The 142,831-nt window shown below is 34.7% G+C and overlaps 13 protein-coding genes, 2 long non-coding RNA genes, 1 other non-coding gene and 1 pseudogene across 39 annotated transcripts; 11 read left to right on the forward strand and 6 right to left on the reverse strand.

Annotated features, from left to right (window-relative positions):
- The first annotated feature begins 11,146 nt into the window (after positions 1-11,146).
- Positions 11,147-12,115, forward strand: LOC113742827 (glutathione S-transferase U9). The gene is made up of 2 exons (XM_027270822.2): positions 11,147-11,506; positions 11,581-12,115. The coding sequence occupies exons 1-2, from the start codon at positions 11,186-11,188 to the stop codon at positions 11,950-11,952; spliced, it is 693 nt and encodes a 230-aa protein (XP_027126623.1). The 5' UTR covers positions 11,147-11,185; the 3' UTR covers positions 11,953-12,115.
- Positions 12,116-17,987: 5,872 nt separating this feature from the next.
- LOC113741089 (glutathione S-transferase U10-like) lies at positions 17,988-18,763 on the forward strand (annotated as a pseudogene).
- A 2,751-nt stretch (positions 18,764-21,514) lies between these two features.
- On the forward strand, positions 21,515-22,595 carry LOC113741090 (glutathione S-transferase U9-like). The gene is made up of 2 exons (XM_027268574.2): positions 21,515-21,876; positions 21,953-22,595. The coding sequence occupies exons 1-2, from the start codon at positions 21,754-21,756 to the stop codon at positions 22,391-22,393; spliced, it is 564 nt and encodes a 187-aa protein (XP_027124375.2). The 5' UTR covers positions 21,515-21,753; the 3' UTR covers positions 22,394-22,595.
- A 10,202-nt stretch (positions 22,596-32,797) lies between these two features.
- LOC113741091 (glutathione S-transferase U10-like) lies at positions 32,798-33,597 on the forward strand. The gene is made up of 2 exons (XM_027268575.1): positions 32,798-33,115; positions 33,196-33,597. The coding sequence occupies exons 1-2, from the start codon at positions 32,798-32,800 to the stop codon at positions 33,595-33,597; spliced, it is 720 nt and encodes a 239-aa protein (XP_027124376.1).
- Positions 33,598-47,223: 13,626 nt separating this feature from the next.
- Positions 47,224-47,793, forward strand: LOC113741092 (glutathione S-transferase U10-like). The gene is made up of 2 exons (XM_027268576.1): positions 47,224-47,283; positions 47,440-47,793. Exons 1-2 carry the CDS (start codon positions 47,224-47,226, stop codon positions 47,791-47,793), a joined length of 414 nt encoding a protein of 137 aa, XP_027124377.1.
- Positions 47,794-56,025: 8,232 nt separating this feature from the next.
- Positions 56,026-56,973, reverse strand: LOC113741093 (uncharacterized). The gene has a single exon (XM_027268577.2). It carries the CDS (start codon positions 56,971-56,973, stop codon positions 56,026-56,028), a length of 948 nt encoding a protein of 315 aa, XP_027124378.2.
- A 5,479-nt stretch (positions 56,974-62,452) lies between these two features.
- Positions 62,453-65,479, forward strand: LOC113741242 (glutathione S-transferase U9-like). Its single transcript, XM_027268737.2, has 2 exons — positions 62,453-62,810; positions 64,970-65,479. The coding sequence occupies exons 1-2, from the start codon at positions 62,493-62,495 to the stop codon at positions 65,339-65,341; spliced, it is 690 nt and encodes a 229-aa protein (XP_027124538.1). The 5' UTR covers positions 62,453-62,492; the 3' UTR covers positions 65,342-65,479.
- Positions 65,480-66,790: 1,311 nt separating this feature from the next.
- On the forward strand, positions 66,791-67,885 carry LOC113742919 (glutathione S-transferase U10). The gene is made up of 2 exons (XM_027270942.2): positions 66,791-67,141; positions 67,315-67,885. Exons 1-2 carry the CDS (start codon positions 66,821-66,823, stop codon positions 67,681-67,683), a joined length of 690 nt encoding a protein of 229 aa, XP_027126743.1. The 5' UTR covers positions 66,791-66,820; the 3' UTR covers positions 67,684-67,885.
- A 2,085-nt stretch (positions 67,886-69,970) lies between these two features.
- On the reverse strand, positions 69,971-70,051 carry TRNAL-CAG (transfer RNA leucine (anticodon CAG)). The gene has a single exon. It is a non-coding gene; the product is annotated as a tRNA-Leu (tRNA).
- A 104-nt stretch (positions 70,052-70,155) lies between these two features.
- LOC113741182 (pentatricopeptide repeat-containing protein At1g74600, chloroplastic) lies at positions 70,156-79,973 on the forward strand. Of its 8 annotated transcripts, none has more exons than XM_027268666.2 (5): positions 70,156-72,883; positions 73,205-73,375; positions 77,565-77,745; positions 78,157-78,376; positions 78,667-78,980. In XM_027268666.2, the coding sequence occupies exon 1, from the start codon at positions 70,201-70,203 to the stop codon at positions 72,880-72,882; it is 2,682 nt and encodes an 893-aa protein (XP_027124467.1). In that variant the 5' UTR covers positions 70,156-70,200; the 3' UTR covers position 72,883; positions 73,205-73,375; positions 77,565-77,745; positions 78,157-78,376; positions 78,667-78,980. The 8 variants fall into 8 exon arrangements, with proteins under 8 accessions (XP_027124467.1, XP_027124468.1, XP_027124470.1 ...); XM_027268667.2 differs by lacking the exon at positions 78,667-78,980 and adding an exon at positions 76,887-76,998 and having other exon boundaries at positions 78,157-78,622; XM_027268669.2 differs by lacking the exons at positions 78,157-78,376; positions 78,667-78,980 and adding an exon at positions 79,217-79,973.
- Positions 79,974-80,322: 349 nt separating this feature from the next.
- Positions 80,323-81,011, reverse strand: LOC113741184 (uncharacterized). Its single transcript, XR_003460554.2, has 2 exons — positions 80,726-81,011; positions 80,323-80,596 (listed from the first exon to the last, which is right to left on the reverse strand). It is a non-coding gene; the product is annotated as an uncharacterized lncRNA (long non-coding RNA).
- A 2,625-nt stretch (positions 81,012-83,636) lies between these two features.
- LOC113742884 (uncharacterized) lies at positions 83,637-84,266 on the reverse strand. The gene is made up of 2 exons (XR_003460914.2): positions 84,078-84,266; positions 83,637-83,986 (listed from the first exon to the last, which is right to left on the reverse strand). It is a non-coding gene; the product is annotated as an uncharacterized lncRNA (long non-coding RNA).
- A 4,495-nt stretch (positions 84,267-88,761) lies between these two features.
- Positions 88,762-89,730, forward strand: LOC113741094 (uncharacterized). Its single transcript, XM_027268578.1, has one exon. It carries the CDS (start codon positions 88,762-88,764, stop codon positions 89,728-89,730), a length of 969 nt encoding a protein of 322 aa, XP_027124379.1.
- A 19,376-nt stretch (positions 89,731-109,106) lies between these two features.
- LOC113742165 (CRM-domain containing factor CFM3A, chloroplastic/mitochondrial-like) lies at positions 109,107-118,268 on the reverse strand. 9 transcript variants are annotated; one of them, XM_072047989.1, is made up of 6 exons: positions 118,057-118,268; positions 115,829-116,030; positions 115,107-115,414; positions 114,203-114,604; positions 111,598-111,777; positions 109,107-109,401 (listed from the first exon to the last, which is right to left on the reverse strand). In XM_072047989.1, the coding sequence occupies exons 2-6, from the start codon at positions 115,989-115,991 to the stop codon at positions 109,279-109,281; spliced, it is 1,176 nt and encodes a 391-aa protein (XP_071904090.1). In that variant the 5' UTR covers positions 115,992-116,030; positions 118,057-118,268; the 3' UTR covers positions 109,107-109,278. The 9 variants fall into 9 exon arrangements, with proteins under 9 accessions (XP_071904090.1, XP_071904087.1, XP_027125714.1 ...); XM_072047986.1 differs by lacking the exon at positions 109,107-109,401 and having other exon boundaries at positions 111,302-111,777; positions 115,829-115,943; positions 118,057-118,267; XM_027269913.2 differs by lacking the exon at positions 109,107-109,401 and having other exon boundaries at positions 111,302-111,777; positions 118,057-118,267.
- Positions 118,269-121,326: 3,058 nt separating this feature from the next.
- LOC113742162 (uncharacterized) lies at positions 121,327-127,369 on the reverse strand. 8 transcript variants are annotated; one of them, XM_027269905.2, is made up of 5 exons: positions 127,231-127,369; positions 124,404-127,131; positions 123,261-123,391; positions 122,262-122,431; positions 121,327-122,064 (listed from the first exon to the last, which is right to left on the reverse strand). In XM_027269905.2, exon 2 carries the CDS (start codon positions 126,995-126,997, stop codon positions 124,640-124,642), a length of 2,358 nt encoding a protein of 785 aa, XP_027125706.1. In that variant the 5' UTR covers positions 126,998-127,131; positions 127,231-127,369; the 3' UTR covers positions 121,327-122,064; positions 122,262-122,431; positions 123,261-123,391; positions 124,404-124,639. The 8 variants fall into 8 exon arrangements, with proteins under 8 accessions (XP_027125706.1, XP_027125707.1, XP_027125710.1 ...); XM_027269906.2 differs by having other exon boundaries at positions 124,404-124,472; positions 124,549-127,359; XM_027269909.2 differs by having other exon boundaries at positions 123,287-123,391; positions 124,549-127,359.
- Positions 127,370-128,498: 1,129 nt separating this feature from the next.
- On the forward strand, positions 128,499-131,555 carry LOC113742166 (uncharacterized). The gene is made up of 4 exons (XM_027269914.2): positions 128,499-128,870; positions 129,910-130,566; positions 130,649-130,747; positions 131,038-131,555. The coding sequence occupies exons 1-4, from the start codon at positions 128,721-128,723 to the stop codon at positions 131,302-131,304; spliced, it is 1,173 nt and encodes a 390-aa protein (XP_027125715.1). The 5' UTR covers positions 128,499-128,720; the 3' UTR covers positions 131,305-131,555.
- Positions 131,556-132,758: 1,203 nt separating this feature from the next.
- LOC113742163 (probable FBD-associated F-box protein At1g32375) lies at positions 132,759-137,696 on the forward strand. 2 transcript variants are annotated; one of them, XM_027269910.2, is made up of 5 exons: positions 132,759-132,888; positions 132,979-133,112; positions 134,146-135,069; positions 135,160-135,324; positions 137,129-137,696. In XM_027269910.2, exons 1-5 carry the CDS (start codon positions 132,861-132,863, stop codon positions 137,435-137,437), a joined length of 1,560 nt encoding a protein of 519 aa, XP_027125711.1. In that variant the 5' UTR covers positions 132,759-132,860; the 3' UTR covers positions 137,438-137,696. The 2 variants fall into 2 exon arrangements, with proteins under 2 accessions (XP_027125711.1, XP_027125713.1); XM_027269912.2 differs by lacking the exon at positions 132,759-132,888 and adding an exon at positions 133,944-134,012 and having other exon boundaries at positions 132,978-133,112.
- The last annotated feature ends 5,135 nt before the right edge of the window (positions 137,697-142,831 follow it).

The following is a 142,831-nucleotide window of genomic DNA, read 5'->3' on the forward strand; positions in this document are numbered from 1 at the left end:
AACCGTTTGTTGATATTTCAGACATTGGCACTGTGGAAGAGGTACACTTGATAGATCCTATCTATGCCTAATTGCTCACTGCGGAGTCGTCTAGCCAAAGACGTTAAAGAAAGGCGCTTCTTGGGAGGCAACCCAAGGCTTCTCTTTCGTTTTTCGTTGATTTTGGGTTGTTTTATTTTATTGCAAGTGTTCTTTTTGGTGTTGGGCAGGAGACTTGGATTTACAAGGCGTGCCCACGCCTTATAAGTGATGCTCTTGAACACCGTAGAAATGCTTGGGCAGAAGACTCTGCCTTGTAAGGCGTGGGCACGCCTTACAGCAACTCTGGTCCACTCTGGGGACACAGGCTTGGATTGAAGACTTCCGCTTCCATCTGAAGCAACGCTACACCACACTACCGTCGGAGGCTCCACGGTGCCAGTCCCTGACACCTCCTCTACCATGGTGTTTTGCTGCAGTTTTTATTCATTCAGGGAAGTTTTTTGCTCCCTTCACTTGACTTCAACTTTTCGTTCTTACATTGAGGACAATGTAGACTTTAGGTGTGGGGGGAGTAGTCTAGCTTTTCCTTCTTACTGCTTTTCCTTCTTCCTTAAAAAAAAAAAACAAAAAAAAAAAACAAAACCTTTACCTTACCTTTTGGGATTTTTATGGTTAGCCCTGATAAGCCATGGCTAGATTTTCAAATTTAACTATTGTTACGGTTTTAGATGATAATATGTTAAGTATGATATGGTAAAATTTTAGGATGACTCTCTGGTAAATATTTGAGATTTTGTGACTCTTGCAATTTCTTTTGGTTAACTTTTCTAGGCATTGTAAATATTTGTCTGACATTTTTGTGTGAACTGGTTCAATTATTAATCTTAGTTCTCCATGTTAAGGAAATGAAGCGGGCTTGCATAGTTTTAATTTTACTTGGGTGTTTATTTGTGAATAACATTCGGCTATACTCCGCTGGTTATCATTGACTAGCAACCGGGGGTCTTCACCTAAAGTGTCGATTTTCGCGTCAAAAAGCAGCGATAACTATGAGTATGTGGTCTTTAAGCGGTTTAAGTTGAGTAATCGGGCTCCTTCATTGAAGGGATGTCAGAGTTCGCGTCAAAAGACTTGAATGGCTCAAGACTAAGCACTTCCTTCAAAAAAAAAAAAAAAAGGGGAAAAAGAAACAGAAAAAAAAAATGAAAATGATGAAAAAAAAAAGTATACGAGCATGAAAGTATGCGAATAATTGTATTGCCTGCGGATCCATGAGTCTTTATGTTGAGATGTTGCTTAATGGTTGGACCAGTTATTAAAGAATGTTGGTTGGATATTTTCTATTCTTAGATTAGTTAGTCTGGATTTGAAAGAGTCATTGGTTTCAAAAGCTAGTTGGAGAGTTATCTCGTAAAATTTGTCATTAGTACTTGACAGTTATCTAAATTATACATTGGCAATAGTTGCTTTGATTAATAGCCATTGTTTTGAATTCAACTGCTGCAAAATGTTTGCTCGCTTGGTTGTGTATTTAAAGTTTGAAATGCTTGAGGACAAGCATTGTCTTGGTGTGGGGGAATTTGATAGGGATATAATTATGCATTTTATTTGTGGTTATTTGGTCTTAATTTTGGCAGTTTAGTATACAAGGTATTGGATTTCTGCTCATAATTAGTATTTGTGTTAATTACAGGCAATTAGTGTTGAAAGTGACGAAAGGGAGACAAAATCCAGAAGACTCTTGCCTCTAAGGCGTGGCCACGCCTTAGAAGGTGGACGAAACCGAAAGACGGACCATGGTCCACGTGAACCCGAAGCACTGGATTGGAACCTTGAAACAAAAGTTGTGGGCCTCCTAACCCTTTGAAGACTACTGGCGGCTACAAAAGGCGAAAAAGACCAAAAGAAAAGAGAATTCACGTTTTGTGATTTGGGAGATTAGCTCTAGTTTTCTTATTTTTGTTCCCTAGCCGTCAGACGTCGGGAGACCTTTTCGTTTTCGCACTTGGTCTTGGATTTTTCTTCTCTCGGCTTTTGCTTTATCATTGTGAGTGGCTTAGCGGCCGCATTGTTTTTCACTTCGTCTTGGGTTCAGCAAAAACTTCATGAAAACTATGAATTGCTTCGTCGTTATGTGGCAAGGCTGAATCTTTTATCTAGTTGAGGAATAAATCAAGGATTGGAGCACCATAACTGTGAGATCGTTTTAATTGTTTTATTTTTGATTTATATGTTCATGGGTATTTGATTATTCTCTATTTTTCCCTGAGTTATTACTGTTTAGATTTATTGGATAATTAGGCCTGTTATTCGATTGTCTAAATAATTGATAGCCAATTAGGATGTTGGCGCGTCGCCTTTAAGTATCTTGATTAGTGGCAAACGAGACAATTTTACCGCCTCGCAAGCGGTTTAATTTGGATCGTGGGGATAATTAATCTAGCCTAAATAAACCCGCATGTGTGTTTGTCATCTAGAATTGGGTCTTTCTAATTCCTAATGCTGTAGCTACATTAAATCCTGTGAGCATTCCTGGGGTTGTCTAATTACAAGAGGGTAGTTTATGAGCGTCTCTGGACTACCATAAAATTAAGGAAAGATTGGTGGTTGGGTGCGTCGCTTGACCACTATAACCAGTTTATTCGTGAGTATATGAATTGTCCCTTGTATCTGTGATCAGTTGTGTGCTTCGGTGCCAAGATTAATTCCTTGATTAGGTTGTTTTAATTAATTGTTATTTGTGTAGTTTGGTTCCTGCTATCTTAATCAACTTTAAATTTCAGTTTTTATTCCTTTTTAATTAGTTGGTACTACTGCTAAAAATCCCCCCCCATTTTCCTGTGTGATTTGCCTACCTGTTCCCTGAGGAGACGACCCTACTCACCACTATACTCATTCAGTTTTGGTAGTAGGTCTAATATAAATTTTATTTTTGGTGGTTTGACACCCACCATGTATGTTGAATAATATTTAAAAAGTTTTTTACAAATCATGCTAACCAAACAGAAGAAATATCTTATCTCTTTATTACTCCGTACTATATTTTAGGTATTTCCACCCTCCAACTTCTGAGTTGTAGATAATTTTTCGATTGTTTGACATCCCCAAGGATTAGTATTTCTACCTTCGCCTTCTGATTGTAAATACTTTCCATATTATTTAAATGACATTGGAGGGAGTGTTATATTGCTCCAACAATGTCACTTGACACTCTCAAACTTTAAAAATAATAATTAGACTTCAAAAATTTTTTTGTAACATTTGAAATCCATTTCAAAATATATGGATTTCAAAATATAGTATTAAAAACTCATTTTGGGAGAGAGAATTCAATTTTCTTCCAATATTGCCCTTTTCTTGTGATTTCTTAATTGTCATAACACATCAAATTTATCTTTTAATTTTTATAAATTGATCGATGTAGTTCTTTAATAAAAATTTAAAAGTTAATAAAAAGATCAAAAAACTCGTTAATAGTTAGTTTTTGTGTCATTGGTTCGGACAAAAAATGTTAAATTACGTAAAATTATGAATGATTTGTAATACTCTTAAAAATAACTTGCAATAATTTACAACCATGATAATACCTTTTTGCACTAGTTTAAAAAAATTATAAACAAATTTATATATAATTTTTAGTGTGTTGCATCTTTTTAGTTTTCAAGCCGTCAATTTGGAAAAAAAAATTGAAAACTCAAAAACATGTATATGATTTATAAAACTCCTTAAATTAACTCAAAACATTTTAAGCAAAGAAAATATTATCCTTGTAACTTACAGAATTTTCAAATAAACTTTCAAATATTAACTCTTGGTAATTAAAAAACATGCTATATTTTTTCCAATAAGAATAAACCTTCATATTTTTTGTTTGTATTTTTCAATACCTTCATTCTTTTTGTTTGTATTTTGCAATATTCTTACATTTTGGTAATAAAAAGTATGACAAGAAAAGGGTAATTTAAGAATGAGATTAAATTTATTATCCTAAAATGGATTTTTTCATATTATATTTTAAAATGGGCTGTAAATGACACAAAAAACTTAAAGTAAGGGAGGCAAGTCAGATTTTTCAAAATTGAAAGGTATAGAAATCTCAAGGGAGGTTTTGAAATTAGCCCAAAAAAATGATCAAGTTCAAATCAGATTTATATGCAAGGGACTACACAAAGATTCATATGCAAGGGTTGAAATTAAATAAGCGTACCATACAAAAAAAAAAAAAAAAGTAGCTATGTTGATTGTTCATACACCGTACTTAATAGATTTGAAGCAAAATTAACATTTCACACTTAAACAATCCATAATTTCGCAAATACATTTTCCAAGAGAATTCATGAAAACATTTGATATCTTGCATTAAACATGGGAACTAGCCTTAGGAATCATCAAACAAAATATATGAAGCATAATAGCAATTAAAAACGGGTGAGGATATTGGTCCTAACACTACAAGAAAAAACTGAATTAGTGGCACCAATTTAATGGCACTTTTTTTTTAAATGCCACGATTAAGAATTTTAATGACACCTTTTGGAAAAAATTTCACTTCCTTCACTTCATAAAAATGCTGCCTTAGTGGCACTTGTCATTAAATACAAATTTAGTCACACTTTACTGGCATTTCACCTAAAGTGTCATTGTATCACAAGTTTTATTGGCATTTTTTTGGAAAAAATAAAATAAAATAAATAAAAAATAAAATATAGTTGCCTAATTGATGAGGTTTCTTCCCCAATTTTCTCTTCTTTCTACTGATAAGTATTGGCGTAATTCTTCAAACATTAAAATTCAGTCTCTTTTTTTTCTGAATCTAGCATTCCCTTGGAATCTTTATCCACAACCCTATAACTCGGTCTTGCTATCATCTGCCATCACAAAGAATCATTAGAAGGTACTACTTTTCTCTGCGGACAAAATAATCATTATAGATTTTTGTTTGCCTTTCAATTCTATATTGTGTGACTACGTGTTGAATCTTAAGGTGGAAGATTATCATATTTTTGTTTGAATTGAGTGGTAAGCATACCTGGAAATTGGACGGGTTTTGGGCGGGTTGATGTTGGGTTTTCATTTAAATGGGTTACACCTAACCCGCCCAACTTTAGATTGAGTTAATTTTGGGTTGGGTCATATTGGGTTATCTCAAACCCATGACCCAATTTATTAAATAATAGATTTTGATACATAAACTCTCTCAAATATATTTTCACATACAAAAAAAAAATTCACACACATAAATACAGTTTCACATAGATAGATATATTTTCACACACTAAAACACTCACAGATACAAACACACACTCACTTTTTAAGTTCTTTTGAAATACATTATTTTTACACATACAAACACACTAAAATACACACTAATATACTTTTACAAATACACACACATACTAACTGTTTAAACTACTTGGACCCAATAACACTTTAAAGAAAGTTATAAACTGAAATTTTGACCCAAAAAGTAAACACAAAAGAATCATGCATGATAACACATCTAAGCCGTTGTAAATGGAGAAATTAGAAATAAACACAAAAGGAATCATGTTGCATCCTAAAAGATAACTTCCGAATTTGCATCTGAAATTTATTTTGGATATCTCACGAGTAGAATTTGGCATTTGATCCTCCGTTCAACATTTTTGTGTTATACTCCATATTACGCCATATATCCTTCACGATTAGTTAGCCATTCCTATGATCCTTATTATGGGTGTCACCTAATTCATAGTGTAACATGAAATATAATTCTAGTAAAAGTTTAACGAAGAATGCCAAGACTTAAATTATTCTTCTCTTATTCAAGAAAAACTTTAATCCGCTTGAGAGTCAAATTTGACGCTAACCAGAAATCTGGGTAGTAATATTTATAAAAAAAAAAGTGAAAACTAAAACCCAATGCAAGTTGGCTCTTAAAAGAAAAAATGTTTTTTTATTTACGAACTGGACAGAGTTAGGTAGAAGAACAAAGGCCGCCTAAACTCCTTCCGATAACATACCAAAACAGACTAATATTAATCAGCAGGACACTAGTATAAGAACAAATTAATTTGCACAAACTAGAGAAGACAATAGTATAAAAACAAGTTTTACATCTCTTTCAAATGAAAGTGGAAGTTGGGTAATGGGTACTCAACACAAATACCCAACCCGCCCAAAATATATCTGGGTTTTTATTACCCAACTCAAAATTGACCCAACTCCCAAATTATCCAATCCAACCTCTGAAATTAGTGGGTGGGTTGGGTGGGTTGTTGGGTTTTGGGTATAATTGCCAGGTCTAGTGGTAAGCAAAGAGAGATTATTCTAAGGTTAAAATCTTCTTTCTTCCCTAATCTTTGTATAATTGGTTATTGGTTATTGTTACAGTTTTAATAAGAAAACTTGTCCTATATTCCTATATGAGGTAGTACTTACCCAATTCTTACAGACAGCATTTTGTCAGAGTTAGGTGAACTAGCACATCGTCATACTTTCAACAATAATACTTGGCAGCGAAGTGTTGAAAGCTTATATTATAAATTTCTTTTTCATTTCAAGAAAAGTGATAAATTTTCAAGGGATAAATTTTCAAGGAACATAATTAATACTGGGCTAGACCAGCAACAGCATGTAACAATTAAGGAAAATTCTATGGTGATTTCAAATCCAATACTTGTCATTCAGTAATTGATAGAACATATTACGCAGCTAACTCTTACCTAAATGCTTGACAACCTGCTATAATAGGTTATGGTTATCATTTATATGAGAAATCTATATGGTATCATATAAGATATTAAATTAGAAAATAAACTACTAATTTGTTTGTTAAAATTTTATTATATTTTAAATATTTTTTTAACAACACAATAAAGGAAAGTACCATAAGGGAACCATACATTATTGTTTCATAAAAAAAAATGGTAGTACCAATTCCATTTTGCAAATGCCACATAAAAATTAAAAATGAAATAAGACTTAAGAAAAATCATATTATAAGCTATTGATTGTGGCCATAATAAATCAAAATTATAATCGAAAATCAACAGCTGTTATGTAAGACAAAAAATAGTAGTTGTATTAATGATCATGAAATAGTTGTAAAAGACAAATAAAAGTAGTATGAAAATAAAACATAGTATTGTCAAAATTAATAAAAGTTATTGTTCAATGGCTTGACTGATATTGCTATCAAATATGGGGAAAACCACATCTTATCTAAATAATCGTTGTAATTTTCTTCGCTGTTGGTTGTAATAATGATCATAAAATAGTTATAAAATACAAATATTTAAGTGATGTGTATGTGGCGGCATTCTCTTGCAAACTGTGGTGGCAGTTTAGGACGGACTCATCGCTTTGGCAAGTTTTCTACAGGCTAAATACTGCAGAGATCTTCACCCATGTCAGGTTGAGCTGAGTCGGCAGGCCTCGGGGACATGGCGGAGGATGTTCGGTGTTAGTCGGCAAGTGGAGTTGTCTATGGTCTAGCTGATCCAGGAGGGAACTTGTCATTTTTGGTATGATAATTGGTTGGGAACTGGCGCATTGTTTCTTAAAACCACAGTGCATCCAACATTCTCTTTCAAAAATTTTATTACAAATGGGAAGTGGGATGCAAGTTTGCTCTCCTGGGTCATTACTCTTGACCTTCTCCCTTCGGTTTTACATCATCCGGTTCCCCAGCATGGGCGGGCGGATGACATCGTTTGGAGCTTGTCTTCATCTGGCAAATTCTCTCTATTATCGGCGTTCGAGGAGATACGGCAAGGCCGAATCTCCTCATTTGTTCTATCTCACATCTGGCATTGTCGTATTCCGACGAAGGTGTCCTTCTTCATGCTGCGCTTGTTGATCGGATGACTGCCAATCCCAGACGTCTTTGGTAAGATTGGATTTCATATGCCTTCCAAATGTTTCTACTGTCATAATGGAGCAAATGAGACATTGGAGCATCTCTTCTCGGAGGGACAGATCGCGATAGTGGTATGGCCCTATTTTACTGGCTTAAGTGGGCTCCAGACTGTCGTGTCAACTTTGCGGGCTCGGGTAGTGGGTTGGTGGATAGTGGGTCCGAGAGCTGAGAAAACGCGCATACTCTTCAGGATTTTGCCTTGTTATATTTGTTGGCACATATGGAAGGCAAGGAACCAAGCAGTATTTGAGGAGACTCGGATGTGCGCGGTCACTATCCGACAAGCCATTATGTCAGACGTTGCGGCAGAACTGAAAATTCACTTTAATCATAGGCTTGGAAAGGTCACGTTTCCCCAGCTGTATAACTGGTCGGGTCAACAAGAGAGCGGCGTCAGCTATCAAATTGTACGGTGGCAGGCAAAGAAACAGGGAGATTTAATGCTGAATACGGACGGGTGTTCCAAAGACAACCCAGGTTGGAATGGTGGGGGAGGGATATTGTGGGATTCTTCGGGCAGCCCGGTATTCGCTTACTCGGCATTCTTTGGGAGAAGATCCAGATTGCACGCGGAAGCTCTGGCAATGCTAACGAGGCTGCAGCTATGTGTAGAGAAGGGTTTCATCCGTGTTGACATCCAATCGGATTCTCAGGTATTGGTGGGAATTGTACAACACCGCTTTCGATGCCCGTGGCAGATTCGTCGAGAAATAGAGCAGATCTGGCAAATGGTGGGAGATGTGACGCGGGTTTCTCATTGTTTCCGAGAGGCTAATCGTGTGGCGGACATTCTGGCTAACGAGGGTGTTTATCATCAACAACGTGCTTGTACTGTCTATGAGCATATCCATAGTTATCCAAAACTAGCTAGGGGGGAATCCCGCCTGGATAGGCTAGGCATGTCAGCTGTTAGGAGGACATCAAGGGAGGGAGATTGACCGCTGATATTCAAAGATCATCCTTCACATTGACTGGAAGAGCTGAAGTTGAAAAGGGAAGATTTAATCTTAATTTTAGATCTTAAATGCTTAAAATTTTCACTATGATGTAAATTTGTTGTTGAATTGTGGGTTGCTGGTAGGGAGTTTTGTCCCTTTTTATGGGGAAACTTTACCGAAATTTTTATTAAAAAAAATAATAAAAAAAGTAGAAAAACAACTAAAATTTTTAATATCTAAAAAATTAATAGGCAATAGTGTTAATACTATAAAATTTTGTAACATCTAAAAATTATTAGGCTATAATACTATGAAATACTAAAAAAGTATAAAAATCAAAACTAAAATTTGTTATCCAATTATTTGATTAATAACGTTTTTGAGAATAGGGTAAAAAGTACCAATTCTTTTTATCTCAAAAACTATTCTACCACCTAATGCACAATGTCAGATTTGAACTCCTGATCTTGTGCACTCCCTAGGACCAAAGCCCAGTGGTTTCTTAAATTTTATTCACCAAAGTAAAACATGAACCGATGCATCCTGCTCCAGCCAGTCAAACGCACTCCCACTTAAGGATATGAATTAGTATAGCTGCAAAAGGATAGTCTTTCGAGCAATCGTCTAGTTCAAGTAAACTTGTAGAACCAAAAGATGCTCGAATCCGAGTTCAAATAGCGTCCTGGAGCACAACGTTATATGTGGTCACACGTAGAAGTATGGGACCTCAAACTCAATCTTGGAAAATCAAAACTGAAGCATTCAAGTGGGATTGACTTAGTGAGAGAACCTCGACTGCACTCCTTGGTAGACATGGCCATGGTCCACAATCGCTAGTTGTGATTTTAAAATCCAGTTCTGGTTCTTCTAAAAGATGGAAATGGGACTGTTACGATTATTGAACCTCCAGTTCCGATTTTCTTTCAATTACGGTTCTAATTCTTTAATTCTTAAACACTTGTTATAAAATTGATTCTAAAAAAATATGACAATGAATGTTTTATTGTATTATCATGTGTAAGGAAAAAGAAAAATTGACACAAATTTTATGAAAAAAAAAATCTCATTGTTCATTAAATTAGATTGATCTTAGATTTAGATTAGTTATACAGTATAAACTTACTAATAGAATAGGTCAATGGGTTGTTGGGCTAGAATTGAAACTATTGGTATTAAGTCCCGAATATTGATATTGAACTCTAAACTAGTCAAATAAGTTTATGTGGTAAATATTTTTTTAGACGGTTTGAATGGATTTTAAACCACCGATTTTGGTTCCAATTTAAAATTTTGGTGAATCTAAACTTGAATATTTAGTCACAATTGTGACTTCAATTCCGATTCTCAAAATCCAGTTCCAATTCCAGTTCAATAAACCATCGAGGCGATATCGATCTGGTTTTGGTTCAAATTTGAACTGTGGCCGCTGTACTCCTTGGGGCATCAAGATGATTCCGAACCTCATATTGGCTAGGTTGAGCCAAGAATATAGTACAAAACTACGACTTGGTCTTTTTGCATCCAACCAAACAATTGAACGAACCCGTAGGGTATAGATTTGACTAGGTGCAGCAAGTCTTAAGTGTCTCGCTCTAATAAAATACCATCTGGATTGTATGATTGAAATAATGACCAAAAGACTAAGTTGCAATTCGTTGTTGCTAACTCCTTCCGATGTCATGTCACTAGGCTTTTACTAGTCAAGTGGAAAGAAGCCGAAGGACATGTCTTGTGCCGCGTGTGCGGCTTGATCAGACCGTAGCTTCACTAGAAAGTCAGAATGGGCAGTTTCAAGTGGTTCTTGTGTCTAAATTCTTTGCTCCAACCTATTACGTGAAGTCCCAAGAGGGAGGAAATGTTCAAACTCCCTCTTTTCTTGACTTATATGTTTTACTTCACCACTTTGACCTTTTAAGCAAAGGAGGAACCGTTGGGGCAGCTATTCCCCAGGTTTCTCTGTTGGCTGGCAAAGCAATGAAGAAATGCATTGTTAGCCAGCCCGTTTTGGGTGACAATAAAATAGTAATTATTAATGGGGAAAAAGTCAGTTCATAAGGATGAAATATTCCATATATTTTTGTACATTAACACTACATTTGTATATAATAATGCTGTAATCAACACAATGCCGGACGAACAGCACTTATTAAAAAAAGAAATAAGAAAAATTCTTACAAGCTCAAGGTTTGGAATGAAAATAGGACTTGCCATCTATTAAATGTTTTCATAATGCTTTTGACTAACAAATTTCTTTATTCTTGGGCATTAAAAAGTAAATTAAGAAACATTTCTCCACCACCTATTGAACCACTATATATATACATAGCATACCAAGATCCATGGCCAAAGCACTAGAGAAAGAAAGATGGGATCAGGGGAAAACAAAGTAGTTCTGCATGGAATGTGGGCAAGCCCTTATGTGAAGAGAGTAGAATTGGCTCTGAAAATCAAAGGCATACCCTTTGAGTACGTGGAAGAAAATTTGAGGAACAAAAGTCCACAGCTCCTCAAATACAATCCAGTGCACAAAAAGGTCCCCGTTCTTGTCCATAATGGAAAGCCAGTATGTGAATCACTCGTTATTCTTGAATATCTCGATGAAGTCTGGTCAACTGGACCTCAACTCCTGCCTAAGGAGCCATATCAAAGAGCCAATTTTCGTTTTTGGGCTGCATACATCCAACAGGTATGACTATATTTTGTTTCAACAAAATTTCCTCGTCTCGTTAAAATGTGCATAATTAACCTGTGTTAGTGCAGTTGCTAGAGAGCATATTCAAACTCTTCAACGCTGACAAGGAAGCACATGAGAAACCCCTTCAAGAAGTGCACGAGAAGTTGAGGAATTTGGAAGATGGTGTTAAGGAATTCTACTTTCCTGAAGGAAGTCCTAATCATATCTCAGCTGAAAACTTGGGGATCCTAGATGTTATGCTGGTTTCAGTCCTAGGTCCCTTCAGGGCAAAAGAAGAGGCCTTTAGTGTGAAGATTTTAGATCCTGAGAAGAATCCACTTATTTTCTCATGGATTCAAGCTCTTATTGAGCTACCTCTGGTCAAGGAAGTCGTCCCTCCACATGACAAGATGGTTGGGGTTCTTCAGTTTCTAAAACAAAGTGGCTTCAAATTCTAAGCTAAATTCCCATCCAAGTTTAGTATTTTATGTTTTCATTCACGGCTACAAGTCTAGTTTGTAGAAGTTCCTGCAGTGTGACTTCACTTTGTTGTTTATGTTAATTGAAGCCACTACCCACTACTTAATTGGCTTTATTCTAATAAATAAGGGATTAATCTTCTATCTATTAACATAATATATATTATCACCGTAGATATATGACAACTAATTCGAATTTGAATAAAATATTAATGATACTTCAATTATTATTAATATCAATACGTCTTCTTGACAATGTTCAAATAAGGCCCTTAAATAATTTCAAAAGAGAAAGTGCCAATTCTACATTTTCAATTTTCAATGTTCAACACGCATTTGCTGCCAGTGAACTCGAGTTTTAGAAAACGTCCTTCTGAGGTTCAGCAAATAATCAATGCTCAATAAACAATTCATCAAAGTCGACAAGCAATGGATTGAACTGTTGTCAACGCTTGACATACTAATTTCCAATATCAAATAAATAAGATGTTAGGTCTGGTCCCAAGAAATTGGCCAACGAGAATAATAGGATTTTTGAAAATTCAATAATGACAATAACAAAATAAATAAATCAAACAGAGAGAAACAAAATTTTATATGGTTCGGTCCAATTAATCTACGTCGCAGATTTACTATAACAAAAAAAGAGTACAAAATCTTAAAAAATAATTTCTAGGCCCAATAGGTACTTAAAACTAAAAACACAAAGAAGTCTAAATAGCACAAAATGCCTAATGACCCAAAGGCCCATAACTTGTTCTTTTGATTTAATGCCTAACAAAATTTCTCTTGAACTGGGGCGTAGGTTCCCTAAAATTCTTTTGGACTGGTGCACATGGAACTTGGATTGGTGCCCTTAGTACACTTAGGTTCTATTTGATAACTCAGTTCAGCATTTAAACTTAATGGGTTCAGATCTTAATATATTTAGACCGTTTGATAACAAAAAATTGAACATTTGAATTAATTAAGTGGTACTGAATTTTTCAACCAAAATTAAGGCTCTATTTGATAACCCAATTCAACATTTCAACTTAATGGATTCAGATCTTAACCAGTGTTTTGAAAATTGGACCGGATCAGTCGGTTTGATCGATTGAACCACGAACCGACCATGGTACCGGTCCGGTTCTATACTAAAGTTGACTTTGTAAGAAAACCGATCAAACCCATCGAAACCGGCGAACCGGGTCGAACCAGTGGTTTCCAGTTTTTCAACTTTCCCCTCAATATTTTTTAAAATTTTGCAAAATATAGATATTTTTTTAAAATTTTGCAAAATACAGCTACCAAGTATCAAACTCAAAACCTTTGTGATAGAAGACCAATGTAGTAACTATTGTACCATCACATCCTATTAGTCTTTTTTGATAACTCATTTATATAAAACAAACATCTTTCTTTCTTTTCTCCGTTTTCCCTACAAAATCTCTTCCTCTCAGGACTCTTTATTTCTAATCTTCAACTCTCTCTCTCTCTCATCTTTTTTTTTGTCACTCCCTTTTTAATCAAACCTCTTTAGTTTTAATTTATTGATGTTTCTTCCATCTTTTAATTTTGTTTTTATCCATTAAATTGAAAAAAATTAAAACAAGAATTATTTTTCTTTAACCCTAAAGACCAATTATTAAATGCCACAACCACTTACTTTTATCTCATTTTTTGTTTCTTATCAAGTTTGCATTTCTATTTTCAATTCTCCTGACTTCCTTCAAACTCCAAAACTTCTTTTTAAACTCACAATGTCTAAATTCCCATAGACGTGAATTTTGTATAATTTTAAAATATTATGGTATTTTTTGGTTGGATTTAAGATTATTTTTTGGTAGATATAATTGAGATTGAGATAAAATTTATTTGTTTCAACTTATAATTTAAAAAAATTATTTTTGAAAATCCAAGTTATTCGAAAATATTAAACTTTTCATCATATAAAGTTTTAAATCAATCCATTGCATGTCTTATTTTGCACATATATATACATATTTATATAAATTATTTTTTAAAAAATCATTGAACCAGGGTTGAACCGATCTGACCGGTTGAATCTTGATCCGAACACCTCACCGGTTCAATTAACGGTCCAAGTTTTAAAACATTGATCTTAATATATATAGACTGTTTGATAATAAAAAATTGAATATCTGAATTAAGTAACTAGCACTGAATTTTCTAGACAAAATTTGCTCCCAAAATTAAGTGATAACCTATTCACTTATTACTAAATATGTCAAATGTATTAGATTTAATACTTAACAATTCAATAATTTAATGGATTCAGACTTCAGATTGCAGACTTCAGTTTTATCAAACTCACCCTAAGTAATAAACTATTCACTTATCACTGAATGTGATATGCACTCAAATGTATTAAATTTAATACTTAACAATTCAATAATTTAATGGATTCAAATTTTAGATTTCAAATTTCAATTTTATCAAACGCACCCTTAAACTCACTTAAACCCACTATATTTATAACAATCATAATGAGAGATTTTTTTGTTAAACTCCCGATGTGAGATACAAAGACAAACTTAATACAAGACAGCAGGAAAGAGTGGAATTTAAGAATCTAGAAGAGAGAGGAGAAATTTGAATTCAAAATTTTCATATGGTCTCAATCTTTTGATACGGAGTATTTGACTTTATTACCATACACAAATAATATCAACGCTCAAAAGACGGAACCATTAGTCCTATTTAGCTGCCATTTTGTTTGCTTTTCTTTGTTGGCTAAATTTGCTAATGACTCCATTTATCTTGTATTTTGTAATTTGCAATGTGCAGAAATTGGAAAAAAAAAAGAAAAAAAAGGTCAAGATTGCTAGCACGACCGCAACTTGCCGCAACAAATTTCAATGGTGGTGGGGTCAAAAGATTGGCATGCAAAGACTTTTGTATAAGAAGCACACGAAACGAATATATGATTTAATAATTAAGTTCATTTGAAAGTTTATGTATGACTGGTTTATTTTATGTATGACTTTGAAAATGTTATGTCGCGTATAATACAATTTTCCCTCTATTGTACCTTTTCAAAAATCATAATTATACTACATAAAAAATTTCCAATAACATATCTTCCCCAGTTTCCTCTGCACGAGAAAAGCAGAAATATCTTCCCTAATAGCTGCTATGTTTTATTTAAAAAACAAGGGCATGCCGTTGAATAAATTCGTCACAGTTTGCCAGAAAATTAAAGTTAACTCAGGCTTTCAAATATATATTAAAGCAACCTTTGTGCCAAGATTAACTCTTGTAATTTCAAGTGTTAATATATATAAAATTGGTATCGTTTGTAAAAAAAAAAAAAAAAACCTTTGTGCCAAGATTGACTTACAATGTGCTTGTGGCATCTAAATCATTATTAAGCAAAGTTTTAGACCTTAGACTACTTTTTTCTTTTTCATGCCAAAGGTAGTTCATTTAGAACACTAGCATCTGGGAATCTTTAATAAATTATTTAGCTGTACAGGTTCATCTTATTATCTTCTGGTATTGGTACAGTCCCTTTGTTGAAGATGTTATTTTTCGTTTCCTCCTTGTGTAATCTGTACTTGCTGTTCTCTTTTAGTTTGCTAATAAAGCTCCTATTTTCCTGCATAATTAAAAAGTTATACAAGAAAGAGTGTATCTAAAAACATTTAGATAAGTAAGATAATGAAATTTTCCATTAATAAGAAATTAGAGCTAACAAACGAACAAATTTTTGTGGTGCTTACTTGCTTTTAAACTCTAAAAATTATGAAACATGCAATTACGATTCAGCACTGAGTGAGTTAGCTTTACTAAGCCCAAGAACCAGTAACTAGGAAACTACCTTTTATTTGCCTTTTCCCAGCGTCCTACACACGAATTTGAAGTCAACTCGTCTAAGAAAACTTCTTCTTTGAGTTCAGTAAATAAATACCTCACATAATTTTCCATTGACTGTCCATGCAATCAGGATGCCGTTACTGGGCTAGGGACCTTTTTTTTTTTTTTTTTTTAACGTTAAGATAATTTCATTCAGTGTAATGGAACTTACATGTGCGAGCAAAGGCTTGATAAACTGTACATTTAGTGTTCAATGACACTGAGGAAAATTTCATTCCTCATCCAAAAGAATGCCTAAGGTATAGGAACTAAGTTGTTTACTACTTTCCATACTATCTTCACTATTCGAACAAAAAGAGCACATGCGAAACACCTTCTTCATGTTAGAAATGTGTTCAATCAAAGAAGCTATTCTGCTAACCGAGGATCTCTGTTGCGTTAATTGTCTCATTAGTTCCTTCTTCTGGAATTGGAGCTTAAGTTTACTCCACTGCTGTTCCAATGCTATGCACAAGACAAGTTTGATTGCCACCACATCATCTAAGACTTTGTTTCCCAAGCTTCTCTCTTTAAGCGCTTATTTGGAGATAGTCAATTCACCCCAAAATTTTGGAATATGCTTCTAGTTAACCACTTGTTGGATGGGTTGACTGGATTATTTCAGAAGATTTATTACGAGATGATTTAGGGTAGATGGCTCTTTGGTTTTATATTAACACTTATTTAATTAGGCTGTTGAATTTATCAACATTCTGTGGACGAAAGAAAAAAAAAAGAAAAGAAAAGCATTTCTTAGTCGGGAGTATATATTGCATCACATATGGAAGGAGAGTATTTTTAAGCGAATGCTACAAATAATTTAGTCTTAGTATGCCACATGGAGTAACTTTTCTAACATATTCTTTGGAAGAATTTGGTAAATTATTGTAGGGTGCACCACTGTACACCTTTCGGTGACCTCTGGCCTACTGCCACGCCTATATCTTATATTTCACTTGATAGCCAACTCGCCCCACAGAGAGTTAGTTGTAGCATGGTTCTTTTCAAAAAAAAAAAAAAATATATTGTAGCATGGTTTCTATTGATTTGGCTTTTAGCCTCTCCATTTGTCCCAACAAAAATTACGATTGTAATTAGCTTATATATATATTTCTACAAAGAAATCAAAATTATTGAATATAAAAGGAAAACAAAGAAGGGTTCATTGGGAATTGTACTACTCTAAACATAGAGAATTTGCACTTAAATTTGAGATGACCTCAAATCCTTTCATTTTTTTAAAATTTTTTAGTAAGGAAATAGTGAGATTTAAAAGGCGGAGAGGAGGAATGAATTTGAATCTAGAATCTTTAATTTCTGGAACCTAACTTTTGTTAAATGACATTAACATTGCTACAGTTAAAGTGCATGCTTCTACTGTTCAGGGAACAGAATATGACTATCAGAAACTTTAAAGGAGCAAACTGTTATTAACCCTTGATTTTTCAAGAAAAGAATCTAAGAGCAAAATGACTGTGAGAGCGAGTCTTCTCTCCGGTGTTTGTGTTTCTCCGTGCAATTTCCACCGACCCATGTGAGTTTCAAGATTTTTTAAGTCAAACTGAATTAAGTTAATAATCAAACTTTGGAAAGTGATCAGATAGCACTTACTGATGAAACCCACACGTCTTTTATATGCTACTAAAATACTTCATATCCACTTAATCTCTTAATAATGGACAAGGACTCAATTCAATTGTTTTTTGTGCGGTTCCGTCCAATTACTGCACATTTTTAAAATTTTTAGTGCACAAATACATTATAATTTTGCACTGAATATATGCTAAATATTTTATTTAGAATGTAATAATGTAAGTAATTATACACCAAATGTCAAATATTTTATTTAGAATGTAATAATGTAAGTAATCATACATCAAATAATATAAAAATCTTAATAACCGCACGAACCAAACCAGACCCCAACTGCAGTGGCTCCTCTCCCCGTAATAATATGTAGTACCAACAGCTATATTCAATTCATTCTTGGGCATCGAAAAAGCAGAGAGACCTCTTTTTCTCATTTTCTCTTCTTTTACGAGCGAGACAGGGTACGTAGGAAACTTGCTAGGGAAACTGTTAAAACCTTATATGATACTAGTACCTATAGACATCATCAAGATCCAAGGCTGAAGAATTTGGTTAGAGAAAGAAAGATGGGAGAGGAAAGCAAAGTAGTTCTGCACGGAATGTGGTCTAGCCCATTTGTGAAGAGAGTGGAATTGGCTATGAAAATCAAAGGCATACCCTTTGAGTACGTTGAAGAAGAATTGAGCAACAAGAGTCCATTGATCCTCAAATACAATCCAGTGCACAAAAACGGTCCCTATTCTTGTCCATAATGGAAAACCAGTATGTGACTCACTCGTTATTCTTGAATACATTGATGAAACCTGGCCAAGTGGACCTCAACTCCTGCCTAAGGATCCATATCAAAGAGCCAAAGTTCGTTTTTGGGCTGCTTACATCCAACAGGTATTTATCTTTCATTCCAATAAATTTTCTTCTCGTCTGATAGATATGTGCACAATTAACTCTTATCAGTGCAGCTACTAACGAGTATGGCCAGACTCTTCAATGATGGCAAGGAAGCACAGGGGAAAGCCCTTGAAGAAGTGCATGAGAAGCTAAGAAATTTAGAAGATGGTGTGAAGGAATTCTACTTTCCTGAGGGAAGCATTAGCCCTGATCATGTACTTGCTGAAAAGTTGGGGATCCTAGATATTATGATGTCTGCAACCCTAGGTCCCTTCAAGGCACATGAAGAGGCTTTTAATGCGAAGATTTTAGATCCTGAGAAGAATCCACTCATATTCTCATGGGTTCAAGCTCTAATTCAGCTGCCTGTGGTGAAGCAAACTGCCCCCCCCCCCCTCATGACAAGTATGTTGGGCTTCTTCAGTTTCTAAAACAAAGTGGCTTCAAATTCTAAGCTATATATTCTGGTCCTAAATTTAATGCTTTGTGTCGCAGCCAGTGGCTGTTAACGTAGTTTCTAAGAAATTTCTGCAATGTGAGTTCACTTTGTCATGGATGTTCATTGGTGTAACTGCCCTTATTTTGCTTGTTTTCAATTATATGAAGCCAATAAATATCTCAAAAGAGAAAGTTAAGTTGAGACTTGCAATTCAATATTCTACACGGGATAGGGGCCATAAATTTGCCCATACTCACATGGCGTGAAAAAATACAAGTCATATTTTTGAAATGTAAGATTAATTAGGAAAAGTGAATAAATACAAAAAATTGTGGGTAAGATTAAAGAGGGAAAGTATATAAATGCAAGTAAGGATAATAACTGCTAATATATGTATATATATGGTAAGTTAAGTCAATTGTAGGTATATTAACTAGTACCCATTTGGCTCCCATTAGGGAAACCCTTTTTTATTTATTATTCTTTGAGGTCAAAGATTTTAACTTTAACAATATGATTGTATCCAATTTGAAATCCAGTAAGATGTTGGGAAAAGGAAATTGATAATAGGAATGGTAGCTCCATCTGGAAAGCAAAATTTACAAAATAAAGTTAGGAAATTTATTCAAAGTGTTGTGATACTTCATGAGTTTCCCTTTTTTTGAGCACAAAGGTGTGGGATTTGCTAGATAATATTCTAGAGTAAACTATATTTGGTTTTGAATTATTATATATCGTATGGGGATAACTACACCAGAGTCCCAAGTTCTTTGGATATAGTAATTGTTTATTACCCTAAATATAGAAAATATATATACTTCGTTCCCAGACCCCATTTTTTGTGACTATTTTGATTACAAAAAAGAAAGAATTGACCTCATTCTCTTCATTTTTTTAGCAGTATCGGTATTATTGACAGGGATAAAATGTATATTTCGATCTAAGAGCTAAATAAAATGTCAGTCTCTAGTTCTGAGTTTTCGCCATTCATTTTCTCACCTACATACCCTTAATACCAATGTCTAAAATTAAATCCCTTGCAATTATGGTAATTACTTGGAACTTTTTCCAATTCCAATATCTTCCTTTTATTCAGTAAATACCTGAATAAAATGGAGTACGTATTGGTCCTTAAATTACAATGAAGCAATACACATGATGAATAGGAAATATTTTGATTCTAAGGGAAAGATTGCAAACATATTATTAAGCACTATGTATTATTTCCATAATTCATTTGTGTACAAAAAGAGGTAAAATCCATCATGGATGTGCGATTAATAATAATAAATTCAAGGCTATTAAGCTCAAAGGAAATGGTATGACGATTTGCTCAAAGCTTGGCGTGAGAAAAGTGAGATTAAAAAAAATTGATAATCAATGAAATTAACTTTTTTCTTCAAAACGTTAGATGATTTTATTAATCAACTGTAACTTTATAGTATTTGGACAAAGGTTCAAATTTTCTATACAAAATGTGCAACCTGGCATTCAGAGCAGGGAAGAATCCTCTCCTCATCACAAACTATGCTTAAAGCACTTAGATTAAGCCTTATACATAAATCCATATTACTGGCATTATCTAAACAAAAATAGCACATATGATGGTGATTTCTCAATGATCATTGCCGCAGTCTATCATGAAAAGGGAAACGACTTAAAGGTGAAAAAAGGCCTACGGAAGGTGAACGCTGGGAGAAGGGGGAAATTTGCAGCATATTTTTACCCTAGGTAAAGTGTGGATTTGGAGTTATCAGTGTAAAGATTTTTTTTTTTTTTTTACATTAATAGGATGGATGCATTAAATATTATTTTTATTTTGATAAATAAGTTGAACTTCCATCTCAAAATCTATTGGCAATGAGTGGAATGGCCAAAACAACTTTTATATATGACTGAAAATACTTGGAATATCAGTACGGGATATTCTACTAACACTCCCTCGCAAATGTGATTTGACAAATGGGTTTGAGCCAATAGAGAAAGATCCAAGTTATAGGTGAAAGTATAAAAGGGGTGACAAACAAACCATGATCTAACTTTGGTACCATGATAAAGAAGTTGAACTTCCATTTTAAAATCAATTGGCAATAAAATGGAGTGGCCCAATAGCTTTAATTTTATTTTTTTATTTTTTTTGTCAAACGACAACATTTACTTTACTCCTACTTCTACTTCTATTCTAGCCTATTCTAAGGGGAGGAGAGGCCCAACTGGACCAGTTGGGGAAATCGATGGGGATTGAACCACCATCGGATTATACAGATATATTACGCATCTATATGGATTTTGAAAAAATCACATATAGTGTCACGATGATATGGGATATTCTACTAACATATTTAAATTTCAAATTCTATATGTACACATTATGGCATATATCCATTCCAACTAGTAACTAGTGTAAAAAAATCTTTGCACTGACAGTGCATAAGAATAGAATCTATGTTTTATCGAGTCTTAAAGTGTGAATTTAAATCAAAAGAGTGCGGACTTAGACTCTTCTACATACATACATAGATACGGTGCTTCTATACTTTTGCTAACTTCAATTATACCAAGGAATGTATGTACTAAAACAACACGTGTAAACAAATGCGATAATAACATTAAAGTAATACAGATTCCATGTCCTATTGATCTTTCATTAGTGTCCTTACCAAAGCTTAAAATAGATGCTTCCGTTTTTGTCATTTTCTTTGCTTTTGTGTATTAATAGAGTCGACCATCAATCATGCGGCGAATGTATCAAGCCACTAGACTGCACCTAACACTGCAAGATCCAAGGCCAAAGCATCAGTCAAAGAAAGATGGGAGAGGAAAGCAAAGTAGTTGTACATGGTACCTGGGCAAGCGCTTTCACAAAGAGAGTGGAATTGGCTCTGAAAATCTAAGGCATACCTTTCGAGTATGTCGAAGAAAATCTGAGGAACAAGAGTCCTTTGCTCCTCAAATACAATCCAGTTCACAAAAAGGTCCCTGTCCTTGTTCATAATGGAAAGCCAATGTGTGAATCAGTCATTATTCTTGAGTACATTGATGAAACCTGGCCTAGTGGAACTAAACTTCTGCCTGAGGAGCCATATCAAAGAGCCAAAGTTCGTTTTTGGGCTGCTTACATCGAACAGGTATTCATGTTTCATTTCAAGAAAATTCCCTCTCGTCTTATAAATAGATGTGCTTCATTAACTCGTCGTGTTGCAGCTGCTAGAGAGCGTGGCTAAACTCTTCAATGCTGAAAAGGCAGCACAGGGGAAAGCCCTTGAAGAAGTGCATGAGAAGCTGAGAATTTTGGAAGATGGAGTGAAGGAATTCTACTTTGTAGAGAAAAGTCCTGATCATGTCCATGCTGAAAAATTGGGGATGCTAGATATTATGATGGTTGGACATCTAGTTGCCTTCAAGGCACAGGAAGAGGTTCTTGGTGTGAAGATTATAGATCCTGAGAAGAATCCATTCATTGCCTCGTGGATTCAAGATCTAATTCAACTGCCTATGGTAAAGGAAACACTCCCGCCTCATGACAATATGGTTGGTCTGCTTCAATTTGTTAAGCGAACTGGCATCAAACTCATGGACAAAAGTCGCGGCCACGATCGTGGTCTTGAAGGCAAACTTCAATCTTCTACACAAGGCACAATGTAGCTGTTGAAGTCGCACATCGACTGATGAAAAGAACAGGAAAAAGGGAGAATTTGAGAGCCAATCAAGAATATAGTGATTTTATGGTTAATGTCATTACTGATTGAGACGGAAGTTTGGGAGATGAACTTTATTTAAAAGTACAAACAGAACCAATTAATGTAAGTCGGATCAAGACCATGCCAAATCGTCCTATATAGCTTGATCACATCATCACTAAAATCTTGCATTTACTACTAACACTCTTCTTCCTTTTGTCATCTGCCACTATTCATTTGCTAAACCACTATTCTTCTTCCTTGTTCTCATTCAAGCGCTTCCTATGGATAATTCGTCTCACTCTACAAGATATATAGCACCCAAAAGGGTTCCACAATATTCCGTAATTACTATTGGTGTCCATGATATGAACTTAATTTTTAAAATAATTTTCCAGGTCCAAATTTCTAGTACATAATCTAAACAATTAGAGAAATTTGAGAGGATTTCAAACTCTTCGTTAAATCCTTCAATTCAAATGCAGCGTTAAAAAAAAAATTTAAAGAACTGCAAGTAGTTGAAACAGAAACCATATACAAGTGCTTCACCATGATGACACTAGTATTTAATTGTCTTCGGCAAAGAACAAAATAAGAAACAAGGAGTTGCCTTCCGCTTTTGCAAAAACTAAGCAAATCTATGACTTATAAAAATTCTTCGTTTCAGTGGAAAAGGATTTACAAACTCCCATTTCAAAAACTTTTTCCTGTGAATATTCATCCAGCATCCTCTTTGAAGTATCATATAAAGCAGAAGGTCAAAAAATACAAGCCAATATAGTTATCTTATGTAGAATTTCATCAAATGTTTGTGGAAGAATTCCACCACATTTTAACATTGCTTTGTTTTCTGATATGCATGTTTTACAAATACAATGCAATAGTTCCATTTTTCAAAAAAAAAATTAATAAATATACCAACCAAGCAGATGAATTTTATAAAAAATAATCCAAAGGTCACAGGAAATAAAATTCTTAGACCAGTTTTGGCCAGGTTTAACAATTGAGGAAAGATGTTCAATGTTCAAAAAGCCCAAGTTTTGCCAAAATTCTCCCCAGCCAATTGCAATTGTAGTAGTTACAAGAGATTGTTATTGAGTGTATGCATCATCGGATCAATTGGAAAGTCATTTCCTGAAAATTATTTATTTGAACCAAAAAAGATAGTACGAGTAAAAAAATGGGAATGTGAGACATGATTCTTGTATTATGTCTCTGTTCAATTATTTAATTTCAAGTCGATCAATTATTGATCACTATAAAATTTGGAATCCAGTTCAATAAAGCTGTAAATGGTCTCAACTAAGTCAGACAGGATAATCGAAGTTCGTTTCTGCAATTAAATATGTTGATACAATATGGAAATTTCATCATCTTCGTATGTAGTTAAATGTTTACTAGTGTGTATGGCCGGCTGCTGTATCCAATAATGACTCTTTGGGCATTAAAGTAACCGATGAATCGTGTTTCTGTCGTCTATTTATTGCCAAGAAAATCTGTTGGGTGACCTCATCAAAGGTATGTGATCGGCCCAGACAATGGCAACACAGCTGGCCCGCTTCCCAAAATATTCTAAAAACTTGATTGGAATTCTAGTATTTAACGACGTTGATCACCCTGCTTTCGTACCTCCAAAATGTATAAATTCTCCCCAAAATGGCTTTTGGATTTTGCACCCAACATTATTATTATTATTAATTATTTTAATAGTTCATTGCTTTTCCTTTATAAAAGTATTTTACAATCAACTGAATGCTTATTTTCCTCAAATTCTTATACAATTAGTATAACTCTTAGATAGCAATAAAAGAAATATCAATTTCCCTCACAAATCAACAATTAGGGTGCAATTTATAAAATTCAAATTTGAAAACTGAAATATGAAGTTTGAAGTTTGAGATTTTAATTCGCTAAGTTACTGAATTATTAAGTACTAAATTTGATATTGAATTGTCTTCCCTTTCTCTATCAACCGAAGTTTCTCTACCTTCTCTCTACCAATAGTTTCTTCTTCATATGAGGAAGATCTTGGTTTCAAACCAAAGTCTCCCTCCTATTTTTTATTTATGTTCAATAAAATCTCTCTTAAGGTATTTTAATGAGAGTTTTCTCTGTAGTAGTATGTATTAGTACGAGTTTTTCCCTGTCCTAAGGTTTTTCTAATTAAAGTTTTCTTCTCTCTTAGGATATCCTGGTAAGAGTTTTTATTTAGTTTCTTTTTGTTTCTTTATTAGATCTAAGAGTTTTTCCAGATTTGTGTCATTTAATCCCAAGTATCATTTTTGGTTATTTACTAAAATGCCCGTTTGGAGGAGAGGGTTGGATTATTAGTGTGAACGATCTAGAAGATCTAATCAGTGGACATGTATGGTTAGATTTGACTTGTATAATTGATGAAATTTGGCATATCTTAACTAAGCCCTTCGTTAGCATATCTTAACTAAACCCTTCTTTGGCGCGCACTTGTATGGTCCAGAGAAACTTACTTATCTTATAGTTTAGGGGTCTCATCTGTCTTTGATTTCGTTGCTTGTTGTTTTGCCAGGTACAATAATACTACCTATTCTAGCGAGTTTTACGGACCTACTGAGGCAGAAGCTTCTCGAGCTCAAACATTTACTTTTGTAGTTAGAGACTAATGTCTTGGGATTTTCAGTGTATATCTTATTAATGGTGTGTTTGATAAAATTGAAATCTAAAATCTAAAATTTGAAGTCTGAATCCATTAAATTATTGAATTGCTAAGTCCTAAATTTGATATATTTAAGTGTATATCTCATTAAGTGATAAGTGAAAAGCTCATCAGTTATTTTTGGGAGCAAATTTTGCATAAAAAATTTAGTGCCATTTAATTAATTCAGATGTTCAATTTTTAGTTATCAAATCCATTTGAACATGTTATGAACTGAATCCATTATGTTTAAGTGTTGAATTGAGTTATCAAACAAGGTTTAAGTGATAAGTGAATAGTTTATCACTTATTTTTTAAAGTTTCGCTTAGCAAATTTAATGCTACTTAATTAATTTAGATGTTCTATTTTTTATTATAAAACACATCTAAACATGTTAAGAACTAAATTCATTAAGTTAAAGTGTTGAATTAGATTATCAAGCATAGTTTAGTTTCCTTGTATTAGTTATAATTAGTCAATAGTGTAACTTTAAAATATCATCAACTAAGGAAATTCTATACCATACAAGTAGAGTATCTAGTTAAATGATTATGTTTAAGGAAAGCCCTTTTAGTTATCAAATCCATCTAATCCATCTGAACATGGTATGAACTGAATCCATTATGTTTAAGTGTTGAATTGAGTTATCAAACAAGGTTTAAGTGATAAGTGAATAGTTTATCACTTATTTTTTAAAGTTTCGCTTAGCAAATTTAATGCTACTTAATTAATTTAGATGTTCCATTTTTTATTATAAAACACATCTAAACATGTTAAGAACTAAATTCATTAAGTTAAAGTGTTGAATTAGATTATCAAGCATAGTTTAGTTTCCTTGTATTAGTTATAATTAGTCAATAGTGTAACTTTAAAATATCATCAACTAAGGAAATTCTATACCATACAAGTAGAGTATCTAGTTAAATGATTATGTTTAAGGAAAGCCCTTTTAGTTATCAAATCCATCTAATCCATCTGAACATGGTATGAACTGAATCCATTATGTTTAAGTGTTGAATTGAGTTATCAAACAAGGTTTAAGTGATAAGTGAATAGTTTATCACTTATTTTTTAAAGTTTCGCTTAGCAAATTTAATGCTACTTAATTAATTTAGATGTTCCATTTTTTATTATAAAACACATCTAAACATGTTGAGAACTAAATTCATTAAGTTAAAGTGTTGAATTAGATTATCAAACATAGTTTAGTTTCCTTGTATTAGTTATAATTAGCCAATAGTGTAACTTTAAAATATCATCAACTAAGGAAATTCTATACCATACAAGTAGAGTATCTAGTTAAATGATTATGTTTAAGGAAAGCCCTTTTTTAGCACATTTAAATTACACCTAACTTGTCATGTAAATATATATAACCGTAATTATTACACCCCTATATTTAGACACTTTAGTAAATTAATTATATTTTTCTAAAAAAGCTAACATTTGTGACTTCTCTCATTACGAGTTCTAATTGGACACCTGTTAGTCAAATCTTTAGTTAAAATCCAATCCCACAACAAGTAACTTTTGTCTATCTGATCAAACACCAATTTTCCTAGCTATGTTAAACCTATATCAAGTACCAATTTTTCTTTAATTCCATTGAACCTGTTTTTGCTCCCCAGGGCTAAAATTTTGGGTGCATCCCTAGGCCCATAAATTTATTATAGTTCTTTTATTTTAATTTTTTCAGAAGGAAAGGGTCGTGATTTAGGAAGTAGGGACCTCTAGTTCATGGGTTCTCAGCCTTAACCACTAGAATTTATTGTAGTATTTTGCTATATTATGAACATTTATTAGTATGTTGATCAGATTTTTATTAATAATTTATATTTTGTTCTGGTGATTTCTTCTCATTTTGGTAATCTATTTCTGGTATGGTTTATAATGATCTATTGTTGCATCAATCATAAAAATGTTATTGAAGGAGTAGTACGATGTTAAAGAAATTATTACAACATAATAATGGAAAATGTTCTAATTTTGTCCTCCAAACTTATTATATTAATGGTTGAATAACTATGAAAGAACCAGAAATTATTATGGGTATTGGTAAGAAGAATAGGGGAGGCAATGTTGCTCTCAAATTGGATATGACCAAAGCTTATGATAGGGTTTCTTGGATTTTTTTGATCAATGTGTTACGTGCTTTTGGGTTTGGCGAAAGATGTATTGATATGGTTTGGCGTCTTATTTCTAATCCATGGTTTTCTGTTTTGATTAATGGAGTGCCATGTGGTTTTTTCCCATCTTTTTGGGGGCATCGTCAAGGGGATCCTTTGTCTCCTTCTTTGTTTATTGTAGGTGCAGAGGTGCTTTCCCGGCTTTTGAATCAACTTCTGTTGCATCCATGCTTTAATGGTTTTAAGGTTCCTCGAGGGTGTCCTCTAGTTAGTCACCTGGGGTATGCAGATGATATTCTTATTTTTTCTAGTGCCTCAGCAGTATTCCTGAAGTTGTTAATGGAAACGCTGAAAAAGTATGAACATGTTTCGGGCCAGAGAATAAATGCCTCAAAGAATTGTTTCATGGTTCACCCGCAACTATCCCGGACAAGGAAGGTATTAATTCAGAGCATAACGGGATTTTTTCCCAAGGAATTGCCTTCTAACTATCTTGGTTGTCCTCTAATGGTGGGGAGACGTAAAAAGGCTTATTTCCAAAATTTGATCACGATGGTGGCTGCTATGATTGCTTCTTGGAAAAATCATTTGTTGTCACTAGGAGGTAAGGTTGTACTTATTAAACATGTACTGTCCTCGCTTCCATTGCATTTGCTAGCTACTGTGTCACCTCCAAAATCTGTATTTGCTACTTGCGAGCATTTGTTTGCAAATTTCTTTTGGGATTCAGATGAGGGTGGTTTAAAATACCATTGGATTCGTTGGAAGGATCTTTGTGCTCCAAAAGAGGAGGGTGGGCTTGGTTTTAGATCACTGGATGATGTTTTTAATGCTTTTTCTATTAAGCTATGGTGGTGGTTTCGACAAAATGCGTCTCTTTGAGCTAATTTTATGATGGCCAAATATTGTTCAAATGCGCACCCAGGTATGGTTGTTCATTCGGAAGGGGCCTCTCATACGTGGCGTAGGATGTTACATGTTTGGAACATTGCTGAACAACATATAACTTTCATTATCCACTCTGGGGACTCTAATTTCTGGTTTGATAATTGGTTAGGTTCTGGGCCTTTGGCTATGCGGTTAGGGAGTGTTTCGGATCACAAGGTGTCTGATTTTTTAGTTGATGGCAGGTGGAATTTTCAGTTGCTGGGTTTGTGGGTACCTCCATTTATTATCAACAACATCCGAATGTTCTCTCTCCCTCAAATTGAGAATGGTGTGGAAGATTTAATGATATGGGCTCCTTCTCAATCTGGAGTTTTCACGCTGAGCTCAGCTTTTAACCTGGTGCAATCACATAAGCAAAGGTCATTTATGTTCTCAAAAGTCTGGCACCTACGAATTCCTTCCAAAGTGTCTGTTTTTCTTCTTCGCTTGTTGCGAAATCGATTACCCATGGACTCCACGTTATGCAAACTTGGTATTTCGGGCCCATCAAAGTGTTTCTGTTGTGTCCAGGCTAATGGTGAGACTTTGGACCATGTCTTTTGTAGTGGACAAGTAGCAGTTTCAGTTTGGAATTTCTTTGGCTCTGCTTCAGGTGTGCTTAATTCAGGTGGCTCGGTTCGGGCTTATATTGCAGGTTGGTGGTATAGCGCACCAAGAAATGGTTTCATTTCATTTGTTCATTTTATTATACCTTCTCTGATTTGTTGGAATATTTGGAAGTCCAGAAACTCGGCACGTTTTGAAGGGAAACTTCTTTCTCACGTCACTATCTCTGAGTTTGTTTTTGACAATGTGAAGGACCTCTTTAGGTTGCAATTCCCTGGGTACCCATTCACTTCCTCAACATGGATGGAATTTTATTCTTTGCTCTCTTATATTCATAAGAAAGTCTCATTTATGATTGTAAGGTGGTGTCGGCCACTCTTGGGTGTAATTAAACTTAATACTGATGGCTGTTCAAGGGGTAACCCAGGGAGGGCAGGTGGTGGTGGGGTTTTGCATGATGATGGAGGAAATTTCCTGCTCGCTTTCTCCTCTTTTTTTGGGAATGTAACCAGCATTCAAGCTGAGGCGCTCGCTCTTCTCTTTGGGGTTAAGTTGTGTCTCTCTCGTGGTTATGTTAACTTGCACATTGAAATGGATTCGTTGGTTCTTGTTCACATCCTAAAATAGGGATCTAGCTGTCCATGGAGTATTTATACAGAGGTTAAATACCTTCTAAAGTTGTCGTCTAATTTTGTTGAAATTTCTCATTGCTTTCGGGAAAGTAATCAAGTTGCTGATTCTTTAGCAAACATGGGACGTGATCAAGGTTTCAATACAACATATCATCAGCTTGTGGACCTCCCTATGAAAGCTCGGGGGGCATTTCGCTTAGATAGAATAGGCCTGCCTTCAATTAGGAAATGTGTTCAGCATGGATGAAAAGCCTAGTTCGAAATTCTGCAGTTGAGCCTTATTTGGTTGGCCGTCACATTCTGTTTTAACCATGCAGTTGTTATTAAATTGTCTTCAAACTGTCGTAACGTTTCGCTTAGATAGAATAGGCTTGCCTTCAATTAGGAAATGTGTTCAGCGTGGATGAAAAGCCTAGTTCGAAATTCTGCAGTTGAGCCTTATTTGGTTGACCGTCACATTCTGTTTTAACCATGCAGTTGTTATTAAATTGTCTTCAAACTGTCGTAAAAAAAAAAAAACTATCAATTATTCTTTTAAAAAAAAAAACTATGAAAGAACCAATCTACACATAAAATTAGGAAGATTTCTTCATCAGTCCAGCAGAGACTTTTCTACTTTAACCATTTCAATGAAAGGTGCCTTTTTTTGGCTAAGTTAAATTTTTGCGTATTTTATTTTCTTTATTTTCCCTTGATGAAAGCTCTAAATCATTCTACATCCAAATCACAGGTAACTTGCAAAAGATCACACTTTACAATTCAAAAACATAGGGGTGCAAACGTTTCTTAGTCTTGTAGAACAACAAAACAACTGTGTAATTTTTTGTAGTTTAATTTAATTTTGTTTATAATCAATAAATTGATGGTGCCTTTTCCAAATTAGTTTTGGAGAACCAATTTGGAACAACTTTCTTGGTTTGAAGGACCAAGTTGAGGCTTTTTGAATTTAGGGGCCAAATTTAAAATTTTTTATGAAGACCAAGATGGAAATTTTTCAGTTTGAGGGATCAAATTGAGATATTTTGCTTCTATGAAGGGCCAAATTCGGACTTTTCAGTTTAAGGGATCAAATTGAGATTTTGATTCACTTTGGAGGACCAAAATTAAATTAAACTTAATAACAAATTGTATAACTTTGTTTCCACTTATATACAATGAAGAGTACGCATACATATACATATATATATATATATATATATATATATATATATATGAGATGAAAAGTACACGTACACTAATCAACTTGAAAAACACGATATGTATAAACTATAGATACAAATATAGGAACTCTTAAAATTAGGATGTGAACCATCTTTTATTTTATATTTATCGAAGTAGTTGTATATTGTTTAGAGTACGATTTCCCTATAATGAAATAGTTTCTTTCACCATAACTTTTTGGCAGGTAGGGATAGGAATAGGACTTAAGAGGCAAAGAAGTAAAAAGAGGGACTTGAAGTTAAGGTTTCTAATTCATTAGGATCTCAAATTTATTCAATAGATCAAGACCTCATCGGCAATCGGAAATAGGTTTTTAAAGCACACAAAGTCACATGGATCAATCATTTTAAATAATTAAGGGTAAATGCTTGAAAAATTGGAAATAAAAAAAGCACGACTTCTTGATATCAGTCGTTGGCCTTCGTATACAAGAAAAGTATGTGAATTTTTCTGATGTCCGAGGCATTTTCCTTTTGGCCAGCCATCTGAAATATTTTAAAGTTTAAGATGTCTCGAGATAAATTATTGCAAAAAAGAACTTGTATGGGCGTGAAATAGCTCAAAACAATGGGTTTGTACGGTTGTACTCCGTGAATATGTTTAGCTTTTTTCTTGAGGGCAAAACACATTTTTGCTTTCAAGAAAAGAGATATCATTGCAGTACGTTAAGCAAAAAAGATAGTTAGGGTGATATAATAGGCCAAGCACGCAACAACTGAAAGCTCCGCATCAAGCTGGGAAATTGGAAGCCTACATTGCACTAGAAATGCTCTAAAGGGAATATAATTTGTTTTAAGGAATGTAATTGGAATTAGTAAATATTGGGCATATTTTTTTGAGAACTAATTTATTTTGATTTAAAACTTTCCATTAATCCCCAACGATAGCAAAGACATTTAATAATGCTTTAGTCTGTTCACTCTTGATCTTTGATTCGTGTGTTTTACCAACTGTTGATCACTTAACGTATTTTAAGCTGATTCTTGGGCATTACAACTGCCTCTTCTTATTAGTCATTTCTTCTCTTCCTTTTTCTGAGACAGAGTGGAGAATCATACTGGAAAGAGACTAAAGGGATAATTTTAGAAATCTCCTTTGAGATTTGTAATAATATTACTTGGTACCTTCAAACTTTGAAAAATATCACCTACTCCCTTATTTTCAATATTTTGTAAATTTATCACTCCATTTCAAAAAAATATGCTTTAAAAACTTATTTTGGGCGAGACGAGACATTTCCATTTCAAAATTACTCTTTTCTTACGGACCTTTAGTTTTCATAACAAATCAAGTTAATTCCTTAAGAATTACAACGTATTAACAAAATTGAAAGACCTTTTGCAGTGTTTGACGTCATCGATCTGGACAAGAAATGCAAAATTAAAAAAAAATTAAAAGTTCTAAATAATTTAGATAACTTATAAAAGTCACCCAAAATTTGTTGCAATTCAAAAAATAACTTTTGTACACCTCGAAAATGCCTCAAATAAGTTTCTAATTATTTTTAAAATATTTTTATCATTTTTTGTTTTCAAGCCCTCAATTTGATAAAAAGCTAAATAGCCAAAAAATTATAAATAATTTATAAAATCCTTAAATTCATCCAAAAATATTTGCAATAAAAATAACATTTTTGTCTCTAAAAGCACCTCAAATGGCTTTGTAAACATAATTTTAGATATTTTGTTTTTTTTCTGATCTTCAAGTCATCGATCTATACAGCAAAATTAAAATTTTCCAATAATTTTTAAAATTTATAAAACTACTCAAATTAACAAAAATACCTTACAATAAAAGAAATAATTTTTGTTGACTTGAAACACCTTAAATATGCTTTTAAAAATTAATATTTTGTACCTTAAAAATACTTACTGGTATATTCTATCCTATCAGAATTACGTCTTCACACTATATGTCTTTATTTTCAAGCTTTTAATAATATACTCTGAATTTTGGGAAAAAAAAGTAGGACAATGCAAGGGCAATTTGGTATGAAACATCTTCTCTCTCCGAAATAAGTTTCTCAATAATACATTTTGAATTGGGTTGATAAAGATACAAAAAGTGGAGAAAAGGCAAGTAGGTGTTATTTTTTAAAATTTAGGGGTACCAATTGACATAGTTACAAACCTCAGGGAAGGTTTCTTCAATTATCCCTAGATTAAGCCACAATATAGTAACTAGAAACATTAAGATCCAAGGCCAAAGCATTAGATAAAGAAAGATGGGTGAGGAAAGCAAAGTAGTTTTACACGGAATGTGGTCAAGCGCTTATGTGAAAAGAGTAGAATTGGCTTTGAAAATCAAAGGCATACCCTTTGACTATGTTGAAGAAGATTTGAGGAACAAGAGCCCTTTGCTACTGAAATACAATCCAGTTCACAAGAAGGTCCCTATCCTTGTCCATAATGGAAAGCCAGTATGTGAATCACTAGTTATTCTTGAATACATTGATGAAACCTGGCCAAATGAACCTCAATTCCTGCCTAAGGAGTCATATCTAAGAGCCAAAGTTCGTTTTTGGGCTGCTTACATCCAACAGGTGTTGATTCATCGTTCCATTTCAATATATTTTCCTCTTGCTCATAGAAATATGTGGATCATATACGTCTATAAGTGCAGGTGCAAGACAGCATAGCCCAACTTTTCAATGCTAACAAGGAAGAAGTGGGGAAAGCCCTTGCAGAAGTGCACGAGAAACTCAGAACTTTGGAAGATGGTGTGAAGGATTTCTACTTTCCAGAGGGAATTCCAGATCATATCCAATCTGAAAAGTTGGGGATGCTAGATGCTATGATGGTTGCACTCCTTGGTGCCTTCAAGGCACAAGATGATATTTCTGGTGTGAAGATTATAGATCCTGCGAAGAATCCACTCGTATTCTCATGGGTGCAAGCTCTATATCGACTCCCTGCGGTGAAGGAAACAATTCCTCCTCATGACAAGTTGGTTGGTTTTCTTCAGTTTTTAAAACAAATTGGCTTCAAAGTTCCAACTTCTAATCCAGTTCATAGTTTGAATTAAGGAAGTTCCTGCAATTTGCGTGATTAAAAATTTGCATTAATTTTGCTTTGTATGTTGATTAAGGGATTGCCTTTAATATGCTTATTGGTTCAAAGAAATAAAGCTTATAATTTATCACAAAAGAAAAAAAAGAAGTCAAGAATAACATTTTCATATTTTTGTTTACATCGTTGAACAATAATATTCAAGTCAAAATTGTAATTGGCTTTGGTGTATTTGTCCATTCTGAAATAGAAATTGCCTTAAAAAATTGGCGAGATTTTCTTGTGAAGATGAGCTAAATGAATATACTTAGCAATTATTAATTATCCAACTTTTTAGTGATCAACTATCATATTAGTGAGCATATCAATCATTACATAAATTAAGTTTACTTGCAATATAGCCGCAAGTCCTTTTTAAAGATTCAACCCAAAACAGGCACTAAATATGTTTTTGTTGGAGGAGAGGCTTTTTTTGAGGCAAAGGATAATTTTGAACTTGGCTTGTAACCGAATTTCGAATTTTAATTTTTTTTTATAAGCGGAAGGTGTTGAATGCAGAACCTATTATATTTATAATTCCTCCCATTTTATCACTCAATCTAACCCTCTCAAATTTTAAAATTTTCGGTAGACTGATAGTTGTTATATATTTAATCACTATTCATGATGTTGGTGCAAATTCCTTTTTAATGTAAATGTTTTCCCTGCTTGTGTAATCTATACTTGTTATTCTTCTTTAATATGTCAATAATTTTTTTTCCCTGTACAAGTAGAAAGTTATACTGGGAGGATAACACTACAAATTTGAATAAACAAGGCACTTAAAATTGTCCACTAACACGAAATTTTTAGTTTTTGTGATATTTTCTTATTTATAAACTCTCAAAAGTATGTGATGATGAAACTGCCACAGAGTTAGCAATTGGGCTGGGCTTTGTCTGGATAGATGGCTTGAGTAACCTAGCCCCATCTTTCACTTGATCTCATTTTCCAGGCCCAATTACTACTATCTTTATTTGCATATTTCCTTTCATTTGAAAGATTTATTATGTCCCTCATACCAAATTTAGCAAGTAGGCAGGCATCATGAAATTTCCGGTTCGGCTTTCAAACTCTCACTTTTTTTCTTTATAAAATTTGAAGTCTTTTTTTTTTTCTTGATCAAGCAAGGAAAGAGTGAGATTTAAAAAATAAAGACAAAAAAGAGGAGAATTGAACATAAGACCTGTAGTTTTTAGAGTCTCAACACGAACCCATAGATTGCTTGATATTTCCTCTGAAAGAAAGAAAAAAAATGTAAATTACAATAACATTCCTTGAGGTTGTGTCATATTATCACCAAATGAACCCATGATTTGACCAAATAATGGTAAACTCTTTTGAATGTACAAACAATTCTTAAACACCCCCTTTGACTAGACTACTTTTTTATCTAACAATTGAAAAGAAAATTGATATAGGAGGAAGTTGTAAAAAGTACGGTTTGGCTCTTGAAGGGTAATCAAGTCATTTCATAATACATTGGCTTTAAACCTTCCAATTCCAACTCATTATTCATTGTAGCGTCTTCAACATTTGAACAAAATTATTAGACTAAATTAACAATTGTTAGTTCCACGGTTATCTATTATTTGGCCAAACCACAAGGTTGGTTTGGTAATTGCATAGGAACCCCCAGAGGATATAAATGTAATTAACTTAAAATGGAAAGTGTTTAATTTGTATGTGCCATCTAACCGTTCTAGACACATTTGCAGTCAACTAGTCTAGACACATAGGAACCTCAAAGGAGATAAATTAGCTTGTTTACATAAATAGTTCATAAATGGTAACAAAAAAAAAAACACTTTCTTCCCCAAATTAGCCTTGCATGACTCATATAACAAATTCAACTCAGAAAACGAACTTAAAATTGCATGGCAGCCCAATTCTTCGTGTATTGGCAGCCCATATAACTTAGGGAACAAAAAAAAGATATCAGCTGCCTATTTGGTTAAAGTTTTCATTTGGGATAATTTTAGAAAACTATTTTAAATTTTAGTGCTTTTCTTTAATGTGTGGGTTGGTATTAAATTAATTAAATAATACAATAGATTAGAGTTAAGGATGGAATCATATTATCTTCTCTCTTATAATATCACTTTTTAATTATCGATTGGGCTTAAATGTTACAACATAATTAATCTCAAGGGAGATTCGTGTAATTTTTAAAACCTGAAAAGAGACCAGTAAGATAGTCAGAAACCTTAGAAGAGATTTTTGAAATTATCCCTTTTCATTTTTATCCTAAGTTTCGGAGTTAAGCAATTTTTTATTGATTTACATTGATTTGGGCCAATCATTGATTAAAGTCAATGGACAATTGTCAGAAAAATTATCTTCCTGTCAGAATGTATTTTATTGAAACACCAAGGTTATCCTCAATCAATCAACTTTATATATGTTCATTGATTTTATTAGGATCTATTTTGCATTAATTACTCCTCTTTTCTCTCTATAATTAAGTATTTTCTGTTATGGTCTCTCACTCTTCTTCATATTATTCTTATTTCTCTCTTTCTCACTCACACACTAATAGATCTATTATTTTATCATTAAACAATGTAATTTTGGTCTTAATCTTTCTTGTATCTTTTTTATTTCTATGTGCTCTTGCTTTTTTTTTTTTCAATTTTAAAACTTTTATTGATTCATTTTTTTTTTGCAAATAGAACTTCATTTAACTCCAACAAATTGCAGCTTAAAATAATTATTATTATGATATCATTGTAACTCAATACTTTAGCATAACATTTTTTGACATGCAACATACATTTTTTTTGCTTACACTATAGAAAAATTTAATAAAAATACATTTTTCTTTGAATTCTGCTTGTTTATCATGCTTCCAAGCAACTAATACTCTTAAAACTTTACCATTTTTTTTCTCTTTTATACTTTTCATGTAAATCTTGACTTTTATCTTTTATCAAGTATTCATATTCTCTAATAATTAGATGAAAGTAAGTTTAAATGACATTACATTATATATCCCATGAATACTGAAGGGAAAATAAGGCTATTTTTTGGGATTATTTTCATGTTAAACTATTGTTTATTTTGACTTAAATTACATTGTGTTTGAAAAAGAACCTTTCGAGTAAAATTTTAAAAATAAAAAATATAAGACCATGTAGAATTAGTGTACGAGAAATAATTAAAGCCAAGAATAATTTAGTAAATCATGAAAATAATTGATGAAATAATGTGCGTGATAGAGAGAGACAGAGATGAATGTTAGTGAGTAGAAAAAAATTTTATTTGGAGAGAAAAGAAGAGGAGTAATTAGTGCTTAATGGATCTAAAAAATATCTAGAAGAATATATGGAATTAACTGATTGAGGGTAATTTTGACATTTTAAAAACTTTTGTTCTAACAGGAACATTATTGCTCTGAAAATATTGCCACCCAAGGACTATACATCTATTCAACTAAATTTGTTTTTTCTTAGCTTTATGGATAGTCCTTTCTTATTTACCTTAATTTATTATGGGTTGGGTCGACTTGATGTCAATGATTGGGCTATCTATTGCTTAATAGGTCCATTTGGTTAGCATGATTTACAAAAATAAATAAATAATTATTCAACTAATATCATAAGCACAATTTTAACAAATTTTTTTAATCTCACATTTATTACATCATAAAAAAGATTACATTATTATTTTAAATGATATTTTTCAAATAATCTCCTATCCAAATGCATCCATTTTTTTGTTCTTTTGAGCAACAAGACGTCCATTTGTTTATGGTTGATTTGTAACGATTTGAGCAACAAACACGTCATGTGGAAAATTTGAACTGTCAAAGTCAAGAAAGGGCCATGATGAAAAAGTACTAATCCTAGAATCAAGTCTAGCAAAGCGTTCAACGGGCTTAGATGATTAGATTAAAGGATCATTTTAGAAATCTCCTCTCGGGTACCTGACAATTGCACTTACTCCATCTAAAGTTTGTGATATTACATTTACCCCCCATTTCAAGTTTCAAAATGACAAAATCAGTCGATAAACATAAAAACTTCATGTAAAATGCTAAAAAGTATTTTCATTCCAAAGTTGTTTTCATGATATAACAATTCTAACTTGTGTATTTTCTTAGAAGTACATTAAAATTTTCAATTCCTTTACTTTTTTGATCATTTTCAGCACATTATCATTGATTTGTAAGATCCTCCATTTCATTAATTTTGCTAATGTTGTTATTAATTGGACTTAAATGAGATAAATTTGAGATTTTAGTGTGTACAGTGTTTTAAATTGAGAGTTTAAGATGTATCACGCCTCAATGATAGAGTTCTATCATACCTCAACTACTCCTAAGAAAACTTTCAGGGATAACAACCACAGATACCAGCTAAAAGTACAAAGGCAGATAGAGATAGACTACAGAGAATAACTAAAGGTACAGAGAAACATGTATACACAAGATAATCTTCAATACCCCCCTCAAGTTGGTGCGTGGAGATCTCGAACGCCCAACTTGCGAAGAAGATACTCGTGCTGTTGTCTCCCAAGCGATTTGGTAAAGATATCGGCTAGCTGCTCTGAACTACGCACATAATTAGTGTTAACATTTCCACTTTGAACTTCAGCATGCACAAAATGGCAATCCACCTCGATATGTTTTGTCCGTTCATAAAACACCGGATTAGCTGCTATATGCATTGCTGCTTGATTGTCACAGTAAAGTTGCATAGGTCCAGAATGTACCACCCCAAGGGAAGCTAGCAGACCCTTCAACTAGTGCAGCTCACAGATACTCTGCTTCAGCAGATGATTTTGCCACTGTATGTTGCTTCTTGGTTTTCCAAGAGAAAGGAGAGTTGCCCAATAAAATAAAGTATCCAATGAGGGATCGGCGTGTCAAAGGACAACTAGCCCAGTCTGAATCACAATATGCCTGCAATTGCAAATTGCAGTCTGATCGAAGGAATATGCCTTGGCCAGGACTGCCTTTCAAATAGCGAATCATCCGCAAGGCTGCTTCCCAATGTTCCTCTTTGGGTTGCTGCATAAACTGAGCGAGCACATGGACACCATAAGACAACTCAGGTCGCGTTAATGTCAAATAAATTAACCGGCCCACTAACCGCCTATACTTCTCTGGCTCTATCAAAGGCATGCTTTCTGCCATTGCCAACCGATGATGTTGTTCCATCGGAATTCCTGTTGGCCGAGCACCCAATAACCCAGCATCAGTAATAATATCCAGCGCATACTTCCGTTGACAGAGAAAAATTCCAGCCTTATTTCTAGCAACTTCTATTCCTAAGAAGTATTTTAACACGCCTAAGTCTTTCATATGGAAGCACTGGCACAAATAGTCCTTGAATTGCTGAATTGCAGCCCTGTTATTGCCCCCAATCACAAGGTTATCAACATACATAAGCACACCAATTTGTATGTTATTCTGACTCAGAGTAAATAGCGAATAATTGGAATGAGATTGAGAGAAACCATACTGTCGCAAGGCAGTTGTGAGTTTAGCAAACCAACAACAGGGAGTTTGTCGCAACCCATAAAGACATTTTTGTAACCTACACACCTTTCCAGATTGTGGAGTTGTAAAACCCAGAGGCATCTTCATATACACTTCCTCTGCCAAGTCACCATGCAAAAACGCATTGTGGACATCCATCTGGTGAAGTTCCCATTCCTTTGCTGCCGCCACAGACAAGAAAGTGCGAACAGTCACCATTTTTGCAACAGGAGAGAATGTTTCATGGTAGTCAATTCCCTCAACTTGATTATTGCCAAGAATCACCAGACGTGCCTTATACCGCTCGACAGTGCCATCTAAGTTGTACTTAATTTTGTATACCCATTTGCTGCCTATGGCTTTCTTCCCTCAACTGGACGTGTCCCTAGAACATCATTGATTGTATTAGTTGCACTTGCATCCGCATACGGAAACTCATCTTCTGAAAACACCACATCTCGTGATACAAAATAGTCACCATTTTCAAGATCATACAGCCGCCATCCCTTCTTACCAAAGGGATATCCCACAAATAAACAACGCCGACTCCTATTAGCAAATTTATCTCTCTCACGATTCACATCTCTAGCGTAGCACAAACATCCAAATACACGAATATGTTTGTAATTGGGTGGCTGTCCAAACAAACATTCATACGGCGTCTTATTCCCTAAAAGTTTGGATGGAGTCCGATTAATCAAATATCCGACAGTCAGCACACATTCTCCCCAAAATTCAATAGGGAGATTTGCTTGAAAATGCAATGCTCTAGCCACATTCAAAATATGGCGATGTTTTCTTTCAACGGGCCCATTTTGCTGGGGTGTTCCAACGCATGATGTGTGATGTATCATTCCATTCTCAGCAAAATAACTATCTAAGCAAGTGAATTCCACGCCATTGTCACTTCTAACAATTTTCACCTCCCTGTTAAATTGTCTTTTGACCATTGCAAAGAAATTACGGAGTACACATTCTACTTCGGATTTAACAACTAACATATGTATCCATACAGCTCCTGAAAAATCATCCATAATAGTTAAAAAATATGAGGCACCACAAGAAGCAGTAGTTCGATAAGGTCCCCATATATCACAATGTATCATCTCAAAAATTGCATTTGCTTTATTATCACTAGGAAAAAATACTTCTCTAGTCTGCTTGGCTCTTAAACAAATTTCTCAAGGTTTTCTCTTATCATACGTATTACTGCTAGAACTCACATCAGGAAGTAATCCTACTACTTTTGTAGATGGGTGTCCCATTCGTCTGTGCCATAGCCCGTTGATATCCCGACATGTTGTATTGCATGCCCTAATTTCTCCCATGGTCTTGAGTAGGGGTGGAGCTCGACTCGAGCTCGAGCTCGATCTCGAGCTGCTCGATAGAGCTATCGAGTCGAGTTCGAGCCCATAAATTTGATACTCGAAAGCTCGACGAGCTCTATCGAATATCGCATAAAAAATTAAAAAAAAAATTATATATAAAATTACTAATATGAGTAAATAAATTCTGAGGAATAATTATGGGTGAAGTGATAATTATACTAAAAAGAATAGTCAACAAGTTCCCACTTCCCGCCCAAACTTCCCATCAAGCCTTTCTAGCCTTTCTAGCCTTTTAGCCTTTCTAACCTTTTAGCCAGTTCCCACTTCCCATTTCCCATTTCCCATCGAGCCTTTCTTCCTCTTTTCAACTCCCAAGTCGTGTCTCTGTTGCTAGCTCGTTGAAGCTTTCCAGAGCAGCTATTGATTTGCTTATCCATCGCCGGTAGCTTTTGAATCCGCCTGTAAGTTCAGAATCTCCTTATCTCCTTTTTGAATTTATGTATTAAGCATGCGGGTAAGAATTTGGTTGTATTATGTATTAAGCGTTTGAGCATACTGGTAAGGAAAACGTGAGGAAAAATTGTATTTTAAGCTTGTTGCTGAAATTGTTGATTACTGTATTTAGATTTGGTCACCACAACCCGTGCATCTGATATGAAAGCCTCCTTGTCTTCTCCGACCTTTTATTTTTTCTTCTCCTTCTCTTGAATCTCTGCCACCCACTGGCTGTTTAGTGAAGAGTCTTCAAAGAGAGAATTTTGGGTTAAAGATTGATTTGTTATTTCTGTCTTTCTGTGCAATTTCTCATAAATTGGATACGAGCAAGTTTTTTTTTTTTTTTTTTGCTAGAGGAATCACTTGTTTTCTCTTGAGCCTGTTGGCAAAGGTCTGAATGCTGCCAAGGCACGTCAACAGCATGATACCCAGCAAAAGCTAAGAAACAACCATATTGATTAATGAGCATTGCTGATTTCATATTGTTCATGTTTCTAAGAATGGAACTCCTAAAGTTTTTCTTCAGTACGTGTCATCTGACCTCCATGTTAGCATATCTAGAACAATATTTGAACTTTCTATAATTGGTTTAGTTGGTCCTAGCTAACAAAAGTATAAAGTTAGGGATGAAGCAACACAAGTATAAGGGCAGGTATGTATGGATTTGCCAAGTATGATAAAAAGCAGGGATGAAGCAACACAAGTATGAAATTTCTTTTCCCTTTAGCGTAAGTCAAAAGATATTTGAGACAGTTGAAAGTTGTTTTTATTTTAAGCCTTTGAAAAAAATGTAGGAAGAGTATATCATAGCATTTGATTACTGTGATTAATATAGATTTATACATTTGTTGATGATCAAAGTGTGATTAATGAAATGTGGCAGGTTTAATCTTTTCATTATTGAAAAGAATTATCAGCAAAACCTCAAAAAATGTATTCTTTATTTAATTCATATGCCTAAAACTTCTCTAAATAATTATCAGAGCAAGGTTTTTTTTTTAAATAGTTTTGTTTACACCCTAAAAGTCTCTGAAATTCATGGTGAAAGCCTCCGTTAATGGATATGTGTTTCTTTAGCTTGAAAATTTCCTTGCCCTAATTTGAAAATTTGTTGTCTTTCTTTAGCTTGGAGCCTTGGACTGCATGTGTTTATGGACTGATGTCAACCCAAGACAAGGGCAGTCAACCCGAGATTTCTTGTATCCCACTGGTTTTCAATGCTGATTCATGTACTCCATTGATATTGGACAACCCAATATATGTCTCCAATGAGTCAACGATGAATCTAGGAAACGTGATGACTAATCTAATTACACAAAGTACTCCTTTGGGTAATATACAAGAAGGACAAGAAGCTGTGGTTGCTGACGATAGCAATGAAGAAGGAGAAAAAGATAAATTAGATGAAGATGATGAATTCCATATTCCAAAATGGAATAAAACTTCTGAAGCTTGGGAGGACTTCAACGAATTTGAAGAAAATGGCAATTACTATGCCATTTGCCATTACTGCAATAAAAAGCTATCGAGGGGTAAATCAAAGCAAACAACTAGCTTGTGGCGGCACCGAAACTCATGTCCATCTAGAAAAACAAGTTTAAGACAAGCTGCACAACAAATGAAACTAAACTTTCAGCCGGCTGATGATGCATTTCCTACTATACCACCTTTGCATACCGGGAAATTTGACATGGAGAAAATGAGAGAAGCCGCTGCACATTTGATTGTGATGCACGAACATCCCTTCACCATTCTTGAAGAAGAAGGTTTGAATATTTTCCTAAAGCGTGGCATGCCCGAGTGGCAAAAGATCACTAGAGGAGTAGCAAAAAATGATTGTGTGGCAGTCTATGAACTTGAGAAAAAGAAGCTGAAGAAAAAGTTGAGAAATGTGAAAAAGGTGAGCCTCACAACCGATCTTTGGAAATCCAAAAATCAAAAGATCGAATATATGGTTATTACTGGCCATTGGATTGACTCGGATTGGAAGCTACAAAAGAGAGTGCTCAACTTTGTTCACATACCACCTCCTAGACGAGGGGTTGAGATTGCTGCTTCACTCTTCAAGTATGTGAAGGATTGGGGTATTGAGCAAAAAATACACACAATTTCAGTTGACAATGCTTCGGCCAATGATGTGGCTATTAGAGTTTGCGGGATGATTTTAGTAGATCGAAGAAACTACTAGGTGGCGGCAAGTTGTTTTATGTTCGATGCTGTGCGCATATCTTGAACCTTATTGTTCAAGTCGGCCTTTCTGAGATTGCGGACATTGTAAACAAAATTAGGGACAGCGTCGATTTTGTCAATCGCTCGGAGACCAGATTATTGTTGTTCGCTGAGATTGCACAACAACTTCAAATACCCGGGAAGAAATTGCTTTATGATTGTCGAACAAGATGGAATGCCACCTTCGAAATGCTAAGCTGTGCTATGAAGTTCAAAGATGTTTTTCCTCATTTTCAAGATAGAGATCCACTCTATGATTCCTGTCCAGCTTATGAGGATTGGGAAAATGCAGAAAAAGTGTGCTCTGTGTTAGAGAAATTTTGGGCAGCCACGCATGTGATATCCGGGAGTGAAAATCCTACGAGCAATTTATTCCTTCAAGAGGTTGTGAAAATTAAGAAAGTCTTAGATTCTCGAGCAAATGATGAAAATGACTTCATCCAAGCTATGATTAGAAAGATGAAGGCCAAGTTCGACAAATATTGGGGCGAATGCAATTTGTTAATGGCTATTGCTGCCATTTTAGATCCAAGGAAGAAAATGAGAGTTGTTGAGTTCGCCTTCCCTCAAATATTTCCATCTTTTAAGGCACAAGAACATATTTCCAGTGTGAAGAAAGCTTTATTTGAGCTTTATGATGAGTATGCATATTTGAATGCAACTGGAAATGAAAATGCAATCCACTCATGTGCTTCAGAAGGGCCACAAAAAAATGCAACATCTTCTTCTAGGTGGGTTGACTTTGATGAGTACTGTGACGAAATGGAGACTACTAAGCCACAGAAATCTGAATTGGTGGATTATTTAGAAAAGGCTCGCCTAAAGACTGGTTCCAACCCAAATGCCTATGATTGTTTGGAGTGGTGGAAAAGTAATAGGGTTGCGTATCCAATATTGTCCGAAATGGCGGCTGACATCTTGGCTATTCCTGTAACTACAGTGGCATCTGAGGCCACATTTAGTGCCGAAACTCGAGTTATTGATAGCTATCGTGCTTCCCTTCATCCAGATACGGTTCAAGTGTTGTTGTGTGTAAGGGACTGGTGTAGAAAGCTTCATGAGATCTCAAAGAAAGTGAAAGTAAGTTTTATTATTTTATCATTCAACTTTTGTGGCCAAGTTCAACAAGTTATGACTTCTTTTCTTTCTAAATTATTTGCCTTGGGTGGTTTTTATTGTAAATGCAGCAAGCTAAAATAGTCAAAGAAATTGAATTGCCTAAGACTTGAAGGTTTATTGCAAAGGGCTCATTTTGAATCAAGTTTGGCATTGTGGTTATCTAGAGTTCTTGATAATTTTGTACCTTAATTTGATTCATTTTTTGTCTTTGGTGATATTTGACAGGACTTATATTTTTTTGGTTGGCAATAGGTGTTAGAAACTTGGAATTTGGAATCTGAACTCTATGCAGTTAACATCTCAAATGACTTGTCTCAAATCTGTACAGCTATAGTGAATTTGGTGACTTTTTTACTCAAGCGAATGTTGACACTTGACAAGCTGTGGTTGCCAGTTGTGTTTTGACTTTTTTGACTCAAATCTGTACAACTTTGGTGAATCTGGAGATTTTTTTGACTGTTGACAAGCTGTGGCTGCCAAGTTGTGTTTTGACTTTGGACTCAAATCTGCATAGCTATAGTGAATCTGGTGATTTCTTTGACTCAAGTGAATGTTGTATAGCTACTACCAGGTTGTATTTTGATTTTTGACTAAAATCTGTACATGAGTTGCTGTATAGAATCTTGGCAATGAAACTTAATAGAATGTTGTATAGATAACTTGATCTCAAATCGTACAAAGTTCAGTGTATTGTGACTAAATGCTATTAATATTAAGTTCTCTATTTCTTTTGCTTACATGGCTATTTTGGCTATTGAGAAATTATCATTTTTTCTATCATATTAACTAGTTTAATACTGTTGCTTTTAGAGTGCTTGAATCATATGGTTGGCATTTGCGTTGAAATGAAGCAAAATGCATATTGAAGGATAGCACAGTTTTTTGCGCTCAATTTTTGCTGAATTCTAGTCTAGAAAACAAATGTTTTCGAGCTCATTTTACGAGCTTAGTTCGAGTACTCGAGCTTGAATCTTATACGAGTTCGAGCTCGAGTTATCTTTAATTACATCGAGTCGAGTTCGAGTCCGAAGTTTGAGGCTTGCTCGAGCTCGAGCTCGAGCTCGACTCCACCCCTAGTCTTGAGATAGTAAAGCCCTTCACGTCGTTCACCTGCTCCAATCACCATCCTCGAAGTGCGGTCCTGTATAATACATAACTCTTTAGTAAATAAAACATTGCAATTCAATTCATCAAGCAACTGTGACACTGAAACTAAATTGCAGTTCAAATTGGGGACATAAAGCACATTCTTCGACTTCAAATATTTCCCCAACCGAACTGACCCTTCTTTCAGTGCCGTTGTTTGGCTGCCATCAGGCAACCCTACTGCACACCCCGTCAAATCCTTTAATTCAGACATACATTCTAAATTTCCAGTCATGTGGTGAGACGTACCCGAGTCAATTATCCAGTTCAAATAATTCTTACTAGTTAGCTTTTCATTGGTACCAGGTTTGCAAGAATTCAGCAGACTCAGGAAAGCTGCCCACTGTTCACCGTTCAACAATCCTTGTGTTGTATGCTCTCTTTCTGCGGCTACCGTTGATGAGGAGGACTGACCAATCGTCTGAACGGAGTTAGCCCTAGGCACACCCCCACGTCCACGTCCTGAATTCTGGTTTCCGTATCCTCGTTCTGAGCCGCGTCCATTTCCTTTGGGCCGATCGCCCTACCATTCAGGGTATCTGATGAGCTGAAAACAATTTCCAGCATCATGTCCACTGCGATTGCAATATGAACACAGTACAGACTTGTCCTTTATTTCAGTCCCAAGCTTCCTACCTCCTATGCTAGTCTGAACAGCAAAACTCACGGGCTCTCCACGCCCCTCCTTCCCTCTAGACATGCTTCGGATGCGCTCCTCCTGGCATATCAACGAATATGCCTTACCCACACTGGGTAGAGGTTCTGTGCCAAGAATGTTGGAACGAACTGTTCCATATACCATGTCATCTAAACCCAACAAGAACTAATGAAGTTTTTCTTCCTCACGTTTCTTGTCAAGTTGGACTGAAAGATTGCATGTGCATCTTCCACATTGACATGTCGGAATTTGTTCATAGTTTGCAAGCTCCTCCCATAATTGCTTCAACTTCCCATAGTAGGTCACAATTGGAAGTGCCCTTTGTTTCCACTCTGCAATCTCTCCTTTGATCTGTTGTACCCGAGGCCCGTAAGCAATAAAGAACCTTTCTTGGATGTCTTCCCACAGGTCCTTTGCGATTTCCACATGAGCTATGGTGGATCGCAAGGCTGGCTCTATCGTGTTGAGTATCCACAAAACTACCATCGAATTGACAGTCCACCAATCCTCCAGGTCGGCAGAATCATCATCTGGTTGCTCCACTGTTCCATCGATAAATCCCACTTTCTTCTTGGCTCTTAATGCAGTGCGCAACGCTCTAGCCCATTCATCATAGTTGTTACCCTTCAACTGTACCTGGGTAATGATAGTCCCAGGATTGTCATTCAAACTCAAGATGTATGGTGAGACAAGTTTCTTCCCAAAATTCTTGTGTTTCCCGTCGTCATCCATGGCTCTGATACCATGTAAAAATCCTGGGACCCCCTGTCCCCTCTTGTGGCCGTGCCTTTCATATATACAAATAGCGAGGACCCAATTCTATCACGTACCAATCTGAAACTAGAATCCTATCACGCCTCAATAATTGAGTTCTATCATACCTCAACTACTCCTAAAAAAACTTTCAGGGATAACAACAACAGATACCAGCTAAAAGTACAAAGGCAGATAGAGATAGACTACAGAGAATAACTAAAGGTACAGAGAAACACGTATACACAAGATAATCTTCAATACCCTTATTCCAAGAGAGTTGAATTGGCTTTGAAAATCAAAGGCATACCCTTTGAGTATGTGGAAGAAAATTTGGCAAACAAGTCCTCAAATACAATCCAGTTCATAACAAGGTCCCAGTTCTTGTCCACAATGGAAAGCCAGTATGCGAATCACTCGCCATTCTTGAATATCTTGATGAAGTCTGGACAAGTACTGGACCTCAACTCTTGCCCAAGGAGCCATATCAAAGAGCCAAAGTTCATTTTTGGGTTGCTTACATCCAACAGGTATTCATTTTTTTCACTTCAATAAATGTTTTCCTATTGTCTCACAGAAACTGTGTATCATTAACTTGTATTCATGCAGATTTTACAGACCATTTCCAAACTCTACGAGCCCGAAAACGAAGGAAATGAGAAAATCGTTGAAGAAGTGCATGAGAAGATTAAAATTTTAGAAGATGGTGTGAAGGAATTCTACTTCCCAGAGGGATGTCCAGTCGATATCAGTGCTGAAAAGTTAGGGATCCTAGACATCATGGTTTTTGCAACGTTTGCTGGCTACAAGGCACAGGAACAGGTTCTTGGTGTGAAGGTTGTCGATGCTGAGAAGACTCCACTCATCTACTCATGGCTTCAAGCTCTGAATGAGGTGCCTGTGATCAAGGAATCTGCAGTTCCTCATGACCATCTGGTTGGTCTTTTTCAGTTCCTGACATAATCAGCTGGCGGCCACTGATTGCTTAACTAGTTTGAATTGAAAATTTCCTGCAGTTTGAGTGTTTTTGAGTTCATTTTGTTATGTATTTCTATTGAAGCCAATGCCTTTTGCGTGCCTGTTTCCAATCAATAAAGCCATCTTAGCGGAATCTTTGTATTTGAATCCCAAAGAGCACATATATATATATATAGTTCCAGTCATTTCATGACCAAGAAAACTTTCCAATTTCCATTTGTCTAAAACAATCGATCCTTGACAAACTAATTCTCGAATGTCAATGCTTAACAAAATGATCCTCATGTGGAAACAAACTATCAATGCCTTGTAAACAAATTCTCGAACTCAACAATCAAGAAATGGCCCATCAATTGCAGCATATATCTCTCATCCATGTTCCATACGTTGCAATTGTGTGCTAGTAATTGTTTTTTCATCACCTAATTAGAGTTAAGTAACTATAAAACACAGAGATGAGTATAGCTTTGTCTTAAGAAGATTAGTACTTATTTATTTATGATAGGGTTAATACTAATAGAAAAGAAAGCTATAATCCAATAGCAGAAGATTGACGGGTGGTGGATACACTTTTTTGGCAGCACAAAACATTTGACTTGTAATAGTTTTTTCCTTTATAAGAAATTGAATTCTGAACCTGTGTTTCTCTAGTAGAAATAGAATCAATTAGTGTATGTCACTATATCTCACTTTAAAACTAGAATCCTGTGTTCATCACTCATTATCCTTTTATCTTTGAAATTCACTACATAAAAACGAGGAAAATTCCTTAGTGTATCATGACTAACAAGAAAATTAGTCAAGAAAATTCTATAGCATCTCGTTGTAAATAATCATCACTAACAAGAATGCTGAACTTTACAAAATAGGGCCAATACACCAATTTGTGTTCCATTGCGGATAAAGGAAAATATTAGCTGCTGGTCAATATTAAGAAGACAACCAGTTTTGTGCTTCGATTGCGGAAAACAGAAAATAATAGCTACAGTCAATACTAAGGAGTGCTTCATTTTTTTTTTAAGGATAAACATGTAGAAAACGAAAGAGTGGATCCCGTTATACAATTTTCACATTATTATACACATCTCGATTTTTTTCTCCTCTCCTTCCAACACTCTCTATACCTTTAACTGTTAGATTCAAAATTTGAATTTTGAACTTGACAGTGGGAGAACTCTAAGAGCCCTTCCTAATTAGTACACATGTTGAAATGTGTATTCTTTATCATTAATATTATTTTTAGCTTTTGCACAAAACAACATCATATTTGTTTTTTATTCCTTTTTGCTTTATAATAAAATTACAAAAAATCTATGAAGGACCAGAGTATTGCAAATAAATTATGACTCTGCAAAATAATCCATCTTTACCCATTAAAGCACCCAATATAAGAACTCAAAAATTATTCTCCAAGTTTGCAATTAGCACCAATATAAAAGTTATGAAAATTTTATTTATTTTATCATGAGTTAGTAAACGAATTTAAATTAAGCCCGTTTTGCGTCATACATACCACCTTTCCTAATATTTCCACAACCAAACATCAGCTCCTTTCAAATTTGTCCACATATTAATTTCATTCATTCAAGATTTTTCCCATGAATGATTCGTCTAACTAGAAGAGTTTATATATATATATATATATATATATATATATATATATATATATATATATATATATTACCTGTTAATTTGTTATAGCACCCAAAATTTCCATAAAGTCTGTAACTTGTGTTGTTGTTCATGATTTAAATTTCTCGAGTTATTTTCTATTTTCATTCTTAATCCAATTATACAATGCTTAATTGCTAACATCACACAAAAAATTGTTTTAAACTCATCTAGTGCGAAAAAAATAGTCAAGACAGTCAGACAGGTAAACAAAAATCAATAACCACGTAATAAATAGTGTATAGCCCATGGGTAATAAACTAAGTTAGCTTGATTTTTTTGTATTCTTATTATTTTTGAAAGTTAAAGTCACCTTCACTTTTAGTCTAAGTCTTTGATTAATTTATTGGACAACAAAGCTGACGGTGGATATAAATGATGGAATATGATAAGCTAAAATAATGGTGGGTCAGATATCGGAATGGAAAGGTGCTTTTTTTTTGGGATAATTTCAGAAACCTCCCCTGAGGTTTCTGACAGTCTCACTCACCTCCCCTGAACTTTACAAAATATCAGATACCTCCCCTGAACTTATAGTTGGAGTAACAAGATTAGCCCATGTCAGAAAAATGAGCATTAAAAAAATATTTTGAGGAGTGAGATGATATTTGTGTTCCACATATGCCCTTTTTGCTTATCCACAACTTGAGCTAAAGCAAAAGCAAAAAAAAAAAGAAATAATAAGTTGAACCAGATAGAGACAAATGCAGATAGCTTCTTCAAACAATGTTACAATGCTATTTATATTTTTTTGTTTTAGCTATTAGACATTATTTAGCTAATATGATCATTCAATTAATTGAAACATACTTCTGGTGATATAAAAAAAATGTATAGTTTTATAATTTGAGTGATTAAAAGTATAAATTTTTATTAGTTAAATCATAAAAAAATATTATTTGAGTGATTAAAAGTATAAATTTTTACTAGTTAAGTCACAAAATTTTTTTCACTATTTGGTTAATTGAGTGAATGGCAATTGCAGTTAAATAAATAGTGTAACGATCAAATAACCAAATTCTCAATAGTTTAATAACTCTTTTTGTGATTTTCTCTATGGAAAATGAAATGAAGTAGCAAGATACTTCATTTCATTTAGTGCTAGATACTTTAGTTGGGATTTTAAAAAAAAAATTTAATTCACACTGTAGTTAGTCGAATTTATTCAACAAGCTTCGTTTGAATACCAGAGATTAGGTAGATCCAATTTTCAAAAAATTCAATAATCCAAATTGTGTCGCATCACTTTATGAGATGATGTAATATACAATTTACATCATTGAATTTTTGAAAACCAAATTTACCCAAATATAAGTAATGAGTTACACTAGATAATTGTCTTCCAAAAAAAAAACATGAAATACATTACTTTAGAGAAAGGTAACACTAATGCTAAACTCTTCATTGGTGATTGTACTACGAATAAAAAGTATAAAGTGGAATAGAAGGTCTATCATAAGTTATATCAAAAGTTATATCTCTATTACTCATTTAATTAATTCTGTCAAAATATATCATAAGTTATAAGGGTATATCTATCAATTTATCATCAATGATATCACAAATAGGGTCCAATAATCTGACAAGGGAGGTATATGATATTTTACAAAGTTCAGGAGAGGTGAGTGAGACTGTCAGAAACCTCAGGGGAGGTTTCTGAAATTATCCCTTTTTTTTTGTCAAAGAATGGAAAGGTTCTGATGACGTACATTTTGTACATTGTATCTTGTGCTCCAGTCCACTATATGGGAGTAAACAATTATTCAAAGAGTCCTTTTTCAAAAATGAAAAAAGGAAAAAAAATTTTAAAAGAGTCCTTAGCAGCAAAGCATATTTCGCAGATTCAAAGCATATATGAGGTGTACTCATGTACTAGATAATGAAATAATTTGTGGACATTCCAAGTTTCACATAAAAGAGATGTTTCTTTATACCAACATTTAAAGATATGGTATGGTACTGACCTGGAAAGCCCTCCCATTCATAATTATTAAATCCGGTCTTACAAGGAATCCGACAAATGAATCGGTCAATGGATTACTGGTTCAACTAGTAGTTCACTAGTTGAATCGATGGGTATTAAAATAATAATTTTAATATACATAAAATATTTGACATAGTGCTTTTTAAGACTAATTATTGTACTTAGAAAGATATATAAAATGAACAGATAAATCTTTATAGAAGATCTAATTTCATTTTATCGTACTTTGATACAAATAAATTATATAGTCAAAAATAAAATCAAATTATGTCCATTTGTTTTCAAGGATATAGCATTATTTAATTTTTTTAACTACTCAAATATTGTCATTTTGAAAGTTAAGAAGATTAATTGTATAATAAAAAGTAAACAAATTTTAAAAAATATTCACTTCAAATGAAAACTAAACAAGTAGTAAAGTTTTATGTACATTTAAATGAAGATCCACTATTCAAATTTTATCAAAAGCATATATGTACTTTGCTTTAAAAACAAAGATGTTGTAAAACTAATAAACTACTATAATATGAATAGAGATATTAGAGAAAGGAGTAGAGAAAAGGGAGAAAGATATCCTTATATTTCAACAAGATACAAAAGTCACCCAAAGGGTCTCAATGTACCTCTATATATAGGCACTACAAGATTAAAGGTACATAAATCCTATTAAATATCCATTACTACAATAATATGAAGAAACTTATAAAACGGTTTCTCCATTACATGAATAGATTTATGGATTGTAACTTCTATACATAATGTAGCCATAAAATCATGAATTAATCCCCTTGGAAATATAAAGGGACATCCACATTTTTGTTATTTCATAACACTCTCCCTTGGATGTCCATTACACAAAGAATATGCCTCGTTAAAACCTTACTAGGGAAAAATCCAGTGGGACCAAAAACCCTAGTGAAGGAAAAAGAGTACACTATTCTTGTGTAATAATTTTCTCCCCCTGATGCAAACGTTATTTGAGATCTTTTAATTGTCGCATTCCAATACTCTTCACCAATTTCTCAAATGTCGCAGTTGGTAATGCCTTGGTAAATAAATCGGCCAGATTATTATCTGATCGGATTTGTTGCACATCAATTTCACCATTCTTTTGCAAATCATGAGTAAAAAAGAATTTTGGTGAAATGTGTTTCGTCCTATCTCCTTTAATATATCCTCCTTTCAATTGAGCTATACAAGCTGCATTATATTCATATAATATAGTTGGAGGATTTTTTTCCCCGGAGGATAACCCACAATTCTTTCGGATATAGTGGGTCATTGATCTTAACCAAACACATTCTCGACTGGCTTCATGAATTGCTATTATTTCAGCATGATTCGATGAAGTGGCGGCTAGTGATTGCTTTGTAGATCGCCAAGAAATGGCTATGCCTCCATATGTAAATAAATAACCAGTCTGAGATCTTGCTTTATGCGGGTCGGATAAATACCCAGCATCAGCATAACCAACCAATTCAGGTTTGGATTTATTTGAATAAAATAAACCAAGATCTATTGTTCCTTGGAGATAGCGAAAAATATGTTTAATACCATTCCAATGTCGTCTTGTGGGCGAGGAACTAAATCTTGCTAATAAATTTACTGCAAATGATATATCAGGTCTTGTACAATTAGCAAGATACATTAGTGCACCAATTGCACTGAGATATGGTACTTCAGGACCAAGTATCTCTTCATTTTCTTCTCGTGGTCTAAAAGGATCCTTATTAGGATCTAAAGATCTGACAACCATTGGGGTACTCAATGTATGTGCTTTGTCCATATAAAATCGTTTTAATACCTTCCGGGTATAAGTAGTTTGGTGGACAAAAATTTCACCTTTCAAATACTCAATTTGTAAACCAAGGCAAAATTTTATTTTTCCAAAATCTTTGATCTCAAATTCTTTCTTCAAATATTCAACACTATTTTGAATCTCTTCAGGAGTTCCAATCAAATTTAGATCATCAATATATACAGCAATTATCACAAAATTTGATCCATTTTTCTTGATAAAAATACATGGACATATTGGATCATTGGTATAACCTTCTTTAGTCAGACATTCATTGAGGCGATTATACCACATACGTCCAGATTGTTTGAGCCCATACAGAGACCTTTGTAATTTAATAGAATAAATATTTTTAGAATTTGATTTGCATGCTTCAGGCATGTTGAATCCTTCGGGGATTCTCATATAAATATCATTTTCAAGATTCCCATATAAATATGCAGTAACGACGTCCATTAGACGCATATCTAATTTTTCATTTACTGCAAAACTCACAAAATATCTAAATGTGATAGCATCCACTACAGGTGAATACGTTTCATCATAATCAAATCCAGGCCTTTGTGAAAATTCTTGGGCTACAAGTCTAGCTTTATACCTCACAATTTCATTTTTCTCATTTCATTTTTCCACAAATACCCATTTATATCCCACTGGCTTTACACCTTCAGGTGTTTGGACTACAGGTCCAAAAACTTTTCTTTTAGCCAGTGAGTCCAATTCAGATTGGATCGCATCTTTCCATTTTGGCCAATCATTTCTACGTCGACATTCGTCAACCAATCTAGGTTCATGATCCTCGTCTTCTGCCATAATATCAAGTGCTACGTTATATGCAAAAATATTATCAATAATTATTTCTTTTCGGTTCCAACTTTTTCTTGAAGTGACAAAATTTATTGAATTTTCTATAATTTCATTCTCTTCAAGAATTGGCTCTTTAGGAGCGACCTCTTCTGGAGGTTGAATTTTGTTACTAATTGTTGATTCATCTACTCCTCTTTTCTTTCGAGAATTTTTATCTTTGGAATCAAGAGGTCTCCCACGCTTCAAGCGTGCTTTAGACTCATTAGCACTTGTAATTTGTCCTTCAGGGACATCAATTTTAATCGGAGCATTTTCAGCAGGAATATGTGATTTAGTAACTCTTCTGGAGTCGTTAAATGCATCCGGTAATTGATTTGCAATTCTTTGCAAATGTATAATCCTTTGAACTTCTAGTTCACATTCTTTAGTACGAGAATCAAGAAAATTCAATGATATTTTTCAAGTGATTTCCTTTTTCGGTTGATTTTTATCTCCCCCTAATGTCGGAAAATATGATTCATCAAAATGACAATCTGCAAATCTCGCAGTAAATAAATCACCTGTCAATGGTTCCATATACTTAATAATTGAAGGTGATTCATAACCGACATATATTCTCAATCTTCTTTGTGGGCCCAATTTACGACGTTGGGGCGGTGCAATTGGGACATACACCGCACAACCAAATATTCGTAAATGAGAAATATTTGGCTCATAACCAAAAGTTAATTGTAGGGGAGAATAAGTATGATAATTTGTCGGCCTAATTCTCACAAGTGTTGCTGCATGTAAAATAGCATGTCCCCAAGTAGATGAAGAAAGTTTAGACCTCAGCAACAATGGTCTAGCAATTAATTGTAGCCGTTTAATAAGTTATTCGCCTAGACCATTTGGTGTGTGAACATAAGCTACAGGATGTTCAACAGTTATTCCAATGGACATACAATAATCGTCAAAAGCATGTGACGAATATTCACCAGCATTATCTAGACGAATTTTCTTTATTGGATAATCTGGAAATTGTGCTCGCAATTTAATTATTTGAGCAAGCAATCTCGCAAATGCCAATTTGCGAGTAGATAATAAACATACATGTGACCATCTAGTTGATGCATCAATTAGCACCATAAAATATCGAAATGGTCCACATGGTAGATCTACAGGTCCACATATATCACCATGAATTCGTTCTAGAAATGCAGGGGATTCAGTCCCAACTTTAACTTGTGATGGTCTAATAATTAATTTCCCTTGAGAACAAGCAACACAAGAGAATTCATTGGCTTTTAATACCTTTTGATTTTTCAATGAGTGGCCATGTGAATTCTCAATTATTCGTCTCATCATTATAAATTCGGGATGTCCGAGACGATCATGCCAAACCATAAAATCATTGGGATGAGTAGACTTCTGGTCTACTAGGTGATGAATTTCAATTGCACTAATTTGTGCATAATATAAGCCAGAAGAAAAAGAAGGTAATTTTTCTATTTCGCATTTTTTCCCATAAATGATACTTGTGATTAATAAAAATTCACCATTTGTCTCAGTCATTGTCTCGATATGATATCCATTTTCGCGGATATCTTTAAAACTCAACAAGTTTTTTCGAGACTTGGGAGAGAATAGTGCATTATTTACAATAATTTTTGTCCCTTCAGGGAGAAATATAGTGGCTCTTCCGGAGCCTTCAATCAATTTTGCACTACCACTAATGGTATTAACGTTTGTCTCTCCCATTTTTAAACAAGAAAAATATTTTTTATTTTTCAATATGGTGTGCGTAGTAGCACTATCAATGAGACAAATATCATCATCACCATTATTTAATCCCAAATATTTGACATCCATTTCTTCTTCAGGAAGAAAATTTCAAACAAAAATATTAATAAAGATGCGAAAATAAATATTCAATAGAAAGAAAAATTACATAAAAGATAAAGCATCATAAAAATATCTAAATAATCATGGGATATTTGTTGACATCTTCAGGATGCTCAAAAAAATCAGCAACATCGAGGTGTGTCATATCAGCATCATCACCATCATCATAGTCATTCTTTTGATCAATGAAATTTGTCTCAACACCTTTGTCTTTCTTTTTCAATGATGCTTGATAGAGGTCAACACGATGTTCAGCCGTACGACAGGTACGGGACCAATGACCTTCCATACCACATCGGTAGCATTTTTCTTCATAAACTTTCTTTTCTCCATTTTTCTGATCGTAGTTATTTTCCCTCTTTTGGAAAACATTTTGTTGTTTGCCACGGTTAAAATTTTCACGGGGCACAAATTTACTACGATCACGTCCACGGCCACGACCACGTCCGCGGCCTCCTCCACGGCCACCTCTACGGCCACGTCCACGACCTCGACCAGAATTTTGAAATTGGGTCGCATTTGCTTCAGGGAATGGACTTGCACCAGTTGGTCGGGACTCAAGATTTTTCAGCAACAATTCATTGTTTTGTTCAGCCAAGAGAAGACATGCAATAAGTTCAGAATATTTTTTAAACCCCTTCTCTCGATATTGCTGCTGCAGGAGCATGTTAGAGACATGAAAAGTAGAAAATGTTTTCTCCAACATATCTTCATCAGTGACTTTTTCGCCACATAATGATAATTGAGAAGTAATTCTGAACATGGCTGAATTATATTCGTTGACAGATTTAAAATCTTGCAGCCGTAGGTAAAGCCAATCATATCGGGCTTTTGGAAGAACGACCAACTTCAGGTGGTCGAATCTTTCTTTCAAATCTTGCCAAAGGACAAGAGGATCTTTGACAGTAAGATACTCTATTTTTAATCCTTCATTTAAATGATGACGAAGGAAAATCATAACTTTGGCACGGTCTTGGTTTGATGATTCATTTTTTTCTACAATAGTATTACCAAGACCCATTGCCTCAAGATGGATTTCAACATCCAATACCCATGATAAATAATTTTTTCCAGAAATATCAAGAGGTACAAACTCTTGTTTTGTAAGATTAGCCATAAGAAATTGAAATAAGTTTTTGAGTTAGAAATTTACCTTAGAATTTTCTTGAGCAGAATTTCGATAAAATCTAGTGCTTCACTTTGTTCAATGTAGAGCCTCCGTTTTCACCTTTTGCTCAAAAGTAGAGCTTTCGTGCTGATAACGTGTTGTAAAACTAATAAACTACTATAATATGAATAGAGATATTAGAGAAAGAAGTAGAGAAAAGGGAGAAATATATCCTTATATTTCAACAAGATACAAAAGTCACCCAAAGGGTCTCAATGTACCTCTATATATAGGCACTACAAGATTAAATGTACATAAATCCTATTAAATATCCATTACTACAATAATATGAAGAAACCTATGAAACGGTTTCTACACTACATGAATAGATTTATGGATTGTAACTTCTATACATAATGTAGCCATAAAATCATGAATTAATCCCCTTGGGAATATAAAGGGACATCCACATTTTTGTTATTTCATAACAAAAGACCAATAATTGAAATAAAAAAAGGGGTAATTGAAAGTCGGATGAGTTTCGATTGAACCAATGGGTCAGATGGGTTTGTCCAAGTCAATTCCTTATCCGGTCAAACAATAGGCTCGCCCCAACTCAACTTCATGATCAGTTCACCGGACCAAATAGTTCAACTGTTGGTTTGGGCCAAGTTTAATAAATATGCTCCCATTTCAATGGCCCCTTTTTACTAAACTCGATGATATCAAATTAAATACTTTGTGATTAAATTTCTATTTAGACTCTTAAACTATAGATGTACTCTCACTTTAGTTTTTAAACTTGAATTTTAGATACTTTACCTCCGTAAGTATAAAATTTACCTCACTTAGTTAATCCTTAAACTTCAATTTTAGATACTTTACCTCCTAAAGTATGAAATTTATCCCAATGAATTGTCAAAAATAATGGAATAGTAGATAGATAATGCTCGAAAGTGCGATGGATTCATACTTTATGGAAAAAATTGTCCAAAATTGAAGTTTAAGGAGTAAAATGAGATGGATTTCATACTTCATAGTGTAAAATATCCAAAATTAAAGTTTAAGAACTAAAGTGAAGGTGTTTCTATAGTTTGACTGTCCAAAGTAGAATTTACCTATAATTTGTAGAATGAAACACACATAACTATGTGAGAATATTAATATGAATATTTACTGAATAATGCAATAAATGCATGAATTAAGATCTAATTTCAAGAAAGTTTGTTCACTATATAGGATGATCTTCACCTTTGCATGGGAAACAAAGATGGAACTGGAAATAGTTGTGAAACTGATATCATGTACGATTATTCTCCATGATGATAAAACATCTACACTAAGAAAATTTTTGCAGACAGTATTATGTATAGATCCAATGTCCTTTTTCAAGTGCCATATACTTATAAAGCAGAAGGTGTACGAATACCATTATGTAGAAACACGAGCCAAAGTAATCATCTTATATAAGAGTTGATGAATTGTTCTTCAAAACTTCCATCACAATTTGCAATTATCTTCTTATCTTATATATGTGTTATTAAACAGTGCTACAGTCTCATTTTACTATAAATGCTTCAAGAGCTCACAATGGAGACAAATAGTTCAGAGAAAATACAAGTTTTGGCCAGGTTAAAAATTGTAAAAAAGGTTTAGTTCAAAAACCAGTTTTTCCAGATTCTCCACCACTTTTAGAGCCAAGTTGCATGGTATAAATGACAACTCACTTTTTAGTCTTCCATAGTTCCATCCCCTTGGTCACTATGAGAGCCCGGATCAGTTGGGAAGTCACTTTCTGAAAAGTATTATTTTGCACAATATTGATGAGTCAAACAGGATCGACGAGTCTATTTTGTGTCGGTGTTCGATCGGTTTATTTTTCACCGACCAATGTTGATCACCATGACAGTGTAATAAAGCTATAAATAGTTTCATAAGTCAACTGGATCCTCATACTTCATGTATCCAATGAGACAGAGTAACACGGTTGTTGATAATTCAACTTCTTTATATATCTAATTAATCTGAAAAAACTGTAGTCTTGATCCCTAATGTTTGGCCAGTGTGATGAATTGGTCACTCATATTTTGTCTAAAGCAAATTTGGCCTTCCAAAGTTTATGATTTTACGCACATTTAGAACAATTAATGAAAATTCAAGAATGACTTACGGTAAATATCAGATTGCCGTTAGTCAACACCTTTGATTTTACACTTTTAGTCTCCAATATTTTGATTTTGAATTATTCTCCTAAATTTTAAATAGAGAAATTAAGGGTTTAAAATGAAATGAGATGCAAATAAGTATCAAATTGTATTAAACGAGTAATAGGAATTCTAACTAAATTTATTGTCTCCTTTTTTTTTTATTTCATATATTTATGTCACTAATATCTCATATACTTGTATTCTTTTGCATAGGTAGTCTCAAATATTATAGTTACTACTATATAAATTCTTGTATATGTTGTGCACATAGCTTTCAGATTCTTATCCTTAGTTATTGTGATTATAAAAAGGGAAAATGGCCAATTTAGTCCCTGAACTTTTTTTCTCCGTCGATTTAGTCCCTATCTATTATTTTTAGCCAATTTAATCCTTAAACTTATATTTCGATTCCAATCAAGGAACTTAGCGGCGGCGCCACCGCATAATGTCAATCAGGCTCCTAATCGAGAAACCCTGGAGGGGTATTTTAGGCACTTCATCGTTGGAGCCGCGACTAATCAATATTGGAACCGTGAGAAGTAATTTTTTGTCTTTTTCTCCAATCCAAATTCGCATCGAGAATGTATGCGTGGTGTACAAAAAAAAATGATAATTGATAACCCCCATTCAACCCCACCGCGCCTGGCAGCTCTGTGAATTCCTCTCATCCACAGACAAACTCACTTTCGCCATGACCAATCGGCACCCTCCTCCCGAGCCACCTCCAGTAGCTTACCTCCCTCCCCGATCAGCAATCAATCGGCAGTCCGCATCTTCAAGAAAACCACCAGATTCTTCATTTCACATCCCTTCACCTTTATCTTCTTGGTCTCCCTCGTTTTTGCCTTCCGTTTCAATGCAATAAGGGGGCGCACTTCCTCATCTCTTCCTTCAATGGAGACCTTTCTCTCAAGTCCTTCATCTCCTGTCTCGACTCTCGACCTATCTGGCAACCAGCAATACCACCACCACCGCGACCCTCTCCATATCCGCCGTCGTCGTCGTGCCTTTCTTCATCTCTCCAGCGTTGAAACCCTTGAGGAAGACTTCTTCTCAGGTCATGTCGATTACGCCTGCTCTGTCTTCAATCCCACCACTAAATTCCAACCCAATGGGACCTTTGTGATTCTCTCCAATTTCAACTACAATCTGAGGTTTTCACCCAACCCCATTGTGGACAATGGCGCCTTTTTCCCTCAAACAATTCCGTTGACGAAGACCGCAGCTACCGCATGAGGAGAGGAGGCATTGGTGGCAGTGGTGATGGTAAGGCAGTAGTTGGGGGCTAGGGTTTCGATTAAAGTTCCGGAGGCCAAGTTGCAGAGAAAGCGGAGAGTGTAGAGGCCGGGAACGGAGTACTGGCGGAGGAGGAGAGGAAGGGAGCAAGAAGGATAGGTGAGGAGGGAGGAGTCGAAGGGGTTGAAGATGAATTTGGGGGTGGAGGAGCGATTGGCGCCGAGGACGGCAGTGGAGAGTAGTTGGAAGCCGAGGTAGTGAAGGATGGAGGTGGTAGTTGATGAGGAAGAGTATGAGAAGGCGAGAGTTGGAAAGGAAGAAGAAGGGGAGGGGCAGTGGGGAAGGGAGAAGAGGAGGGGGCGGCGGAGATGAAAAAGGAAAGGAGGATTTGGAGTTGGAGTTGCAGAGAGGCAGTGCGCATTGGCATTGGTATTGTTGTGGATGAATGGGATTGAATTGTTGGATGATGCTTTTGAAGATTTTGCTTCGTTGAATTGTCAAAAGGCTGATTCCACTTTGTATATGTGCATGCAGATGGTGGAATTGGTTGTGTCATTTATTTTTGGGTTGCCATTGTTGGCTGAGAAAGAGTGGGGGAGAGGTAGTTCCGAAGTGTCTAAAATACCCCTCCGGGGTTTCTCAATTAGGAGCTTGATTGACATTATGCGGTGGCGCCGCCGCTAAGTTCCTTGATTGGAACCGAAATATAAGTTTAAGGATTAAATTGGCTAAAAATAATAGATAGGGACTAAATCGACGGAGAAAAAAAGTTCAGGGACTAAATTGGCCATTTTCCCTTATAAAAACTAGTGGAGTTAAATGTTAGTGTAAAGTGCTTTTAAGAATTTTTAGAAAAACTATTGTTTTGTCATTCCTATCAATTAAAATCTAACATTCCATTGCAATAATTTTAAAATATTTATTTTAATATCTATCTAACTTTATAATAATTTAATGATTCAAATAATTTTGAAATGGAATTCATTTCAAATTCAATTTATAACCTATTGAAATGCCAAAAAAGAAAAGGGTTTGTCGAACAAGTATCGACTTGGTGCTTATTAAAACATAGTTCAAGTGTTAATGTTTTGAAAACATAAAGTTAAATTGGGAAAGTATATAAATTTAAGGTAGGATAATAATTATTAGTACGTACATTCATATGGTATGTTATGTGTGATTTAGGTGTTTTAATAAGTGCCCACTAGACACAGGTTTGAAAAATCTAAAAAAATTTAATTTACAAATAGTTTATATTTCTTTATTTTAAAGTGAATTCAACTATCTATTTAATTACCACTAAAAAAAACGATAGAACTCATTATCATTAATTACTATTAGTGTAAAATAATAATATAAATATATTATACCAAATTTGAAACTAACTATGAATAAGAGAATAAGTATATGAGATATTAGTGGCATGAATAAATTAAATAAAAACAAAATAGAAGAAAAATAAATTTTATTAGAATTCTTATTGCCCATTTAATACAATTCCATTCTAATTTTCATCTTATTTCATCCTAAAACCCTTAATATCACTATTTAAAATTTAGACAAATATAGCGACTCAAAATCAAAATATCAAGGACCAAAACTGCAAATTTAGAGTTGTTGATTAATGGTAATTTGACGTTGATTGTTAGTCATTCTTGAATTTTCTTTAGTTGTCTTTGTGTCTAAAATCAGAAACTTTAGGGACCAACGTAGCATGTAGGTCAAACATTGAGGGCTAAAACTATAATTCTCTCTCAATCTTTTAATAATTTTGTTTGGACCAACTGCTTTAGTCTATAATGGCCTTTGTACATTAAAAAATCTATTAATCCTGTTTCTCTAGTCTTACTTTTTTATTTTTTAAAGTAAGAAATAGAAGAGTTAAGATTGCTTTCGTATGAATCTACTGTTCCGGGAACGACTTTATATAAACATAACAACAATAGCAAGATTCAAAGCCATAGGACAATTAGGAGTACAGAAAGAAGGATGGGAGAAGAAAACAAAGTGATTCTGCTTGGAAATTGGTCAAGCCCTTTTGTTCAGAGAGTGGAATTGGCTCTCAAAACCAAAGGCATTCCGTTTGAGTACGTGGAAGAGGATTTGAGCAACAAAAGTGCTTTGCTCCTCAAGTATAATCCAGTACACAAGAAGGTTCCTGTTCTTGTCCATAATGGAAAGCCAGTATGTGAATCTCTAGTTATTCTTGAATTTATTGATGAAACCTGGCAAAATGGACCTCACCTCCTGCCTAAGAATCCTTATGAAAGAGCCAAAGTTCGCTTTTGGGTAGCTTATATCCATCAGGTATTCATCTTATCTTACTTTTTTCCTGTATATTTTTCTAATTTGCATTATCATGTTATCATTCCACAAGCAAGATCTGGGCTAGGCATTGGTTAACAGTTGGTATAGATAGTTCAACTCGTATAGTCGTTTAAGTGAAAACTTGTTGTGTGATTATACAATTTGTCCTATTGGTACAAAGAGATGGTGTAAATATGTAAAGGGTAAATTATCTAGGGAACCTTGAAACTATTTCAATTGTTAGCTTTTGACCATTCATCCATTTTAAGTCTCAAATTGATTCTCAATAATGAAAAGCGTAAAAGTTTGATTATTTAGTCGATTTCAATTGTTAGATATGTCAAATTTACCCTTATTATACCATTAGCTTTATTGGTGAAGATGGACAGAAGGATCAAAATTTGACATTTGTCATTGTTGAGAGGTCAATTTGAGACTTTGAAATAGATTATGGGTCAATTTGAGATTTAAAATAGATGAAGGGTCAATTTGAGATTTGAAATAGTTGAGGAGTTAAAAGTGTACCATTAAAATAATTTAGAGAGTCCCTAGGTAGTTTATCCATATATAAATAAGACTTAGGGAGAAAATATAGTTTGATCTCGAATGTTTGGCTCATGTGCTGAATTGGTCCCTAATTTTCAAACAAAATAAATTTGGTCCTCAAAATTTTTTATTTTAATACAAATTTAGGATAATTAATGAATATTCAGCAATTCTAACGACCAATATCAATTTAATGTTGGTCAATGAATTTGACTTTTTATATTTGGTCCCCATCATTTGGAGTTTGAATCATTATGTTTTGATTGCTTTCAAAAGTTTTAAATAATGATATTAAGGGTTTGACAATGAAATGAGATACAAACTAAATCAAAATTACTTTATATGTGTACTAGGTATTCTAATTAAATTTCTTTTTCTTCTTTTGTTATGTTTTTTGTTTCAATTATTCATGTCACTATTTTTTTCATATCTTTCTTCTCTTTTGCATTTAAAATTGGTCTTAAAAATTGGACATATTTTATGTAGTTGTTATTGTGCACTATGACTAATTAATTGATCACAAGTTTTATCATTTTTTAACTTATATTGATTATTAAACATCAAATTAAATATCCTTAAAAATATAAGCAATATATACAATATGTAAATTAAGTTGTTAATCTAATAAAAAAATTTTCTTTCTTTTTTTCCTTTTTTAATTTCAACAAATTATCAAATAAGTTTCGAATGAAATAGGTGTCTTATAGGATCATTTGGATTATTCAATAAAATTACAATGTAGGAAAACATTAGAATACTTACTTTAAAACATTATGAATGGAACATTATGTTCTAATTGGAAGGAAAGACAAGAAAATAGAAAAGGGATTTTTTCTCAAAAATCCCTAAAGTCATTTCATTTTGATACTTATTTTTACTAGTTATTGTCAGCACAATTTCTAACCACAACCATTTGCAACCTATATCCACAACTATTGCAATAATTTGTATAATAGTAATTAGAGCAAAATTAATATATATTTAAAATTATAATTATTCTCATTTTTCACTAACTTTTATCTTATACACTATCTATGTTATACTTAACATCAAATAATTTGACAAATAGTTACTCTTTAGGCTCAAGAATGATGTTGTGCCGCTATGAAGTGCTTTTAAGATTTTTTTTTATAAGGATTTGGAAACACATTTGTCAAATATTTAGTTTCAATTCACCTTTATTCATCTTAAAACCATAAATATTCTTATTTGAAACCCAAGGGACCATATTGACGGGAACTCCAAATATTAGTGGAAAAAATGCAAAGTCAAATTTTTTTACTAATGTCAAATTAGTGTTAGTTATTGTGCTTTTCCATTAGTTGTCATAAATTTGTATAGAATCAAAAACTTTGGAACCAAATTTGTTTCAATTAAAACATTAAAGACCAATTTATCATATCAGCCAAAAACTGGAAACCAAAATTGTATTTCCCCCTAAAACTGAGGTATGATGACACTGTTTGATTGTACACCATATTTTATGAGAAATACACTAATGCCAACCGCAAGTATCGTAATTAAGTTGCCCGAACTCCATCTTGACTATAATCTACCCTCACTCCTATGTTTAGAAAACAAGAAAAGTACATCCTTAACTTGTGTTGGTGCAGCTGTTAGAAAGCATGGCCAAACTCTACACACCTGACAAAGAGGCACGAGAGAAAGCCCTTAAAGAAGTGCATGAGAAGCTGAGAGTTTTGGAAGATGGCATGAAGGAAAACTTTCCAGGGGGAAGTCCTGATGTCCGTGCCAAAAAGCTGGAAATCCTAGATATCATGATGATTGCAACTGTTGGTTCCTTCAAGACACACGAAGAGGCTCTCGGTGTACAGATTTTGGATCCGGAGAGGAATCCACTCGCATTTTCGTGGGTGCAAGCTCTCAATGAGCTGCCTGTAGTGAAGGAAAGTAACCCTCCATATGAAAAGTTGATTGCTCTTCTTCAATCCCTAAAAGAAAGTGGCATGAAATTCTACAATTGATTGTGGTTACATAGCAGTTAGTTTGTGAATTAACTTTATGTAAGTTAATCGAGACTACTGCCCTCTCCTTGTAAGTTGAAACAAGTAAGGCTTACTCATAAGTCATCTGAATAAACAATGTGCATATTTATATGCTTAGCGATCGACTGATCACCCAAGAGAACTGATTCTTAAATTTATTACACAATCAATCCTTAACAAACTTTTCGAAGTTGGACCACAAAAAGATACAAGTAGCTAGTAATAGAAACCTATTGACTGAGGCATATGCCATAGACTGGGCATAATAGAGGTTTAGCTGATTTCTTGAAATTAATGTGTTTGGATTGCATTTTTCTGGATTTTTTGTAGAAAAATTACTGTAGCGATTTAATGTATATGAAGTAAAAAGGTGATAGGAAAATGTGTTCACGGAAAATGAGACAATTTTTCGACGGAAAATGGCCGTCCAAATCTACTGTGTTTTTAGCTTGAACTTGAGGTTTAGTTACCTAGACTGAATTGTTTCTTGAACTTGAAGGTAGTTGAAAACATGGTAACGGTGGATCCTTACCCAAGAAAGCTCCTAATTTTAATTTCTTCCAGCTATATGGAAATGGCAGCTTTCTTGTAGACTCTGATTTTGATATAAAAATGTACTAATGAAAGTGCGTCATACTAACATAGGTATAGCTGTATACTTGACTCTACCTTTAGCTTTCTCTGTGAATTAAAGAAATGGAAAATAGTTGAAAGTTGAATTAATTGAGCTCCAGCTATGAATAAGAATGAATAATCCAAGTCTGTGACTCATCAAAATTAATTTTGTATCCAATATGAATTAGGTAAACCGATTCAGAAAATTGTAGTAAAAAAACTGTACATCAAGCGTCATCTTTTAACTACTATGTACAAAGCTCAACTATTTTATTGATACTGTGTAGACAACAATCAATTTGATAAACCAAAATGTGGAAAGAAATCAATTCGTCTGTGACAATGAAGTCAGAAACTAAATTAGCAAACTTTGTTAAAGCTTTTCAAGTCAATTACAATGATTGACTGAAGCTTGATTCTGCCAAACACTAGTTTGTCACAGATTTTTAATAAAATAAATGTGTATAAGTCAATCTGTATTTATCCTCTTTCCCAAGAAAACCATCTCTCTCTCTCTCTCTCTCTCTCTCAGTGAGCAACACAAATAAAAAAACCATCTTGAGCACCAAGAAATCTAAAATCAAGTTTAATAAGGTGATCAAAATGGACATATTATCAAACTGTACACGAAAAATTTTTAAATTCTCTAGTCCATAATTCCATATGTCTTTCCATTGTATTAATGACATGTATGTTTGACCAACTGCATGAGTCCTCTTGGGCAACAAGAAACTAGGAAAAATGTACGCTGCCCGGTTTTTCTAAATTAACTTGCTCTGCAATACAGTTCACCAGTATAAATACATATCTAATGAATCAATATCTGATACAGGAAAAAAAAAAATGGGAGAGGAAGACAGAGTGATTCTCCATGGAATGTGGGCTAGCACTTATGTGAAAAGAGTGGAATTGGCTCTGAAAATCAAAGGCATACCCTTTGAGTATGTGGAGGAAGATTTGAGCAACAAGAGTGCTTTGCTCCTAAAATACAATCCAGTTCAAAAGAAAGTTCCTGTTCTTGTCCACAATGGAAAACCAATATGTGAATCCCTTGTTATTCTTGAATATATTGATGAAACTTGGCCAAGTCATGGACTTCAACTCTTGCCTAAGGATCCATATGAAAGAGCCAGAGTTCGTTTCTGGGCTGCTTATATCCAACAGGTATCATCTTTCCTCTCTCTGAGATCGATCTTCCTTATAAATTTAGCCTTCCTGATTCTTTTGCCAAACTATCAAACAGCTGCAATTGTTCTTGCCCCACATGATATCAACCAATCCCCCTAGTTGAAATGTTTTAAAGAAGAAACGTGACACATGAATGTGTGTTTGTGCAGCTGCTGGAGAGCATGGCGAAACTATTCAATCCTGATCACAAGGAAGCACAAGAGAAAGCCCTTGAAGAAATGTACGAGAAACAAAGGATATTGGAAGAGGGAATGAGAGAATTCTTTCCAGAGGAAAGTCCTAATGTTCACCCTGAAAAGTTGGGCATTCTAGATATCATGATTGTTTCAACACTTGGAGCCTTCAGGGCACAAGAGGAGGCTCTTGGCGTAAAGACTCTTGACCCTGAAAAGAATCCACTCTTATTCTCATGGGTGGAAGCTCTGATTCAGCTGCCTGTGGTGAAGGAAATTATCCCACCTTTTGAGAAGTTGGTTTCTCTTCTTCAGTTTATCAAACAAAATGGCATCAGATTCTGATCCAGTTGAGTGCTTTGACGCTTGGAGTTAATGGTTACTTGCTCTTGCTGTAGTACAATGAAAATGTCAGCAATTTTAAGTTTGTACTTCACTTGGTTTTGTATGTTAACTGGGGTTGTAATTGCCTTTTGCTTGCTATAAATAAGGCTTATAAGTCATGTACAATCCAGAAAGTCCTTAATAAACACTTTTAATTACTCCAGTGTCATGCTTTCCTTTTGGTCTATTCCAAAACTATTGTCACTTACCTAAAATAGTAAGCAAAATTTTCATATATTTCCATTGAATACCCTCACATAATCACAATTTCCTATAAAGTCCCCTCAAACTACTTTAACTGAGTTATCTCGTGCGTGAGACGTATGCTAGAGAGAAGCTGTGTTTTTTAACTCGGACCGGATCAGCCGGTTGAATCGGGAACCGGCCAAGTGTTCAGTCCAAGTTACTCTAAAAAATCGAGAGTATAAAAACTCGGTCAAATCCGGTCAAAATCAGGGTTTGATCGGCAAATCGGATGAACCGGTTTGATGTCAAGTTTTTTTTTTTAAAAGGTCAAAGCATTTTCAATATCATGTTTTGGCCCCTAAGTTGTTAAAAATTATTAATATATCTCAAATATTTCATACTTTACAAATGTTGTCCTAAAGTTTGGTGTTATTTTTCAATCAAATCCATAATTTTAATTCTAAACTTGTTAATGTTCATTTAATAAACTAAGTAGCTACTTGATCATTCTAATTCTTTGTATTTTCTTATTAAATATATTTGAAACATCAAATATATATGAATATACATTTATTAATATTAACATGCTCTTAAGTGTGTTACATAAAATGTTTTAATTTTTAAATAATTTTTATTTATGACGTCATCCGGTTCAACCCCGATCGAACCCGGTCGAACCTATTGACCCCTGAGCTCGACCAAATCGATGTCCGGTCCGAGTCTGAAAACATAGGAGTGAAGTAGTAGCGTGATGTTCAAACGACAACAAAATTTTGATCATTTCAAGTGGTGGATCCCACAAGCATTATAGGGTGTTAGTACTCAAACTTAACTCGAACTAGAAAATAAGGGCAAAGAGGGAAATTCAAACATATAGCTGTCAGTTTTGAACACTATTCGTATTAAGTTGTTTTCTCGAAAAGTGACCAAATTTTTGGGATTGCAGGAGTAATAATTATGTAATTCAATTATATTCACAGAAATTTTTTTCAGCCAATTTATCCCTGTTTATGGATTAATGGACATGTACAAAAGTTCTATTTGTCTCTGCCATTCTATGTATCTCTTCCTTTTTGCTTAGGGCATCCTCGCTCCCTATGAAAAGTGCAAATTATTTCAAATGATAATAAAAAGGAAATTAACAAGCTAGGATGTAAAGTAAATGTACAAAATTTCCAACTTAGACCTTCTAAGATTGGTGTTAGGACTAAAATGTTAAAACAAAAAACTTTAAGCACTAAAAAGTTCATAATTATACTTAAAAGAAAAGTTAATCGATTGGGAGTTTTGTAATAATAGTTGAAGGGTTTCTTTAGCAAATTCATGTTAACGAAGAGTATTTTTGTTAGTTAGAAACTATATTATGATTATTTATTGCCTTTAAAGAATATGAAAGGACAATTGACAAACTGGAAAGGATGATAATTTTTCTTTTTGCAGGATAAGAATGTAATTTTAGTTACGTTAGAAATTAAATAAACATTTCCTTTCATTCCATAGCTCTTGGATTCATCTTTGTCTCCAACTTCAAATTTAAGTTATTATTTAGAATAAAATTATAACTACATCAATAGTCTTGGAATAGACTGGAGTATGGTTAGTGATTTTGAGACAGATGTAGGTAGATGATCCTTTTCAATAAAACGAAGATCTTTGTAGAGTTTTCACATTAGCACTTTGCAGCTAGCTTTTTATTTTTCTTTTTAGCTCTTTGAAAGTTTTTCCTCCTGAACTAAAAAAAATCCCTAATGATCCTATAAATAAAAAACACAATTGAAGTATGAAACAAACCAGCTTAAAATAATAATCCTCATGCTTTTCCTCAATTACACCTTTTACTTCATGCATGGTTAGCTACAACTAAATTTTGAACCAAAACCTCTTTTTCATGTGGTTTAACGTTTATTTCGAGGAATTAAAGCTATCAGCCTATCGCAATTGTCACCAACCAGTTGTACATAAGGTAATTTAACATATGAAGATGTTATCACCAAACCAGTTAAAAGAAACTGAGCCAAGAAATGTAAGAGGGGAAAAGAAAATACCCCAAAAAGCGGAAGAATGTCAAGAATGGGATTCGAACCCATGCCCTTTCGGACCAGTACCTGAAACTGGCGCCTTAGACCAACTCGGCCATCTTGACATCCATGTCCAAGTTTTGTTCAGAATATATATGAATGCATTCACTGGGGAAACATTTTAATTTTTAACCCAATCATTTGGTTCCCGCTCTATTCAAACCAATGCCAAATAATTTCTTTCTCAATTTTTTCTGTCTTCACATGAACCCAAATGAATTTCCACATTCCTCGGCGTTTTGAACCCAAAATCTCAGCTTTAGGCCGCAGATTTGTCTCATCCCTTCCAGTACGTGAAAACCCATCAATTTTTTGCGACCAAAATGTTAATAATGTCACCAAACCGAACCCTTTTCACATCCTTAAGGACCCCAACAAGCCAAGAAAAGTCAAGCTTAAAGATACTAAAATCGTTCACGCAAATTTACTGAGAACCCATGATCTTTACTTGGATATGTTTCGAACAAATTATTTGCTTGATTGTTACTTCGAATGTGGTAGTACAAAATATGCATTTAACTTATTTGATGAAATTCCTGACCCAAATTCTGTTTCTTGGAATTTGATGTTGTCTGGTTGTAACAAAAATATGTTGTTTGAGGACTCATGGAGGTCTTTTTGTGAGATGCATCGGTTTGGTTTGGAAATGGGGGAGTATACTTATGGGAGTGTGTTTTCTGCGTGTGGAGCTTTGGGATGCGTGCTGCAGGGAGAGCAAATTTATGGGATTTCGATAAAAAAGGGATTTTTTTCGAATGGGTATGTCAGGGTTGGAATGATGGGTCTGTTTTCGGAGAGTGGTAGGTTTGACAATGCTTTGAGGGTATTTTATGATGTTCCTTGTGACAATGTGGCTTGTTGGAACGCTATTATTTCCGGAGCCGTGAAAAATATGGAGTATTGGGTTGCTTTGGATATTTTTAGTAACATGTGCCATCGGCTAATCATGCCTAATGAATTTACTATTTCAAGTGTTGTAACTGCTTGTGCTGCTCTTAAAGATTTTGATTTTGGTAGAGGGGTTCAAGCATGGATGATTAAGTGTGGTATAAAAGAAGATGTTTTCTTAGGCACTGCTATTCTTAGTTTTTATGCTAAATCTGGGTGTATGGATGATGCTGTTAGACAATTCTGGTTCATGCCTGTCCGCAATGTTGTTTCATGGACTACTATGATCTCTGGTTTTGCTCAGAATGGTGATTTTGTATCTGCTGTTGAATTCTTTAGGCAAATGAGAAATATGAATGTGGACATTAATCAGTACACTATCACAAGTGTTCTTATTGCTTGCGCAAATCCTGATGCAGTTAAGGAGGCAATTCAAATTCATTGTTGGATTTTTAAAACTGGGTTCTACTCAGACTCAGTGGTGAAAGCTTCTTTGATCAATTTGTATGCTAAGATTGGAGCAATTGATGCATCTGAGATAGTTTTTCTAGAGAGTGAAGGTATGAAGCACCTGAGTACCTGTGGTACAATGATTTCTGCTTTTGCTCAGCACAAAAGTTCCAAACAGGCCGTTAATTTGTTTCATAGAATGCTCCAGGAGGATGTCAAACCTGATAAGTTCTGTACCACTAGTGTCTTAGGTATTATTGACTCTCTAAATATGGGGAGACAGATCCATACCTATACCATTAAGACTGGGCTAGTTTTTGATGTTTCTGCGGGCAGTTCTCTTTTCACAATGTATTCCAAGTGTGGGAGCTTAGAAGAGTCTTATAATGTCTTTAATCTACTTGAACGCAAAGATACCATTTCATGGGCCTTAATGATTACCGGTTTTGTTCAAAATGGCAGTGCAACTAAAGCCATTTATTGTTTTAGAGAGATGTTATCTGAAGAAATTGTGCCTAATGAGATGACTTTAACTGCCATTCTCACTGCATGTTCTGCTCTTTGTTTGTTAAGGACTGGGAGAGAAGTACATGGATTCAGTCTTCGGAACTATATGGGCGACCAAGCCTCCGTAGGCAGTGCACTGGTTAGTATGTACTCAAAATGTGGCATTCTAAGCTCTGCAAGGAGAGTGTTTGACATGATTCCCAGAAAGGACCAGTTCATGGGTTCTGCTATGGTTTCTGGGTATGCACAAGGTGGTCACCCTGAGGAGGCAATTCACCTCTTCTGTGATATGCTTGTCGATGGTTTGGTTATTGATGCCTTCACATTGTCAGGCGTCATTGGATGCCTTGCAGATTTAGGTAGATTAGGCATTGGTAGTCAAATTCATGCCCTGGTCATTAAAATGGGTTTTGAGTCTGAAGTATCTGTTGGAAGTTCACTGCTTGTTATGTACTCAAAAATTGGAAGTATTGAGGATTGCCGTAAAGCATTCCAACAAATTAAGGCACCTGACATTATTAGCTGGACAGCCTTGATTGCAAGCTATGCTCGACATGGAAAAGGGACAGAGGCTTTACAAATTTATGAACTCATGAAAGAGTCAGGTACCAACCCTGATTCAGTGACATTTGTTGCTGTTCTATCAGCGTGTAGTCATTGTGGTTTGATTGAAGAAGGATTCTTTCATTTTTCTTCAATGAAGAAGGACTATGGAATTGAGCCCGGTTATAGACATTATTCCTGCATGGTGGATCTTCTTGGTCGTGCAGGAAGATTGAAGGATGCTGAAAGCTTTATCACTTCCATGCCAATAACACCTGATGCACTCATATGGGGAACACTACTGGCTTCTTGCAAAGTACACGGTGACGTGGATCTTGCGAAGCTAGCAGCTGAAAAGGTCATGGAGTTGGAGACACATGAAGCAGGAACTTATGTCTCTATGGCAAACATCTGTGCTGACATGGGCCAGTGGGACAATGTTCTGAAGCTCAGAAGTGAAATGGCAGGAACTGAAGTGATAAAGGAACCTGGATGGAGTTCTTTATAAGGTACAATATTATGGTTTTATGAAATTATCTTTCCATTTACTACATGGATTAAAATGTCTCGGATTTGGGAAGTCAAGAGGTGATCTGGAGTAAATTGACAAACTATGAAAAAGAAGCATATGTGGTTTGTTGGACAATCAGTTTAATGGGATCTCTTGGATCCTCTTCATCCCATCTACTTACAACTGCACCACTTCACTCTTTAGCTTGGAATATGCACTTTTGATATTGAGAATAATTACAAGCACAATATCTTCTGGTGGAATTTTGTAGCTGATTTTCTCTTTGCATCCTCATATATCTTTCACTTGCTATGTTAAGTAATTGAGCAGAATCCAATTCGTACTTTTATTACACGTGGATGAAGTTCCAGAAGTGGTCAAGACATTCAAACTCAGGGAGTTGGACAATTGCATGTTTGTATACTTGGACAATTGAGCAGAAAAATTCCAGATTCATTTTTACAGAGAATACCTGCTTCTGTTTTAAAAAGTAAGTCCTTGGGGTTCATACAACTTAGTCATTTTTTGTTTTATTAATGCCTTGTGGCTTTCATAAAAGAATATAATAAATATTTTGTTTTCCATGGCTCTGATTTTCACTACTCTGAAGGCTATGAGAGGCTTAAGAGATAAGATATAGCACTCAGAACAGAATCTGTACTGCTTAGTCAGAAACATTTATCAAGTTTGATTTTCTATTTTAGGTCTTCTGCCTCCATTTATCTGGAAATTGTCACATGGGATGGTATGTCAATGAAATTGATTGAGGAAACAGAATTTGTTCTGCTTAGTCAGACACAGTTATCGAGTTTGATTTTCCATTTTAGGCCTTCTGCCTCTGTTTACCTAGAAATTGTCATGTGGGATGGTATGCCAATGAAAGTTGCATTCTCTTCAGTTCACGAAGCAACATATGTAGAATATCTTTGTAAGACCTTTAATTAGGAGGAAGAAATCTATAACTTAAGCTCCATAGTAAGAGCTGCAATTGCTAAGATATTGTTGTTCACGTGGAAAACTAGGAGGTAGTCAGTCAGAATATAGGAACTTTTTCAAGCATGAATTTTCTAGATGCATTGTTAAATTATGATCGTACTGTTCTGCTGTTCAAGCCAATTCTTGAATAAACTGAACTTGGCTTTCCTTCACAGATCAGATTCCATCGCTTGTAGGTTTTTGTCTAACATTAAAATTCTTTTAATGCACATGTACTGTAAATGGGGAATTTGATCTACTGTCAAAACTTTCTGTTCCTCGATTGGATGCATGAATTTAGGTGATTGTTGAACTTCTTCAAGTAGAACTTGGAAAGTAAGATTCAAACACTACAATAGTAAATACTCTTTGAAATGCCATCATCCCTGAATTTTTTTTGGGTAAGCTCCATATTTTTATTGATAAGAACTAAAAACGTACACAACAGTTGGGGACTCCCTGAGGTCATTTACATCAAGAACAAAGCAGAGAGTACAGTAAAAAAACCAACACTGCTATACTAATTATATAGGATCAAAAACAACTAAAGAAACTCCTAACTCTGAGCACAAATTGAGATTGTCCTGCTGCCTGTTCACTGGCCTCCAACCAGCCACAATTTTCTCAAATCTCAGATAATCAGCTGAGTCACACTCATGGGGTCAACATAAGAACGCTTGAACGCTCTCGTATCTGAAATTGTTATTTCCTCAATGAGAAGCTTCCATCTTTAGTTATCTGAGTATATCGTCTTGGAGCTCCATGTGCTTAAAAAGAAAAATAAATGATGTTTTCCTGTCTTTAAAAATGTTTAGCCGAAGAACAAAACTTCTGATAAATAAGGATGAGCAATATTACAAAATGAAGAACCAAAAGGAACTGCTTTAGTTAGTTAAAAGAATAGGGATGGAGAAAGTGCCGGCGTTACAAAGATATTTCCTTTTCGTTATTTTCCTTTTTACTCTCTTCATGCTAGACGGTTGTGATATGTTAATAATTCCTCTTTCCATTTGTATTTGCTACTAAAAGTGCATCTGTTTACTGTTGTCCTGAAAATGGGGTGGAATTGAGCTTTCCTTTCAGGACTTATTGTTAAGTTCTGCATTCTATGAATAACAACTTGTTAATCTTTCTCTGATTGCATCAATATACACTTAGTAAGACAGATGCCTTCTTGTGTCAAACTCCATTTTGAAACAAAAAAAATGAAATATTATGTGAATTGACCCTGTGAGATTGCTCAAAAGTGTTTTGCTGAATAAATTAGATGAAGGGCTTCAAAGGGCACTTTGTAGATTGTGTTCCTAATATTATAAATACATTCTTTGAAAAGGATCCTTGTGCTTCGTGGGACTTTTCTGTCTTTCAAATAAATGGAATATAACTTTTGCTTGCCTATGAGAAAAGGAAGTTGATCTGTTTGTGGTAATTATTTATACCCTCCTGACATGAAATATTAGATATTTCTTCTCCTGGTTTGGTACTGTAAGTTTGTAACTAGCTAGCATAAGTGTGAACAATGGCCATCGAAAGATGGGAATAGTCACCAGTGATGTTTTTCTAGTTTCAGGCACTTGATCTTGAAGTTTTTTCTTTCAAAGAATAAGTTATTTCTGCAAGCCTCTTGTTAAATAATCAGAGGTTTCTGTAGTACCTTAACCGTGTGAACTAAGCAGAACTCACTTGGCAATTAACATAGGCTAGATATTTAGGACCTTTGAGTAATAATGTTATCAGTTTATTGGGATTCATTAGATGCATTTAATTTTGAACTTGCATCTAGTAGCTGATGGAACTGTGTATGCCAATCTGTAATTCGTTATCGACATATTGTAGTTATCCTTCAATATAACTTGCCAATTTCTGTGCCCCATTTCCTACCCAAACAAGTGGGTTTTCTTTAACTGATCTTTTTACCATTGCAGTTGATATCTAAGTTTAGGCATAATCATATTGGGAGAAGACAGAGACGTTAAATCAAATTATGCTAAATGCACAATATTTGAAGTTAGTTTGCTGTTTGAGGGCATGGTTATGTTAAAACAGTAGACAACTTTGGTCATCCTCTTTGACCACAAAGTATGCATCTCCTTCTAATCTCTTAAGCATATGTACCTAAAATACTACATATACGCAGGTTCTTGTTATTGTCTCTTCAGCAAAACTCTTTATACATATTTCCCAATTTTTACCATCTTTGATATTCTTTGGTTTCTTCTTCTTCTTTTAAAATTGGAATGCTACATAGATGGAGGATATCAAGTTCCTCATGTTTTCCGACCTTCCAGTCACAGAAAGCTTTTTGTTCTTCTTTTTTCCTTTCTTTTGAAATCTAAGTGCAACAAATGCATGAGGTTGCTTGAGTTTTCTTACCTTCTAACCATTGGAAGTTTTTCTGTTTGCAATTATTTCCAAAACAGATGGTTTCAAGGAAGTTTTTCCGAATTTTATTGCATAACTATTTCCTTTCCACTAATTTGAACTACACAACACCTGAACCGGTTTGTTATGTATTTTCTGCTTCTGCATGTCTTGTTTTTGGATTATTTTCTTTCTTTTATTCCTGCCAAGATCCTGATAATTCTTGATTGGCATCTGATCTTAGAAAGAAAAGAAGAAAAGTGTAACAACTAGCCTTAAAATTTATGGGAGTATGTGTAAATTTTAGCAGTGTAAGAGATGCATGGAACTTTTCTTTCAATCCTAAATATTGGCACCTGAAATTTGAGTTTTGCATTTGTCCACAGAAAGGATTTTCAAACACAGTAAATTCTATTTGTTCTGTTTCAACTCCTTCATTCTTTATTTTCCTTGCCTGCAGTTTTTGAGTTTCCTAATACATTTCACCAATATACTTGAACATTCCATTGGGCACTTGAGGTTTACCTTTAGTTAATCCTATAGACTGCACAGTATTCAAAATCAGTTATTGTTGTGACTGTATGCTTTTATTTACAATTAATTTGTATTGTATATGAATTGTTTTGTATCTTGGTGAGTGGAGTATGACTCTGATTGATATTCAGTCTTCTGGGCAGTACATGCTACTTAAATTACAAGCTAAAATAATGGATGCTGAATGCAGATTGAGGTTTTGCATTGCTTCCAAGTGATGCTTAGATATTTCTGGCATGTAAGGTATCATTAACAAACAGATGCGACTTATTTCACTATCGATACATTTCTGGTATTTCATATGCACTTATGCAGTTTATAAACTTAGCCTTAATTCATTGAAATGCTAAGATGGACCAACATGGCTATAACTTCCTGTCTCGCCTGGCAAATATTTACGTTCATTCTTGTTTATGTTAACTTCACTTATGCCACAGTACTGTGCTTAAAAAATCTCCATTAAATGGTCTGCAACAAGGCAGATTTCTTGCTGCATCATGCTTCCATTTTAATATTCAAAATGTATCATGAGGATCAGGATAAAGGAAGGGAAAAGAAAAAAGAAAGAAAAAGAGATTGCTTATTATTTTTAAGGAGCCTAGGCGAGCAAGATTCATAATCAAATCGTTGCATGCTATCTGGAGAATCCTACAGATGTCCTTTATTTCTTTTTTCCCGTTCTCAATATTTCTCCCTCTTAAACAGATTCTATTTATTTGGATCTACAGAAAAAATCAGACAAGTTATGCCTTTTATCTTCTGAAAATTTGAGAGGACAAAGCTATTAAACGTATCTTGTACTCCTGCAGGGTTGGCTAGTTTACAAGTGCTTTGGTCTCCTACTTAACTTACATTTGAAAGGTGTTTCAACCAATTGTAAGTTTCATTATCTAGTCTATTAAACTTGCAAACCACATGCATCATGGATGTTGAAGATTCTTTCTCAACTGAATCTGCAAGTTGAAGGCCCCTTTGGGATGATCAATTCAGGTACTTTTACTGGCAATTTTGCATGGTTGAATTGAAATGTTATCTTCTACAATTGCTCTTCATTGTTTAAAGGCAAGCAAAATGAGACTTACTTTTAGTAACCTTTTTACTTTGGTGCTATTAGCACTTTTTTTTTCCTCCAATCTTTTTAGCAAAATTATTAAATCATCTCTTTTCACATTGTGTATCAGCCATTTGAATATGGTGATCACTCTTGCCAAATGGTGTATGAGATCTCTTTTAAACTCAAGAAAACTCAAATGTGTGGATTGGATATGTGCCCACACAAAAGGGCAATGATTTGAGTGCAAATTAGGTGTAGCTGTAGTGTTTTATTTGGCAAGAGGAAAGTAGCATGATGTTTTCGGAAATAAAAATAAATAATTGACGATTTCACAAACTATTTTTCAGCGCATCCATAGAAAAGTCAAGGGAAGAAACACGAGGAAGATGTAAATCCTCCCATGGAACTTAAAACATGTCTCTGCTCTTTCTAGGTGCAATGCAATGTCACATCAACTTGATTGACTTTGCTCAAGTTGTGATGAGTCTCTCAAGGAAGTTGTGATGGATGGCTTGAGGAAAATCTTGGTGCGGCTAAACATGTGTAGGATCTGTTCACATGTATCATGTATGTATAGTGTGTGTGGTAGGATTCTGTTAGAAGATTTCATCATTGCTAAAGAATAAATGTTGAAGCCTAACTTCAAAGAGTTCGCTCAGATTCTATACTATTTCTGAATCTAGTACGAGTGAGGTAGTTACTTTGGGTGAAATTCATGCAATTTTGACAGCTTAATTTATTTAGCTTTGACTTTTGTCTGTAAGGAGCTAGTATGCAGCATATTATATGGAAACCTTTTGTTTCACTAAAGTAGCTTTTGATTGTAAACATCCCCTGAAGCTTCAAAGTATCTACAGGGAATGGTTCAAAGTCTCGGCCGAGACCAAGACGACTTGGCCGAATCATCATCGGAACAGACCCCTCCGATACGATATCAGGACGAAATCATTCCTAGATACTTAACTCGCCGAGAACTCAGCCGAGTCACCAAGAATTCAGCCGAGAAGTCTCCGATGTGGATAGTCTCGGCCAAGTCAGTCCGAGTCATTCTGAGTCAATTCGCAAATTTACATTTTACAGATTTTCTTTTATTAATTTTTTTATTATTTTTGTTTAGCATTATTTTGAATATTATTTATTATTTTTAGAATATTAAATGTTTCAAAATTTACGTCTCACCGAAACCGTGATTGATATGCTGAGATCGATGTGGAATGGTCCGAACCGGGATCGGGACCGGGACCACGACTTTGAACCATGACAGGGAGAGGAGAGAAAAGCTATAATTGCTCTTTCATTCTCATGATGCAAGCTTCCAGCTCCCTGACTAGATCAAGATACTTTACTAAACCTTGGTTATCTTAACAGATTTTTACATTGTCAATTAAGCTGTGTCCTCCTGTGCAGGTAACAAAGTCTGCTTTTTGGAGTTTGCTAACAAACATAAGAGGAGTGGCTAGATATTCTCTCATTAGCATTTTTGGGGGAACGGAGTTGCGGTTTTGCCTTTTGCCATTGAGAGCTTTCACATGCTTCTTCAAAAGACTCTGATTTTAACGCTGTAAAACTCTCACCTGCATAACGGTTACAAAGTCCAGGATATGAAACGATGAGGCGCTTGTAATGATCTTTCTGGCAATGGAATGGAATCCAATATCACCGATTCTATAGCAATATTTGCTGATCAAACCCGAGAAACAAGAAAGGATAAAACAAAATCATGTAACAATGAACCGGTGCCTTGCCTCGTCTATCTACCTTCTAGGACTGAAGTAAATATTTCCTCGAGGTGGGCCGACATGGGACGCTAGCCAGGCAAGTGCGAGTACAAAGCAAGTCTTCCCCTGGGGAGAGCTTAAATGCCTGTCTTGCCTAGTTAATGGAGTTCTAAGGTCTCATTGAGGGTAAAGCACAAAGCCTCGTGAACAGTGACTGGTTTACGTTGGTCAATAAAAGACAAGGAAAAAAAGTTTACAGGGCCTCTTGGTTGTTTGTCAGCTAAAATGCACTTTCACTATTGTCTGCTGCTTCCCTTACCTAGTTGAAGCCAAGAACTGAGATAAGAATACGTAAATCCATAGTTTTTCACCAATCCTAATTTGTACTGTCAAATTATGACGGTTGTAGTTGGTCGAAAGTTGATTCTGCGGTGTTGATTTAATTGATACTATTAAGCAAAGAAACGTCTAGTTTGCTTTTTTCTCATTGATTTGATATTGCATATTATCTTTTTTGTTCATTTTGATGCCTGTTTTTAGTGTGCCCGATCTGATTTTCAAGGACAAGCATCACACAAAGTCCAAGTTACCAAACATCACAATATGTATTCCTATTAGCCCAATATATTGATAAACAAAATAAAAAAAAAATACATGCAAATAACAGTGAAAGCAGGGATTTTAAACTCCCTCCCCCACCCCCCAAATTCTTTTTTTTTTTTTTAATTCAAAAATGATAACAATTGTATAGTTTATTCTATCCCAAATTACGGGGGAGGGAGAGTCTAAAGAGACTTATTCGTAATCAGGTATTTCACTTCAACATGGTATCCAATAGAAATTGCATATGTTTATCATGCTAGTACATTGGTACTTTGGACGCGTACACAAGTAGAAAAGTAAACAAACTTGTGGCCATCAAGTCATGGCGAAGTGTTATCAGCTTCAGCTGCGTAGCCGATAGGGCTTCCCACTCCAGGAGGACAGCGACAGGGGCAACATGAGCCTGGAGGGGCTGGTGCACAGCAAACACAGGCAGGACAAAAAATCGGGGGTCGCCCAATAAGCTCTGCATGCAATACCACAAATAAAACACATAAATCAATGAAAATACAAAACTGTTTTCTGCATAAAAAGTTTAACAGTAAATATTGATCAAGAAGTTTGCTCTAGCAGATCTTGATGAGGAATTCAGTACTTGGGGTTGGTCTTGTTGCCTCACATGGTAAAGCGAGAACAAGGGAGAACAGAACGAGTGTGGCCACAGCAGCCCTCATAGAAGAATTCAGTGCCATTGTCTGAAGAAACTGTTTGGTGCATTTGGTTGTCAAATTCTGGGCATATTTTATAGGGGTTGGAGAACCATAAACTATTGTAAATATCCAACTTAAAATAGTTTTTTTTCCTTTTCTCTTATCTAACTTAAACTAATGCCTTCGTTTTCAAACTTGTCATGGTCCTAAGTCTAAACTGCAAAGGCGCAGTTGGAATTAATTACTAGTATTGAATTTCCATTCATTTCATTCAAAGTCTTGGAGTCTGAATTCAAACTATGATCACTTGCGTTCCCAATAGGAAGACTCGAAACTGTTGTTTGACAATGGAACCATTTTAACTGTAATCGGTGAACTTGACATGACCCACACCAAAATTTTGTCAAGGGCATCACATGATGAGATCCTAATTTGAAGATAAGAATGCAATTGTTTATATTTTTTTGGTCAAAAAATGAAGTACGAATTAATTTGAATGTTAACAAACTCCTTGAGTGCTATTTCTTGGAAACAAGGATAGTTTTTCTGAACCTTTTGGCTGTCATTATGTTTTTTAATTGATCTACATTTGCATGCGTGATGTGATTTTTCATACGTGAGCGTGTTTTAACTAGATGCTAGTTTTGATCCCAATACTCATCGGTTATTAATTACGGTCTTTATTCATCTTTTTTTGTGAGTTTTTTGTATATTATATTTGAGTTATAAGTTATAATCTGTGTGTAATAGTGAAACCATTATGAGTTTACTATAATCATATATATAATTTCATCAAAATTCTTTTCTTTTGTGTAACCATTGTTTGGTCTAGCATCTAGGTAGGTTATTTTTGACTGACTTAAAGGAAAATATTTTGGTTGACTTTGACGCACCAAAGTCAATTTGTCTACTGTGTTTTCACATGTACTTCTTGAAGAATGAAGCTCATATACTGTTATTGACTATTAGGGTTTTTCTCTTTTTATTATTTTTGCTTGGACTGAAGCTCCCATAAGGCTGTAATAATCCTGACCTTGGTTTTAAAATTACAAGGAGAAAATGAAATTGATGCCTATCGACTGAGAATTAATTTTAGTGAACCCTTTCACCTTAACAGGAAAAAGTTTTGCCCTATTGATTACTTTATTTTTCCCTTTGTTTATCAGCATGTAATCTAGCTTTAAGAGTTGAGGCATTGATTGGCAGAAATACACCAAACAATTTAAATATTTTTCTTAGCCTTTTCCTCTTATTTTCCTTTTTTTCCTCTTACTGAAACTGGTGAGGTGTTAAAGTAGTTGTTTACAGTCCATCTATTTATTAATGGCTTAACTAAAAGAAAAAAAAATTCTTTTGTAATCTTTTTGAGGAGAGGAATGGGTGGGAGGCAGAAATAGAAATTGGAAGGAGACGGTGAGAATGAAATTTCCGTTCAAGAAAAATTGCAAAATACCTTTCAATTCTTGCAACATACTGTCATGCAATACCAATATACATACATACATACATATATATATATATATATATTCTTGGATGAATATTTATAAAAAATATTTATTTATCACCTACGACAATAATACGAAGAAACTATTAACTAATCAAGTTAAATTTTTCTAGAGATATAGTGCATATTTTTCTTGCTTGTATAATTGAGCAATAGTGGTGGCGTGAAAGAATTAAGAACAAAAAGGAAAAAAAGGGAGGAAATCAATTAGGTATAATAAATAGGGCATAGTTGTCCTTCTTTCTATAAGAGGAGTGTTAACTTCTGAAAGTATGATTTGTGGTAGTGATGCGATAGACCATTAAATAATGTCTTGGATGACACCATTAAAACAAAATAAACAAATAAAAGCCGCCCTTACCTGTTGGCTGGCTACTTTAAATGAGAGATTGTATAGTCAATTTTGGATATCACACTCATAAGTCACATTCGCGTTGAGACGGTGAAAGAAGTATTATTGACCCTTAGATTAAATATTATTGAATATTTAAAATTTAAACTATTATCTTTAGTGAGAGAGACAAATTGAAGGAATGGTATTCAGAAGGGATTATAGAATTTTCCTAAATTTTATATCTAGTTATAGAAATCGTAATATTACATTGAGAATCAATTCAATCACCACACACTTGTAAGTAAGAGATAATTGTACGTTGCAACTGTATTCAACTTTGTTTTCAATAGACAATGACAGGTTTAAAATCAGCTCAAGAAGTTGGTTGAAAGAAGTCAATGAGATGATCTCATTTCTGCATCCATCTTCCAAGTCTATTAGATCAACGGAATTTATACGCAAATAAATTGAAATTGTACAAATTGGTGTTATTATACCTAGGAATGCTCTTTTCTCATTTCTGTTCGCATATTAAGTCAAGTCTAAAAGTTTCCATATTACTATTGTTTAATAGTGTTTTATTCATGTTAAGGTTTTAGTAATTCTATTTGAGTCAAATTATGGTAGTTTTATTATTTAGAATTTAGTATTTTATTAAAAAAAAAAAACTTTATGATTGTAAAACTTATTATCAAGTTATCTAGTTTATAAATAGAGAGTCATGTTATTGCAGTTAGTTGATAAGAGCAAAATTTGAGTGACTTATTATTATGTGTAATTTTTTTTTATATATATTATTGATTTATTCCTCTTGTTCCTTGCATATTATTATGTGTGTAAATTATCTCCCCATATATGTTGGTTTTATGAAATTTATCGCCTGTATATTTTTGGTGGAATTTTTTGAGTTGTACCTTAGCATTCAACAATTTGCATCTACAAGCATTTGTGGGTGTGATTTCTAAGTAACAAATTTATTTGGAGTAAATCCACTTACCAAGAGACTGAAATTCATATCTTAACGGACATAACAATAGACTAAAAAATTTATTGTGTAACAACAAGAGTAATTTTGAGTGTGGTATCATCGACAGCTTATTATACATCATTTCAAAAAAAAAAAATTGGACATAATCATTACTTATAACAAGTGAAAATGAAACCATGGAAATAGTAGCCATAATTTGCTCATTATATCATTGCTACTGTAGGATAAAATTCTGTCGAAATTGAAGGGCTCTGAGTGCAATTTTCATGGAGCTTCATTTCCGGATTCAGTAACATAACAGGCGCAGTAGCAACAATCCGGTGGCGGCAGTTCTTTATGGCAACATATACATGGAGGACAACTCGGCTTCTGCATAATTTCTGCTTCACCCAAAGTATTGAATTACAAAAAAAAAAAAAGAAAAAAAAATTGACTTAGCAAAATCATACAAGAACATAAAATTGGATGTACCTCGATGAGTTAATCCAGTGCTTCCAGCTGCATGAGATGTTATGGTTGATGAAACCAAGATTGCAAAGATAACAAATGCAACCACAAGTAGAGACTCTTGGGAGGATTTGGCTGCCATTGCTCTCATAATTGATTAGAACTATGACTGGTACTATAAAAATTGGTGTATTTAGTTCTTGAAGGATACTTTGCAATTAGCAAGCCTTTTGGCCATTGTTATATAGGTGGTTAAGGTCTTCTAAGTAAACGCTAAACTTATTTCCCACGCAACTGAGGGAGTTGACGCAGGCGGCTTAAATTCGAGTCCATGCTAGTACTGCTCATTATTCAACGTTCTGTGATTTTCCTGGAAAAGAACCCCTCATGTTTTGGAGGCGGCTTATAGCCATTAAGAACGTAGATCTTTTATGCATTTGGAATGATTCAGAAATTTCAATGGAATTTGTCCAAATTCAATTTCTACACAGTATAAAATGGGGGGCTCAATTAAGGATGGCAACGGGGCGGGGTGGGGTGCCCCTCCCCCGCTCCGCCCCGTTTTCCCCACGGAACTAATAAAAATTTGTTATATGATTTTATTATAATTAAATTTTAGCAAATAATCAAGTACTAAAATATCAACACATCACCAAGTTATTATTCATTGTAATTTCACAATTAAAACTCATAAAAATAATCAAATAAAAGTTATTTGAATACAATCCAACATGATGAAATAAATACAACTAAAGTAGTCAAGCTTTCACTTTCGACACAAATACAATCACTAATTCATTATTGTACTTGTATTTTTTTTTTGAGAAAAAATTATTATTGTATTAAGTGTAATTAGGAATTTAGTATAAATGTATTAGTAAATTTAGTATAACTAATTAATAATTTCTATTAGTAGACATATATAATTATTAGTATAATTGATAATATCAATTATATTACATATACTAATATGCATTATATAATTCATATAACTAATAATATCATTATCATAAGTTTGTAACTAATTAAATTAAATATTATATATATACTTATATACATATATATATTTATTTATTTATATATTTATTTTTTTAGCTGGTGGCGGGGTGGAGGCATACTCCACGCCCCATTAGCCCTCGCGGGCACCCCCATTGCCATCCCTAGGCTCAATCAAATCATCAATTTATTTTTTCTTTTAATGGTTAGTTGAAAGTGTACTTTTTTTTATGTTTTCATTTAAAACTCTCTAGAAAAAATTTTCGGCCAAAATTTCCTCCAAGTCTCTCATAAGAGATAGATCATATATATATATATATATGTGTATTTTTTTTATCTAATCCCATGGGAGAAATCCTCTCTTTTGTTTCTTTTCGTTTGTGAATAAAACCTCTTTTAGGATTTCCTAATGAGAGTATATTCTCTTTTAGAGTTGTCTAATGAGAGTTTTCTTCTACTTTCATAGATTTTCTAGTAACATTTTTCTTCTCTTCTATGGATTTCTAGTGAGAGTTTTAGGTAGTTTTTCTTTTTTCTTTTATTAGATCTGAGTTTTTGTTTTTTGAAAGTTTTGACTATTAAATTTGGAATTTCTTAAATCTATTTGGTAGATCTCACTATAATATCAAGACTTGAGACAGTTAATTATGCTGATTAGAAACATGCACAGATGTTCACAAGATTACAATTATTTTATCTTATTTTTAAAAATATTGTTGACGTTTTACAGTGTAATTTTTATCTGATCTATAATAGTCATTCTTCATATTTGTTTTTTGATATCTATAGATGTTTGATCAAGTAACTTCTGTCATTACTTTTGATGAAATGATGATGTTTTTGGTAAAACATCACCTTTAGCTATGTAGTATTATTCTTCACATCTATTTTTTAATATCTATGTATGTATGATATTGTGACTTATGCCATTAGTGCATATTTTAATGAAATTATGATGTTTTATCAAACAAAAAAGTGTATTTTTTTTCATAAGTGAGAGATTTTGAATTTAGAATCACCTGCGTACAATCCCTTTCATATTACCACCCAACCTAATCCTTCTCAAAAGAAAAGTGTTTTGGTGAAATTATGTCTCGCTGTCAATTCTTAGCTATATGCGAGAGAAGGTTGAAAATTTTACCAAGTCCAATTCGTTTAATGTCCTGATCATCTCATAATTTTTTTTACTGTTTCACCAGTACTTTCCAATTTGAATCATTTAAATTCTTGAAGGCAAGTTCTGTAGTATTTTAGTTTGTTAAAATATATTTTAGATGTCATATTTTTAGAAATATAAGATTAATTAAAGAAAGTAAATAAATACAAGGGAGAGTGAGCGAGATTAAATAAGAAAAGCATATAAATGTAAGAGAAGATAATAATTGTTCATAAGTGTATATATATGGTAAGCGTATAATTGTTCGAGCACCCTTAGAAAAACCCATATTAAAGTATCAAATTCAAATTGATGATTACCATATTAGAGATTTTTCTTGGGGCAAAATAATTAGAAATGTTACTTGCATGGGAAACATTTAGCAATACGAAGAGGGACCAAAATTTTTGTTGAACTTGATAAAACTATTGAATGGCTTCAAAAGAGGGTAAAATACGGTAAATTCCCCTGAACTGTCTCCCTTTTCTGACTTTAATTTTTATTTCGTTGCAAATCATTCCAATTTTATTAATTGTTTATCAATTAATTGATCAAAACTGATCTTTTTACTAATTGATCGAAACTGATCTTCATCATTACAAATTAGAGTCAGGCAGCAAGGTCGACAAAGCAGGAATAATAGGTTTGAAAACATACCATGATAAGCGACAAACAGGGGAAAAATGAAGTTAACTTTTCAATTTGAGGAAGGCGTGATGAAATTTACATGAAGACTCCTCGTGATGCCACATTAGTCTACCATGCATTCCCAAATATTCTACAATTATCAACTCATCCAATTTCTAACTCTTGGTTACCTTATCTTCTCGGAAAAATACCGCAAGAAAACCACCCTCATTATGAATGATTTGGTTGATGCAATCCTTTTTTGTTTTAAGTTGCACCAACCATATTTTTCTTGTAACAAAAAAAAGGGGTAAAATACATATAACCCTCCTGTGATTTGCCTATTATATATGAAATCCCCTCAATGTTTAAAAGTAAGGATGGCAATGTGCGGCCACCTGCCCTGCGGGGGGCTAATGGGAAGGGAGTTGGGGCGGGGGGTGGGGTGGTGGGGAATTTTTTCCCCCCGTTTAGAAACGGCACCCCCGCCCCGCCACCCGCTTAAAAAAAATAAATATATAAATATATAAATATATATGTATATAATTATATATAATATTTAATTTAATTAATTACAAACTTATGATAATAATATTATTAGTTATATGCATTATATGATGTATATTAGTATATGTAATATAATTGATATTATTAATTATACTAATAAATATATATGACTACTAATTATTAATTAGTTATACTAAATTTACTAATACATTTATACTAAATACTTAATTACACTTAATACAATAATATTTTTTTCTCAAAAAAAAGCACAAGCACAATAATGAATTAGTAATTATATTTGTGCCAAAAGTAAAAACTTACCTACTTTAGTTGTATTTATTTCATCATGTTAGATTATATTCAAATAACTTTTGTTTGAATGTTTTTATAAGTTTCAATAGTGAAATTACAATGAATAATAATTTGGTGATATGTTGATATTTTAATACTTGATTATTTGCTAAAATTTAACTATAATAAAATTATACAACAAATTTTTATCAGCCCCGCGGGAGCACTCGTATGGGAAGCGGGGCAAGGCAGGAGGGGGACCCCTCCTAGCCCCAACCCCGCCCCATTGCCAACCTTATTTAAAAACACCCACATAACTCCTCTATACTTTGGACTTCTTTGGGAAATGGATGGAAATCACCCAATTTAACGGAAAGATTTAAAATTCCTATACTAATCCTGTTTTCGATCCATACCAATAGTTGATATATCATATATGGTTCAGTTGAAATTTTACTTTCTTTCTTACTTTATTTGAGAACAAAAAGTAAATTGAGGGGTTAAATTGAAATTATAAAGAGATGTCATCTTCTCCAACCTTCATTGTTGAACAGGAGAAATTCGCTCATTCCTTTTTTTTCCCTCTTCATTTTTCATCTTCTCTATTTTGCTTTTCCCTTCCATTTTCCTTTTCTATTCTTCCTTTACTCGATCCACAATCTTCATCACTAAAATCTACTACAGCAACTCAGAATCTTGGTGGATGTTGCTACCCAGAGAATTCCCAAAAATTTGGGCACTCCCACCGCCAACTTAGTCTATCTTTATATGATAAATTGTAGTAGTTAAATCAAGTCTTGGTTTCCTAGTTGGTAGTGGTTTCTTTAAGTCCAAGTCCAATTGTATTCCCTTTGTGATTTGGAAGCTAAGTTTTAGGAGACTAAGTGGTCTATATAAACCACTACTAGTAGCCTTGTCAGATGTGCCGTGAGTTGAGAAGAATAAGATACATTGGTGCATCCTAGAGCTCTGCTTGTTTTCGGCTCTTGTCCTTGTTTTTATTCCTTCGGTTTTCGTTTCCGCTGCAATACTTATTTGACTTTGAGTTTTGTCTTGAATTGTTTTATCCTGTGGGTTCTATTCCTACAAAGTGGCATCAGAGCTTTGTTTGAGATCCTGAAAAATTAAAATATGGATCCAAATTATTTGCACAATTGTCACGTTTTTATCTTCGACGGTAAAAACGATTTTGAGGCTTGGTGGTTAATGATGAAGAATTTTTTCCAAAATATTAGAGTTTGGAATATTGTCGAAACAGGATACACGGAACCGGTAGAAGGTATAGAATTATCAAGTGATGCAGTTAAAGAACTAGAGAGAAATAGACAGTTCGATTGCAAGGCAATGTATTATCTCAACACTCAAGTCCAGTTGCATGTTGCCAAAAAATTTATACATGCAAAGTCGGCAAAAGAGGCTTGGACAATTTTAGTGAACTCAAATCGAGGTGCTGCTAGTGTGAGAAAAATCAGATTGCAGGAACTTAGGAGACAATTTGAGTTGGCCCAGATGAAATCCATGGAGTCAGTTAAAGATTTTATTGGTACAATTAAAGAAATTGTCAACGACATGGAGTCCAATGGTGAGAATTTGGAAGAGGTTAGAGTTGTTGAAAAAGTTCTAAGATCTCTAACTGCCAAATTTCACACCAAGAAGACAGTCCTTGAAGCCACAAAGGACCTTGACAATTTGTCACTTGCTGAATTGGAAGGTGAATTGCTGATGTATGAGATGTCCTTGAATCAGCAGCCATCGGATACAGTAGAGGAGGTGTTACAAGCCAAGGTGGATCACCCAAAAGGAAAAGATGTGAATCGTATGGACACAAATCAAAGGGGCCAGAACTTCAGAGGTAGAGGACGTCGAGGCAGAGGTAACTTTCCTAGTCGTGGAAGAGGTAATTATTCTTACCATCCCAGAAACAATTCTAATAGGGATCAGAAAAACAATCACCAGCAGAATCAAAGAAATAATTTTCAAAGACGTGATAGATCTAATGTCCAATGTTATAACTGTGGTAAAACTGGACATTATCAGAATGAATGTTGGTCTAATAAAGAGGTACATGCTAACGTGGTTGAAAATAGTAGTGATAGATAGGAGACCTTGTTGTTTTCTAGTTCTACATCTGAAGAGTCTATGAAGAATGATTGGTTTATTGATTCTGGTTGTAGTAATCATATGTGTGGTAAAAAGGAGATGTTTTCTTACCTGGATGAATCTTTTCATGCATATGTGAGATTTGGAAACAATGAAAAAGTGCCTGTTCTTGGAAAAGGAAAAATCAGAATTATCTTGCAAGATGGGTCTTTAAATTATATTTCTGATATTTTTTATGTGCCAAGTTTATATCATAATTTGTTGAGTTTGGGATAACTGTCTGAGAAAGGTTATGATCTGCATTTTAAATATGGTGATGGCACCATAAGTGATGAGAAATTGGGATTAATTGCCAAGGTAAAAATGAACCGTAGTCATTTGTGGCCTCTTTCTCTTAACTATGGTGATTTACCTTGCTTTAATTCTGTGACTTGTGATGATTCTTGATTATGGCATATGCGTTTTGGGCATTTGAATTTTGGGAGTTTGAAATTTCTTGCAAGAAAGAAATTAGTTATTGGGTTGCCTTCTGTTGAGTTTCCTGATAAGAAGTGTGAGTCTTATATTTTGAGAAAGAAGCACAAGGATCCTTTTCCAAAAGGCAAGGCTTGGAGGGCTAATCGACCACTTGAACTGATTCATTCAGATTTATGCTCAGTTGAAGTTCTTTCCAATGGTGGTAGTAAGTATTTTATCACCTTCATTGATGATTTCAGTAGGAAGACATTGGTGTTTTTTTTAAGGAATAAATCTGATGCATGTGATGTGTTTAAAAAGTTCAAAAATTATGTAGAGCAGCAGAGTGGCTACTCTATTAAAATTTTGAGAACTGACAGAGGCACTGAGTATCTTGTTTGTGATGACTATTTAGTAGAAAGTGGTATAAAACATCAATTGACAGCCAGATATACACCTCAGTAAAATGGTGTGGCAGAAAGGAAGAATAGGACTGTGATGGACATGGTGAGGTTTATGATGCACTCTAAAGGTATTCCTAAATTCTTTTGGGCAGAAGCAGTCTCTTGTGCTATTTATGTTTTGAACAGGTATCCTACTAGATGCAATTTTGGGAAGACCCCACAAGAGGTTTGGACTGGCATGAAATCGGATATTTCTCATTTCAAGGTATTTGGCTGTCTTGCGTATGCGTATGTTCCAGATCAGTTGAGAAAGAAATTGGATAACAAAGCAGAGAAGTGTATTTTTATTGGATATAGTCATGAGACAAAGGGGTATAAGTTATTCAATCCAAACACAGGAAATGTGATTGTTAGCAGAGATGTAACTTTTGATGAACATGGAGTTTGGGATTGGTCTAGAAAAGATCTTGAGACATCACCAAAATATCTATCCATTTCTCCCATTATGGGACCGAGTGCTAGTAAGCAAGTAGTGGAGCAAGTTGTGCACTCTTATGGTGATCCCTCAACTTCTACTATTCAGGTTGAGACATCCAGTCGACCACAGAGAGAATGCCGCATGCCAGCCCGATTTGATGATTATGTTGTTGGCACAGATGATGATTTAACTGATGAAGCAATTGTAAATTTTGCTCTTTTTGCAGATTGTGACCCTATCTCATTTAAAGAAGCTGTCAAAGATGATCGTTGGGTTCGTGCAATGGATGAAGAAATTCATGCCATTGAGAAAAATGATACATAGGAGTTGACCACTATCCTACCTGAAAAGAAACCAATTGGAGTGAAATGGGTATATAAGACCAAGTATAAGCCAACAGGAGAGGTGGATCGCTTCAAAGCGAGATTGGTTGTCAAAGGCTATAAGCAGAAAGCAGGTATTGATTATTTTGAAATTTTTGCACCAGTTGCCAGACTTGATACGGTTCATATGATTGTGTCACTTGCTGCAAATAATTGCTGAAAAATTCATCAAATGGATGTGAAATTCACATTTTTAAATGATTTTCTTGAAGAAGAGGTATATGTTGAGCAACCTGCAGGTTATGTTAGAAAGGGTCAAGAAGGCAAAGTATATAAATTGAAAAAGGTATTATATGGTTTGAAACAAGCTCCTAGAGCTTGGTACACTCGCATTGATACTTATTTTGTTGAGCATGATTTTCTGAGATGTCCATATGAGCACACTTTGTACATCAAATTTAACCCTGAAGGAGATGTCCTTATTGTATGCTTGTATGTGGATGACTTGATATTTACAGGCAACAATCCCAAACTAATTTCTGAATTCAGGGAGGCCATGATTAGTCAATTTGAGATGACAGATTTGGGATTGATGTCTTATTTTCTTGGTATTGAGGTTCATTAGTTGGATGATGGAATTTTTATCTCACAAAAGAAGTATGCAAGTGATATTCTGAAGAAGTTTAAGATGGATGTGACTAAACCAATGATAACGCCGATTGAAGAAAAATTGAAATTAACCAAAGATGGTACTGGTGATTTTGTTGATGCTACTTATTTTAGGAGGTTGGCGGGGAGTCACAGGTATTTAACTTCTACGAGACCTGACATCACTTATGGAGTTGGTTTGATTAGTAGATTCATGGAGTCTCACGCCAGTCTCACTTGCAAGCTGCTAAGAGAATTTTGAGATACGTTCAAGGTATGCAATCTGACGGTATATTTTATTCATCTTCACATGATAACAACCTTGTTGGATACACTGATAGTGATTGGGCTGGTGACACAATACAAAGGAGAAGCACTTCTGGTTATGCATTTTACTTGGGATCTGGTGTATTTTCTTGGTCCTCAAAGAAACAACAGGTGGTTGCTTTGTCCATAGCAGAAGCGGAGTACATGGCGGCTACAAGTAGTGCTACTCAAGCACTTTGGTTGTGGAAAATGCTTGGATTCTTACAACACAAGCAAGATGATCCTACCATAATACTTTGTGATAGTTTGTCTGCTATTGAGCTGACAAAAAATCCAGTTTTTCATGGACGTAGCAAGCATATTGACATCAAGTGTCATTTTATTCGTGAGTTAGTTCAAGAGCAAGAAATTGCCATTGATTATTATAGAAGTGAAGATCAAGTAGCTGATATTTTGACAAAGCCGCTCAAATTGGAGATGTTCATGAAATTGAAGAAGATGCTCGGCATGGTGAAATTTGAAGATCTTGATTTAAGGGAGGCTATGTAGTAGTTAAGTCAAGTCTTGGTTTCCTAGTCGGTAGTGGTTTCTTTAAGTCCAAGTCCAATTGTATTCCCTTTGTGATTTGGAAGCTAAGTTATAGGAGACTAAGTGGTCTATATAAACCAGTACTAGTAGCCTTGTCAGATGTGCCGTGAGTTGAGAAGAATAAGATACATTGGTGCCTCCTAGAGCTCTGCTTGTTTTCGGCTTTTGTCCTTGTTTTTGTTCCTTCGGTTTTCGTTTCCGCTGCAATACTTATTTGACTTTGAGTTTTGTCTTGAATTGTTTTATCCTGTGGGTTCGATTCCTACATAAATCAGTCCATCTTCATTCAATTTTATCAGTGGTTCGTAGACCTTGGTCTCCATTTTTCACGTAACTCTCTGACATTACTGAGAGGTCAGAGGAGGAGACGGAGGAGATTTAGGGTTTTTTCTTCATTTTCCCGTATTTACTTGTCTATTTATGTCTCTTGGGTTGCTGAAAGTTTGGGTTGTTGAAAGTTTCGGTGGCAAGTGGTGGTGTTTGGCAACGGTGGCAGCAATGGCTGACGAAGGTGCAGTGACAATGGCGCCGGTAGCGACTAAAGGAAAAAAAATAAGGAAGAAAAGAACGAAGAAAAAGAGAAACAGAAAAGCAATATCACCAAAGAAGCTTCCAGTTTGCTTTCTGGTTTGCTGCACAGGCAGTCGAGGAGAAGGGGAAAAGAAGGGAAGAAGAAAAGCTAAAAGAAAAAATTTAAATGTAGAATTATCCCAATTATTTGTCATACAATGCTACCGCACTCACTCGTCAAGTGCGTGTGACTCACTTTCTGTTAAATTGGACGATTTCTGTCCATTTTTCAAAGAAGTTCATAGCATAAGGAGGTTATGTAAGTGTTTTTAAACAATGAGAGAGTTTCATGTGTAATAGACAAATCACAGGAGATTTAATGTATTTTACCCCAAAAAAATGACATATTTACGTATATTATATGAATTCACCTTGTCAATGTGAAAGACAAAAAAATTGAAGAAAACTGACAGGAAAAAGCAGGAAAATTCACACTGACAGGAGAAAGTGACAAAACGCATTAAGGAAAATTACCAAACTCGAGTATGCAAAAAGAAGTGTTGTTAGCGGAAGTCTGATAGTCTAATGCCAGAATAAGAACAAACATGTTTGTTATCTACAAATGACTCGTGCAAGAAGTAGAATAGCTTTTCAACAACACCATCGAGTTAATTGCTAATTGAAGCTAAAAAAGAAAGAAAGCTTATTTTTCATAAGGAAAAATTGTTCAAAAGATCCCATACATTTAAGCCACAAATATTGAATAAGTCACATGGTGAAATCAAATAAATATATACATGAGTTTAAAATAAAATTATTAATTTTAAACCCATTTATATATGTATTAAATAGCATGTGTACAATTACAATTAATTTATTTATAGGTGAAATCAAATAGAGATAATTACATGCTATTCGTACTATTCAAGTGAAATCAAACAGATATATATATGAATTTTAAAAAAAGTTATTCATACACATAGTTAATAAGGGATGAAAAAATTCATTTTGTGAAATGTGAGAGACTATGTATCAGATTATGTAAAATTTGATTTGACAATTTTATCTCTAAAAAATAATCACGTGCAAAGCAAGTGGTGGTAGATTCCGACCAAAAATTAGTCGGAAACCTAGGTAGGGGCCAAAATTGATCAATGTGAATTTGTAAGGAACGTAAAATTACATTCTTAAATGTTAGGAATGAAAAAAATTATTTTACAAAAAGTGAGAGACGTTTTGAACGATTTTTCCTTTCCATAAAGATCATGAAAATTCTGTTTAGTCTACCCACGTTCAAGTTATTATATTTTTAGGAAAGTGAAATCATTTGAAACTCCAAAATATGTTTAATAAGTAAAAAGGCAAAAAAAAGGACTGTGCAGCCTAACTGGTTTCAAACACTGGGGGCAATGTCGACGATTGTATTTGTATCAATTTTTCACAAAAATAGCATCTCTTGAAATATTTGTATCTATTTTTTAGAAAATATCAGCCCCTCTTAGAAAGTGTATTAATACAAAATGCATTTTGGAGGAGAGAGAGTGCTTTAGTTTCCTTAATACCTTTAGACTGACCAAAAAAAATTTATGTAGAAAGTGAGGGGGGTCAAAGTATGAAATGCATGAAAATTGTATAGCCATGAAGAAAGGTGAAAGACCGTTGGAAGGTAATGGCTACTTTTGGGATATTGCAGCAGTATTAAAAGGCAGAAATAGCTTCAGAAAATGGGCAGATTGAGAGAAAATTGGTGGAAAAAAATGGTTAGTTCATCCTTTGGAGGGCACTCATACAAATCACCATCATCATTGAGCATCAAGAATCGGTTTTGTAAATGCAATCGCAAATCTACATTAAGAATTCCAGAAAGTGAAAGAAATCCGGATAATCTATATTTCAGTTGTTCAAAGTGCAACAACTTCTAGTGGTATGAAGGAAATGAAGGTGAAGAAGTGCAGAGCCAAATACATGAAATTGATTTTGTAGTGAAGAAAGGAAAATGTGGCCAGGAAACAATCTTTTCAGTTCAACAAAATGCAATTATCACTAGCTTGTTCATCATCAATCTCATATTCTTAGCAATTTATCTTTTCATTCAAATTGTTAAAGCAATTGGTTGAAGTAGAAGTAACAGGAGATATGTTCCAAATTGTTTGGAGCATCACTAGTCATAAATGAAAGAACCAAAAGACTTTTATAGGTTGGACATGATTGTTAAGCTATATGAAAATGAAATGAAGGTGTTATTTACTTGATACTTATATGTTAAGATTTGTTGCATTATAGTTATACCAAAAGTCATACTTGAACAGGCATAAATTAAGAACACAAGTCATTATCCTTAAGTAGAACAATATTTCACTGCTAAACTCGTTGGAAAACAGCAGAGCATACAAGACTAAAGAAAGCTCAGAATTCTAGATTCAACTACCATTACATGTGGGTTAAAACACGAAAATACATAATACTAATGAGTCATGGAGTTTCTAATAATGCCAACAACAGTAATAGATACAGTGACATTGCCTAAATTGCAATTCCCAAGCAAATAAAAACAGCACTTAAGAGTAGTTCGCAGATGGTGGGAATGCATATAAGTACTTGGCATAAGCAATGCACTTGTACTTAACAAAAGTATATAGCAATTCATATGATTTCAAAACACCATCTAGAAACAATTATCTAAATGGTAAGGATTGCAATATTAAGAATTGTACAAAGCCAGTTCTACTACAACACACAAAAAGTCATTTGGAGTACATTCTTTTTTCACCTCCAAAATAACTAGTTATGCTTAATTAGAACGACATACTGATGCTGCTACTGTTATTGTGAGATCCTATTGTTGTAGAAGTGGATATGCTAACGTTTCTTTCAACTTGAGATGCGCCATGATTTGGAGTAATTGCAGATGCAGTGACTATTGGAGTTTGTTGTAGATTAACAGCTTCATTTGGCCTTTGTCTCTTATTATTGTTAGCAACAGTAGTTCCAACTCTAGCAAATTGTTTTCCTCTCTGATACCATAATACAAAAGCTATAAGTTAATTGGTCATGACTACAAACTAGTACATGGTTGTCATGAAACTAATTTCTGATATCATATACCTTTCTGGTATTAGTACTAGTGCTAGCAGATTGATTAACTTGAACATTAGCTCCAATAGTTTGATTTTAGGTACTTTCATTACTGCCTTGACTTGATACAACCACAGGTACATTTTCTTGTGCATGATCCTGGCAAATCATGACTCAAACAAATTCATTTGTAAGGTATTAAATACACATAAAGAAACAATCTGATATTGATTTTTTTACCCATAGAACAAATCCTGCTAATCCTATATTGGCAATGCCTCTTCCTGGTTTTCTTTTTCGACTTGCCACCTGATTAGCAGAAGTGGAGCTGCCTTTTTTTTCAACAACAGGAGTTCCTTGACAAATTCTCCTATTATGTCCAAATGCACCACACTTAGAGCACCTGAAACTGATTGGCCTCTTGTGTTGAGATGAAGGAGCTCCTTCATCAGGTGCTCTTCTTCTATTTTTCCTTGGTCTACCAGCTCTTCATCTAAGTGATAGTGGTAAAACTATTTTGGGTGTCATGTCTTCCATAGGAGGCCACCTATTCATATGTGGAATTAGGCTGATCATGGATACATATGTCTTTATATATTGATCTCTTGAAAAAGCTGTATCACAGTAACTTTCTAGTTTCTCTTTTCTATAAATAGCTCCTAGTGTAGCATGTTTGCAAGGAAGGCCAATCAATTAGAAAGCCCCGCACTCACATGTCTTCTCATGCAACTTTACTATGTAGGACTTATCCATATCTGCTACTTCAAATGTGTTCTCACTGGCCATTGTCAGCTCACACTTTCTTGATTGGGCTTCAATTTCCTTCAAATTAGCAATAACATGTGGAGTAATAGTAGATGTCCATGTGCACCCTTTTTGATACCTCTTATGTAGTTTCTTTATGAATTTTTGCCTCAGTCTATCAGCCAGAGCAAGTATAATCTTTCCTTTCAGTTCACCAACCTATGCATTAAAAGATTCTATGAAATTATTGGTGACATGATCACACTTAATTTCAGATGAAAATGTATGCCTTGTCCAAGTAGACTTGGGAATGTTTGCTAAATATCTCCAAGGATCTAAGTTAATATCCTTTCTTCTTTCTATAGCCTCATTGTGCCATATAAGATCATAACTTTTAGCTTCTTGCCGAAAGAATCTCCTTAGAAGCAATCTTGGGAATTTCACTTTGAAGTTCTTATAGATATGCCAATCACAATATCTTGCATCAGCTTGTGGCACTTGTTCCTCACATGCAAAATTTAGTCCACGTACAAAGGTATGCATAAATAGCCATGGTTAAACGACAGCCAATTAAAACAGCAACAGTATTAATCTTATTACATGAAACATTGAAACAAGTAACATACCTTCTACCTATCATTCATGAAGGTGAGTGGAATATTGGTTGGAAATAGGTCAAAGAAGTCCTGAAAATAATATAAAAAAAAATCAACTCCAAGTATCCTTGTTTTCGCACTCTACAACAGCAAAGGCTAATGAAACAAACTATTATTCCCATCAAAAGCAACAATAGTCAATAGAATACCCCCAAATGCACCTTTCAAATGACATCCATCAAAGCCAATAAATGGCCTGCAACCTGCAAGCAATCCATCTCTTTGTGCCTTGAAACTTATGAACAATCTCGAAAATCTAGACTCTATAAGAAGGTTAGGCCTGTCATAGTGAATTTTCATGATATTTTCTGGGTTATTATTCCTCAAAAGTTCATCATATTTTGGCAAATTTCCATATGCCTCATTGTGTGACCCTTCTATCTATTCCAAGGCTTTCGTTTTTGCCTTGTAGATCTCCATTCTACTTGGCTGGACTCTATGCTTCATCATTTCAGGAATTACTCCCTTGCTTGTCATCTCTAGGTAGTCTCTCATCACAAAAATTAATTTCTTTGCAATCCAATCAGATGTTGCTTCTAAGTTTTTCCTATTCATGACACACGTATGCTCAGGTCTATATGTTTTAATCATGAAAGTGGTTGTATCAGCAACTGGGGATGCATGAATCCTCCAATTCCTCTGAGAACCACACTTGGCAGTGTACCTATTTTTTTCATTTTTAAACCTTACCAATAGAAATCCTTTCTAAATAGCATAGTCTTTCAAAGTTGCTCTAAATGTATCCATATTGATAAATGGCATCCCTTTTTCAAACTCAATGTCCTCTCTTAGATTATAAGTCCTTATTTTGGACTGCATGATTGCTCTCATAGGATCCAGCTCTTGCTCAGATTTTGAATCAGGCACGACAAGAGATTTCTCTTTCTCCTCATAATCAGATAAGTCATTTTCACCCTTGCCACTAGAAGAAATTGATACCCTACCTTCAACTATGACATCCTCCAAGTCACTATCTATGTCATCCTTTCAAGAGTCATCAGAACTAGAAGTATAAATCTCATCATCACCCCCCAGGTTTTCTACATGAATAGGAACTTTTTCGATTCCTCTGTCTTCCTATACATTATGAGTTTGGTTGTTCTCTATTGTATTCTCCTCTGTTGTAGGAATAATATCCAAGTATAGCAAGTACAAGTTTATAACAAGATCTTTTTCATGAAGTTTAAACATATAAAGGATTAATTTTTCATTGGTAATGTCCATAAAACCTGTTGTCCTAGGAATCGCTCATTCCATATACAAAAGCATGTTTAAATTTCCAGGCAAGTCATTCATTGCCTTATCAGTAACATCACCGAGAAGGTCAATATATTGGTAGTTCTTTGGATCGACATTAGAAATTCTAACTTTGTTTCCTATGTAATGGACTACGATATCATGTGCAATAATTCTTCCTATCCTACATATCAGTGTGTTATCAACAAAAGTTTCAATCAGATGCTATAATGATCACATTTTGAAACATTGCAGAAATTATACCAAATGCATACTTATTCAAAGCAAAACTCAAGTTACAAAACAAAACCTTCTCAATAGAAAGTATGAAGAAGCAACTTTACTAGTTTTTCATTTGTATTGCAACTTTTATCTACAAACCTACTCCATGCTTCTGTATTCTAGTTTTAGAAAACTAAATAGTTATTAAATTGTTGACTGAAATAAAATAAAGGTCAAGCTTCTATCATCAAAGCACATATTAGTCAGCTGCCAATATCAATAATACTTAATAAAACAAGACCAACAAAGGCTCTAGTTAGATTGTAAACTTGGTCAACAAGTCCAACAAAAAAAGACAAGGAAAAAGAGCTCTTATGGCTTGATCATCAAGAAAATCTCACAATCAACAAAGGTTCCCTAGATCATCAAGAAAAACAGAGCTTTATGAATCTACTTTAATCATGAGATCTGGATCATCTCCTATTACTTATTGATCATATAAAGCACTGGCTCAAGATTTTTACCTCTTGTACAGCTTAGTTTTGAGAATGACGCCTTCACTTCAAAGAAAATTTCACAAACTCAAGTTGCAAATTTCTCCTCCTCTACAATATCCAGCCTTGTATTGTTCTTGTTGTGAAACAGAAGAGAGAAAAACAGCTTCACCTACAATATCCAGTCATTTTTTAAGTAGTGTTTCATTCTCCCTTTATTTGCATGCCTTTGGAAGTCTTGTCAGTGCATTTTGCGCCTTTGTTAGTACGAAATAAGAGCAAGGAAGGCTCCAATTGTTTCCCAAGCTTAGGCTATTACACGCTTTCTTTCTTTTTTTTGCCTTTTTTTCTTTTTAGCAGCTGAATAATTCCTAGTAGAAACGAGGTTATTGTTGACAATTTATCTCTTTTGATAGTGACATGTGACCCTACAATCACTTGAGGGGTGGTAAGAGAGATTTTGAAAATGTGGAGGGAACTTAGTGATATTTTATGAAATCTTAGGGGAGGTTTCTAAAATTACATGTGAAGCAACCCCAGATCAACCAATCTACAAAAGCCATCTTCGACAAGGCTAATTTCAAAGATCACTGTAAGTAGATTTTTGCTTGTATTGTTGGAAGCATCTTGCTTTTCCTTCTTCTTCTAAAACTTTCAAAAGAAATATTTTTCTTTCTTCTTCTTTATTTTTGGATTGATATTTATCCTTTCTTCTTTGGGACGGACTTGTTTATCCCTCTTCAATCACATGCACTTTTATTGAAAAGTCTTTATTATCTTCTTGTACTTGAAATCTTTATTCCCTTGCATACGAAATTCAAAAGTAATGAAAAGATTTATGAGAGGAATATCTTTTGTTTCAAACTTCTTCTGAATTCTTTTCAACATGGTGGTATTTTATCTATTATCGACCTACTAGATGAAATCAAAAATTACAGAAAATATTTCTGAGAGAAATATCTCCTGTTTCAAGCTTCTCATGAATTCTTTTCAACATGGCGGTAGTTTACCTGTTATCTACCAACTATATTATCTGCCTATTAGATAAAAAGAAAGAGGGAGTTATTATATTCTCCCTCTTTCTTGCCATGTGGTACTTTAGCCACTCAAATTAGATGCCGCATGGACTCTTCCTTATCTGCTTTTCAAGAGCCAAATGCCCCTACCCTTCTAATATTTTGATTAATTATGTTTTTCTTTACATTCTACCCAGAAGGAACCAAAATGTCTTTCCTCCCACCCACATTTGCAGAAACCTAATTTGGCTCCAAATTATAGATAACCCATGAGGTAACTACTTTTGACCCAAATTCATTCTAAAACTAGTGAAATCTTTAATACAGGAATAGCCAATGTTCTTTTGGCTAATTGTTTACTACCTATTGTTGATGTTTCAAACGCAATTCCGAGAGTAGCAATAGCATGTGACCATGCATTTTCATGGCTTGTAGGATCTTTTTCGTTGGTGGAGTTCATCCTAGAAAAACTCATGGCAAATTTCCTACTTTCAATGCTTTTTTTTTTAAGGTAAAAGTATTAATTTTATTGAATAGCATCCATTTGTCACCAGAAGCAAACTGCTACAAACATCTAGATAATAACTAACTACATATTTACATCAAATTAAAAATGCACATAAAAAAGCCCCAATACAAACTAAGTTCCAAATTTTCTTTGGTTCTTGAAATCTTCCATCTAGCTACTGTGTTGACATATTTTAAACCAAGCATATTTAGAATTTTAATAGTTTTAGAAATTGATTTGTTATTTGGTAATTATATTAGATTTGGTATGACAATTGGTTTAGAAAATAGAGTTAAGTCACGTTTTGATATTATAATTAGAATAGGATTCATGATTATATTTTTTCTATTTTTGGACTTGAAGTCATACGTTTGTAGATGGAGGAAATTTGATCGTGAATAGAATAGTAGTTGTTAATTCCTCCCGTGCCTTCTCCATTGGTCTTGTGATTAATTAGCTAATAGCTTTACTCTTATTCTTTTGTTTCATGTTTTTGTAACTAATCAAAGTCCACGACTCGATTGATATTGTGAGTTTATTTTTTGATTTATCAATTATTGATCATCTAATATTTTAACATGATATATTTACTTCCGTTGAGTGATGTTCTGTGCTAACAAGTGGTGTCAGAGTTCTAAATTCAAGAGTTTGATCTTAGGGTATCTATGGTGTCTGAAAGCTGTGCAAAGTTTGTGATAGAGAAGCCTGTGCCATAGAAGGGTGCAGAAGTTATGGTAGAATACTCGTATATTGAAAAATTGGATCAAGAGAGTTAGTCTTGGATTACTCGTTCATTGATTTGAAATAGGAAAAACTGGCCCTAATGGGACAAAAATCTAAACAGAGGGACTCTGTCAAGATGGTATTGTGCACTGATCAGGGAAAGAATCTTGCCAAATTGTTGATTGTCACAGTGGAGTTTGATCAAGTTTGAACTTAGGGAGACCAAGAAATTCAAGCGAGGAAGAAAAAGTTTTGTGAAGCTACATTAACTGTTTTGAATTACCATGGAGAGAGGATTTGTCAATGGTAAAAATTATTGCCATAAAAAAGATCATTAAAGGCATGATTTATTAGTTGAAAGTTATGTAGATTGCTATTCAAGAAAATATTGTGGCTCTAATTGTGAATGGGTCAATATGGATGATTTTTTTATCAAGGAGAATCAGCAACAGCATTGTGTGCAGATAGTCCACTTCCACATGTAAATATAGGGGTGGCAATTTTCGACACGACCTGAAAACACGACACGAACCTAACACGAAATTAATGGGTTTGGGTTGAGGTTTCGGGAATTCGGGTCAGAATCGGGTTGGATCCGATGAACCCGAAAAGAAAACAGGTCGATTTCGGGTCAACCCGTGGTGACCTGATATGACCCGATATGACCCGTTTACGAATTAAAAATAATTTAATAAACATAAAAATAATTTTATCTAACTAAACTAAGTTATTCTTTTTTTCAAAGGCATTGATTACTTAATCCTAAATGAATTTATTTAATTTGTGTGAAGTTGAAATTATTATATTTGGACAAATAATATATTATATTATTTTTTACTTTTATACTGTTTTAATTTATTTTATATTTTGTTTGGGATAAAACACTTTTACGGTGTTTAATTTATTTTAGATTTGGTTTGGAATTATTTATTTAAATTTTTATTACTTGATTATGTAATTAGTTTTGTGAGAAATTGATTTTATTAGAAATTACAGTGATAAATTAAAATTAAGTTTCGGGTCATTTCGGGTCGACCCGTCAACCCGTCAACCTGAAATTTTCGGGTTCGGGTCAGCATACCTGACCCGTCACGGGTTGGCGGGTCGGGTTCGGGTCAACAGATTTTCTGACGGGTTGACCCGAACCCGACCCGCCAACCTGATTTGGACCCGAATTGCCACCCCTATGTAAATATGCAAGTTGGGTATCAGTTGCAAAGTTGAGTTGCACTTGAATTACACTACTATAGAGGCTGCAAAGGCGATTGAGACTCGTGATGGCATTGGAGATGACAACATCAAGAGCTTAGTTTAAGAGATGCATTGTTGACATATTTAAACCAAATATATTTAGAATTTTAATAATTTTAGAAATTAATTTGTTATTTGGTAATTATATTAGATTTAGTATCACCGTTGGTTTAAGAAATAGAGTTGAATCATATTTTAGTATTAAAATTAGAATAAGATTCATGATTATATTTTTTTCCTATTTAAGGACTTGAAATCCTTAGTTTGTAGGTTGAGAAAAATTTGGTTGTGAATAGAATAGTAGTTGTTAATTCCTCCTGTACTTTCTCTGATATTCTTGTGATTAATCAACTAATAACTTTACTCTTATTTTTTTGTTTCATATTTTTGTGACTAATCAAAGTCCACGGCTCAATTGATATTGCGTTTATCAATTATTCATCATCTAATATTTTAACATGATATATTTACCTCTGTTGCGTGATTTTTTGTGCTAAGATACCGGTGTTCGAATTCTCTCCACAATGTGGACTAGTTGATCAGCACTACAAGTTTTTGTTGAAAGATCCTCATATTGCGTTCCCTCCATAACATATAAACTACCATTCCTAGAGCTAACTTTTGTACCTAAATGATGGAGGACTTTTGCTTCAAGTGCTGAGTAAGCCAGTTTTATACATCAATCCAGCCATAAACCCCTCGAAAAGTAGACAATAAGATTGCATTTGAGACCACATAAGAGCTAAAATCACATTTGAAAAAAAAAAAAATCAATCAAGCAAGTAATTGATTTGAATTCATCCTTCTCACTTGAATTTCGACAAGCCAAATATTTTATTAACAATTGCCAGACTAAAATCCCCCATGACAATTTCTCAATAAAATGAAAGAAATACACAATTTAGAACTGGCAACAATGAATTAGTTTTGGAAACTATCAAGGTGCTTAACCACTATGTTAAAAGGTGAAATAAAAAACAATACAAGGAGTTTCTTATATCACAAAAAAAAAATAATAATAATATTTTTTATTTTTGCCAAGAACAAAATACTTAAAAAGAATAAACAAATAATACCACTTATGCCTAAGGCAATTCCTATCGTTTCTGATGTCCTTTTCAAATGAAGCAGACTTCTCAAGCTAGAGAGTCTTCATTTGTTTACTTTCCAAGCATTCCCTACTTTTGGGTCCTTCCATATCAACGATAAGCACCACATAATAGTCTCGACCTCAATTCACATAATTTTAGATTCTAGATTATCATTCAAGAAATTTTATATAATCTCAGTTATCCGTGCTAAACAATCATTATCTTCAATTGAACAAATTCTTGATCAAGGGAATAAATCTAAAATATAAGAAAAAGTTGAATGAGGCTCAGCTATAAACACCGAATGAGCAGTAGCTGTATGTTCATCACACTTACCTTCACTCATCACATATCCAACACTCAAACAAAGGCCAATTTAAGTTTTTCTATGCTTGTTTTCATCATCGCCTGCATCTGTCCTGCATTTAGCTTTGGTAAAACCACATCATCTTCATCTACTGCTTCAGAACAACTGAAGTATTGGCATGAAAATGTACAAAACAGGGTTCCTGGGGCTCTTCTGTCCAAGTTATCTCCACTCAATAAAGATGATAATGAGTTTTTCACTTCATTAGCATCCAAATTAACAATCATTTTCATCTAATGCCAAGTTTTGCAGTCTTGCAAATCTAGCTTGTTATGCAGAGATGAATAGCATCAAGCCCTTAGGTAATGGTTATGGCTATAATAATGATAAAGCATCTCCAGGACTTGAAAATGTTGACCCTTTTTCCTTTTTTAGAATCTCCATTCTTAAACAGGGAAATAGAGTGCATCTCTCAAATTTGGAGGACCAGTTTCCTCAACGTGCATTTCTTCCTTCTCAAATTGCGTCCAAAATTTCTCTAGATGAAAGTAATCTTGAGAAAGTATTTCCTCAATCTTTTGTGAACACCAACACAAAAGGTAATATTGAAACTACACTTCTTTATTGTAACTCTGCAGCTTTAAAAGGAGAGATAAAAAGTTGTTCTACATCCCTCGAGAGCATGATCGAATTCTCAAAGACCACATTTGGTAGCAAGCGCTTGGTTGCATTAGCTACTAAAAGTACAAAGGGTTCAGGAAAAGAACTTATTATTCAAAAAATTAAAAAGCTTAACATAAAGAAAATTGTATCATGTCACGAAGTGTTCCTTCCTTTTACAACTTACTTTTGGCATATGCTCTTCTCGATTGAAATCTATGCAGTGAATGTAGTTGAACCTAAAACAAAAGTTCCAGTGAATACAATCTTAGCAATATGTCATATGGACACCTCTGCGTGGCCATCATATCATGCAGCATTCAAGATACTCAAGCTCACCCCAGGAAAAGGTGAAGCGTGCCACTGGATGACACAAATTGATCTTCTTTGGATTGGTGCTGAGGAAAATGTGGTGTAGGGTTAAACCTAGACAATTGCTTATTAGTGTGTATCTGCTTGTGTTGTTTTAACATTCCTACCAACTTTTTGAGTGTTTTACTCTCCACTTACTGTGAACAAATAAAAGTGGTGTGTGAATCCTTGCTTAATCATGTATTTTGTATTTGTATTGTTGTTTTCATAAGTTGATCCTTCTTTTTCGCTGCAAGTGTTTGATATATATTCGAAGTTTGTTCTTGGCTATTTGATATTTCTTCATTGTATTTATGCTGCTTGCATATTGATATCTAATGCATTACCATGAATATAAAGCATAATTTTTTTGGTTAAATTACATATATCCCTTGTGATTTTGTCTATTGACATCCCTAACGTTTTAAAATATCCACTTCACTCCTATGATTTTATGTAAAATAGAAACTTGATGAAAAATAACCTATGGAATGTTGCTAATTGAAATACCAATAGTGTCCTTACTTAAATAGTAAATCAATTAACAGATTAACTACCTTGTATAAATACTAAATCAATTAACAGCTTAACTATCTTGTATAAAAGTAAGGGGGATTACATGGATAAATGCAGAAATTATAGAGGGATAGAAGGGATATTTATACAAATCTTAAGAGAGTTACAAGGAAATTAAGATTTTGTTATATGCGCGTTTGGTATAAATGCGGTAACTAATTGTACATTTCATTCATTTTTCACTTTACATGAAATCATAGGAAGGTTATATAACTATTTTGAAACCTTAGACGGGTCATCTGACATTATATAAAATCATAGGAGTTATAAGTAATTTACCCTTTTTTTTCACACATAGTTTAACATATTCATATGTTATTTTAGAGAAGGTAACCGTAAACCTGTAAGAGCTAGAAATGATCATTTGAAATTTCAATTCAGCTACAAAGTATGATGCTTAAAGGAGCTCATGTTTTCTTACTTTCTCTATAACTGTACACATCAACTTTCATTTACTTGTTAACGGAAAAAGACGGGGAATCTTAGTTGGCCCTCAGTCAAGATTTTGTGGGCAAAAGTTTAGGTTCTAATATCTTTTGGCATAACTTTAAACAATTGTGAGATAAGTAAGGGATGACAAGATGATTAATATGTGTGTCGTCTGCATACACAAAAGTTCCATTAATTTTCTTAACACTGTCAACAATTGAATAAAATATGATAAGTTTGAAAACTTAGTGTAATGTATCTAAAATTAAAATTTAACGTACAAAGTACTGAGAATGAGTCATTTAATATCAGCTTATCCACGCTATGATATGTCTAATGATATCAAATTTGTCGGTTACTATAGAACAAGACACTTTTGTGCCTAAATTCATGAAGTTTACACTTGACCAAAATCTCATTTGCTTGAGCATAAAGATGATGAAAACCTAAACTTATATTTACGTGAACTTAACTGAGAAAGGCCAAATGGGACTAGCAGATAGGAATGGCAATCGGGTCAGAAACAGGTTGACGAGTCGGATTGAGACTCATGTATAATAGGAGCCTACTGATCCAAACACAACTCACCAACCTGCAACGGATCAAGATACCTGACCTGAACCTAAAATTTTCGAGTTAGTGGGTTGGAGTGTCAATTCCGGGTTGACCTGCTATTACTTGAAACATAATTTCAACTCTACTGTAGTTTCTAACAGAACCAATTTTGCACAAGGCTAATTACGTAATTAAGTAATAAAAATCTCGATAAAATAATTCCAAATCAGATTTGAAATAAATTAAAATACTGTAAAAATGTTTTTTTTCCAAACCAAATCTAAAATAAATTAAGAGACTATAAAAGTAGAAAATAATGTAATACATTATTTGTCCAAATGTAATAATTCCAACTTCACACAAATTAAACAAATTCATTTAGGATTAAATGATTAATGCCTTTGGGAAAAAAAGAATAACTTAGTTTAGTTGGGTAAAATATTTTTATATTTATTAAATTCTTTTTAATTCATAAACAGTTTTTCAGGTTAACCCGTGGATGACTTAAATTCGACCTATTTTCTTTTCGGGTTCATCGGATTCGACCCGATTCTGATCCGAACCCGCAAAACCTCAACCTAAACCCATTAATTTCGTGTTAGATTCATATCGTATTTTCAGGTCGCGTCAAAAATTATCACCCTTACCGGCAGGTAGAAATGACACAGTCTACTACATTGATTCAATGGCTCCAAACGAACTTAAATGGGGCTCCAAAAAACTGTCTTGGATTACAAGGGCGGAGGGGCAGAGAAAGTTCAAAGTTTCAAACTTGTCGGGCCAGTGGTTTTGAACAAAAAGTATGTGAACAAAATTGATTAGTGACTCGTATCTGGCTGTAAACAAACAAACATTTGAGTTTGAACGAACAAACATTTTTATTTTGAAGACATTTTTAGTATATTTTAAGGGTAAGTTCGAGAGTTTTAGCTTGTTCGGCTACTAATACTAACTTGATCCATAGAACTCACAAACCTAAGTTGTCAACATGTAATTATATAAGAGTACCAACCAACTAAAAGTATACATAAATGCAATTGAATACTGTGAAGGAAGGTGATTTTAAACATATATTTTAATGAAGGAATAGTGGGCGCTTTTCCATGACTGGATTCTTTAATTTTGACACTTAAAAGAGACTTTTCATTATGAACTTTGGCTCCAATAAGTAATATTCTCAATTAATTTAGGAAGGAATTAATCTTTGTAAAAAAAAAAAAAGGAGGAAGTAACACTAATTGACATGGGTAAATTGGGAGGGAATCAAAAAGTAATTTGGTTAATTGATTATGACTATTAGGAGGCTTTTTTGTATGACCTTTGGCTCCAATAAGCAACACTCTCTATTAATTTAGGAGGGACATAATCTTTTATAAAGAGGGACAAAATTAAACTGTTTTCCGGCAGATTAGGAGGGAATTCAAAAGAAATTTGGTCTAACTAAGTAACTAATTGTAAGACTAACTTTGGCTCCAATTCTCCATTTAGGAGGGAAACGTATCTTTTAATGAAGGAAATGAAGGAAAAGTATAAAAGAGGAAGTTAGGAAATTGTCCTATACACAAATGGGGGGAAAACATCTTCTTCTTCTTCTTTTTTAAGTTTTAATCCAGTGAAACTTGCAGAATTTCATTGGGGGATTAATATTTAATTACCAAGTTCCTGATTTAACTACTTTTTTTTTTTTGTTTTTACTTCATTTTCTTTACTTCCTACTTGAATTCATTTACAATAACTTTCTAGCTCTGGTGATTGCAAGATTATATAGAACATTTAACATTCATGTACCTGAGGACTAGAAGAATATACGTAGAAAGAGCTTTTGGCTTTCGCATGGTTTTAGATAATAATTAGGATAAAATATTAGGGGCAAAAGAGATGTAAATGCTACATCAGTAAGTACAGTACATTTGGGATTAGGTTTAATTAACTAACTTCAAAAGTCGCCCCCCACGGGTTGCTCGGCTGGGCTTCGCGTTCTTAGTTAAGGCGCCGGTCCTGGTTTCGATTCTGAAGCTGGGCAGCCTGGGGTATCTTCCTGAGGATCGGTGGAGCCGCTCTCCTCAGGGTTAGGGGACTAGTCGGGTATAGGCCCGGATACCCCTAACAAAAAAAAAAAAAAAAAACTAACTTCAAAAGTCTGATAAAAAAAAAAAAAAAGTACAGTCATAGACATAACCTAACAAATTATGTTATTAAAAAAAATAAAGAAAATCCTCAGCTACCCCTTTTTTTTTGTGCTCAGCCACTTTTTAGACCAAAATATTCCTTCTTTCTCCTCACAAATATTTTAATTTTCACTACTTATTTATATGACCAACTATTGTCGTATAACATAGAGTAAATCTTATATACACTGACAGTGTATGCACTATCACCGTTTGATTCATGACATGTGTGTAAAAGTTGAATTTCAAATTTAAATTTTGCATAGTTATCATTCATCAAACGCTAATAGTGTATACACTGTCAATGCAAGAAAGATTAATCCTATAACTTTCACAGTGCAATTTTACTCTTTGCACATCAAATTAATTGTTTTAATTTAGTCTCCAGATTTGGCTTAGTTGAACAAAAACTCATTCACCGTCGCTTATTAAATCTCCAACACTGAAACAATGGCTTACCAACTCAAGTTTTTCTATGCTTCTTTTCGTCATTGCCAGCATTTACCCTGAATTTAGCTTCTGTAAAAGTACACCATTTTCATCCACTGCTTCACAACAACATGCCAAACAAATGAAAATGAAAATGGTGTACAGAACAACATGCCTACAGCTCTTCTGTTCAAATTATCTCCACTCAATAAAGATGACTGAAATTTTCACTTCATTAGCACCCAAACCATCTTTTTTCATCTAATGCCCAATTAAATTGGTTATAGAAATGGCACCAGAAAAATGGATGCATCTAGTAGATTGCATATACAGCTTCTTTTCCAAGAAAATCAATACCAAGTATGAGTTTAGATATAAAAGCTAAATAACTACAAAACAACATGTTACTTCATTGCTGCACACTATAATGCACAAACTGTATGCCACAAGAAATTGTCATGCTATGAGCTAAATAGACCTATATAGCTCTTATGAACTATTAGCTTGTGCAGAAAACATGTGTCACCAAAACTTGAATAGCTATGAAGTAAAAGTCCACGTAGTGCAATTCTACAAAAATGTCATATGTACCTTTCATCAAAGTTAATGAACACATGCTATTATCAAAGTCCATGGAGTAATAGCTATGGCTCATTTATCGGTTCTTTAGAAATACATTAAACTTATCTAAGATGTAGAATTTGCTTTTCTACCAGTCATTAAGAGTGGCTGAGCATCATTCTCTGGCTATTCATGAAATTAATGACCACCAACAACTTCAATTTTCTATCTAAACTTTTCACAGGTATCAAATAGTCAGGACATATTTCGAAACACACTTGTTTGGTTTTTTGAGTTTCTTCATTCGTTAATCTTGAACTGCATTGCTCCTTGAAGTTGTAACCATAACACAGTTCGTTTTACTAGATTTGGCTGACAAACTCAATGTCCTACTGATCTGATCATAGCTTATCTATTGTCTTGCAATTTGGAGATATAAAAACATCTATAACAAATAGCTTCAGTTTAGCATGCATTTCTTGCAAACAGACAAGCAAAATGAACAAAATTTTACCATAATACTCTTGCTTTTTTAAAAACCAGAAATATGCTCCAGCTAAAGATGCAAGAGCATTCTTTTTATCCTCTAAGTTCACATGTAAAGCAAATATTTGGCCAATCATGCATCAGATCTTCTTTTCCAAAATAGACATTAAGACAAACAAGTATTTTAAATTTTGCCAACAGGGAGACCAAAACTTAAGTGTTTGCTGCTTCAAACAGCTATAACAAGATAAAATGCAGTATATGTAAGATTAAGGAAAGCAAGCTCCTGAAAGAAAATAAAACAAACAGATCAATATGTGGGTGTAAACAAATTAAAATGAATATTGCGAAATAAAATCTTGCTCAAAACAAATTCTCATTCAGCATTCCATTTACTTCGATGTACAGATCCTGAACCTAGTATTCTAGTATAAGAGACACTACCTGTTTCTTCATCACATGACTCTATTTCCCCAATATGAGTTCCATCATCCCCATAATCTATTTCAATTGCAGATGCAGTATTATTCTTGCATTTATCATCAAATTCTGAGATTTCTTCAGATTCTAAGTTTTCATCATCCATCGAATCAATTTCTGTTTGAAAGAAAGTATGCGAACATTCTTCAGTTATTGAAGATGCATCTTCTTTTACCTCAACCTTCCTAGCCCATTCCATCCATCTTGGTTTATCAAAGATTGAGTTCGGATTCCGGTCATTTGGGTCACCGTAAAGTGCCACATGTCTATAGTATAATTCAAGCTCCTTCTCAGCAATAGCAATAAACCGTCTAACAGACTCAAGTGACTGCTCGTACTTGGATTTTTCTAATGCCTGAAAGAAGAAGAAAAAATCACTGAAAAGGTTAAAAAAATTGTAATCTACAATGGAAAAGAGAAGGAAAAAGAGCACATCAAAAACCAGACAAATGTATGCTAAGTAAGACCCCTTTTTCTTTGATTGCCTAAGAGATGACCGCTCATTAAACTGATGTCCACAGGATACCCAATCATAAAGGAGACGAATGATTCCAACAAAACAGCCAATCTACGGAGCATTTACATAGCTCAAGCAAAAGTCACACGAGTGTAAAAATTTTTTTGCCAAGAAGATTCCACAATATTCTCGAATAAGGTAATGTTAATGGTGAGGTTTATAAAATTGAAACCTTCATATGACAACCTTGCGGACAATTATTATGAATAATTGTTAAAAATTATTATGAAGAATCCCAACAACAGAATAAGAAAGCAGAAAGCTAAATATTAAATTACTTTTTAAAAAAAAAAAAAAAAAGTGCCAGAATGCAGTCATTTTCAAAATTATGGCTTCACCTTCAAGCCAATTCATCGTCCAGAATTTTATTTCTCCCTCCTTTTCTTCTTTCATTTTAGACACAGCTGGAATCCAAATAAACCTTTTGATATAAATGAAAGAGGACCTCTTCCATAGAGTAATCCAATAAAGAGGCAGCTTTCAAAACACTAGATTTTATAACAATCTGTCATCGACTTCAAACAAGAAGCAAACTTGAAATTTATTACGACAAGTCCAAGTATAATTATCAGCTTGAGTGCTACTACAAACGTGACATTTGCATTTCTGATGAAGACATTCATAGAGCACTGCCACTACCTATAGTGATATCGCAGTTACAAAATTACAGTAAAAGCTAACTGCACATTCTCACATGTCATGTCAGACATCCCTTAATGTATAGTGAATTTGGTACCTAACAGAAGCATGGAACTCTTGTTCAGAACTCCATATATGCTCCTTTCAATAGACAAAACAAGTACTTATCCATGATAACCATGACAAGGAAAGAACTATAAATTCCTGTAGTAACCAAGTTGAACGTAAACACAGCCTTGTTTCCCTCCCCTTTTTCAATTTTGTTTCTTTATTATTTTCTACCAATCTCTGTTTTAGCACCCAAAGAACCATATAATTCCTACACAAGCGAGTATCATGGCTTAGAGTTGAGGACTTTTCTAAAACAACAATGCCGTGCTCCTGAAATTCAGCATCAGGCCTTAAGCTAGGACTTGCTACAATCATATAAAAACCACCAACAGCCCTATATAAAGTCACCAAATTCAGCCTTTATCAATCGAAACGGAAGCATAAAGGCACTGATGTCAAAAGTCAAATTAACTGACATGGTTGGAATCCTTGAATCAATTGCGAGCTATTTCCAAATGCAAACAGGACCACTAGCGTCTAAAATAGAACCCAAATAAACAAAGCCACAATCAATATTCAGGATTGCACACAAAACAATCTTATTGTTGGATCACAAGAACAACTGAATTGATAAAGAAAATTCACAACTCGAAGATCAAATATTCATGTAGAACCATCAAACTGGCTGTAAAGGCAAATAATCCTTCGATCTTTTTAATAACACCCAGGCACTCATCATGGTCCTGGATGAATATATTTAGGGCAAACAATCCACATTTATTTGCAACATTTTTCAGACATCCAACATTTTCATAATAATAGATATATTGCCAAGAACACAGGAGAGAAATATAATGCTCAAACTATGCTTGCAAAAACTCCAGCAGAGTGCATAGTTATTCCCAAGAAAAAAAAAATCTTTTGGTCAACCAACTCCTATGGACAAGAAAGGTCATACCAGTATGTTCCAAAAAGTTCTAAAAATCTTGCGAATTTCTATTACACATATCCCTAGTACTACGTTTCAAAAGCTAGCAATTTGACATACCAATATTACTTAGATTCTATCCACTTTGCACCCATATGATCATACATGCAACAACACACGCTTGTAACCAAAGTTCAGTAGAAACTTCAGTGATAAAGGATGGCCTGTATGACAGAGGAATAACCAAATAATCCAAATGTACTATACATGTCTGGTTATGTTATTTCAAGTAACATGTTTGTCATTGTAGATTGTCTTCATGTCCCATGTCCAATGTCAATTCTTCAGCTTCAAAGAAACAAAAATGAAGTGTACCATCTCATCAGAAACAGACCCAGGAGTCTTGAAGAAGGAAAAGTAACTGAAAAATGATCAGAAGTTGCATAAGTTATTCAAGCCAATGAATGAGTCTAAATCAACTCAGACACTAATAGGATTAAAAAATGCAGAAGAAAAGGTATGTAGGAAAACCAATCCACAAAGCAATCAAAGATAACTGAGAATCTCCTACAGGTAGCCAGAGACTTATGTAGTACCCAAAGAAGTATATATTTAAAAGCAAAGTAAATCATACAAGAAACTTACCCTCTTCTTGGACAATGTATCGATGGGCGACATAACTTCTGGTTGCACATAATCCTTTCCGCGATAAAAAACTATTGTATCATCACCGATTATTTGAATTGGAATTCCATCACTAAGCCTGGCAATTTCACTAGCACAATCTTGCACTTGACCAGGTTTGCAAGGTTTGCAAATGACCTTGACAGTTTCATGCTTCTTCCAATGCAAATGCATATTAAGAATGACACCACCAAATACTCCTCTCCTACCAATAGGTACATAATTCGACCTTTTCTGGGCCATTTTCTTCATGTAAAATCGCTCTTCGCCAGTCAGCTCATGTGGCTTAACAACAGGACCCTGGACCTTGTTGACCTCGTACCGCTTTAGTCTTTCAATTAGCAAGGCTTCCTTAATTTTAGCCTGAGGAAAAGAAAAATCAGCCCCATCAGTTAACTAACCAAACTAAGCCAATCTGAGGCATACATATAGAACCAATAGCCGATTCTTTCTCTTTGAGAATAACTCTAGAACGAAAAACAGGGAAAATAGAAATAATCAATGCCCAGGAATTAAAGGACAACCTTAAGGAGAACTCTGACCACCATTAGTTGATCAGATAGATAAAAAAAACACAAACAAGAATTAATTGACATCGAAATAAGCGCTAACAAATTGAGTAGCACCACAAAGATGCACTGCGATGTGCCCATTTTTAACCAGTGAACTATGAACTGCTTAGCCAAAACTATCCACTATGATCATTCCAGGCACAGAGTTTGTGTCAGGCACACAATTGGTAATCTATTAATTGAGTCCATACATATGAAGATGAATACTAGAAACTTCAAAAGAGAATACATATCTGAATTATCTTATTCAGAAACAGGCAGTTATTGAGAGAGATAGTTGTTTGTCAACTTACCCTTTCAAGCTTGTATTTAATCCTTTCCTCAGCATTAGCAAACCTCTGCTTTTTCTTCTTCCCTTTGACACCAAGTCTTCTGGGGTCTCTTTTATTGGCAGCCTTTCTCTTTTGCTTTTCTTTTTTCCTTTGCATCTTCAACGTCTTCTTTGTCATCCACTTGTCTCTTTTAGGCAGCTCAATTTCATGAGTCTCGAATTTTGGCTTTCCCTGTGGAGATATCACTAAATTCACTCTGCCATGGCTAAAATTCCTCAGTGCCAACCATGAACTTCTTGAAGTCAATTGCATTGAAGGCCTAAAGATCACTGAAAAGGGTTGGCACAGGTTCTGAAGAATTGGCTATAAGTAACCAGAAAAACTATGATGACCCAGTAAACCTCATCTAAAAGTAGAAAGCTAAGCAAACAAATCTTTACTGAAATTTTTTATCAAAAAGAGCTCATTTTTCTTCAATTTCTCAAATTATTGCTCATAATAATCCCAAACTCCTTAACCCTTATTATTTGCTCCTCACAGGCTACAGAAAGATTAAACTTAATTAGGAATTAACAAATCCAGCTAAAAAATTTCTTAAAGGATTTAAAATCATGATTTTTTCCTACTAGATTGTTTTTAATCTATGCATATATAACTTTTTTTTTCTTTTACACAAACACAAATATTGAGCAGTAAAGAAAACCAAAGAATTACATAGATTTTTCTTTTGTTTTTTTGGGTACCTAAAATGAAGAGAATTGGAGAGCATGGTTTGAGAAGTGAAGAAATAGAGAATCGACGGGTACCACCAATCAAAGACTTCACCATCTCTTTTGTTCCTACATTCTCCACAGCTCTCTGCATTAGGATGTGCATTGGGAGAGAGAGAGGTAGGATTAATTTCATTCTAGCTCTCCCAAGTAGCTTGAAACTTAAATTCAGGCCCTAAAATCCAAAAAAAAAAAAATTTTAAAAATCAATTCAGCAGCCTTATTGAAAGGATTCACTTTAATTTGGCACCAATCCAGTTTCTAAATGGTTGTTGAGAAGTGATGGAACCATCAATTGGTACCCAAACCCATCCCCCCACCTTCCCCTCATTCACCCCAAGACTGCAATTAAAATAAGAGTCCACCTACAAAAAGCAACTCTAAATTACAATATTTCTAACTGATAGACACAAATATGGGAATCCATAAAATCAAGAATGTGGGTTATCCATTAATTTGTTTCTATCTCTCAAGTCGAATGTCACTTGGTATACGATTTTCCTTAAAATAATACTATAGGTCTAACTGGTTTAAAAGTTTTGAAGTCTGCACTAAAGTCAGTACTTATATTAGACCAAGTAATGACACAAAATGTCTCTCGATCCACAAATGATTTGATTTATAAGATTTTATAATTTCCCACTCCCCCAAAATTGAATTTGCCCAACATTAGGTAAAAAATAATAAAAATAAATAATAAATGTAAAATTAGTAAATAAATTATAATAAAAATAATACCAAATAATAAAAATTAAAGAACATTTTAAGATGGTATTTGAATTTTTTATTTCATTAATAGAATAAAATATCACTAAAGGGGAAAGGGTAAAAGAGCCTAGGAAGGGACTTGGCAAATCCAGCCGAATACACCAATAGTCTAGGAAAGGTTTTCCGATATCAGTAGTCATTACAAGGTATTGGGTTGTCACATTTACCTAAGCAATTTTAGACTTTTGAAGCAAATATATATATACACACACTTACCTAAACAATATTCAAAAAAGCTATTTGGGTTGTCACATTTACCTAAACAATATTCAAAAAAGCAATTTTAGACTTTTGAAGCAAATATATATATATACACACACACACCATTTACATGGACGAATCCAGCAAACAAGAGAAATGAGTTTAGGAGCTTAATTGTGACGAAGATGTCAGCCTTGAGCACCTACATACACCCAATGCAAACCAATTGCTAGTTTAATTGTCTTCTAGTTTTGAAGTCAAACACAAGTAAACTTAACTTCAAAAAGTAGCATTAAAGAAAATCCCACAAGTGAACATGCATGAGAAGAAAATAAAATTAAAGCAAAGTCCCACATTCCAAACTTTTGTTGGAAAAAGCTATGTAATAGCGAGCTCTGGACACTTGGTCATACTCAATTTAAAAAACGAAAGGAAAAAAAGAAACAAAAATAATAGAATGCCCCATATCTCACATAGGTCACATGAATGATAACATAAAATTAAAGCCTAATCTGACAAATTGAAGACTGTTTGTACTAATAATTGACTCTCTAGTAGTAGGGCATAATTGAAAACTTCTAATATAAAGCTACCGGTTTCAAAAGGCTGGGGGTGAACATATAAAGCTAGGGAAAATTGCGGGACTTGGTTGCATCTTCAAAAATGTTTTCTTCTTCCTCTTCTTCTCCAGCAGTCAGGCTGGCTTGCGGCAGTGTTGGAACACCACCTCCTACCTCTTACACACTCATACACAGTACATCCACTAAAACTCGCAACAACAGGAAAAAAATTATAAAAAAAAAGAGAGACAAATCAGCAAAAACCAACACTAAGATCTCTAAACCTCATTTTGAAATGCCCGTTGGAGCCTAATTTGTTCTCCCTTTGTCACAAACTACAAAATACCACACGTTCCAATCTCCGACTCTCAACAAAACCAGTAATCAAATTTTTCTTTTAGTCTAGGCTTTTCATCAAGCATGCCTCAAGCATAAAAGGTTCAAGAAAATCTGCTAAAATCCACGAGGAGAACGGCCCAAATTAGGAATCCAAACGAAATGTCACAGCATTTATATCACATTAAAAGAGCATACAATCACAAAATTGCAAACAAATTACCAAGGAATTCAATAACAACGCAAAGAAAACAAAAAAAGAAAGAAAAATGCTCAAAACATCCAAACAGGTTGCATGAACTTGGAGATTAGAAGCAGAAATGAGATAGCAAGGACCTTAAAAACATCAATTGGGAAGTGATCGGCAGTTGCAGCGACGGTGAGGATGACAACTTCTCCACCTCCTTTTGCTCCTCGGCTTTGCTCCCGTTTTCTGTTTTTTCATGATTTGCTTGTTTTGCCTTTTTTTTTTATTTATTCTAGAAAGAAATAAAATCTAAATAATCACAATTATATCAAAAGCCAAAATTTCCTGAAAATTAAAAGAACTTTCTTACACAATTGGGAATTGTGAATTCATCGACTTTAGGAAGTACAGGTTTATTACATTTACCTTACTCGATATTTGAACAAATAACAAAATTTACCCCATAATTTGATCAAATTGCAATAAACCCCTTACAATGGCAAAATGTTCATCAAATACCCCTTTACTGAACATTAGAAATGATGCTTATGGGTGCTTGTTAAATACTCCCTCTTTCCCGATAAGTTTGTTGCACTTGGGAAGTTGTAATTTTTATCAACAGTGCATTGAATCTTGCAAATTTTATTTCACTTTCCACTTTTGCTCTCTAATGTGTAATGCATACAAAGAAAGTTATGTCGGGAATATATTGCTGTAGGGTCTATCTATTTTGTTTAACTCAAAATTGCATGACAAAGATCATGTATCAACAACGCTTAACACACATTTGGGGGTGTTTTTCACACATCAAATTGCGGTGCTTCCTTTTTACTTTGACTTTTGAGTTAAAGTTGTAGGACCCATATTTTGAGAGGGTAAATATTGAAATTGGATGTAAACAAGTTTTCTATTTTGGATATGTGACAATTATTTTGGAATAGACAAAAAAGAAAAGTACAACAACTTCAACGAGTAGGAGGGAGTAGGTTTCAAGTATTTAACGGGTATCAAAATGTTAACAACACTTCTTTGTTTAATAGTTTTGTAAAGTTTGAGAGAATGTTTTGTTATTTGTCCAGAACCTTGGGATCTGATTCATAAGTTCGCCTAACCTCAAAGGAAGTAAGCGCAATTAACTCAAGATTAACAAGGGATGGAATTCTATCAATATGTATGCAGATCCCAAAAAGTAGCTAGATGCTTTGCACCATTATTTGAACAATCTCCATTATTCTTGGCAAAACCAAAATCAAAATTACCTTGTTTATTTTTACGGATTCCACCCTAGTTGGAATTTTTATAGCAAAAAAATAAAAATAAAAAAAGGCCTGCATCCTAAAAGATTAATGTTGAAATTGAAATGATTTTACCATTTTGAAATTGTGCGCCCCATTTTTAATGAAAAATATAAAATTTCTAAAGTTTGTGGTTTGAACTTCTTTTGAACCATTCAAAAAAAAAAAAAAGTGGTCTAAAGAAACATTTAAACCATACTTCGTAAGGCTTGAAATGCTTTGACAAATGGCAAGTGATATAATTTCTATGTAACAATTGAATTTTGAAGAATCACTAAAATAGTTGGCCACCACACGTTTTGCAGGATAGGAGGATTCAAATCTCGCCTCCCATTAAAAGTTGTCATTTAATATAGTTTCTCTTAGATCCATATAGGTGGTTAATGTACCAGTATGGTTCTATGGTGGTTCAGTTTCCGTCGGTTCCCGTGGCCCTGTTGGATCACCCCTAGTATAGATTAGAATAGGTGTAAATGATGACAATAGACCAAAAAAAAAAAAAAGAGTAGAATGTGAGTTATTAAAGGGTAAAGCAAACTGCTCTACTTGCTTTCAAGCCGATACCCTCAATCTCCCTTCTTGGACTTGCTTATGATAATAGAATTACACTGTGTATTTTGTAACTGTAGATAACTTATTACTATAACTATTACAGCAAGTTGTAAAATTTGTCGAAATTGAAGGGCTCTGAGTGTAATTTTCCTGGACTTTGTGTGTGTTTGGATAGAAGATTATTTGGAATAATTTTTTTTTAAAAAATATTGTAACACTTTTTTGATGTAAAGTACATGAGAGATAATTTGGTCTTGAAGGACCTTTTTTTTTTTTTTTTTTTTGCAATTAGCAAGCCTATTGGCCATGGTTATATAGGTGGTTAAGGTCTTCTAAGTAAACGCTAAACATGTCTTCCATGCAACTAGGGAAGTTGAATTTTTCAAAGACAAATGGTCCCAATTTCAAGCTTCAATCCTGAGTCCTACAATTCTCAATGCTCTATCATTTTCCTGGAAAATAACCCCTAATGTTTTGGAATGATTCAGAAATTTCAATGGAATTTGTCGAAATTCAATTCCGCGCAATACGGCCTAAATTAAATCACCAAATTTGTTTCTTTTGATGGTTAGTTGAATGATGAGTACATGAATAACAACTATATAAGTGATACTGTTAGATTATCATTTGCAAAAAGAGGTCAAGTAAAATTGTCCTTGTCAATTCTGTTTAGATTGCCATTTAGTCTTCCCACTAGTCCTTTCCCAATGTGAATCATTTAAATTCTTGAAGGCAAAATTTTGTTGTATTTTAGAACAAATATCAAAATTTCAAATTCCCATAGATGATCACCATATATGGAAATTTTTTTTTTCGGGTCAAAGTAATTAAAGAGGTGCCAACATAAGTTGGTGCAATTAATAAGAACATACTACTTTATATATATATAAAGGTCGTGTTTTCGAATTTCGCTGTTTATGTGAAGATTGTTTTAGTAGACACTAAAATCCCTGCGAGCAACTTATAATCTCGAAAACATACCCTGAGGACTGAAGTCGAACTCATTCCATCTTTTTCTCTCATTCAAACTTTTCGTACCAAAAAAAATAGTAACTACAGATATTACAAGCACGCGGAAACATATAGCAATCTGAAGAGGGACCAAAATTTTCGTTGAGCTTGGTAAAACCATTGAAGTTCGGCTTTAAAAGAAGGTAAATTCCCCTAAACTATCTTCCCATTTCAGTTTGTCCCCTGGTTATTTCAATTGCAAAATTTAACTGACTTTCATTTGCATTTTGATGCGAATCACTCCAATTTTATTAATTGTTTTATCAATTAATTGACCAAAACTTATCTTTCTTTCTAATTGAACTATGTGTATTATTACGTTAAGTCAGTTGTCAATGTGAAAGAGGTAATTAGGCTTGATTCTTTCCATGTCAATTCAGAGCTTGCCCTTGCTATAGGGATTACATTTGCTGTGAACAAACCGAAGAACACTGACAAGGAAAAGCAAGAAAAACATCATACTGATGGGAGAAAGTAAGAAAAATCTTAAGGAATATTACCAAACTCAGGTATGCAAAAAGAATTGTGTTTAGTTTGATGCCAGAACAAGGACAAAGATGGTTGTTCTCTACAAATGAGTCATGCAATAAGAATATTTTCTCGACAACTTCATCCAGTCAACTGCATATTCAAGCCAATAAAGCAAGATGGCTTCTGTTCTTTTAAGGTCATCAAAGCTGTGTCTAGTCTACCATTGTTCGAGTTATTACATTTTTAGGAAAGCAAAACAATTTAAAGCTCCAGAATATGTTTAAGTACCTGTGCAGCCTATCTGGTTCCAAACACCATAGGACAATGTTGTTGTACATTTCTTTTTTCAGTAACTACTGATGACTGAGTACATGTGGATGATTTGTTCTTCTGGATTTCAGCTGTTACCAATCACAAGTGGTACAGCTACGCATAAGCTACCATCTGGGACCACAGTTTTCCAGGCTTGCCCAATTTGATAAGCTGCATCCATGGATAAACTATTTGAAGCATGATTCCGCTCGATCAAATCTCCATACTTGGTGTGTATTTAGGTAATTAGTGAAAGCATGGCTTCAGGCATCAATTACAACCTCAACCAGCATTCAGCTCCAATTGTGAATACTACCTCTGTTTCCTTGATGCACCAAAAGCTAGATCGATATGATTCATTCCTCAACCCACTCAAGTTTCTGCTTCTCTTCTTATACCGTACGAGTAGTATACAAAGTTACAAGCATTGACAACTACATGCTAAAGTATCAATCAAAATCTACATGCCAGCTCACTTGATCCAGTACCGAAAAGCACTCATCTGCCTCCAAGTTCCTGTAAGAGTTACCATTTTTCTAAGAGTCTTGAAACATGAATACCAGCAACCATGCAAGCAAAAATCATCAATGGACAGGTAACCATTCAAGTCAAAATTCCAATTGCAAAAAGATCTCAAAGGACAAGATGCATGGCAAATAGCAACTCACGTATAAATGCATTTATATACAAGAGGCATGCTTCTTTATGAGTACCTGCAAAGAGACGAGTGCATAATGGTATGCACAAGGAATCCCCAGAAATTGTGTCGAACATTTCAATAAGATCTCATAAACCATCAATAGCAATCATCTGATATGCTTTGCTAATGGCCATGCAGGTATCCATGCAATTATGTCTGTGTGCTCTCATCTGCAACATTGATCTGCAGGACAATAACATTTGGTGAACACGTGTATATCGAAAAGTTAATATAACAGCTGAGAATCCGTTGTCCCCTGCTTCAAAACCATAGCATGCATGTATTGATCATCAAGCCGTTTTCCCTAAAATTCATGTTTGTAATAGATCTCTTAAAAGTGCCAATTATTCATCTCCTCAGTGTCAGTGGCAAAAAATGTACTCTCTTATCAAAGTACAAGTCTAAGTAGTATTCTGCAATCATTGCAAAAGGTCCTCAAATTGATGCTTCTTAATAAAGATACAGAGTATTAATCACTCAATTCCTCAGTAACAACTGGAAAAAAGTGTATGCTCCTCCTGGGCTAGGAGTACTATCTGCCTGTATTCATAATAAAAAGTCGTATTTAAACCGCAGATAGTTACATTCCCGATAAAGTTTACTGCTTATATATAGAGATGACGGAATCCAAGATAGTGCTCTCCACCCCTAAAACTAGCCTCACAAACAGTTCCTTTCCAAACTGAGAGAGAGTGAGAGAGACAGAGAGACAACATTTTAGAACTTTCAACTTTCCATTGTTAATAAATGGCAGAGATGTACAGTACAGGGCTTATTTGATGGCAGTAACCTCCTCTCTCAATATAAAATTGAGCACCATATTGATAACTTCAATTATTTTCTAATGGTTGTACGACTCAAGTTTAACAATGAGGAATACACACAATACAAAACTTGAACTTTATGAAAGAGGTAATGCAGTGACTGAAAGCATGAAACTTAAACTCCATAAAAAAACAAATTCTCAACAATGCAAAAGCTTTAATAGACTCTTTGTTAGCTTGCTTCTCACCACTTCCAAGTAAAAAACCATACTACCTCTGTCCCATAAACATTGTCGTCTTCAGGGACTTGTGCTTTTCTTTTCAGCAGTTGCACACAAGGCGTTTAATTTGCTTCATTTCCACTTTTGTCCTTCAACATCTGAATTTGAATATGAAATAGATTAAAATGCTTCTCTAGTGGTGAAGTTGGGAAACAGACATCAGGCCAACATCACATATTTGTCATCACAATATCCATCAGCAAGAACAAAGCATATATCTATGTTTTATTATGCTGATTAACTTCATATAATTTTGTAATGTCATGCGTGCGTATCTAACAACTTGTTATTGGTGTGAATGACATGGAGAGGGCCCACAACAATGACGTAATGTCACTGTTACCAGTCCACAAGAGGTTAAATGGAAAAAAAGCAAGAAAATTGTTGCTAAATTTGGTAAGTCACGTAAATTTTGGGACAGGGCACAAAGGAAAACATGACAATTCAGCAAGACAAAGGGAGTAACAGAGAAAAAACTCAATCAAGAACTCCACTAAATGTATCTTTTCTTCATTTTCTGTTTAAATAAATTAAACTTAAGCAGCAGATGCTTAAGCCACTCCTCCATGTATTTTACTCTCTTTTATGATAATTATTATCAATGAGTGCCATTTTAGAGGTACTACCATCAATGGGGAACTAATCTAAGACAGTAAAGATTCACAGGTCCACTTTTATTCAATGCTGTGGCAAGATTTCAACTGGCATCATAGCCAGCAGTCATCCAAATGAATAATTAGAAAACAAACCTATAAGACAGCTATTACCTATTATCCATGCTAAAGGAGCAGATAATCTCTCACAGAGAGAGTAAAAGAGAAAATCAAGAACTCCACTAAATGTATCTTTTCTTCATTTCAGTTTACATAAATCAAACTTAAGCAGCAGATGCCTAAGCTACTCCTCCATGTGTTTTAATCCCTTTTATTATAATTATTATCATTGAGTGCCGTTTTAGAGGTACTGCCATCAATGGGGAACTAACCTAACACAGTCAAGATTCACAGGTCCAGTTTTATTCAATGCTGTGGCAAGATTTCAACTGGCATCATAGCCAGCAGTCATCCAAATGAATAATTAGAAAATAAACCTATGAGACTGAGCTATTACCTATTATCCATTCTAAAGGAGCAGATAATCTCTCAGTTGGATGACTTTGCACCATGTGCTTGAATCACCCTGAAACATGAACCAGAGCCCATCATGCAGCAGAAAAAGGATGGAAGTAAAAACAATATTCATAAAATTAGGCTACCATTGTCTGATTGTCACTTCGACCGGATGGCAGTAGAACTAAGCATCCCATATCACTGTTGGAGATAGCTACAGTCTCTGAATTGGGTGCCTCATATCTGCACTGCTTCCTTCTGATCAAAAAGCCCATCAAATGATTTAGAAAAGTTGTCTCTGGAACCATTTGAACTTTTACTCGGTAGCTTTCTCTTCAAAAGCTTCTTATCTCTAATTGCATCATACAAGAGTTCATATGCATAGTAAGTAATATGGCCCTTCTTCAATAAGTCTTCTACAACAATCTTAGGAGCTGCTACAAACTTTTTATCGGCCTCAAAAATTGTGTTCACAATATCAGGAACAACACCTTTTTGTACCATTAGGAAGATAACATCAACTGCTTCCCGAAGTCTATGCTTCAAGCACAGACAATTTAAAACTCGTCCAAAGGTTTTAACTGCTGGAATGAATCCACTCTTGACCTCCTCATGGAGAAGAGAAAATCCAGAATCAGTGTCATCAATTTTGCAAAAACCATCTATCATACACTGATAAGTGAAGTTATCTGGGTGGCAGTCTCTGTCACTCATCTCTCGGAATAGCTTTTCAGCCATGCCCATATTTAAATTCTTGCAGAATGCATTTATAACAATATTGTATGTTGCAGTTGTATGGGATATACTATATTGCTCTATCATTCTCCTGAACAGCTCATAGGCTCCATCCAAGTCCCCATCTTCACAGAATCCATTAAGTAACGTCCCAAAACTCACAACATCAGGACACACACCAGCGTTTTCCATTTCTTGAAGCATTTCCAAAGCTCCAGTGAGATTTCTAGACTTGCACAAGCTTTCAATAACAATGTTGAATGTGATAATGTTAGCAACACAACCCTTCTCCTTCATTGACTTGAATAATTCCATCACATTGTCGGGACTTGAAGTTTTACAGAGGCAATCCAACAGCGTGTTGTAAGTGATTACATCAGGAGTAACGCAATGCTCCCACATGGTATTTACAATCTCAAGTGCATCAGCCATCTTTAACTGTTTGCAGTAACCATCTATAATAGTGTTGAAGGTAAAAATGTCAGGAAGAAACCCTTTGGAGATTGCATCATTCATGATATTCGTGGCGTCCGATACACATCCCATTTTGCACAACCCATTTATAATCAAATTATAAGTCCATATATCAGGCTTGCAGCCTTTCTCTGGAATTTCATTCATAAGATGCAACGCTTCCAGAATCATCCCCTGTTGAGACAACCCTTTGATTAATGTATTGTACAGAATTATACTGGGCTTTATAACTTTTCGCCTGGCTTCATCAAATACAGCAATGGCCCTGTCGGTGTCACCATCACCACATAGTCCATAAATGAGAGAGCAGTAAGTAAACTCATCAGGCATGAATCCTTTATGAACTGCATCTTTGAGAATTTTGTCAGCTTTTGGTACCATGCCCATTTTGCAAAATCCATCAATGAGAGTATTGTAGGTGAAAATATCAGGCTCAAACCCAGTATTCACCATTTTATGCAAATAGGACTCAGCTTTCAAAACCTTTGAGTTCTTACACAAGCCAGAGATAAGGGTGTTGAATGTAACAACATCAGGAGCTAAACCTTCTCTTGTCACACTATCCAACTTTCTCTCAGCCTCATCAAGCAAGCCCCTTTTACAAAGGCCTTGAATAACAATATTAACCGTAAAAAGATTGGGAGATACACCCCTCTTGAGCACCTTATTGAGAAGCCTTTCACTATGTCGAATATCCCCCTTCTTACAAAGTATGTGCATGAGCTTATTAAATGTTTCAACATTGGGAATAATTCCAAGCTGAAGCATCTCATCAAACAATTCATTTGCCTCAAACTGATAACTTGATTCGTAAAATCCACCAATTACAGTACAGTAAGAAACAGCATTAACATAACAACCTTGTCCAGGCATATTTCTTAGAAGCCTTAAAGCCACTTCAGGCCTATTTGTCCTACAAAACGACTTCATCCTAATCGTAAACGTATAAACATCAGGTTCAACCCCTGTATCTCTCATTCGCATATACACTTTATGGGCCTGATTAAAATACCCATACTCAACCAAGATATTCATAATGGCATTATACGACAGAACCGAGGGCTCACAGTTGTAAAAATCCATCCTCTCAAACACATTAACAGCCTCTTGGATCAACCCCTTTTTACCATAATTTCTAATGGCACTAACATAAGCCCCTTCCATTAGATGGTTATCGACATTCGCTCTCATATCTGCCATCACACCTTCCATGGCCTCAAATTTTCCATGATTACCAAGCTTTTCAATGATGCATTTATAAGTTACCAAATTATGCTTAAAACCATCTTCTTTTCTCACAGAATTGAACATCTCCAGTGCCCTCAAGGGGTCTTTTTGATGCCTTACAACAGCCACTACATGTTTAGGAAGTATAGAAGAACTCATTAGTCTTCCCAAACTAAACTAACACTAATCAACTTTTCCATGAAAACCCATCTCAAATTTGATCTGTTTGATCTTGTTTCGTACTTCTTGATAACCCTCATGTCATAAAGTTTGCAACTTTAGCATATTGCAACCTTGGATAAAACAACAAAAGAACAATTTTTTAATTTATAATGCACCACATATCAAGACTGATATGAAATTACCTGAGACTTGAGAGAAAGTAACATTACTCGAATAGCTCGATTATGCTGGAGGAAGGAGGAACCAGAACTAATTGAAGAAACAAAGGGGAAGAACTAGGGCTTTGAATTAGGGGGTTGTACAGATGAGGATTTTGTACCGTGCATAGAGGTCTATTGGTTTAAACTACAAACGGCAGGCCAGTGGCAAGTCAGCAGTCAACACCTGTCTCCCTTTTTTATTTTTTTCCCCCCACATGAGCTACTCCATTTTTTTTTGTTTTCTATTTTTCTCTAATTTCCTTAATAGACATTAATTTGAGTTTCGACTTAATTACAAATATTACAACAAATTGACTAAAATTATTCACCTTATAATATAGTATTTTGTTTTGTGATACTTTAGTTAATTTAATATTTCTAAAACTAGTCTACAGATTCTTATTCATTTGTTGGATTTACAATATTATAGAGTAGAAAACTTTTAATTAAAATGTAATACGAAGATTGTACAAAATGAATTGATAGGTAACCAAAACAGCTTAGTATGACTTTGAAAGATAAACTCAATTTATCAATTTACCTCATGTCAATTACCTCTTAATATATTTGAAACTAAAGCGATTTCTATTAAATTTTGGCTTTTGAGTGCTAAATTTTATCAGTATACAAAATTTAGTGAAGAATTTATCTCTAATACTAAGCTCATTTTCCTTATTATGATTTTAACATACAATGATTGATTTATTGTTATGGGAGACTTTTATTTTTCAAAAATAACAATACGAATAAACATTTGAATTTTATTAGTGCAGACTTAATTTAATAGCTATTCTATAGCAAATATTTAATTTACTTAGACATGAAAATAAAAAAAAATTATTCAAAAACCAGAATGATTCCTAAAGTAAAGTAAGGAGCTCAAATAGCCTCAAAAAAATACAAAAATATTTAATAATTATATTGACAAACTAATTCTCTTTCCTTTCCAATTATTCTCAACATAACACACACAAAAATTGTGGAAAAGCATTTTCCTTTTTTTTTTCTTTTGTAGCATTATTACACCTTCATGTTCCACTCCTTTTTTTTTTATTTATTTTAACACACGAATTGTTGGCTAATCCGAAATCCTTCTTTTTTTTTTTTTTTTTTTTTTTGTCATTACTGGGGTATCCGGGTCTACACCCGACTAGTCCCACAGCGCCCCAACAGAGCGGGCCCGACCGATGCTGAAGAAATTAACAGCTGGGTGGCTGCGCGGGATCGAACCCAGGTGGAGCTCAACCAAGGGGCGCCCTTCCACCAGCAGACCACCCAGCGCGGGCAATCCGAAATCCTTCTTGCGTGCGGATTACCGGATTACGACCTTCCTTTTTCCTGTTTCTTTTCTTTTCTTTTTTCCCTTTTAATTTGTGAAGGAGTCAATTTCAATTACTGCTACAGTGCTACCCTTCCACTGCAGGAAGACTGAAAGAGGCAGAGTATTGAACAAAGCAAGCATACGCCGTAGTATAGAGTAGTATCGTATTAGCATCAGAATGGAAACGGCAGGGCAGTGGCTAGAGAAGGCATTGCTGGAGCTATGCAAGAAGATTGAAACGGGTCTTGATTTGGATGCTGAAATCATATCTGGGCTTGTTTCCTATTGTGAGATGGCCCCCCCTCTTGATGCTAAAGAGTATCTTGATGTATGTACTTTGCTTCTTTTCTTCTCCTCTCTACGAATTCTACGAATTTAGTTTCATATGCGAATTTTATCATCTGGGATTTCTTTTTTCTTTGCAAATTAGTTGGTTATATATGCAAAAAGGTCACATCTTTGGAGGAGGGAGGGGGGAGGTCTTCTTGCTTTTGTGTTTTTGGTTTAGATTTTTGAAGTTGGCTTCATATTTTTTTTGGGGTGTTGTTTTCCTGGAGATTTTATATGCAATTATACGTTATTGGTGGTGCTTCAAAGCTTTAATCTTTTGTTGTTAGATATTGGCAGTTTGGGAGTTTGGTATAGGACCACAATTTTGGCTATTAGGGTGAAAACTTCTCTTCGCTAACTACATAGGATGTTCTTTGTGCTACTGAGTTAGCATGGTTAAAAGAGTTAGGTTGTTCAATCATGCCATGCATTCTGATTCCGTTTTATGATAACATGTTTATGCTAGTCTTGAATTCAGTAGCACACATTGGGAAAAGAAAAGGCAAAACACCAGTTTTTGATGTCACTGATTAGTCTTTCAGGCCTTAACCCCAATACGGGTGCATTTTATGATCTGACTTTTGGATAATTTTATTCTCTGGGGTCAAGTTATGCTATGGTAAACTAGGATATAGTTTCACTGTATGAAACTTGGACTTTGAATAAAAGCCTTCTGGATGCAACTTAAAGACTTTAGAAATTTGCACCCACAGCTTGCTGAAGCATGATATTTTATTACGCCTTTTTGAAGTAGTGATCACACAGATACTGTACCTATTAAGAAATAGACGTGCGATTAACTGTTTAATTCAATTAAGCCTCCACTACTGGCCATTCTAGGTTAGTGTTTCTTGGATTTCTTTCAGGTTCGTTGTTGGTCCTAATTAGCTTCCCACTTAAGTTGTCAATGTGCCAATCTACCCTGAGAGAATTTGTGCACGTGTAAATTGTCTGAGATGTTCGTGCTTGCAAATCCAAAATCAAGTGTGCCACTGCTGTTGTCACTGCTGACTGTTTGTTATTCTTCTCTTGTGCAGAATATCATAGGCCAGGAAGCTGGCAAAAATGTGATTGGAGAGTATTTACAGCGGAGAGGTTATTCTGAGCCACAGAATGTGAATAAGCCTACTCAAAATACTTCAACTTCCAACTTACAAGCATATGTCAAACCACGCACTAATGATGGCTTGGTCATTGGAGCTAAAAAACCACAGAAAGCATCGAAAGATGTTGCAGCCTCATCTAATCGGAAAAATCGAACCTCAACTGGGACATCAGAGTCACAGAATGTGAATAAAGGAACCACAGGCAATTCTAAGAAGAAAAAGTCTGGAAAGGTTGTATCCCTGGCTGAGGCTTCAAAAGGATCAATTGTGTATCAGAAAGGGAAGCCATGTTCTTGCCAAGCTCGTCAGCACAGGCTCATCAGCAATTGTTTATCTTGTGGGAAAATAGTTTGTGAACAAGAAGGTGAGGGACCATGCAACTTTTGTGGTGCCCTTGTGCTGAGGGAAGGAAGCTCCTATGCTGGTCTGCATGAAGGTGCAGTTCCCCTCTCAGAGGCTGAGGCAGCTGCTGAAGCTTATGCAAAGAGGCTTGTTGAGTATGACCGAAACGCTGCTGCACGTACAACAGTTATAGATGACCAAAGTGACTATTATGAGATTGAGGGGAATAGCTGGCTGTCACAGGAGGTAAGTATAGTTTAGCTTGTATCTGTCTATTTGTTGCTGAGCTTTCTCTAATTTTTTCTTTTTTCCCTATTTCCCCATACAGGAGAAAGAACTGTTGAGGAAGAAAAGAGAAGAGATAGAGGAGGCTGAACGTGCCCAGCGTAATAAAGTCATTATGACGTTTGATCTGGTTGGTCGGAAGGTTAGTACTGTCAACTTTTACATCTTCTTTCAGTTCTACAGTTCCTTCCAGCAAGGGAAATCATTGAAACATTATTGCACTTTAGATTATAATGTGACTTATTTCACAAGCATCATTGGATGCCATGAAAATCTTCCCTTGATCCAACTTACAATGTGACAGTACCATCTTATGGGCATCTTCGTTGTGCTATTGTCAAATTACTTCTACTTACTTTCGGATCTCTATATAAGTTGCTGGTTTTGTTCGCTTTGTGGCTATGCTTTTTGTTCCTGCTATACTTTCTCCAGGTGCTGATGAACGAAGATGAAGCCTCTGAAGAGTTGCAAAACAGACTTCTTCTACGGCCATCAGAGGAGAGAGAATCGGCCCGCATCAAACCAAACCCTACTCTTAAAATTCAACCTGTTTTTGTGGATCCAGGGCCTAGGAAATCCGTTAAAGAGAATTTGAACAAATGCCTGAATAATGGTTTGTGCTTGGAGATAAGTGGGAGGGTACAACATGATAATAATGATAGCCTGGGGACTTTCTCAAATGGACAAGTACTTGCTTGAACCATGTATAAGTAGGTGTTTCTTACTGCATATAATGATCATGGCCTTCTGAATTTTATAGGAAATGATTCATGTTTCAGCTGAGTTCTTGTTGCGAAGGAGTCTCAATTTTGTGTAACGCATGATTCCATTTGATTCTTGGAATTGTGCAATCAGTTTCTGTGGCTCCTCTACATTGTAACTTCTAGAGAATCCAACAACCTGCGTTTCCTTTGAGTTGATCGCATGATACATATAGTTTTTGAGGAAAATTTATGGCTGTAAATTGATCTGATCGGATTATTGTCATGTCATATTCTTTTCTCTCAACAGCATACAAATCAATGAACGTCAAAACTTCTCTTTTTCAGATACCGGTAGTGGGACGAGGAGTCAAAGTTTTTTTTTATTCTTTTCTTTTTAAACATCAAAAGTGGAATTTTTTCTAAAATAGGTAGTAGCAGTCGAAGTCTTCTTTCTTTAAACATCAATAGTGAGATTCAAACGTATATACGATAATATTCGTATTTTGAACGCATGATAAATGTACATGTTTTTCAAATGTATGACAAATATTCATATTAGAGGTGCTAACAAGTTGAATCAATAAGTTAAGTCTTAATTTAGATTTATGAAGTTTGAACTCGAGTTTTAAAAAATAAAAATAAAAAATTATTTTTAAAAAATAAATAAAATAATAATTTTTCGTAATAAATAATAAAATATTAAGAATATATATGTAATTTTATTATTAAAATAAAAAATAATATATGTGTGTGTGTGTGTATATATATATATATATAATCGAGTTTGAGTCGACTTGCGAGTTAACGAGTTTAGTATTTTTTATTTGGAGTTCGAACTCGAATTTAATTTGGTCAGCTCGACTTTTACTCAAATTTGATGTTGACCGAACTCGAGTCGAACTCGGATAGCGAGTGGCTCGATTCACTTGCAACCCTAACCCGTATGTCAAACATATAACAAATGTACGTGCTTTGAACTAATGTGTGTAGCGAATACTAAATGCCTTTACTGATAACAATGTGGGAAAAAGAAAGGGAAAAAAGGATAAAGAATTATATTTAGACCACCCAAAAAGGAAAAATTTTTTTAAAAAATCCATAATGCAGGAAAATTTGAAATTGTAACCAGCTATATAATGGGCGTCAAGCCCTCCTTGAGACAAAAGGAAATACACTAGTTGTGAATTATTAGCTCGCGCATCAAAAATTTTAGCTGGGCTTTTGGATTGCCGTTTTTCGTCAGAAAATTACGTCGTTTTCCGTGATCACATTTTCCTATTACCTTTTTTCCTTACATACATCAAATCGCTACAATAATTTTTTCATGAAAAATCATGAAAAATGCAATCCAAACACAACCTTAACTCAACAAAAAATTACCAAAAATAATAATAATAAAAGATGGCAATTTTCTTGGATCCATAAGTATATAAACTCGATTGCTTGGGCGGCAATTTTCTTCTCTCAAGTCTCCATCGCCACCCGGTCACCATCTTCTTTTCTTCCTTTATTCAGCACCGTTTTTCCTTAAACTACGCGACAAATTTACATATGCCGGCGATTCTCAAGAATTTGGACGGTAATTCCCTCCTCCTTTTGCGGTTTTTCTATTCTTTCCTCCTTTTTTTTTGTTGTAGGAGTAATATTTATAATTTGTGGTGGTGGTCAGGGCGCGTTGCTCTGCCTATACTGGCCCTGGCAGGGTGTGGAGTTGCCATAGGAGTGGCAATCAAGTGTTCTCAAGTTCTACGGGGAAAAACAATTGCTTTTTTGGACAAGCATAGAAAAGATTTTCCTCTCAAGGTATTTTAGATACTCTGGAAATATATTTTTTATATATAATTGGAATGTCCATAACCAACATTAGACATTTTCTATTATGCATGAGTGATGCTGCTGGCTATGGTTGGCAAAGGGGGTGAGAGCCATTGCCAATGTAACAGTTAGAAACAGTTTAAACATTATTTAACAAATTGTGGCGTTGCTTGTTCAAATTGTGGTATTGTTTTGTGCAGTCATACATGACATTAAAAACTATGTACATAATTTTATTTGAACTATAGACTTTTTAAAATTCAAAGTTTGGCCATTTTGACCCATAACCCCTAGGAGCAACCGTTTCTACCCCTTTTGGTTGTTTTCACTCTCAATGTGATACTCAGTAGGTAACAATGATACCGCTGGTGATAGTGATGTACAAATTGTTTTATACAGTGTACAGGCCCAACCAAGATTGACCACCCAAAAAAATAAAATAAAATAAAATGAAGAAGCTCGTGAATGTGTCAACTTTTTTCATATGGTGTGTGGTTCCCACCAAGTAGTTTTTAGAAATCAATCTTTGTGAGTAAAGGCTAATATGTAGTCTTCATAATGAGCAAACCTATGCCTTCTTGTACGGGGCGCAAAACAATCCTAACTTGTGAATATTGCGCCCAAAATGGCTAATCAAACTTTTATCATGTTTTCTTGTCTTTGTTTTCTGGGGCACATGATTTCTTGTATTATGCTATAGTATGACATGTTAAGTTGTTATGGAAGTGCGTTCTATTTACCATGTTAACTCTTTCATCTAGTGGAAGTAAGGCTATTAGTGAGTTAATTTGCTTTTTATTTTGCTTGGTTTCTGTTTAGGTTACTCATGGTTTATAAAACAAGGATAGAATCAATCAACTGCCTGATGATTTTTCCTGTAATGCTACCGTAAGTCATGCTAAGTTACTATGGAAGTGTATTCTCTTTACAGTGTTTACTCTTTCATCTAGTGGAAGTAATATAATGTTGACTTTCTTTTCTTTTTGACATATCCTTTGTATTCTGCTTGTTTTTTAATTAGGTTGCTTCTGGTTTCAGTTACGAGGATAGAATCAGTCAACTGCCTGATCATCTTCTGTCAGATATACTCTTGCGTTTAGACTTGATAGAAGCTGTTAGGACAAGAATTTTGTCGAAAAGATGGAAAGATATTTGCAAACTTATGTCTAAACTAAACTTTGATTGCTGTAAGATGTTTGGAGAGATTGAAGATCATGGTAACTACAGCTTTAAACATAAGGGTAGGTTCTTGAAAGCAGTTGATCAATCTTTACGTCTTTATTCAGGTCAACATGTACCTTATTTCATTCTAACATGTTGTTTGGGGAAAGAATTTGCCAATGTTATCAGTAGATGGATGCAGTCTATTGCTGCATTAGGCGTAGAAGAACTTTTGATCAAGTTCTGCTCCCCTATTCATGTTGATAAAAATGGCAACGGTAGCTTGGTCAAACATTTTCCCTTCCCTTTTGAGCTTCTCTTTGAAGCAGCTTCATTGAAAAACTTGCATTTATTCGCCTGCGTCCTACGACCAAGTTTTAAAGGCCAATTCAAATCCCTTCAGTTTCTGACTCTGTGTATGGTCCCCTTGGATGATGGACAATTGCCAAGCATTTTTTCTTCTTGTCCGAACCTCCAGGGGTTGAGAGTTTCGCATTGTAAACTTCCTTTTAGGATGGATATTATTGGTGTACATCTCCGGTTGAAGTTTTTGTTCATTGAATCATGCCATGGCGTGAAAGAAATAGATATCAGTGCTGGAAATCTCACCTTTTTCTATTGTTATACTGATGAAGTGATAAAACATTCACTTCGTTTCGTTCCCGAACTGGAAAACTTGAGTCTCAGCTGCAACGGTAGTGGTACAGTGCCTCATTTGTTCAGTGAAGTTGCAAAAGATTGTACTCAGCTAAAACAGTTACTTTTCCAGACTAAAACGGATGAGGTTTGTAAGGTCACCATGTCCATTGTTTTGCTGCCACATATTTCCGTTTTCTGGTTCTGATAATTATGCTTTTTGTTTCTGTTGATTCAGCTACAGTGCATACCTCTCAAGATGGATATGTTCAGCAACCTCAGGATACTATACTTGTTGATAATGTTCGACTCTAATAACTGGATGACCAACTCTAAAGTTGATCTACTTAATCTCACCCCTATTTTGGATGCCTGTCCGTTGCTAGAGCAATTTCGTCTCTTGGTGAGCTTTTTGCATCTTTTTCTTCTTTGGCAGATTGGGGGTATTTATTTATCTATTTATTCTTGGTTAATAGCCTTTTTTTTTCAGAAACGTTAGATAATTTCATTGATATGTTGTAAACTATACAATTGTTGAGCAAAGGCCCAAATAGACTTTACAAGTGCATCTTGGCACTAAGAGTGTAGCCGCTCTTCATCAAAAGAAATGCTTAATGCATGCATACTAACTATATCAACCCTTTCCTCCGTTAAGTTAGTGGACAAAATGAATCAGCATTCTGTAAACATTGAGCACAAATTTCTGATGTCCTCCAAGTGAGAGTGCATTGCCATGTCTTTGGAGTTACTGGTTTCGATTATTTTCAGCAACTGTTTCTGCTTAATTTTGATCGGAATCTTCTTCCATTCCTTGCCTCTTGCCTTACATAAAGCTAATTTAACAGCCACTGCTTGGTTCCTGAGTTTGTTACCATCAGTAGCTTCTTTGAGTGCCCACTGAGCAAGAATTTGTTTGTTATCATCCTCTGCTACTATTCCAATTCCCATGTCCCAGCCTCCCATCCTCTGCTGTATTGCAATAGATAGATGAATGGTGTCGGGACCCTCCTTCCTCTGTACCTGTAGTTCACCTGCTCTTGGTGTTTCCAGCATGCTTATCCTTTTCTCTTGATCCTTAGCTTCTTTGGATTACATCCATTCATTCTGTGCTTTCTGTACTATCTTCAATGGATGTTGCTGCACATTGTTGAACATTCTGTCATTTCTTGCTTTCCAAATCTGTCACAGGATATTAGCTGTTAAGGCTATGTGTTCCATACCCTCACTTCTGCACCTGGCTTCCGTTAGTGAGCTCCACCACTTCTTAAAGTCTCCTCTCTGATCTTCAATTCCATCCCAATGTAATGGAGCTAGATGCCATGTTTCTTTAGCTATCCTGCATTGGAAGAATAGGTGTTCAACAGTCTCAATAACCTTTTGTGAACATTGCCAATAGTTAGTTTCCTCTGACTCCTTGCATGTTTAATCGAATTGAGGGTGCCAGTGGACCTTAACATTGCACCAACATACCTGTCAAAGTACCAATTCTCTTAGTTGCCAAAGTACCTATGTGCGAACGAATTAAATATAGTTCATAATTGGCGCAAAGGAAGATGGCATAAATCAATTCTTGTACTTCAATGATCTTCCGTGCAAAATCTCGCAACTAGTCACTTTAAGATTCAATGGCATTGGTATTTCTACTTTCTAGTGAATGATATAGTTCTTTTGGCTTTATGCACCATCCACTTTTTCTGTTGTTACTGTTTCTGTGGTAAATGTACTATTTCTTGTTTTTGGCTTTTCTGGTTGTGGCCTTTCTGAAGGAGCTGTTATACAGAACTTGAGTGTCATGGCAAAATTATGTAATTAAACTTTAAGAGCCTTAGCATGTTCAACTCTTAGTTTTGGGTTTGAGATATCACAGCGTATCAAAGTGGTCATGACTTAAATTGCTATAACCTTGTTTATCTGGATATGGAAAGGAGCTGTAACCCTGTTTGTTTTCTACATTCTAGACTTTGTAATACTAAACGGTTGAAGGGGCAACCTGAGCGAACAACATAGCCTTTGTGCCCTGTTTCTGTTGGACGCAGTTCATAAACTTGTCCATAGCTAGCATTTCACTGCCCATGTTACATTTGAAAGGGCACAAAACTGGATAGGTTTCTTGCAAAGTATTGCCTGTTAAATGTCATAATTGCTTTAGTTACTGCATTGAAATATCTGTAACAAAATGTGATTAGAGTTCTTGCTTATGGTTGCAGGCCAGATGCCCGGGTCGTAATGCAAAAAGAGGAGGGGCATGGCCTCCTAGGCATCATGCTCACCTAAAAGAAATGGAATTTGATGGATTTCGCGGAACGATGAATGAGATTGCATTTGCTTCTTTTTTGCTACGAAGTGCTTCAGAGCTGGAGCGGCTGTGCATCCGCTCATCATACAGTACTTATTCTGCAGATTTCACATGGACAGAACATCCAGATTATGAGATTTACCCTGAGGAGCGCCAGGAGATATACAAACAACTAATGGGGCAAGCCCTGTCTAGCAAAGTGAATGTGATTTTCTCCTAACCTGTGGATCCGAAACCAGGAGTTCTGAGTTGGTTTCTGTATATTCTACCAAGTGCCTTTTTGCTTGGATCTCTTAACATTTGGTTACACAAGAGGAGCTACCTCCTAAATCCTAACTCCCAATTTCTGCTTTTGCTTCATCCAGGGACTTTCAGTTAATTCAGGGGACGTTCATTTTGTAACTGAACTCTTTAACTTCAGCTTTTTGTCTCTTGTTCTTGATTTTTGCACCTTGAATAGATAGATGAGTTATCACTTATCGGTAGAAACCAAACCTTGTGTGCAAAATCCATCATCACTGCCTGCTGCACGACTAATTGACAAGCCACTGTTCTAAAGGCTCGAGTGTGTGTTTGTGTGTGTGTTTTTTTTTTTCTTTTTAACTAAAAAGATCATCTTATAATTAGATTACTCTAATAACCTACTAGTTCGGAAGTATAAGATACTGTCGCATGGACTAATACATATACGACGCAAACACTGGTTGGCTTCGTTAGTAAGAATGAACCACTTTCTCATAAAAGATCATTTTTAAATCCCGCTGATAACATGAAAACTATATTGGTAGCGATTTGTGAGAACTATGTGAGAGTATGTCTTTATCCGTAGTAATTACTAAACTTTTATCTATTAAAATAAAAAATGTATAGATGACTCTATGATGGCGATTTATAAGAACTCTTTGAGAGTATGTTTTGATCCGTAGTGATGATTGAAGTCGAATCTATCCGAACTTTTATCTATTAAAATAAAAAATATATAGATGACATGAACACGAGTTTTTTTCCTCATTTTTTAATTCTGTACTCCAGATTCCAGAATGGAGTTTCTCTGCTTCAAACTACCGTATTTAAAGATGAAAAAGACTTAAAAAAAAAATTCCTATAGTGGTTGAAATTATGACGCAGCAAAAAGGCATCAGAACTAGTTAGTTACTTTCCTTCCTTCCTCGTCTGTCCACGCAAAATCAAGAAATCCCACGAAAGAATAATGCAACAAAATTATCACAAAAATTTCCATCCTCTCCTCCTCTCCGTCTTGAAATCCCCCATATATATAGCCTTGTCTATGTACCTGTATAATGCTGCCACCAACAAACGTCGAGAAGGAAGCAGAAAGAACAAAGAAGAAAGCTCTCCAACGGTCCCAACCCATTAAGCAAAGACAAGAAAAAGAACGAAAATACTGAAAAGAAGAAGACGAAGAACAGGAAGATTGAGATGGCTGTCGTGGCTTCGTCGCCTTGGATGATTGGGGTTCAAGATCATCATTTTCCTCTACATCAGAAATGCCCTTTTTTTTCTTATACTCGTTCTTTGTCTCGTCCTCCTCTCCGGCTCTTCTCCTCTCAACAGTTTCCACAAATGATCCTTCCCGGCCACCTCTGCTGTTGCTCTTGAACCAGTAAATATTTCTTGTCCTTCCTTGCCTAACAAATACTTAGAATTATTATTTACATATATGTTGTTTGATTTGCCGTGTCTTGGAAGCTTTAGTAGCTATTGAAATTTGATGCCCGTTATTTTGACGATTGGTAACTTTCATAAGGATATCTTGTCCGCAAATTATTTTGAAATAGGAAACCAAAAAAAAAAGTGATCTTGAGTTTATTCAACACTTAGTCATGGTCCCATTCCTAGTACCCAACTTTATTCTTGGAAAATTATGCTACTCAATCACGGTCTTGTTTTTGCTTTATGAATCACTCACTCGTGTTTCAACAACTGTACTATTTAAATGTGGAAAATTATTATTTTTATTTGTACGATGATTCAACGTGGAAGAAGCAGAATTTTTTTGTTGCTGCAATGCAGACTATGAATGATTTTGTTGCGTTCAGAATTTTTAGGGAGCACAAATTGAATCAAAGGAGGGTTGAGAAATTGACTTGTTTGCCTGCCCAATTTGCGATGATCCATTAGTTAGAAAAGGTCCTTTAGGATTTAACGTGTACGATCCAATGCCTCTTTTATACTAATGCTTTGGACACATTATCCGTTTTACGCAATGATAACTTTCAAAAGCTGAATATTTGCAGGCCTGCAATTTATAGATCTGGTTTTAAATGTTGGGCGTGTAACAAGACATATTCAAGCAAAAATATCTATCTTGATCTTACAGTTACTGTTTGACAAAAAAAAAAAAAAGATCTTACAGTTACTGCTGGATCAAAGGATTACAATGAATTGAAACCAGCTGGAACTGAGCTATTTAGGTATGCATATGTTTACCATCTCTTCGAGTTGCTGGCTGAACTTTTCTAGAACATGCTTGCAGTCTACACTTTAGTGTCTTTTGTTGGTTTGGAAACTAACAACCCTTATTGATGCATTCGCCATTGTCCCTGTTTGGTGGCCACTTGCTTCGTCAAAAGATGAGAACATTCCTGTTGAAACTTAACATTGATTTATGAGTCATGTCTAATGTCGGTGTTCTCGCCTTCACCAGGAGTCCTCTTGTTTCCTTCTTGTATGAGAGAGGCTGCCGTAAAAATTTTAATCGTAGTGGTTTTCCTGGTCCTGACAAGGAGGTAAATTTCTTTGGTTGTTACTTTACAGATATTTCCCAAATAGGTAATGAGCTCTTTGGAGTTGATTCATTATAAGAAAGTATAGTCACAATTTTAGGAATCAATGTAGTGGTGGTGGTGGTGGTGGTGGTGGTGGTGGAGGTGGGAGGGGGGGGGGGGGGAATTAGGACCGCAAACGAATTGAGCGGATCACGAGCCTCTATAGTCCCAACGTGACTTGAACTCAGTCAACATCGAGTTCAAACTCAAAGATACTTAACTCGTTAGCTCGCGAATCGGATTGATTATTTATTTTAAGAATAAAATTATATATATATCTCTAATATTTTATTATTTTTTAAGAAAAACTATTATTATATTTATTATTTTAAAATAAACTAACAATTTTTTTATTTTTTTTTTAAGCTCAACCTCAAACTCTGCCCGTTGAGAGCTCGTCGAGGTCGAGCTTGAGTTTAAACTTCATAAAACTAAGTTGAGTCTTGGTTCGATTAGGCGAAAACTAGACTCCACTCGATTCGACTCGATTCGTTTGCACCCAAATGCATATCCTATCCTATGAAGGAGAATTTACGTTCGTTCCGTTTTGTCGAAAGATAAACAGTTTTGTAAATCACTGGAGAGTTCAGAGAGGAAAAGTTTATTCCGTTAAATGCATTTAATACATTCTGGAAAATTCGTACTTACATTGAATTCTAATTGTGAATGACCTACAAGTATGATTGATGATATAGTTCTGAGGAAGCATTTTGCTTATGTGAAACACTGTTAGGATTATCCATTGTAGGAATTAAATCAAGATTATTATTTGTTAGTTGGAGTTGGTTGGAATTAGTATAGTTCAGGGCTACGTCTAGCTAATTGAGTTCAAGTCTAACTAGGATGCTTGATTTCCAATTCCAATGTGGTCTCTGATTATGGAGACTTGGTGCCTATATATACATATGTGTAGTACTAGTCTGATGTGTGTGTCATATGTAAAGTAGCCGAGAATTGGAAACAATTTGAGAAGTTTGCCTCCTGAAGCTTTTGTCACCTTTTGTTTCTTTCTTTAGCTGTTCCGTTTGTTTATAAACATTCCGCTGCCAAGCTATTCCTTTGAGTGTGTGATTTTTTTTTTTTTTTTTGTCAACACAGGGGTGTCCGGGTCAAGACCCGAAGGCGGCCCGACTAATCCCCTGCACCCAAGTACACCGCCACCCCAAGTGCACCGGGAGTTAAGTGGAATTCGACCACTTGACCTTGGAGTTCCGGAAGAAGCCCAAGATCATATGGTCTAGCCCCGGGGGGCAAGGGTGTGATTCGCTTATATTATTTTATCCTGTGGGTTTGTTTCCTACATCCATCTTTCCCTTTCTGACCCATGTGACAAAGAAGGCATATTACCTTTTGGATCAAGTGTAAGAAAGCTTATGAAGCCAAAAAACGAAAAAGGGAAAATCATAAGAACATTGCAAACAAGTCCAGTGGCTTACAGGGCAAAAGCTCGTGTGTGCTGGGGCACTGTTATCACTATCAGTTGAAACCTTTTTGGATAGGGAGCACGAGAAACTTAGCATTTCAACCACAAACTGGAAGAGAACTAGCAAACACCATATCTATCCTTCTTCCTGCTGACTTGGAATCATGCGTCAGGGCACTATGACCAACATGTATATTGACAAAGAAATCATTTTTGTTAAATTGACTGTGCATTCTGACTTGTATACCATATACTTGGATGTTAAATTTTTTCTCCTAGCATTCTGGGTGGAAAGACCTTTCCATTCTGACCATTTCCGTGTACCAAACGAGGGATAAGTGTAACTATTAGTATTAATAACTATTGACTTATCCGTTCTTCTTTTTTTAAAGAGTAAATTAATTACCCTTAAGTGTAAAGAGAAACTATCATCTTATGTAAGAGTTATAATCATCAAAAACACATTAGGTATGGCAAATCTTTCCTAGTGCTTCAAGGTTTATGTGCAGTACGAATATTCAGTAGCAAAAACTAATAAAAGAAATGAAAAAAAAGAACTCAAAAATATAATCTTGAAATCATTAATTATTAACAAAATTTAACAAAAAGAAATTAACGTTCAACTTAGCAATTTACCAAAGAATAACTCTCGTTAAAAGTTCACAATTTAGAATTTAAACTTACTTCAACAAAAATTAGTTTTGGAGCAAGCACACTATCTGCCCAAAATGGCTCTATTTGGATTTGACTATTTTTCAAAAACATGTTTTTTTAAGATACAATGCTATAGTAATACATGAACAAAAATAACTCCAAAAACATCAATTCATACGAAAGTAGCTCACAAATTAAAAAAATAAATAAATGATAATTCTACCACTTCTTCTTTTTCCACCACACACCACCACCATTTCCACCCACTACCACTACTGCCACCATCCTCTCCCTCCTTTCTCCTCTCTCTCCCTCCTTTTTTCCCCCTTCCTTCTCCCTCTTCATTCCTTCCATTCCTTCCTCCTTCTCCCTCCTGACCTTCCTTCCTTTTCCCCACGTCAGAAGCCTCCTTCCCCTCCTTCCTCCACTTTTAATCACGACCAGAAGCTGGTTGTGACTAGATCTAAATCTAGTCGTGGTCCTCTAGCGGTGACCAATCATGGGGGGAGAGAGGGAGGAGAGATGGTGCTGGTAGGGAAGGGAAGGAAGGGAAGGGGAGTAAGGAGGAGGAATGAGGAGAGGGGAGGAGGAGGGAGAAAAATGCGTTATGGGGCCCACGACGTATCCCCCGATTTGGTGTATTGGGCCTATTGGCTCGAGTTCTAGGTAGCTCAAGTCGGGACAGGTTTCAGGTCACAAAAAAAAAATAAAAAAAAAAAAGAGGAAAAGAGGAGGGAGGAGGGTATAG

This window comes from Coffea arabica, chromosome 4e (assembly GCF_036785885.1).
Source record: "Coffea arabica cultivar ET-39 chromosome 4e, Coffea Arabica ET-39 HiFi, whole genome shotgun sequence".
In the NCBI taxonomy this organism is placed as follows: domain Eukaryota; kingdom Viridiplantae; phylum Streptophyta; class Magnoliopsida; order Gentianales; family Rubiaceae; genus Coffea; species Coffea arabica.

What these genes read in the sequence shown, in the direction of transcription:
- LOC113741242 (XM_027268737.2), top strand. Translation starts at nt 62,493, where the DNA reads ATGGGAGAAGAAAACAAAGTGATTCTGCTTGGAAATTGGTCAAGCCCT. An exon ending in GGGTAGCTTATATCCATCAG is followed by an intron (nt 62,811 to 64,969) that starts GTATTCATCTTA and finishes GTGTTGGTGCAG; the next exon opens with CTGTTAGAAAGCATGGCCAA.
- LOC113742165 (XM_027269913.2), bottom strand. Translation starts at nt 115,991, where the DNA reads ATGAAATTAATCCTACCTCTCTCTCTCCCAATGCACATCCTAATGCAG. An exon ending in TCCAATTCTCTTCATTTTAG is followed by an intron (nt 115,415 to 115,828) that starts GTACCCAAAAAA and finishes AACCCTTTTCAG; the next exon opens with TGATCTTTAGGCCTTCAATG. An exon ending in TTAAATACAAGCTTGAAAGG is followed by an intron (nt 114,605 to 115,106) that starts GTAAGTTGACAA and finishes TCTTTTCCTCAG; the next exon opens with GCTAAAATTAAGGAAGCCTT.
- LOC113741091 (XM_027268575.1), top strand. Translation starts at nt 32,798, where the DNA reads ATGGGTGAGGAAAGCAAAGTAGTTTTACACGGAATGTGGTCAAGCGCT. An exon ending in GGGCTGCTTACATCCAACAG is followed by an intron (nt 33,116 to 33,195) that starts GTGTTGATTCAT and finishes CTATAAGTGCAG; the next exon opens with GTGCAAGACAGCATAGCCCA.
- LOC113742827 (XM_027270822.2), top strand. Translation starts at nt 11,186, where the DNA reads ATGGGATCAGGGGAAAACAAAGTAGTTCTGCATGGAATGTGGGCAAGC. An exon ending in GGGCTGCATACATCCAACAG is followed by an intron (nt 11,507 to 11,580) that starts GTATGACTATAT and finishes GTGTTAGTGCAG; the next exon opens with TTGCTAGAGAGCATATTCAA.
- LOC113741092 (XM_027268576.1), top strand. Translation starts at nt 47,224, where the DNA reads ATGGAAAGCCAGTATGCGAATCACTCGCCATTCTTGAATATCTTGATG. An exon ending in TCTTGATGAAGTCTGGACAA is followed by an intron (nt 47,284 to 47,439) that starts GTACTGGACCTC and finishes GTATTCATGCAG; the next exon opens with ATTTTACAGACCATTTCCAA.
- LOC113742163 (XM_027269910.2), top strand. Translation starts at nt 132,861, where the DNA reads ATGCCGGCGATTCTCAAGAATTTGGACG. An exon ending in GAAAAGATTTTCCTCTCAAG is followed by an intron (nt 133,113 to 134,145) that starts GTATTTTAGATA and finishes TTTTTTAATTAG; the next exon opens with GTTGCTTCTGGTTTCAGTTA. An exon ending in TAGAGCAATTTCGTCTCTTG is followed by an intron (nt 135,325 to 137,128) that starts GTGAGCTTTTTG and finishes TTATGGTTGCAG; the next exon opens with GCCAGATGCCCGGGTCGTAA.
- LOC113741094 (XM_027268578.1), top strand. Translation starts at nt 88,762, where the DNA reads ATGGATCCAAATTATTTGCACAATTGTCACGTTTTTATCTTCGACGGT.
- LOC113741093 (XM_027268577.2), bottom strand. Translation starts at nt 56,973, where the DNA reads ATGGGTCTTGGTAATACTATTGTAGAAAAAAATGAATCATCAAACCAA.
- LOC113742919 (XM_027270942.2), top strand. Translation starts at nt 66,821, where the DNA reads ATGGGAGAGGAAGACAGAGTGATTCTCCATGGAATGTGGGCTAGCACT. An exon ending in GGGCTGCTTATATCCAACAG is followed by an intron (nt 67,142 to 67,314) that starts GTATCATCTTTC and finishes GTGTTTGTGCAG; the next exon opens with CTGCTGGAGAGCATGGCGAA.
- LOC113741182 (XM_027268669.2), top strand. Translation starts at nt 70,201, where the DNA reads ATGAATTTCCACATTCCTCGGCGTTTTGAACCCAAAATCTCAGCTTTA.
- LOC113742166 (XM_027269914.2), top strand. Translation starts at nt 128,721, where the DNA reads ATGGAAACGGCAGGGCAGTGGCTAGAGAAGGCATTGCTGGAGCTATGC. An exon ending in ATAGCTGGCTGTCACAGGAG is followed by an intron (nt 130,567 to 130,648) that starts GTAAGTATAGTT and finishes TTCCCCATACAG; the next exon opens with GAGAAAGAACTGTTGAGGAA. An exon ending in TTGATCTGGTTGGTCGGAAG is followed by an intron (nt 130,748 to 131,037) that starts GTTAGTACTGTC and finishes TACTTTCTCCAG; the next exon opens with GTGCTGATGAACGAAGATGA.
- LOC113742162 (XM_027269905.2), bottom strand. Translation starts at nt 126,997, where the DNA reads ATGAGTTCTTCTATACTTCCTAAACATGTAGTGGCTGTTGTAAGGCAT.
- LOC113741090 (XM_027268574.2), top strand. Translation starts at nt 21,754, where the DNA reads ATGTGTGAATCAGTCATTATTCTTGAGTACATTGATGAAACCTGGCCT. An exon ending in GGGCTGCTTACATCGAACAG is followed by an intron (nt 21,877 to 21,952) that starts GTATTCATGTTT and finishes GTCGTGTTGCAG; the next exon opens with CTGCTAGAGAGCGTGGCTAA.